This window comes from Liolophura sinensis, chromosome 1, assembly GCF_032854445.1.
Source record: "Liolophura sinensis isolate JHLJ2023 chromosome 1, CUHK_Ljap_v2, whole genome shotgun sequence".
Lineage (NCBI taxonomy): Eukaryota > Metazoa > Mollusca > Polyplacophora > Chitonida > Chitonidae > Liolophura > Liolophura sinensis.
In genome coordinates, this window is record NC_088295.1 from 82,224,425 (window position 1) to 82,345,144 (window position 120,720).

The following is a 120,720-nucleotide window of genomic DNA, read 5'->3' on the forward strand; positions in this document are numbered from 1 at the left end:
GGTGTCGTTGTGCTAATACTTGGGCCAGCGTTGGTAGCACTGGAAGGTACACCAGAAGTACTTGTAGAAAAAAATGATTGTGTAGATGCTACACTAGAAGTTGTGCTCGGTACTGACGTTGGCGTTGTTGTTTCTGTCCCTGTGCTTACAGTTGGGCTACTGGTGCTTGCACTTGGAGTTACAGACGTACTTGTGAAAGGTGATGAAGTTCTCGTACTTAGACCAGTCGTCGCAGATGTAGTTCCTGTCGTTGTGCTGATACTAGGACCAGTGGTAGTAGCACTTGAAGTTAAACCAAAAGGACTTGTAGAAGGCAATGCTTGTGTAGATGGTACAGTTGAAGTTGTAGTACTCTGCACTGATGATGGTGTTGTAGTTCCAGCTGTTGTAGTTCCACTTGTTGTACTTGGTGTCGTTGTGCTAATACTTGGTCCAGTGGTGGTAGCACTGGGGGGTACACCAGAAGTACTTGTAGAAAGGAATGATTGTGTAGATGCTACACTTGAAATTGTGCTGGGCACTGACGTTGGCGTTTTTGTTTCTGTCCCTGTGCTTACAGTTGGGCTACTGGTGCTTGCACTTGGAGTGACAGACGTACTTGTGAAAGATGATGAAGTTGTCGTACTTAGACCAGACGTTGCAGATGTAGTTCCTGTCGTTGTGCTGATACTTGGGCCAGTGGTAGTAGCACCTAAACTTACATCAGAAAAACTTGTAGAAGGCAATGCTTGTGTAGATGGTACAGTTAAAGTTGTCGTACTCTGCACTGATGATGGTGTTGTAGTTCCAGCTGTTGTAGTTCCACTTGCTGTACTTGGTGTCGTTGTGCTAATACTTGGTCCAGTGGTGGTAGCACTGGAAGGTACACCAGAAGTGCTTGTAGAAAGGAATGATTGTGTAGATGCTACACTTGAAATTGTGCTGGGCACTGACGTTGGCGTTTTTGTTTCTGTCCCTGTGCTTACAGTTGGGCTACTGGTGCTTCCACTTGGAGTTACAGACGTACTTGTGAAAGGTGATAAAGTTGTCGCACTTAGACCAGATGTTGCATATGTAGTTCCTGCCGTTGTGCTGATACTTGGGCCAGTGGTAGTAGCACTTGAAATTACACCAGAAAGACTTGTAGAAGGCAATGCTTGTGTAGATGGTACAGTTGAAGTTGTCGTACTCTGCACTGATGATGATGTTGTAGTTCCAGCTGTTGTAGTTCTACTTCTTGTACTTGGTGTCGTTGTGCTAATACTTGGGCCAGTGGTGGTAGCACTTGAAGGTACACCAGAAGTACTTGTAGAAAGGAATGATTGTGTAGATGCTACACTAGAAGTTGTGCTCGGTACTGACGTTGGCGTTTTTGTTTCTGTTGCCGTGCTTATAGTTGGGCTACTGGTGCTTGTACTTGGAGTTACAGACGTACTTGTAAAAGGTGATGAAGTTCTCGTACTTAGACCAATCGTCCCAGATGTAGTTTCTGTCGTTGTGCTGATACTAGGACCAGTGGTAGTAGCACTTGAAGTTACACCAGAAGAACTTGTAGAAGGCAATGCTTGTGTAGATGGTACAGTTGAAGTTGTCGTACTCTGCACTGATGATGGTGTTGTAGTTCCAGCTGTTGTAGTTCCACTTCTTGTACTTGGTGTCGTTGTGCTAACACTTGGGCCAGTGTTGGTAGCATTGGAAGGTAGACCAGAAGTACTTGTAGAAAGGAATGATTGTGTAGATGCTACACTAGAAGTTGTGCTCGGCACTGACGTTGGCGTTGTTGTTTCTGTCCCTGTGCTTCCAGTTGGGCTACTGTTGCTTGCACTTGGAATTACAGACGTACTTGTGAAAGGTGATGAAGTTGTCGTACTTAGACCAGACGTTGCAGATGTAGTTCCTGTCGTTGTGCTGATACTTGGGCCAGTGGTAGTAGCACCTAAACTTACATCAGAAAAACTTGTAGAAGGCAATGCTTGTGTAGATGGTACAGTTAAAGTTGTCGTACTCTGCACTGATGATGGTGTTGTAGTTCCAGCTCTTGTAGTTCTACTTGCTGTACTTGGTGTCGTTGTGCTAATATTTGGTCCAGTGGTGGTAGCACTGGAAGGTACACCAGAAGTACTTGTAGAAAGGAATGATTGTGTAGATGCTACACTTGAAATTGTGCTGGGCACTGACGTTGGCGTTTTTGTTTCTGTCCCTGTGCTTACAGTTGGGCTACTGGTGCTTCCACTTGGAGTTACAGACGTACTTGTGAAAGGTGATAAAGTTGTCGCACTTAGACCAGATGTTGCAGATGTAGTTCCTGCCGTTGTGCTGATACTTGGGCCAGTGGTAGTAGCACTTGAAATTACACCAGAAAGACTTGTAGAAGGGAATGCTTGTGTAGATGGGACAGTTGAAGTTGTCGTACTCTGCACTGATGATGATGTTGTAGTTCCAGCTGTTGTAGTTCTACTTCTTGTACTTGGTGTCGTTGTGCTAATACTTGGGCCAGTGGTGGTAGCACTGGAAGGTACACCAGAAGTACTTGTAGAAAGGAATGATTGTGTAGATGCTACACTAGAAGTTGTGCTCGGTACTGACGTTGGCGTTTTTGTTTCTGTTGCTGTGCTTATAGTTGGGCTACTGGTGCTTGTACTTGGAGTTACAGACGTACTTGTAAAAGGTGATGAAGTTCTCGTACTTAGACCAATCGTCCCAGATGTAGTTTCTGTCGTTCTGCTGATACTAGGACCAGTGGTAGTAGCACTTGAAGTTACACCAGAAGAACTTGTAGAAGACAATGCTTGTGTAGATGGTACAGTTGAAGTTGTCGTACTCTGCACTGATGATGGTGTTGTAGTTCCAGCTGTTGTAGTTCCACTTGTTGTACTTGGTGTCGTTGTGCTAATACTTGGGCCAGTGTTGGTAACACTGGAAGGTACACCAGAATTACTTGTAGAAAGGAATGATTGTGTAGATGCTACACTTGAAGTTGTGCTCGGCACTGACGATGGCGTTGTTGTTTCTGTCAATGTGCTTACAGTTGGGCTACTGGTGCTTGCAATTGTAGTTACAGACGTACTTGAGAAAGGTGATGAAGTTGTCGTACTTAGACCAGACGTTGCAGATGTAGTTCCTGTCGTTGTGCTGATACTAGGACCAGTGGTAGTAGCACTTGAAGTTACACCAAAAGGACTTGTAGAAAGCAATGCTTGTGTAGATGGTACAGTTAAAGTTGTCGTACTCTGCACTGATGATGGTGTTGTAGTTCCAGCTGTTGTAGTTCCAATTGTTGTACTTGGTGTCGTTGTGCTAATACTTGGGCCAGTGTTGGTAGCACTGGGAGGTACACCAGAAGTACTTGTAGAAAGGAATGATTGTGTAGATGCTACACTTGAAGTTGTGCTCGGCACTGACGTTGGCGTTGTTGTTTCTGTCCCTGTGCTTACAGTTGGGCTACTGGTGCTTGCACTTGGAGATACAGACGTACTTGTGAAAGGAGATGAGCTTGCCGTACTTAGACCAGTCGTCGCAGATGTAGTTCCTGTCGTTGTGCTGATACTAGGACCAGTGGTGGTAGCACTTGAAGTTACACCAGAAGAACTTGTAGAAGGGAATGCTTGTGTAGATGGTACAGTTGAAGTTGTCGTACTCTGCACTGATGATGGTGTTGTAGTTCCAGCTGTTGTAGTTCCACTTGTTGTACTTGGTGTCGTTGTGCTAATACTTGGGCCAGTGTTGGTAACACTGGGAGGTACACCAGAAGTGCTTGTAGATAGGAATGATTGTGTAGGTGCTACACTTGAAGTTGTGCTCGGCACTGACGTTGGCGTTTTTGTTTCTGATGCTGTCCTTACAGTTGGGCTACTGGTGCTTGTACTTGGAGTTACAGACGTACTTGTAAAAGGTGATGAAGTTGTCGTACTTAGACTAGTCGTCGCAGATGTAGTTCCTGTCGTTGTGCTGATACTAGGGCCAGTGGTAGTAGCACTTGAAGTTACACCAGAAGAACTTGTAGAAGGCAATGCTTGTGTAGATGGTACAGTTGAAGTTGTCGTACTCTGCACTGATAATGGTGTTGTATGTTCAGCTGTTGTAGTTCCACTTGTTGTACTTGGTGTCGTTGTGCTAATACTTGGACCAGCGTTGGTAGCACTGGGAGGTACACCAGAAATACTTGTAGAAAGGAATAATTGTGTAGATGCTACACTTGAAGTTGTGCTGGGCACTGACGTTGGCGTTGTTGTTTCTGTTGCTATGCTGACAGTTGGGCTACTGGAGCTTGCAGTGGAAGTTACAGCAGACGTACTTGTAAAAGGTGAGGAGATTGCCGTACTTAGAAAAGACGTTGCAGATGTAGTTCTTCCCGTAGTGCTGCTACTACGGCCAGGCGATGTCGCACTTGAAGTTACACCAGAAGGACTTGTAGAAGGCAATGCTTGTGTAGATGGTACAGTTGAAGTTGTTGTACTCTGCACTGATGATGGTGTTGTAGTTCCAGCTGTTGTATTTCCAGTTGTTGTACTTGGTGTCGTTGTGCTAATACTTGGGCCAGCGTTGGTAGCACTGGAAGGTACACCAGAAGTACTTGTAGAAAAAAATGATTGTGTAGATGCTACACTAGAAGTTGTGCTCGGTACTGACGTTGGCGTTGTTGTTTCTGTCCCTGTGCTTACAGTTGGGCTACTGGTGCTTGCACTTGGTGTTACAGACGTACTTGTGAAAGGTGATGAAGTTCTCGTACTTAGACCAGTCGTCGCAGATGTAGTTCCTGTCGTTGTGCTGATACTAGGACCAGTGGTAGTAGCACTTGAAGTTAAACCAAAAGGACTTGTAGAAGGCAATGCTTGTGTAGATGGTACAGTTGAAGTTGTAGTACTCTGCACTGATGATGGTGTTGTAGTTCCAGCTGTTGTAGTTCCACTTGTTGTACTTGGTGTCGTTGTGCTAATACTTGGTCCAGTGGTGGTAGCACTGGGGGGTACACCAGAAGTACTTGTAGAAAGGAATGATTGTGTAGATGCTACACTTGAAATTGTGCTGGGCACTGACGTTGGCGTTTTTGTTTCTGTCCCTGTGCTTACAGTTGGGCTACTGGTGCTTGCACTTGGAGTGACAGACGTACTTGTGAAAGATGATGAAGTTGTCGTACTTAGACCAGACGTTGCAGATGTAGTTCCTGTCGTTGTGCTGATACTTGGGCCAGTGGTAGTAGCACCTAAACTTACATCAGAAAAACTTGTAGAAGGCAATGCTTGTGTAGATGGTACAGTTAAAGTTGTCGTACTCTGCACTGATGATGGTGTTGTAGTTCCAGCTGTTGTAGTTCCACTTGCTGTACTTGGTGTCGTTGTGCTAATACTTGGTCCAGTGGTGGTAGCACTGGAAGGTACACCAGAAGTGCTTGTAGAAAGGAATGATTGTGTAGATGCTACACTTGAAATTGTGCTGGGCACTGACGTTGGCGTTTTTGTTTCTGTCCCTGTGCTTACAGTTGGGCTACTGGTGCTTCCACTTGGAGTTACAGACGTACTTGTGAAAGGTGATAAAGTTGTCGCACTTAGACCAGATGTTGCATATGTAGTTCCTGCCGTTGTGCTGATACTTGGGCCAGTGGTAGTAGCACTTGAAATTACACCAGAAAGACTTGTAGAAGGCAATGCTTGTGTAGATGGTACAGTTGAAGTTGTCGTACTCTGCACTGATGATGATGTTGTAGTTCCAGCTGTTGTAGTTCTACTTCTTGTACTTGGTGTCGTTGTGCTAATACTTGGGCCAGTGGTGGTAGCACTTGAAGGTACACCAGAAGTACTTGTAGAAAGGAATGATTGTGTAGATGCTACACTAGAAGTTGTGCTCGGTACTGACGTTGGCGTTTTTGTTTCTGTTGCCGTGCTTATAGTTGGGCTACTGGTGCTTGTACTTGGAGTTACAGACGTACTTGTAAAAGGTGATGAAGTTCTCGTACTTAGACCAATCGTCCCAGATGTAGTTTCTGTCGTTGTGCTGATACTAGGACCAGTGGTAGTAGCACTTGAAGTTACACCAGAAGAACTTGTAGAAGGCAATGCTTGTGTAGATGGTACAGTTGAAGTTGTCGTACTCTGCACTGATGATGGTGTTGTAGTTCCAGCTGTTGTAGTTCCATTTCTTGTACTTGGTGTCGTTGTGCTAACACTTGGGCCAGTGTTGGTAGCATTGGAAGGTAGACCAGAAGTACTTGTAGAAAGGAATGATTGTGTAGATGCTACACTAGAAGTTGTGCTCGGCACTGACGTTGGCGTTGTTGTTTCTGTCCCTGTGCTTCCAGTTGGGCTACTGTTGCTTGCACTTGGAATTACAGACGTACTTGTGAAAGGTGATGAAGTTGTCGTACTTAGACCAGACGTTGCAGATGTAGTTCCTGTCGTTGTGCTGATACTTGGGCCAGTGGTAGTAGCACCTAAACTTACATCAGAAAAACTTGTAGAAGGCAATGCTTGTGTAGATGGTACAGTTAAAGTTGTCGTACTCTGCACTGATGATGGTGTTGTAGTTCCAGCTCTTGTAGTTCTACTTGCTGTACTTGGTGTCGTTGTGCTAATATTTGGTCCAGTGGTGGTAGCACTGGAAGGTACACCAGAAGTACTTGTAGAAAGGAATGATTGTGTAGGTGCTACACTTGAAATTGTGCTGGGCACTGACGTTGGCGTTTTTGTTTCTGTCCCTGTGCTTACAGTTGGGCTACTGGTGCTTCCACTTGGAGTTACAGACGTACTTGTGAAAGGTGATAAAGTTGTCGCACTTAGACCAGATGTTGCAGATGTAGTTTCTGCCGTTGTGCTGATACTTGGGCCAGTGGTAGTAGCACTTGAAATTACACCAGAAAGACTTGTAGAAGGCAATGCTTGTGTAGATGGGACAGTTGAAGTTGTCGTACTCTGCACTGATGATGATGTTGTAGTTCCAGCTGTTGTAGTTCTACTTCTTGTACTTGGTGTCGTTGTGCTAATACTTCGGCCAGTGGTGGTAGCACTGGAAGGTACACCAGAAGTACTTGTAGAAAGGAATGATTGTGTAGATGCTACACTAGAAGTTGTGCTCGGTACTGACGTTGGCGTTTTTGTTTCTGTTGCTGTGCTTATAGTTGGGCTACTGGTGCTTGTACTTGGAGTTACAGACGTACTTGTAAAAGGTGATGAAGTTCTCGTACTTAGACCAATCGTCCCAGATGTAGTTTCTGTCGTTCTGCTGATACTAGGACCAGTGGTAGTAGCACTTGAAGTTACACCAGAAGAACTTGTAGAAGACAATGCTTGTGTAGATGGTACAGTTGAAGTTGTCGTACTCTGCACTGATGATGGTGTTGTAGTTCCAGCTGTTGTAGTTCCACTTGTTGTACTTGGTGTCGTTGTGCTAATACTTGGGCCAGTGTTGGTAACACTGGAAGGTACACCAGAATTACTTGTAGAAAGGAATGATTGTGTAGATGCTACACTTGAAGTTGTGCTCGGCACTGACGATGGCGTTGTTGTTTCTGTCAATGTGCTTACAGTTGGGCTACTGGTGCTTGCAATTGTAGTTACAGACGTACTTGAGAAAGGTGATGAAGTTGTCGTACTTAGACCAGACGTTGCAGATGTAGTTCCTGTCGTTGTGCTGATACTAGGACCAGTGGTAGTAGCACTTGAAGTTACACCAAAAGGACTTGTAGAAAGCAATGCTTGTGTAGATGGTACAGTTAAAGTTGTCGTACTCTGCACTGATGATGGTGTTGTAGTTCCAGCTGTTGTAGTTCCAATTGTTGTACTTGGTGTCGTTGTGCTAATACTTGGGCCAGTGTTGGTAGCACTGGGAGGTACACCAGAAGTACTTGTAGAAAGGAATGATTGTGTAGATGCTACACTTGAAGTTGTGCTCGGCACTGACGTTGGCGTTGTTGTTTCTGTCCCTGTGCTTACAGTTGGGCTACTGGTGCTTGCACTTGGAGATACAGACGTACTTGTGAAAGGAGATGAGCTTGCCGTACTTAGACCAGTCGTCGCAGATGTAGTTCCTGTCGTTGTGCTGATACTAGGACCAGTGGTGGTAGCACTTGAAGTTACACCAGAAGAACTTGTAGAAGGGAATGCTTTTGTAGATGGTACAGTTGAAGTTGTTGTACTCTGCACTGATAATAGTGTTGTAGTTCCAATTGTTGTACTTGGTGTCGTTGTGCTAATACTTGGGCTAGTGTTGGTAGCACTGGGAGGTACACCAGAAGTACTTGTAGAAAGGAATGATTGTGTAGATGCTACACCTGAAGTTGTGCTGGGCACTGACGTTGGCGTTGTTGTTTCTGTCCCTGTGCTTACAGTTGGGCTACTGGTGCTTGCCCTTGTAGTCACAGACGTACTTGTGAAAGGTGTTGAAGTTGTCGTACTTAGACCAGACGTTGCAGATGTAGTTCCCGCCGTTGTGCTGATAATAGGGCCAGTGGTAGTAGCACTTGAAGTTACACCAGAAGAACTTGTAGAAGGCAATGCTTGTGTAGATGGTACAGTTGAAGTTGTCGTACTCTGCACTGATGATGGTGTTGTAGTTTCAGCTCTTGTAGTTCCAGTTGTTGTACTTGGTGTCGTTGTGCTAATACTTGGGCCAGTGTTGGTAGCACTGGGAGGTACACCAGAAGTACTTGTAGAAAGGAATGATTGTGTAGATGCTACACTTGAAGTTGTGCTTGGCACTGACGTTGGCGTTGTTGTTTCTGTCCCTGTGCTTACAGTTGGGCTACTGGTGCTTGCACTTGTAGTTACAGACGTACTTGTGAAAGGTGATGAAGTTGTCGTACTTAGAGAAGGCGTTGCAGATGTAGTTCCTGTCGTTGTGGTGATACTAGGGTCAGTGGTAGTGGCACTCGAAGTCACAGGAAAAGGACTTGTAGAAGGCAATGCTTGGGTAGATAGTACAGTTGAAGTTGTTGTACTCTGCACTGATGATGGTGTTGTAGTTTCAGCTGTTGTAGTTCCACTTGTTGTACTTGGTGTCGTTGTGCTAACACTTGGGCCAGTGTTGGTAACACTGGGAGGTACACCAGAAGTGCTTGTAGATAGGAATGATTGTGTAGGTGCTACACTTGAAGTTGTGCTCGGCACTGACGTTGGCGTTTTTGTTTCTGTCCCTGTGCTTACAGTTGGGCTACTGGTGCTTGCACTTGTAGTTATAGACGTACTTGTGAAAGGTGATGAAGTTGTCGTACATAGACCAAACGTTGGAGAGATAGTTCCTGTCGTTGTGCTGACACTAGGGCCAGTGGTAGTAGCACTTAAAGTTACACCAGAAGGACTTGTAGAAAGCAATGCTTGTGTAGATGGTATAGTTGAAGTTGTCGTACTCTGCACTGATAATGGTGTTGTAGTTCCAGCTTTTGTAGTTCCAATTGTTGTACTTGGGCCAGTGTTGGTAACACTGGGAGGTACACCAGAAGTACTTGTAGATAGGAATGATTGTGTAGATGCTACACTTGAAGTTGTGCTAGGTACTAACGTTGGCGTTGTTGTTTCTGTTGCTGTGCTTACAGTTGGGCTACTGGTGCTTGTACTTGGAGATACAGACGTACTTGTGAAAGGTGATGAGCTTGCCGTACTTAGACCAGTCGTCGCAGATGTAGTTCCTGCCGTTGTGCTGATACTAGGGTCAGTCGATGTCGCCCTTGAAGTTACACCAGTAGGACTTGTAGAAGGCAATGCTTGTGTAGATGGTACAGTTGAAGTTGTCGTATTCTGCACTGATGATGGTGTTGTAGTTCCAGCTGTTGTAGTTTCACTTCTTGTACTTGGTGTCGTTGTGCTAATACTTGGGCCAGTGTTGGTAGCACTGGAAGGTACACCAGAAGTACTTGTAGAAAGGAATGATTGTGTGGATGCTACACTTGAAGTTGTGCTCGGCACTGACGTTAGCGTTGTTGTTTCTGTCCCTGTGCTTACAGTTGGGCTACTGGTGCTTGCACTTGGAGTTACAGACGTATTTGTAAAAGGTGATAAAGTTGTCGCACTTAGACCAGTCGTCGGAGATGTAGTTCCTATCGTTGTGCTGATACTAGGACCAGTGGTAGTAGTACTTAAAGTTACACCAAAATGACTTGTAGAAGGCAATGCTTGTGTAGATGGTACAGTTGAAGTTGTCGTACTCTGCACTGATAATGGTGTTGTAGTTCCAGCTGTTGTAGTTCCAACTGTTGTACTTGGGCCAGTGTTGGTAACACTGGGAGGTACACCAGAAGTACTTGTAGAAAGGAATAATTGTGTAGATGTTACACCTGAAGTTGTGCTCGGTACTAACGTTGGCGTTTTTGTTTCTGTTGCTGTGCTTACAGTTGGGCTACTGGTGCTTGTACTTGGAGATACAGACGTACTTGTGAAAGGTGATGAACTTGCCGAACTTAGAACAGTCGTCGCAGATGTAATTCCTGTCGTTGTGGTAATACTAGGGCCATTGGTAGTAGCACTTGAAGTTACACCAGAAGAACTTGTGGAAGGCAATGCTTGTGTAGATGGTACAGTTGAAGTTGCCGTACTCTGCACTGATGATGGTGTTGTAGTTCCAGCCGTTGTAGTTCCACTTGTTGCACTTGGTGTCGTTGTGCTAATACTTGGGCCAGTGTTGGTAGCACTGGGAGTTAAAGCAAAAGTACTTGTAGAAAGGAATGATTGTGTAGGTGCTACACTTGAAGTTGTGCTGTGCACTGACGTTGGCGTTGTTGTTTCTGTCCCTGTGCTTACAGTTGGGCTACTGGTGCTTGCACTTGTAGTTACAGACGCACTTGTGAAAAGTGATGAAGTTGTCGTACTAAGAGAAGGAGTCGCAGATGTAGTTTCTGTCGTTGTGCTGATACTAGGGTCAGTGGTAGTGGCACTTGAAGTCACACCAGAAGGACTTGTAGAAGGCAATGCTTGTGTAGATGGTACAGTTGAAGTTGTTGTACTCTGCACTGATGATGGTGTTGTAGTTTCAGCTGTTGTAGTTCCACTTCTTGTACTTGGCGTGGTTGTGCTAACACTTGGGCCAGTGTTGGTAACACTGGGAGGTACACCAGAAGTACTTGTACATAGGAATGATTGTGTAGGTGCTACACCTGAAGTTGTGCTCGGCACTGACGTTGGCGTTGTTGTGCTTACAGTTGGGCTACTGGTGCTTGCACTTGTAGTTACAGATGTACTTGTGAAAGGTGATGAAGTTGTCGTACTTAGACCAGACGTTGCAGATGTAGTTCCTGTCGTTGTGCTGATACTAGGACCAGTGGTAGTAGCACTTAAAGTTACACCAGAAGAACTTGTAGAAAGCAATGCTTGTGTAGATGGTACAGTTGAAGTTGCCGTACTCTGCACTGATGATGGTGTTGTAGTTCCAGCTATTGTAGTTCCAATTGTTGTACTTGGTGTCGTTGTGCTAATACTTGGGCCAGTGTTGGTAGCACTGGGAGGTACACCAGAAGTACTTGTAGAAAGGAATGATTGTGTAGATGCTACACTTGAAGTTGTGCTCGGCACTGACGTTAGCGTTGTTGTTTCTGTTGCTATTTTGACAGTCGGGCTACTGGTGCTTGCAGTGGAAATTACAGCAGACGTACTTGTAAAAGATGATGAAGTTGTCGCACTTAGACCAGACGTTGCAGATGTAGTTCCCGCCGTTGTGGTGATACTAGGGTCAGTCGATGTCGCACTTGAAGTTACACCAGTAGGACTTGTAGAAGGCAATGCTGGTGTAGATGGTACAGTTGAAGTTGTCGTACTCTGCACTGATGATGGTGTTGTAGTTCCAGCTGTTGTAGTTCCACTTGTTGTACTTGGTATCGTTGTGCTAATACTTGGGCCAGTGTTGGTAGCACTGGGAGGTACACCAGAAGTACTTGTAGAAAGGAATGATTCTGTAGATGCTACACTTGAAGTTGTGCTCGGCATTGACGTTGGCTTTGTTGTTTCTGTCCCTGTGCTTACAGTTGGGCTACTGGTGCTTGCACTTGGAGTTACAGACGTACTTGTGAAAGGTGATAAAGTTGTCGCACTTAGACCAGTCGTCGCAGATGTAGTTCCTGTCGTTATGCTGATACTAGGACCAGTGGTTGTAGCACTAAAAGTTACACCAGAAGGACTTGTAGAAGGCAATGCTTGTGTAGATGGTACAGTTGAAGTTGTCGTACTCTGCACTGATGATGGTGTTGTAGTTCCAGCTGTAGTAGTTCCACTTGTTGTACTTGGTGTCGTTGTGCTAATACTTAGGCCAGTGTTGGTAGCACTGGGAGGTACACCAGAAGTACTTGTAGAAAGGAATAATTGTGTGGATGCTACACTTGAAGTTGTGCTCGGCACTGACGTTAGCGTTGTTGTTTCTGTCCCTGTGCTTACAGTTGGGCTACTGGTGCTTCCACTTGGAGTTACAGATGTACTTGTGAAAGGTGATGAAGTTCTCGTACTTAGACCAGTCGTCGCAGATGTAGTTCCTGTCGTTGTGCTGATACTAGGACCAGTGGTAGCAGCACTTGAAGTTAAACCAAAAGGACTTGTAGAAGGCAATGCTTGTGTAGATGGTACAGTTGAAGTTGTAGTACTCTGCACTGATGATGGTGTTGTAGTTCCAGCTGTTGTAGTTCCACTTGTTGTACTTGGTGTCGTTGTGCTAATACTTGGTCCAGTGGTGGTAGCACTGGGGAGTACACCAGAAGTACTTGTAGAAAGGAATGATTGTGTAGATGCTACACTTGAAATTGTGCTAGGCACTGACGTTGGCGTTCTTGTTTCTGTCCCTGTGGTTACAGTTGGGCCACTGGTGCTTGTACTTGAGGTGACAGACGTACTTGTGAAAGATGATGAAGTTGTCGTACTTAGACCAGACGTTGCAGATGTAGTTCCTGTCGTTGTACTGATACTAAGACCAGTGGTAGTAGCACTTGAAGTTACACCAGAAGGACTTGTAGAAGGCAATGCTTGTGTAGATGGTACAGTTAAAGTTGTTGTACTCTGCACTGATGATGGTGTTGTAATTCCAGCTGTTGTAGTTCCACTTGTTGCACTTAGTGTCGTTGTGCTAATACTTGGGCCAGTGTTGGTAGCACTGGGAGGTACACCAGAAGTACTTGTAGAAAGGAATGATTGTGTAGATGCTACACTTGAAATTTTGCTGGGCACTGACGTTGGCGTTTTTGTTTCTGTCCCTGTGCTTACAGTTGGGCTACTGGTGCTTCCACTTGGAGTTACAGACGTACTTGTGAAAGGTGATAAATTTGTCGCACTTAGACCAGATGTTGCAGATGTAGTTCCTGCCGTTGTGCTGATACTTGGGCCAGTGGTAGTAGCACTTGAAATTATACCAGAAGGACTTGTAGAAGGCAATGCTTGTGTAGATGGTACAGTTGAAGTTGTCGTACTCTGCACTGATGATGGTATTGTAGTTCCAGCTGTTGTAGTTCCACTTCTTGTACTTGGTGTCGTTGTGCTAATACTTGGGCCAGTGGTGGTAGCACTGGAAGGTACACCAGAAGTACTTGTAGAAAGGAATGATTCTGTAGATGCTACACTTGAAGTTGTGCTCGGCACAGACGTTGGCGTTGTTGTTTCTGTCCCTGTGCTTACAGTCGGACTACTGGTGCTTGCAGTGGAAATTACAGCAGACGTACTTGTAAAAGGTGATAAAGTTGTCGCACTTAGACCAGACGTTGCAGATGTAGTTCCTGCAGTTGTGCTGATACTAGGGTCAGTCGATGTCGCACGTGAAGTTACAACAGAAGGACTTGTAGACGGCAATGCTTGTGTAGATGGTACAGTTGAAGTTGTCGTACTCTGCACTGATGATGGGGTTGTAGTTCCAGCTTTTGTAGTTCCACTTCTTGTACTTGGTGTCGTTGTGCTAATACTTGGGCGAGTGTTGGTAGCACTTGAAGGTACACCAGAAGTACTTGTAGAAAGGAATGATTGTGTAGATGCTACACTTGAAGTTGTGCTCGGCACTGACGTTGGCGTTGTTGTTTCTGTCCCTGTGCTTACAGTTGGGCTACTGGTGCTTGCACTGGGAGTTACAGACGTACTTGTGAAAGGTGATAAGGTTGTCGCACTTAGACCAGTCGTCGCAGATGTAGTTCCTGTCGTTGTGCTGATACTAGGACCAGTGGTAGTAGCACTTAAACTTACACCAGAAGGACTTGTAGAAGGCAATGCTTGTGTAGATGGTACAGTTGAAGTTGTCGTACTCTGCACTGATGATGGTGTTGTAGTTCCAGCTGTTGTAGTTCCAATTGTTGTACTTGGTGTCGTTGTGCTAATACTTGGGCCAGTGTTGGTAGCACTGGAAGGTACACCAGAAGTACTTGTAGAAAGGAATGATTGTGTAGATGCTACACTTGAAGTTGTGCTCGGCACTGACGTTGGCGTTGTTGTTTCTATCACTGTGCTTACAGTTGGGCTACTGGTGCTTGCACTGGGAGTTACAGACGTACTTGTGAAAGGTGATAAGGTTGTCGCACTTAGACCAGTCGTCGCAGATGTAGTTCTTGTCGTTGTGCTGATACTAGGACCAGTGGTAGTAGCACTTAAAGTTACACCAGAAGGACTTGTAGAAGGCAATGCTTGTGTAGATGGTACAGTTGAAGTTGTCGTACTCTGCACTGATGATGGTGTTGTAGTTCCAGCTGTTGTAGTTCCAATTGTTGTACTTGGTGTCGTTGTGCTTACACTTGGGCCAGTGTTGGTAGCACTGGAAGGTACACCAGAAGTACTTGTAGAAAGGAATGATTGTGTGGATACTACACTTGAAGTTGTGCTCGGCACTGACGTTGGCGTTGTTGTTTCAATCACTGTGCTTACAGTTTGGCTACTGGTGGTTGCACTTGGAGTTACAGACGTACTTGTAAAAGGTGATAAAGTTGTCTCACTTAGACCAGTCGTCGCAGATGTAGTTCTTGTCGTTGTGCTGATACTAGGACCAGTGGTAGTAGCACTTAAAGTTACACCAGAAGGACTTGTAGAAGGCAATGCTTGTGTAGATGGTACAGTTGAAGTTGTCGTACTCTGCACTGATAATGGTGTTGTAGTTCCAGCTGTTGTAGTTCCAATTGTTGTACTTGGGCCAGTGTTGGTAGCACTGGGAGGTACACCAGAAGTACTTGTAGAAAGGAATGATTGTGTAGATGCTACACTTGAAGTTGTGCTCGGTACTAACGTTGGCGTTGTTGTTTCTGTTGCTGTGCTTACAGTTGGGCTACTGGTGCTTGCACTTGGAGATACAGACGTACTTGTGAAAGGTGATGAGCTTGCCGTACTGAGACCAGTCGTCGCAGATGTAGTTCCTGTCGTTGTGCTGATACTAGGGCCAGTGTTGGTAGCACTTGAAGTTACACCAGAAGTACTTGTAGAAAGGAATGATTGTGTGGGTGCTACACTTGAAGTTGTGCTCGGCACTGACGTTGGCGTTGTTGTTTCTGTCCCTGTGCTTACAGTCGGACTACTGGTGCTTGCACTTGGAGTTACAGACGTACTTGTGAAAGGTGATGAAGTTGTCGTACTAAGAGAAGGAGTCACAGATGTAGTTCCTGTCGTTGTGGTAATACTAGGGTCAGTGGTAGTGGCATTTGAAGTCACAGGAAAAGTACTTGTAGAAGGCAATGCTTGTGTAGATGGTACAGTTGAAGTTGTCGTACTCTGCACTGATGATAGTGTTGTAGTTTCAGCTGTTGTAGTTCCAGTTGTTGTACTTGGTGTCGTTGTGCTAATACTTGGGCCAGTGTTGGTAACACTGGGCGGTACACCAGAAGTACTTGTAGAAAGGAATGATTGTGTAGATGCTACACTTGAGGTTGTGCTCGGCACAGACGTTGGCGTTGTTGTTTCTGTCCCTGTGCTTACAGTTGGGCTACTGGTGCTTGCACTTGGAGTTACAGACGTACTTGTGAAAGGTGATGAAGTTGTCGTACTCAGACCAGACGTTGCAGATGTAGTTCCTATCGTTGTGCTGATACTAGGACCAGTGGTAGTAGCACTTGAAGTTACACCAGCAGGACTTGTAGAAGGCAATGCTTGTGTAGATGGTACAGATGAAGTTGTTGTACTCTGCACTGATGATAGTGTTGTAGTTCCACTTGTTGTACTTGGTGTCGTTGTGCTAATACTTGGGCCAGTGTTGGTAGCACTGGGAGGTACACCAGAAGTACTTGTAGAAAGGAATGATTCTGTAGAGGCTACACTTGAAGTTGTGCTCGGCACTGACGTTAGCGTTGTTGTTTCTGTTGCTATGCTGACAGTTGGGCTACTGGTGCTTGCAGTGGAAAGTACAGCAGACGTACTTGTAAAAGATGATGAAGTTGTCCTACTTAGACCAGACGTTGCAGATGTAGTTCCTGCAGTTGTGCTGATACTAGGGTCAGTCGATGTCGCACTTGAAGTTACACCAGAAGGACTTGTAGAAGGCAATGCTTGTGTAGATGGTACAGTTGAAGTTGTCGTACTCTGCACTGATGATGGTGTTGTAGTTCCAGCTGTTGTAGTTCCAATTGTTGTACTTGGTGTCGTTGTGCTTACACTTGGGCCAGTGTTGGTAGCACTGGAAGGTACACCAGAAGTACTTGTAGAAAGGAATGATTGTGTGGATACTACACTTGAAGTTGTGCTCGGCACTGACGTTGGCGTTGTTGTTTCTATCCCTGTGCTTACAGTTGGGCTACTGGTGCTTGCACTTGGAGTGACAGACGTACTTGTAAAAGGTGATAAAGTTGTCGTACTTAGACCAGACGTTGCAGATGTAGTTCCTGTCGTTGTGCTGATACTAGGACCAGTGGTAGTAGCACTTGAAGTTACACCAGAAGGACTGGTAGAAAGCAATGCTTGTGTAGATGGTACAGTTGAAGTTGTTGTACTCTGCACTGATGATAGTGTTGTAGTTCCATTTGTTGTACTTGGTTTCGTTGTGTTAACACTTGGGCCAGTGTTGGTAACACTAGGAGGTACATCAGAAGTGCTTGTAGATAGGAATGATTGTGTAGGTGCTACACTTGAAGTTGTGCTCGGCACTGACATTGGCGTTGTTGTTTCTGTCCCTGTGCTTACAGTTGGGCTACTGGTGCTTGCACTTGTAGTTACAGATGTACTTGTGAAAGGTGATGAAGTTGTCGTACTTAGACCAGACGTTGCAGATGTAGTTCCTGTCGTGGTGCTGATACTAGGACCAGTGGTAGTAGCACTTGAAGTTACACCAGAAGGACTTGTAGAAGGCAATGCTTGTGTAGATGGTACAGTTGAAGTTGTCGTACTCTGCACTGATGATGGTGTTGTAGTTCCAGCTGTTGTAGTTCCAATTGTTGTACTTGGTGTCGTTGTGCTTACACTTGGGCCAGTGTTGGTAGCACTGGAAGGTACACCAGAAGTACTTGTAGAAAGGAATGATTGTGTGGATACTACACTTGAAGTTGTGCTCGGCACTGACGTTGGCGTTGTTGTTTCAATCACTGTGCTTACAGTTTGGCTACTGGTGGTTGCACTTGGAGTTACAGACGTACTTGTAAAAGGTGATAAAGTTGTCTCACTTAGACCAGTCGTCGCAGATGTAGTTCTTGTCGTTGTGCTGATACTAGGACCAGTGGTAGTAGCACTTAAAGTTACACCAGAAGGACTTGTAGAAGGCAATGCTTGTGTAGATGGTACAGTTGAAGTTGTCGTACTCTGCACTGATAATGGTGTTGTAGTTCCAGCTGTTGTAGTTCCAATTGTTGTACTTGGGCCAGTGTTGGTAGCACTGGGAGGTACACCAGAAGTACTTGTAGAAAGGAATGATTGTGTAGATGCTACACTTGAAGTTGTGCTCGGTACTAACGTTGGCGTTGTTGTTTCTGTTGCTGTGCTTACAGTTGGGCTACTGGTGCTTGCACTTGGAGATACAGACGTACTTGTGAAAGGTGATGAGCTTGCCGTACTGAGACCAGTCGTCGCAGATGTAGTTCCTGTCGTTGTGCTGATACTAGGGCCAGTGTTGGTAGCACTTGAAGTTACACCAGAAGTACTTGTAGAAAGGAATGATTGTGTGGGTGCTACACTTGAAGTTGTGCTCGGCACTGACGTTGGCGTTGTTGTTTCTGTCCCTGTGCTTACAGTCGGACTACTGGTGCTTGCACTTGGAGTTACAGACGTACTTGTGAAAGGTGATGAAGTTGTCGTACTAAGAGAAGGAGTCACAGATGTAGTTCCTGTCGTTGTGGTAATACTAGGGTCAGTGGTAGTGGCATTTGAAGTCACAGGAAAAGTACTTGTAGAAGGCAATGCTTGTGTATATGGTACAGTTGAAGTTGTCGTACTCTGCACTGATGATAGTGTTGTAGTTTCAGCTGTTGTAGTTCCAGTTGTTGTACTTGGTGTCGTTGTGCTAATACTTGGGCCAGTGTTGGTAACACTGGGCGGTACACCAGAAGTACTTGTAGAAAGGAATGATTGTGTAGATGCTACACTTGAGGTTGTGCTCGGCACAGACGTTGGCGTTGTTGTTTCTGTCCCTGTGCTTACAGTTGGGCTACTGGTGCTTGCACTTGGAGTTACAGACGTACTTGTGAAAGGTGATGAAGTTGTCGTACTCAGACCAGACGTTGCAGATGTAGTTCCTATCGTTGTGCTGATACTAGGACCAGTGGTAGTAGCACTTGAAGTTACACCAGCAGGACTTGTAGAAGGCAATGCTTGTGTAGATGGTACAGATGAAGTTGTTGTACTCTGCACTGATGATAGTGTTGTAGTTCCACTTGTTGTACTTGGTGTCGTTGTGCTAATACTTGGGCCAGTGTTGGTAGCACTGGGAGGTACACCAGAAGTACTTGTAGAAAGGAATGATTCTGTAGAGGCTACACTTGAAGTTGTGCTCGGCACTGACGTTAGCGTTGTTGTTTCTGTTGCTATGCTGACAGTTGGGCTACTGGTGCTTGCAGTGGAAAGTACAGCAGACGTACTTGTAAAAGATGATGAAGTTGTCCTACTTAGACCAAACGTTGCAGATGTAGTTCCTGCAGTTGTGCTGATACTAGGGTCAGTCGATGTCGCACTTGAAGTTACACCAGAAGGACTTGTAGAAGGCAATGCTTGTGTAGATGGTACAGTTGAAGTTGTCGTACTCTGCACTGATGATGGTGTTGTAGTTCCAGCTGTTGTAGTTCCAATTGTTGTACTTGGTGTCGTTGTGCTTACACTTGGGCCAGTGTTGGTAGCACTGGAAGGTACACCAGAAGTACTTGTAGAAAGGAATGATTGTGTGGATACTACACTTGAAGTTGTGCTCGGCACTGACGTTGGCGTTGTTGTTTCTATCCCTGTGCTTACAGTTGGGCTACTGGTGCTTGCACTTGGAGTGACAGACGTACTTGTAAAAGGTGATAAAGTTGTCGTACTTAGACCAGACGTTGCAGATGTAGTTCCTGTCGTTGTGCTGATACTAGGACCAGTGGTAGTAGCACTTGAAGTTACACCAGAAGGACTGGTAGAAAGCAATGCTTGTGTAGATGGTACAGTTGAAGTTGTTGTACTCTGCACTGATGATAGTGTTGTAGTTCCACTTGTTGTACTTGGTTTCGTTGTGTTAACACTTGGGCCAGTGTTGGTAACACTAGGAGGTACATCAGAAGTGCTTGTAGATAGGAATGATTGTGTAGGTGCTACACTTGAAGTTGTGCTCGGCACTGACATTGGCGTTGTTGTTTCTGTCCCTGTGCTTACAGTTGGGCTACTGGTGCTTGCACTTGTAGTTACAGATGTACTTGTGAAAGGTGATGAAGTTGTCGTACTTAGACCAGACGTTGCAGATGCAGTTCCTGTCGTGGTGCTGATACTAGGACCAGTGGTAGTAGCACTTGAAGTTACACCAGAAGGACTTGTAGAAGGCAATGCTTGTGTAGATGGTACAGTTGAAGTTGTCGTACTCTGCACTGATGATGGTGTTGTAGTTCCAGCTGTTGTAGTTCGAATTGTTGTACTTGGTGTCGTTGTGCTAATACTTGGGCCAGTGTTGGTAGCACTGGGAGGTACACCAGAAGTACTTGTAGAAAGGAATGATTCTGTAGATGCTACACTTGAAGTTGTGCTCGGCACTGACGTTAGCGTTGTTGTTTCTGTCCCTGTGCTTACAGTCGGACTACTGGTGCTTGCAGTGGAAAGTACAGCAGACGTACTTGTAAAAGATGATGAAATTGTCCTACTTAGACCAGACGTTGCAGATGTAGTTCCTGCAGTTGTGCTGATACTAGGGTCAGTCGATGTCGCACTTGAAGTTACACCAGAAGGACTTGTAGAAGGCAATGCTTGTGTAGATGGTACAGTTGAAGTTGTCGTACTCTGCACTGATGATGGTGTTGTAGTTCCAGCTGTTGTAGTTCCACTTGTTGCACTTGGTGTCGTTGTGCTAATACTTGGGCCAGTGTTGGTAACACTGGGAGGTACACCAGAAGTACTTGTAGAAAGAAATGATTGTGTGGATGCTACACTTGAAGTTGTGCTCGGCACTGACGTTGGCGTTGTTGTTTCTGTCCCTCTGCTTACAGTTGGGCTACCGGTGCTTGCACTAGGAGTTACAGACGTACTTGTGAAAGGTGATAGAGTTGTCGCACTTAGACCAGTCGTCGCAGATGTAGTTCCTGTCGTTGTGCTGATACTAGGACCAGTGGTAGTAGTACTTAAAGTTACACCAGAAGGACTTGTAGAAGGCAATGCTTGTGTAGATGGTACAGTTGAAGTTGTCGTACTCTGCACTGATGATGGTGTTGTAGTTCCAGCTGTTGTAGTTCGAATTGTTGTACTTGGTGTCGTTGTGCTAATACTTGGGCCAGTGTTGGTAGCACTGGGAGGTACACCAGAAGTACTTGTAGAAAGGAATGATTCTGTAGATGCTACACTTGAAGTTGTGCTCGGCACAGACGTTGGCGTTGTTGTTTCTGTCCCTGTGCTTACAGTCGGACTACTGGTGCTTGCAGTGGAAATTACAGCAGACGTACTTGTAAAAGGTGATAAAGTTGTCGCACTTAGACCAGACGTTGCAGATGTAGTTCCTGCAGTTGTGCTGATACTAGGGTCAGTCGATGTCGCACGTGAAGTTACAACAGAAGGACTTGTAGAAGGCAATGCTTGTGTAGATGGTACAGTTGAAGTTGTCGGACTCTGCACTGATGATGGGGTTGTAGTTCCAGCTTTTGTAGTTCCACTTGTTGTACTTGGTGTCGTTGTGCTAATACTTGGGCGAGTGTTGGTAGCACTTGAAGGTACACCAGAAGTACTTGTAGAAAGGAATGATTGTGTAGATGCTACACTTGAAGTTGTGCTCGGCACTGACGTTGGCGTTGTTGTTTCTGTCCCTGTGCTTACAGTTGGGCTACTGGTGCTTGCACTGGGAGTTACAGACGTACTTGTGAAAGGTGATAAGGTTGTCGCACTTAGACCAGTCGTCGCAGATGTAGTTCTTGTCGTTGTGCTGATACTAGGACCAGTGGTAGTAGCACTTAAAGTTACACCAGAAGGACTTGTAGAAGGCAATGCTTGTGTAGATGGTACAGTTGAAGTTGTCGTACTCTGCACTGATGATGGTGTTGTAGTTCCAGCTGTTGTAGTTCCAATTGTTGTACTTGGTGTCGTTGTGCTAATACTTGGGCCAGTGTTGGTAGCACTGGAAGGTACACCAGAAGTACTTGTAGAAAGGAATGATTGTGTAGATGCTACACTTGAAGTTGTGCTCGGCACTGACGTTGGCGTTTTTGTTTCTATCACTGTGCTTACAGTTGGGCTACTGGTGCTTGCACTGGGAGTTACAGACGTACTTGTGAAAGGTGATAAGGTTGTCGCACTTAGACCAGTCGTCGCAGATGTAGTTCTTGTCGTTGTGCTGATACTAGGACCAGTGGTAGTAGCACTTAAAGTTACACCAGAAGGACTTGTAGAAGGCAATGCTTGTGTAGATGGTACAGTTGAAGTTGTCGTACTCTGCACTGATGATGGTGTTGTAGTTCCAGCTGTTGTAGTTCCAATTGTTGTACTTGGTGTCGTTGTGCTTACACTTGGGCCAGTGTTGGTAGCACTGGAAGGTACACCAGAAGTACTTGTAGAAAGGAATGATTGTGTGGATACTACACTTGAAGTTGTGCTCGGCACTGACGTTGGCGTTGTTGTTTCAATCACTGTGCTTACAGTTTGGCTACTGGTGGTTGCACTTGGAGTTACAGACGTACTTGTAAAAGGTGATAAAGTTGTCTCACTTAGACCAGTCGTCGCAGATGTAGTTCTTGTCGTTGTGCTGATACTAGGACCAGTGGTAGTAGCACTTAAAGTTACACCAGAAGGACTTGTAGAAGGCAATGCTTGTGTAGATGGTACAGTTGAAGTTGTCGTACTCTGCACTGATAATGGTGTTGTAGTTCCAGCTGTTGTAGTTCCAATTGTTGTACTTGGGCCAGTGTTGGTAGCACTGGGAGGTACACCAGAAGTACTTGTAGAAAGGAATGATTGTGTAGATGCTACACTTGAAGTTGTGCTCGGTACTAACGTTGGCGTTGTTGTTTCTGTTGCTGTGCTTACAGTTGGGCTACTGGTGCTTGCACTTGGAGATACAGACGTACTTGTGAAAGGTGATGAGCTTGCCGTACTGAGACCAGTCGTCGCAGATGTAGTTCCTGTCGTTGTGCTGATACTAGGGCCAGTGTTGGTAGCACTTGAAGTTACACCAGAAGTACTTGTAGAAAGGAATGATTGTGTGGGTGCTACACTTGAAGTTGTGCTCGGCACTGACGTTGGCGTTGTTGTTTCTGTCCCTGTGCTTACAGTCGGACTACTGGTGCTTGCACTTGGAGTTACAGACGTACTTGTAAAAGGTGATGAAGTTGTCGTACTAAGAGAAGGAGTCACAGATGTAGTTCCTGTCGTTGTGGTAATACTAGGGTCAGTGGTAGTGGCATTTGAAGTCACAGGAAAAGAACTTGTAGAAGGCAATGCTTGTGTAGATGGTACAGTTGAAGTTGTCGTACTCTGCACTGATGATAGTGTTGTAGTTTCAGCTGTTGTAGTTCCAGTTGTTGTACTTGGTGTCGTTGTGCTAATACTTGGGCCAGTGTTGGTAACACTGGGCGGTACACCAGAATTACTTGTAGAAAGGAATGATTGTGTAGATGCTACACTTGAGGTTGTGCTCGGCACAGACGTTGGCGTTGTTGTTTCTGTCCCTGTGCTTACAGTTGGGCTACTGGTGCTTGCACTTGGAGTTACAGACGTACTTGTGAAAGGTGATGAAGTTGTCGTACTCAGACCAGACGTTGCAGATGTAGTTCCTATCGTTGTGCTGATACTAGGACCAGTGGTAGTAGCACTTGAAGTTACACCAGCAGGACTTGTAGAAGGCAATGCTTGTGTAGATGGTACAGATGAAGTTGTTGTACTCTGCACTGATGATAGTGTTGTAGTTCCACTTGTTGTACTTGGTGTCGTTGTGCTCATACTTGGGCCAGTGTTGGTAGCACTGGGAGGTACACCAGAAGTACTTGTAGAAAGGAATGATTCTGTAGAGGCTACACTTGAAGTTGTGCTCGGCACTGACGTTAGCGTTGTTGTTTCTGTTGCTATGCTGACAGTTGGGCTACTGGTGCTTGCAGTGGAAAGTACAGCAGACGTACTTGTAAAAGATGATGAAGTTGTCCTACTTAGACCAGACGTTGCAGATGTAGTTCCTGCAGTTGTGCTGATACTAGGGTCAGTCGATGTCGCACTTGAAGTTACACCAGAAGGACTTGTAGAAGGCAATGCTTGTGTAGATGGTACAGTTGAAGTTGTCGTACTCTGCACTGATGATGGTGTTGTAGTTCCAGCTGTTGTAGTTCCAATTGTTGTACTTGGTGTCGTTGTGCTTACACTTGGGCCAGTGTTGGTAGCACTGGAAGGTACACCAGAAGTACTTGTAGAAAGGAATGATTGTGTGGATACTACACTTGAAGTTGTGCTCGGCACTGACGTTGGCGTTGTTGTTTCTATCCCTGTGCTTACAGTTGGGCTACTGGTGCTTGCACTTGGAGTGACAGACGTACTTGTAAAAGGTGATAAAGTTGTCGCACTTAGACCAGTCGTCGCAGATGTAATTTTTGTCGTTGTGCTGATACTAGGACCAGTGGTAGTAGCACTTGAAGTTACACCAGAAGGACTTGTAAAAGGCAATGCTTGTGTAGATGGTACAGTTGAAGTTGTCGTACTCTGCACCGATAATGGTGTTGTAGTTCCAGCTGTTGTAGTTCCAATTGTTGTACTTGGTGTCGTTGTGCTCATACTTGGGCCAGTGTTGGTAGCACTGGGAGGTACACCAGATGTACTTGTAGAAAGGAATGATTGTGTGGATGCTACACTTGAAGTTGTGCTCGGCACTGACGTTGGCGTTGCTGTTTCTGTCCCTGTGCTTACAGTTGGGCTACTGGTGCTTGCACTGGGCGTTACAGACGTACTTGTGAAAGGTGATAAAGTTGTCGCACTTAGACCAGTCGTCGCAGATGTAGTTCTTGTCGTTGTGCTGATACTAGGACCAGTGGTAGTAGCACTTAAAGTTACACCAGAAGGACTTGTAGAAGGCAATGCTTGTGTAGATGGTACAGTTGAAGTTGTCGTACTCTGCACTGATGATGGTGTTGTAGTTCCAGCTGTTGTAGTTCCAATTGTTGTACTTGGTGTCGTTGTGCTAATACTTGGGCCAGTGTTGGTAGCACTGGGAGGTACACCAGAAGTACTTGTAGAAAGGAATGATTCTGTAGATGCTACACTTGAAGTTGTGCTCGGCACTGACGATAGCGTTGTTGTTTCTGTTGCTATGCTGACAGTTGGGCTACTGGTGCTTGCAGTGGAAAGTACAGCAGACGTAGTTGTAAAAGATGATGAAGTTGTCCTACTTAGACCAGACGTTGCAGGTGTAGTTCCTGCAGTTGTGCTGATACTAGGGTCAGTCGATGTCGCACTTGAAGTTACACCAGAAGGACTTGTAGAAGGCAATGCTTGTGTAGATGGTACAGTTGAAGTTGTCGTACTCTGCACTGATGATGGTGTTGTAGTTCCAGCTGTTGTAGTTCCACTTGTTGCACTTGGTGTCGTTGTGCTAATACTTGGGCCAGTGTTGGTAACACTGGGAGGTACACCAGAGATACTTGTAGAAAGAAATGATTGTGTGGATGCTACACTTGAAGTTGTGCTCGGCACTGACGTTGGCGTTGCTGTTTCTGTCCCTGTGCTTACAGTTGGGCTACTGGTGCTTGCACTGGGCGTTACAGACGTACTTGTGAAAGGTGATAAAGTTGTCGCACTTAGACCAGTCGTCGCAGATGTAGTTCTTGTCGTTGTGCTGATACTAGGACCAGTGGTAGTAGCACTTAAAGTTACACCAGAAGGACTTGTAGAAGGCAATGCTTGTGTAGATGGTACAGTTGAAGTTGTCGTACTCTGCACTGATGATGGTGTTGTAGTTCCAGCTGTTGTAGTTCCAATTGTTGTACTTGGTGTCGTTGTGCTAATACTTGGGCCAGTGTTGGTAGCACTGGGAGGTACACCAGAAGTACTTGTAGAAAGGAATGATTCTGTAGATGCTACACTTGAAGTTGTGCTCGGCACTGACGATAGCGTTGTTGTTTCTGTTGCTATGCGGACAGTTGGGCTACTGGTGCTTGCAGTGGAAAGTACAGCAGACGCACTTGTAAAAGATGATGAAGTTGTCCTACTTAGACCAGACGTTGCAGATGTAGTTCCTGCAGTTGTGCTGATACTAGGGTCAGTCGATGTCGCACTTGAAGTTACACCAGAAGGACTTGTAGAAGGCAATGCTTGTGTAGATGGTACAGTTGAAGTTGTCGTACTCTGCACTGATGATGGTGTTGTAGTTCCAGCTGTTGTAGTTCCAACTGTTGTACTTGGTGTCGCTGTGCTTACACTTGGGCCAGTATTGGTAGCACTGGAAGGTACACCAGAAGGACCTGTAGAAAGGAATGATTGTGTGGATACTACACTTGAAGTTGTGCTCGGCACTGACGTTGGCGTTTTTGTTTCTATCCCTGTGCTTACAGTTGGGCTACTGGTGCTTGCACTTGGAGTTACAGACGTACTTGTAAAAGGTGATAAAGTTGTCGCACTTAGACCAGTCGTCGCAGATGTAGTTCCTGTCGTTGTGCTGATACTAGGATCAGTGGTAGTAGTACTTAAAGTTACACCAGAAGGACTTGTAGAAGGCAATGCTTGTGTAGATGGTACAGTTGAAGTTGTCGTAGTCTGCACTGATGATGGTGTTGTAGTTCCAGCTGTTGTAGTTCCAATTGTTGTACTTGGTGTCGTTGTGCTTACACTTGGGCCAGTGTTGGTAGCACTGGAAGGTACACCAGAAGTACTTGTAGAAAGGAATGATTGTGTGGATACTACACTTGAAATTGTGCTCGGCACTGACGTTGGCGTTGTTGTTTCTATCCCTGTGCTTACAGTTGGGCTACTGGTGCTTGCACTTGGAGTTACAGACGTACTTGTAAAAGGTGATAAAGTTGTCGCACTTAGACCAGTCGTCGCAGATGTAGTTCCTGTCGTTGTGGTGATACTAGGACCAGTGGTAGTAGTACTTAAAGTTACACCAGAAGGACTTGTAGAAGGCAATGCTTGTGTAGATGGTACAGTTGAAGTTGTCGTACTCTGCACTGACAATGGTGTTGTAGTTCCAGCTGTTGTAGTTCCAATTGTTGTACTTGGGCCAGTGTTGGTAGCACTGGGAGGTACACCAGAAGTACTTGTAGAAAGGAATGATTGTGTAGATTCTACACTTGAAGTTGTGCTCGGTACTAACGTTGGCGTTGTTGTTTCTGTTGCTGTGCTTACAGTTCGGCTACTGGTGCTTGCACTTGGAGATACAGACGTACTTGTGAAAGGTGATGAGCTTGCCGTACTGAGACCAGTCGTAGCAGATGCAGTTCCTGTCGTTGTGCTGATACTAGGGCCAGTGTTGGTAGCACTTGAAGTTACACCTGAAGTACTTGTAGAAAGGAATGATTGTGTGGGTGCTACACTTGATGTTGTGCTCGGCACTGACGTTGGCGTTGTTGTTTCTGTCCCTGTGCTTACAGTCGGGCTACTGGTGCTTGCACTTGGAGTTACAGACGTACTTGTGAAAGGTGATGAAGTTGTCGTACTAAGAGAAGGAGTCACAGATGTAGTTCCTGTCGTTGTGGTAATACTAGGGTCAGTGGTAGTGGCACTTGAAGTCACAGGAAAGGTACTTGTAGAAAGCAATGCTTGGGTAGATGGTACAGTTGAAGTTGTTGTACTCTGCACTGATGATGGTGTTGTAGTTTCAGCTGTTGTAGTTCGAATTGTTGTACTTGGTGTCGTTGTGCTAATACTTGGGCCAGTGTTGGTAGCACTGGGAGGTACACCAGAAGTACTTGTAGAAAGGAATGATTCTGTAGATGCTACACTTGAAGTTGTGCTCGGCACTGACGTTAGCGTTGTTGTTTCTGTCCCTGTGCTTACAGTCGGACTACTGGTGCTTGCAGTGGAAAGTACAGCAGACGTACTTGTAAAAGATGATGAAATTGTCCTACTTAGACCAGACGTTGCAGATGTAGTTCCTGCAGTTGTGCTGATACTAGGGTCAGTCGATGTCGCACTTGAAGTTACACCAGAAGGACTTGTAGAAGGCAATGCTTGTGTAGATGGTACAGTTGAAGTTGTCGTACTCTGCACTGATGATGGTGTTGTAGTTCCAGCTGTTGTAGTTCCAATTGTTGCACTTGGTGTCGTTGTGCTAATACTTGGGCCAGTGTTGGTAACACTGGGAGGTACACCAGAAGTACTTGTAGAAAGAAATGATTGTGTGGATGCTACACTTGAAGTTGTGCTCGGCACTGACGTTGGCGTTGTTGTTTCTGTCCCTGTGCTTACAGTTGGGCTACCGGTGCTTGCACTGGGAGTTACAGACGTACTTGTGAAAGGTGATAGAGTTGTCGCACTTAGACCAGTCGTCGCAGATGTAGTTCCTGTCGTTGTGCTGATACTAGGACCAGTGGTAGTAGTACTTAAAGTTACACCAGAAGGACTTGTAGAAGGCAATGCTTGTGTAGATGGTACAGTTGAAGTTGTCGTACTCTGCACTGATGATGGTGTTGTAGTTCCAGCTGTTGTAGTTCCAATTGTTGTACTTGGTGTCGTTGTGCTAATACTTGGGCCAGTGTTGGTAGCACTGGGAGGTACACCAGAAGTACTTGTAGAAAGGAATGATTCTGTAGATGCTACACTTGAAGTTGTGCTCGGCACAGACGTTGGCGTTGTTGTTTCTGTCCCTGTGCTTACAGTCGGACTACTGGTGCTTGCAATGGAAATTACAGCAGACGTACTTGTAAAAGGTGATAAAGTTGTCGCACTTAGACCAGACGTTGCAGATGTAGTTCCTGCAGTTGTGCTGATACTAGGGTCAGTCGATGTCGCACGTGAAGTTACAACAGAAGGACTTGTAGACGGCAATGCTTGTGTAGATGGTACAGTTGAAGTTGTCGTACTCTGCACTGATAATGGTGTTGTAGTTCCAGCTGTTGTAGTTCCAATTGTTGTACTTGGACCAGTGTTGGTAGCACTGGGAGGTACACCAGAAGTACTTGTAGAAAGGAATGATTGTGTAGATGCTACACTTGAAGTTGTGCTCGGTACTAACGTTGGCGTTGTTGTTTCTGTTGCTGTGCTTACAGTTGGGCTACTGGTGCTTGCACTTGGAGATACAGACGTACTTGTGAAAGGTGATGAGCTTGCCGTACTGAGACCAGTCGTCGCAGATGTAGTTCCTGTCGTTGTGCTGATACTAGGGCCAGTGTTGGTAGCACTTGAAGTTACACCAGAAGTACTTGTAGAAAGGAATGATTGTGTGGGTGCTACACTTGAAGTTGTGCTCGGCACTGACGTTGGCGTTGTTGTTTCTGTCCCTGTGCTTACAGTCGGACTACTGGTGCTTGCACTTGGAGTTACAGACGTACTTGTGAAAGGTGATGAAGTTGTCGTACTAAGAGAAGGAGTCACAGATGTAGTTCCTGTCGTTGTGGTAATACTAGGGTCAGTGGTAGTGGCATTTGAAGTCACAGGAAAAGTACTTGTAGAAGGCAATGCCTGTGTAGATGGTACAGTTGAAGTTGTCGTACTCTGCACTGATGATAGTGTTGTAGTTTCAGCTGTTGTAGTTCCAGTTGTTGTACTTGGTGTCGTTGTGCTCATACTTGGGCCAGTGTTGGTAACACTGGGCGGTACACCAGAAGTACTTGTAGAAAGGAATGATTGTGTAGATGCTACACTTGAGGTTGTGCTCGGCACAGACGTTGGCGTTGTTGTTTCTGTCCCTGTGCTTACAGTTGGGCTACTGGTGCTTGCACTTGGAGTTACAGACGTACTTGTGAAAGGTGATGAAGTTGTCGTACTCAGACCAGACGTTGCAGATGTAGTTCCTATCGTTGTGCTGATACTAGGACCAGTGGTAGTAGCACTTGAAGTTACACCAGCAGGACTTGTAGAAGGCAATGCTTGTGTAGATGGTACAGATGAAGTTGTTGTACTCTGCACTGATGATAGTGTTGTAGTTCCACTTGTTGTACTTGGTGTCGTTGTGCTAATACTTGGGCCAGTGTTGGTAGCACTGGGAGGTACACCAGAAGTACTTGTAGAAAGGAATGATTCTGTAGAGGCTACACTTGAAGTTGTGCTCGGCACTGACGTTAGCGTTGTTGTTTCTGTTGCTATGCTGACAGTTGGGCTACTGGTGCTTGCAGTGGAAAGTACAGCAGACGTACTTGTAAAAGATGATGAAGTTGTCCTACTTAGACCAGACGTTGCAGATGTAGTTCCTGCAGTTGTGCTGATACTAGGGTCAGTCGATGTCGCACTTGAAGTTACACCAGAAGGACTTGTAGAAGGCAATGCTTGTGTAGATGGTACAGTTGAAGTTGTCGTACTCTGCACTGATGATGGTGTTGTAGTTCCAGCTGTTGTAGTTCCAATTGTTGTACTTGGTGTCGTTGTGCTTACACTTGGGCCAGTGTTGGTAGCACTGGAAGGTACACCAGAAGTACTTGTAGAAAGGAATGATTGTGTGGATACTACACTTGAAGTTGTGCTCGGCACTGACGTTGGCGTTGTTGTTTCTATCCCTGTGCTTACAGTTGGGCTACTGGTGCTTGCACTTGGAGTGACAGACGTACTTGTAAAAGGTGATAAAGTTGTCGCACTTAGACCAGTCGTCGCAGATGTAATTTTTGTCGTTGTGCTGATACTAGGACCAGTGGTAGTAGCACTTGAAGTTACACCAGAAGGACTTGTAAAAGGCAATGCTTGTGTAGATGGTACAGTTGAAGTTGTCGTACTCTGCACCGATGATGGTGTTGTAGTTCCAGCTGTTGTAGTTCCAATTGTTGTACTTGGTGTCGTTGTGCTAATACTTGGGCCAGTGTTGGTAGCACTGGGAGGTACACCAGAAGTACTTGTAGAAAGGAATGATTCTGTAGATTCTACACTTGAAGTTGTGCTCGGCACTGACGTTAGCGTTGTTGTTTCTGTTGCTATGCTGACAGTTGGGCTACTGGTGTTTGCAGTGGAAAGTACAGCAGACGTAGTTGTAAAAGATGATGAAGTTGTCCTACTTAGACCAGACGTTGCAGATGTAGTTCCTGCAGTTGTGCTGATACTAGAGTCAGTCGATGTCGCACTTGAAGTTACACCAGAAGGACTTGTAGAAGGCAATGCTTGTGTAGATGGTACAGTTGAAGTTGTCGTACTCTGCACTGATGATGGTGTTGTAGTTCCAGCTGTTGTAGTTCCACTTGTTGCACTTGGTGTCGTTGTGCTAATACTTGGGCCAGTGTTGGTAACACTGGGAGGTACACCAGAGATACTTGTAGAAAGAAATGATTGTGTGGATGCTACACTTGAAGTTGTGCTCGGCACTGACGTTGGCGTTGCTGTTTCTGTCCCTGTGCTTACAGTTGGGCTACTGGTGCTTGCACTGGGCGTTACAGACGTACTTGTGAAAGGTGATAAAGTTGTCGCACTTAGACCAGTCGTCGCAGATGTAGTTCTTGTCGTTGTGCTGATACTAGGACCAGTGGTAGTAGCACTTAAAGTTACACCAGAAGGACTTGTAGAAGGCAATGCTTGTGTAGATGGTACAGTTGAAGTTGTCGTACTCTGCACTGATGATGGTGTTGTAGTTCCAGCTGTTGTAGTTCCAATTGTTGTACTTGGTGTCGTTGTGCTAATACTTGGGCCAGTGTTGGTAGCACTGGGAGGTACACCAGAAGTACTTGTAGAAAGGAATGATTCTGTAGATGCTACACTTGAAGTTGTGCTCGGCACTGACGATAGCGTTGTTGTTTCTGTTGCTATGCGGACAGTTGGGCTACTGGTGCTTGCAGTGGAAAGTACAGCAGACGCACTTGTAAAAGATGATGAAGTTGTCCTACTTAGACCAGACGTTGCAGATGTAGTTCCTGCAGTTGTGCTGATACTAGGGTCAGTCGATGTCGCACTTGAAGTTACACCAGAAGGACTTGTAGAAGGCAATGCTTGTGTAGATGGTACAGTTGAAGTTGTCGTACTCTGCACTGATGATGGTGTTGTAGTTCCAGCTGTTGTAGTTCCAATTGTTGTACTTGGTGTCGCTGTGCTTACACTTGGGCCAGTGTTGGTAGCACTGGAAGGTACACCAGAAGTACCTGTAGAAAGGAATGATTGTGTGGATACTACACTTGAAGTTGTGCTCGGCACTGACGTTGGCGTTTTTGTTTCTATCCCTGTGCTTACAGTTGGGCTACTGGTGCTTGCACTTGGAGTTACAGACGTACTTGTAAAAGGTGATAAAGTTGTCGCACTTAGACCAGTCGTCGCAGATGTAGTTCCTGTCGTTGTGCTGATACTAGGCCCAGTGGTAGTAGTACTTAAAGTTACACCAGAAGGACTTGTAGAAGGCAATGCTTGTGTAGATGGTACAGTTGAAGTTGTCGTACTCTGCACTGATGATGGTGTTGTAGTTCCAGCTGTTGTAGTTCCAATTGTTGTACTTGGTGTCGTTGTGCTTACACTTGGGCCAGTGTTGGTAGCACTGGAAGGTACACCAGAAGTACTTGTAGAAAGGAATGATTGTGTGGATACTACACTTGAAATTGTGCTCGGCACTGACGTTGGCGTTGTTGTTTCTATCCCTGTGCTTACAGTTGGGCTACTGGTGCTAGCACTTGGAGTTACAGACGTACTTGTAAAAGGTGATAAAGTGGTCGCACTTAGACCAGTCGTCGCAGATGTAGTTCCTGTCGTTGTGGTGATACTAGGACCAGTGGTAGTAGTACTTAAAGTTACACCAGAAGGACTTGTAGAAGGCAATGCTTGTGTAGATGGTACAGTTGAAGTTGTCGTACTCTGCACTGACAATGGTGTTGTAGTTCCAGCTGTTGTAGTTCCAATTGTTGTACTTGGGCCAGTGTTGGTAGCACTGGGAGGTACACCAGAAGTACTTGTAGAAAGGAATGATTGTGTAGATGCTACACTTGAAGTTGTGCTCGGTACTAACGTTGGCGTTGTTGTTTCTGTTGCTGTGCTTACAGTTGGGCTACTGGTGCTTGCACTTGGAGATACAGACGTACTTGTGAAAGGTGATGAGCTTGCCGTACTGAGACCAGTCGTAGCAGATGCAGTTCCTGTCGTTGTGCTGATACTAGGGCCAGTGTTGGTAGCACTTGAAGTTACACCAGAAGTACTTGTAGAAAGGAATGATTGTGTGGGTGCTACACTTGATGTTGTGCTCGGCACTGACGTTGGCGTTGTTGTTTCTGTCCCTGTGCTTACAGTCGGGCTACTGGTGCTTGCACTTGGAGTTACAGACGTACTTGTGAAAGGTGATGAAGTTGTCGTACTAAGAGAAGGAGTCACAGATGTAGTTCCTGTCGTTGTGGTAATACTAGGGTCAGTGGTAGTGGCACTTGAAGTCACAGGAAAGGTACTTGTAGAAAGCAATGCTTGGGTAGATGGTACAGTTGAAGTTGTTGTACTCTGCACTGATGATGGTGTTGTAGTTTCAGCTGTTGTAGTTACATTTGTTGTACTTGGTGTCGTTGTTCTACCACTTGGGCCAGTGTTGGTAACACTGGGAGGTACACCAGAAGAGCTTGTAGATAGGAATGATTGAGTAGGTGCTACACTTGAAGTTGTGCTCGGCACTGACGTTCGCGTTGTTGTTTCTGTTGCTGTGCTTACAGTTGGTCTACTGGTGGTTGCACTTGTAGTTACAGACGTACTTGTAAAAGATGATGAAGTTGTCCTACTTAGACCAGACGTTGCAGATGTAGTTCCTGCAGTTGTGCTGATATTAGGGTCAGTCGATGTCGCACTTGAAGTTACACCAGAAGAACTTGTAGAAGGCAATGCTTGTGTAGATGGTACAGTTGAAGTTGTCGTACTCTGCACTGATGATGGTGTTGTAGTTCCAGCTGTTGTAGTTCCAATTGTTGTACTTGGTGTCGTTGTGCTTACACTTGGGCCAGTGTTGGTAGCACTGGAAGGTACACCAGAAGTACTTGTAGAAAGGAATGATTGTGTGGATACTACACTTGAAGTTGTGCTCGGCACTGACGTTGGCGTTGTTGTTTCTATCCCTGTGCTTACAGTTGGGCTACTGGTGCTTGCACTTGGAGTTACAGACGTACTTGTAAAAGGTGATAAAGTTGTCGCACTTAGACCAGTCGTCGCAGATGTAGTTCTTGTCGTTGTGCTGATACTAGGACCAGTGGTAGTAGCACTTAAAGTTACACCAGAAGGACTTGTAGAAGGCAATGCTTGTGTAGATGGTACAGTTAAAGTTGTCGTACTCTGCACTGATGATGGTGTTGTAGTTCCAGCTGTTGTACTTCCAATTGTTGTACTTGGTGTCGTTGTGCTAATACTTGGGCCAGTGTTGGTAGCACTGGAAGGTACACCAGAAGTACTTGTAGAAAGGAATGATTCTGTAGATGGTACACTTGAAGTTGTGCTCGGCACTGACGTTAGCGTTGTTGTTTCTGTTGCTATGCTGACAGTTGGGCTACTGGTGCTTGCAGTGGAAAGTACAGCAGACGCACTTGTAAAAGATGATGAAGTTGTCCTACTTAGACCAGACGTTGCAGATGTAGTTCCTGCAGTTGTGCTGATACTAGGGTCAGTCGATGTCGCACTTGAAGTTACACCAGAAGGACTTGTAGAAGGCAATGCTTGTGTAGATGGTACAGTTGAAGTTGTCGTACTCTGCACTGATGATGGTGTTGTAGTTCCAGCTGTTGTAGTTCCAATTCTTGTACTTGGTGTCGCTGTGCTTACACTTGGGCCAGTGTTGGTAGCACTGGAAGGTACACCAGAAGTAATTGTAGAAAGGAATGATTGTGTGGATACTACACTTGAAGTTGTGCTCGGCACTGACGTTGGCGTTGTTGTTTCTATCCCTGTGCTTACAGTTGGGCTACTGGTGCTTGCACTTGGAGTTACAGACGTACTTGTAAAAGATGATAAAGTTGTCGCACTTAGACCAGTCGTCGCAGATGTAGTTCCTGTCGTTGTGCTGATACTAGGACCAGTGGTAGTAGTACTTAAAGTTACACCAGAAGGACTTGTAGAAGGCAATGCTTGTGTAGATGGTACAGTTGAAGTTGTCGTACTCTGCACTGATGATGGTGTTGTAGTTCCAGCTGTTGTAGTTCCAATTGTTGTACTTGGTGTCGTTGTGCTTACACTTGGGCCAGTGTTGGTAGCACTGGAAGGTACACCAGAAGTACTTGTAGAAAGGAATGATTGTGTGGATACTACACTTGAAATTGTGCTCGGCACTGACGTTGGCGTTGTTGTTTCTATCCCTGTGCTTACAGTTGGGCTACTGGTGCTTGCACTTGGAGTTACAGACGTACTTGTAAAAGGTGATAAAGTTGTCGCACTTAGACCAGTCGTCGCAGATGTAGTTCCTGTCGTTTTGGTGATACTAGGACCAGTGGTAGTAGTACTTAAAGTTACACCAGAAGGACTTGTAGAAGGCAATGCTTGTGTAGATGGTACAGTTGAAGTTGTCGTACTCTGCACTGATGATGGTGTTGTAGTTCCAGCTGTTGTAGTTCCAATTGTTGTACTTGGTGTCGTTGTGCTTACACTTGGGCCAGTGTTGGTAGCACTGGAAGGTACACCAGAAGTACTTGTAGAAAGGAATGATTGTGTGGATACTACACTTGAAGTTGTGCTCGGCACTGACGTTGGCGTTGTTGTTTCTATCCCTGTTCTTTCAGTTGGGCTACTGGTGCTTGCACTTGGAGTTACAGACGTACTTGTAAAAGGTGATAAAGTTGTCGCACTTAGACCAGTCGTCGCAGATGTAGTTCTTGTCGTTGTGCTGATACTAGGACCAGTGGTAGTAGCACTTGAAGTTACACCAGAAGGACTTGTAAAAGGCAATGCTTGTGTAGATGGTACAGTTGAAGTTGTCGTACTCTGCACCGATGATGGTGTTGTAGTTCCAGCTGTTGTAGTTCGAATTGTTGTACTTGGTGTCGTTGTGCTAATACTTTGGCCAGTGTTGGTAGCACTGGGAGGTACAACAGAAGTACTTGTAGAAAGGAATGATTCTGTAGATTCTACACTTGAAGTTGTGCTCGGCACTGACGTTGGCGTTGTTGTTTCTGTTGCTATGCTGACAGTTGGGCTACTGGTGCTTGCGGTGGAAAGTACAGTAGACGTAGTTGTAAAAGATGATGAAGTTGTCCTACTTAGACCAGTCGTCGCAGATGTAGTTCCTGCAGTTGTGCTGATACTAGGGTCAGTCGATGTCGCACTTGAAGTTACACCAGAAGGACTTGTAGAAGGCAATGCTTGTGTAGATGGTACAGTTGAAGTTGTCGTACTCTGCACTGATGATGGTGTTGTAGTTCCAGCTGTTGTAGTTCCACTTGTTGCACTTGGTGTCGTTGTGCTAATACTTGGGCCAGTGTTGGTAACACTGGGAGGTACACCAGAGATACTTGTAGAAAGAAATGATTGTGTGGATGCTACACTTGAAGTTGTGCTCGGCACTGACGTTGGCGTTGTTGTTTCTGTCCCTGTGCTTACAGTTGGGCTACCGGTGCTTGCACTTGGAGTTACAGACGTACTTGTGAAAGGTGATAGAGTTGTCGCACTTAGACCAGTCGTCGCAGATGTAGTTCCTGTCGTTGTGCTGATACTAGGACCAGTGGTAGTAGTACTTAAAGTTACACCTGAAGGACTTGTAGAAGGCAATGCTTGTGTAGATGGTACAGTTGAAGTTGTCGTACTCTGCACTGATGATGGTGTTGTAGTTCCAGCTGTTGTAGTTCCACTTGTTGTACTTGGTGTCGTTGTGCTAATACTTGGGTCAGTGTTGGTAGCACTGGGAGGTACACCAGAAGTACTTGTAGAAAGGAATGATTCTGTAGATTCTACACTTGAAGTTGTGCTCGGCACTGACGTTGGCGTTGTTGTTTCTGTCCCTGTGCTTACAGTCGGACTACTGGTGCTTGCAGTGGAAATTATAGCAGACGTACTTGTAAAAGATGATGAAGTTGTCCTACTTAGACCAGACGTTGCAGATGTAGTTCCTGCAGTTGTGCTGATACTAGGGTCAGTCGATGTCGCACTTGAAGTTACACCAGAAGGACTTGTAGAAGGCAATGCTTGTGTAGATGGTACAGTTGAAGTTGTCGTACTCTGCACTGATGATGGGGTTGTAGTTCCAGCTGTTGTAGTTCCACTTGTTGTACTTGGTGTCGCTGTGCTTACACTTGGGCGAGTGTTGGAAGCACTTGAAGGTACACCAGAAGTACTTGTAGAAAGGAATGATTGTGTAGATGCTACACTTGAAGTTGTGCTCGGCACTGACGTTAGCGTTGTTGTTTCTGTCCCTGTGCTTACAGTTGGGCTACTGGTGCTTGCACTGGGAGTTACAGACGTACTTGTGAAAGGTGATAAAGTTGTCGCACTTAGACCAGTCGTCGCAGGTGTAGTTCTTGGCGTTGTGCTGATACTAGGACCAGTGGTAGTAGCACTTAAAGTTACACCAGAAGGACTTGTAGAAGGCAATGCTTGTGTAGATGGTACAGTTAAAGTTGTCGTACTCTGCACTGATGATGGTGTTGTAGTTCCAGCTGTTGTACTTCCAATTGTTGTACTTGGTGTTGTTGTGCTAATACTTGGGCCAGTGTTGGTAGCACTGGGAGGTACACCAGAAGTACTTGTAGAAAGGAATGATTCTGTAGATTCTACACTTGAAGTTGTGCTCGGCACTGACGTTAGCGTTGTTGTTTCTGTTGCTATGCTGACAGTTGGGCTACTGGTGCTTGCAGTGGAAAGTACAGCAGACGTACTTGTAAAAGATGATGAAGTTGTCCTACTTAGACCAGACGTTGCAGATGTATTTCCTGCAGTTGTGCTGATACTAGGGTCAGTCGATGTCGCACTTGAAGTCACACCAGAAGGACTTGTAGAAGGCAATGCTTGTGTAGATGGTACAGTTGAAGTTGTCGTACTCTGCACTGATGATGGTGTTGTAGTTCCAGCTGTTGTAGTTCCAATTGTTGTACTTGGTGTCGCTGTGCTTACACTTGGGCCAGTGTTGGTAGCACTGGGAGGTACACCAGAAGTACTTGTAGAAAGGAATGATTGTGTGGATACTAGACTTGAAGTTGTGCTCGGCACTGACGTTGGCGTTGTTGTTTCTATCCCTGTGCTTACAGTTGGGCTACTGGTGCTTGCACTTGGAGTTACAGACGTACTTGTAAAAGATGATAAAGTTGTCGCACTTAGACCAGTCGTCGCAGATGTAGTTCCTGTCGTTGTGCTGATACTAGGACCAGTGGTAATAGTACTTAAAGTTACACCAGAAGGACTTGTAGAAGGCAATGCTTGTGTAGATGGTACAGTTGAAGTTGTCGTACTCTGCACTGATGATGGTGTTGTAGTTCCAGCTGTTGTAGTTCCAATTGTTGTACTTGGTGTCGTTGTGGTTACACTTGGGCCAGTGTTGGTAGCACTGGAAGGTACACCAGAAGTACTTGTAGAAAGGAATGATTGTGTGGATACTACACTTGAAATTGTGCTCGGCACTGACGTTGGCGTTGTTGTTTCTATCCCTGTGCTTACAGTTGGGCTACTGGTGCTTGCACTTGGAGTTACAGACGTACTTGTAAAAGGTGACAAAGTTGTCGCACTTAGACCAGTCGTCGCAGATGTAGTTCCTGTCGTTGTGGTAATACTAGGGTCAGTGGTAGTGGCACTTGAAGTCACAGGAAAAGTATTTGTAGAAAGCAATGCTTGTGTAGATGGTACAGTTGAAGTTGTCGTACTCTGCACTGATGATGGTGTTGTAGTTCCAGCTGTTGTAGTTCCAATTGTTGTACTTGGTGTCGTTGTGCTTACACTTGGGCCAGTGTTGGTAGCACTGGAAGGTACACCAGAAGTACTTGTAGAAAGGAATGATTGTGTGGATACTACACTTGAAGTTGTGCTCGGCACTGACGTTGGCGTTGTTGTTTCTATCCCTGTTCTTTCAGTTGGGCTACTGGTGCTTGCACTTGGAGTTACAGACGTACTTGTAAAAGGTGATAAAGTTGTCGCACTTAGACCAGTCGTCGCAGATGTAGTTCTTGTCGTTGTGCTGATACTAGGACCAGTGGTAGTAGCACTTGAAGTTACACCAGAAGGACTTGTAAAAGGCAATGCTTGTGTAGATGGTACAGTTGAAGTTGTCGTACTCTGCACCGATGATGGTGTTGTAGTTCCAGCTGTTGTAGTTCGAATTGTTGTACTTGGTGTCGTTGTGCTAATACTTTGGCCAGTGTTGGTAGCACTGGGAGGTACACCAGAAGTACTTGTAGAAAGGAATGATTCTGTAGATTCTACACTTGAAGTTGTGCTCGGCACTGACGTTAGCGTTGTTGTTTCTGTTGCTATGCTGACAGTTGGGCTACTGGTGCTTGCGGTGGAAAGTACAGTAGACGTAGTTGTAAAAGATGATGAAGTTGTCCTACTTAGACCAGACGTTGCAGATGTAGTTCCTGCAGTTGTGCTGATACTAGGGTCAGTCGATGTCGCACTTGAAGTTACACCAGAAGGACTTGTAGAAGGCAATGCTTGTGTAGATGGTACAGTTGAAGTTGTCGTACTCTGCACTGATGATGGTGTTGTAGTTCCAGCTGTTGTAGTTCCAATTGTTGTACTTGGTGTCGCTGTGCTTACACTTGGGCCAGTGTTGGTAGCACTGGGAGGTACACCAGAAGTACTTGTAGAAAGGAATGATTGTGTGGATACTAGACTTGAAGTTGTGCTCGGCACTGACGTTGGCGTTGTTGTTTCTATCCCTGTGCTTACAGTTGGGCTACTGGTGCTTGCACTTGGAGTTACAGACGTACTTGTAAAAGATGATAAAGTTGTCGCACTTAGACCAGTCGTCGCAGATGTAGTTCCTGTCGTTGTGCTGATACTAGGACCAGTGGTAGTAGTACTTAAAGTTACACCAGAAGGACTTGTAGAAGGCAATGCTTGTGTAGATGGTACAGTTGAAGTTGTCGTACTCTGCACTGATGATGGTGTTGTAGTTCCAGCTGTTGTAGTTCCAATTGTTGTACTTGGTGTCGTTGTGGTTACACTTGGGCCAGTGTTGGTAGCACTGGAAGGTACACCAGAAGTACTTGTAGAAAGGAATGATTGTGTGGATACTACACTTGAAATTGTGCTCGGCACTGACGTTGGCGTTGTTGTTTCTATCCCTGTGCTTACAGTTGGGCTACTGGTGCTTGCACTTGGAGTTACAGACGTACTTGTAAAAGGTGACAAAGTTGTCGCACTTAGACCAGTCGTCGCAGATGTAGTTCCTGTCGTTGTGGTAATACTAGGGTCAGTGGTAGTGGCACTTGAAGTCACAGGAAAAGTATTTGTAGAAAGCAATGCTTGTGTAGATGGTACAGTTGAAGTTGTCGTACTCTGCACTGATGATGGTGTTGTAGTTCCAGCTGTTGTAGTTCCAATTGTTGTACTTGGTGTCGTTGTGCTTACACTTGGGCCAGTGTTGGTAGCACTGGAAGGTACACCAGAAGTACTTGTAGAAAGGAATGATTGTGTGGATACTACACTTGAAGTTGTGCTCGGCACTGACGTTGGCGTTGTTGTTTCTATCCCTGTTCTTTCAGTTGGGCTACTGGTGCTTGCACTTGGAGTTACAGACGTACTTGTAAAAGGTGATAAAGTTGTCGCACTTAGACCAGTCGTCGCAGATGTAGTTCTTGTCGTTGTGCTGATACTAGGACCAGTGGTAGTAGCACTTGAAGTTACACCAGAAGGACTTGTAAAAGGCAATGCTTGTGTAGATGGTACAGTTGAAGTTGTCGTACTCTGCACCGATGATGGTGTTGTAGTTCCAGCTGTTGTAGTTCGAATTGTTGTACTTGGTGTCGTTGTGCTAATACTTTGGCCAGTGTTGGTAGCACTGGGAGGTACACCAGAAGTACTTGTAGAAAGGAATGATTCTGTAGATTCTACACTTGAAGTTGTGCTCGGCACTGACGTTAGCGTTGTTGTTTCTGTTGCTATGCTGACAGTTGGGCTACTGGTGCTTGCGGTGGAAAGTACAGTAGACGTAGTTGTAAAAGATGATGAAGTTGTCCTACTTAGACCAGTCGTCGCAGATGTAGTTCCTGCAGTTGTGCTGATACTAGGGTCAGTCGATGTCGCACTTGAAGTTACACCAGAAGGACTTGTAGAAGGCAATGCTTGTGTAGATGGTACAGTTGAAGTTGTCGTACTCTGCACTGATGATGGTGTTGTAGTTCCAGCTGTTGTAGTTCCACTTGTTGCACTTGGTGTCGTTGTGCTAATACTTGGGCCAGTGTTGGTAACACTGGGAGGTACACCAGAGATACTTGTAGAAAGAAATGATTGTGTGGATGCTACACTTGAAGTTGTGCTCGGCACTGACGTTGGCGTTGTTGTTTCTGTCCCTGTGCTTACAGTTGGGCTACCGGTGCTTGCACTTGGAGTTACAGACGTACTTGTGAAAGGTGATAGAGTTGTCGCACTTAGACCAGTCGTCGCAGATGTAGTTCCTGTCGTTGTACTGATACTAGGACCAGTGGTAGTAGTACTTAAAGTTACACCTGAAGGACTTGTAGAAGGCAATGCTTGTGTAGATGGTACAGTTGAAGTTGTCGTACTCTGCACTGATGATGGTGTTGTAGTTCCAGCTGTTGTAGTTCCACTTGTTGTACTTGGTGTCGTTGTGCTAATACTTGGGTCAGTGTTGGTAGCACTGGGAGGTACACCAGAAGTACTTGTAGAAAGGAATGATTCTGTAGATTCTACACTTGAAGTTGTGCTCGGCACTGACGTTGGCGTTGTTGTTTCTGTCCCTGTGCTTACAGTCGGACTACTGGTGCTTGCAGTGGAAATTTATAGCAGACGTACTTGTAAAAGATGATGAAGTTGTCCTACTTAGACCAGACGTTGCAGATGTAGTTCCTGCAGTTGTGCTGATACTAGGGTCAGTCGATGTCGCACTTGAAGTTACACCAGAAGGACTTGTAGAAGGCAATGCTTGTGTAGATGGTACAGTTGAAGTTGTCGTACTCTGCACTGATGATGGGGTTGTAGTTCCAGCTGTTGTAGTTCCACTTGTTGTACTTGGTGTCGCTGTGCTTACACTTGGGCGAGTGTTGGAAGCACTTGAAGGTACACCAGAAGTACTTGTAGAAAGGAATGATTGTGTAGATGCTACACTTGAAGTTGTGCTCGGCACTGACGTTAGCGTTGTTGTTTCTGTCCCTGTGCTTACAGTTGGGCTACTGGTGCTTGCACTGGGAGTTACAGACGTACTTGTGAAAGGTGATAAAGTTGTCGCACTTAGACCAGTCGTCGCAGGTGTAGTTCTTGTCGTTGTGCTGATACTAGGACCAGTGGTAGTAGCACTTAAAGTTACACCAGAAGGACTTGTAGAAGGCAATGCTTGTGTAGATGGTACAGTTAAAGTTGTCGTACTCTGCACTGATGATGGTGTTTGTAGTTCAGCTGTTGTACTTCCAATTGTTGTACTTGGTGTTGTTGTGCTAATACTTGGGCAGTGTTGGTAGCACTGGGAGGTACACCAGAAGTACTTGTAGAAAGGAATGATTCTGTAGATTCTACACTTGAAGTTGTGCTCGGCACTGACGTTAGCGTTGTTGTTTTCTGTTGCTATGCTGACAGTTGGGCTACTGGTGCTTGCAGTGAAAGTACAGCAGACGTACTTGTAAAAGATGATGAAGTTGTCCTACTTAGACCAGACGTTGCAGATGTATTTCCTGCAGTTGTGCTGATACTAGGGTCAGTCGATGTCGCACTTGAAGTTACACCAGAAGGACTTGTAGAAGGCAATGCTTGTGTAGATGGTACAGTTGAAGTTGTCGTACTCTGCACTGATGATGGTGTTGTAGTTCCAGCTGTTGTAGTTCCAATTGTTGTACTTGGTGTCGCTGTGCTTACACTTGGGCCAGTGTTGGTAGCACTGGGAGGTACACCAGAAGTACTTGTAGAAAGGAATGATTGTGTGGATACTAGACTTGAAGTTGTGCTCGGCACTGACGTTGGCGTTGTTGTTTCTATCCCTGTGCTTACAGTTGGGCTACTGGTGCTTGCACTTGGAGTTACAGACGTACTTGTAAAAGATGATAAAGTTGTCGCACTTAGACCAGTCGTCGCAGATGTAGTTCCTGTCGTTGTGCTGATACTAGGACCAGTGGTAGTAGTACTTAAAGTTACACCAGAAGGACTTGTAGAAGGCAATGCTTGTGTAGATGGTACAGTTGAAGTTGTCGTACTCTGCACTGATGATGGTGTTGTAGTTCCAGCTGTTGTAGTTCCAATTGTTGTACTTGGTGTCGTTGTGGTTACACTTCGGCCAGTGTTGGTAGCACTGGAAGGTACACCAGAAGTACTTGTAGAAAGGAATGATTGTGTGGATACTACACTTGAAATTGTGCTCGGCACTGACGTTGGCGTTGTTGTTTCTATCCCTGTGCTTACAGTTGGGCTACTGGTGCTTGCACTTGGAGTTACAGACGTACTTGTAAAAGGTGACAAAGTTGTCGCACTTAGACCAGTCGTCGCAGATGTAGTTCCTGTCGTTGTGGTAATACTAGGGTCAGTGGTAGTGGCACTTGAAGTCACAGGAAAAGTATTTGTAGAAAGCAATGCTTGGGTAGATGGTACAGTTGAAGTTGTTGTACTCTGCACTGATGATGGTGTTGTAGTTTCAGCTGTTGTAGTTACATTTGTTGTACTTGGTGTCGTTGTGCTAACACTTGGGCCAGTGTTGGTAACACTGGGAGGTACACCAGAAATGCTGGTAGATAGGAAGGATTGAGTAGGTGCTACACTTGAAGTTGTGCTCGGCACTGACGTTCGCGTTGTTGTTTCTGTTGCTGTGCTTACAGTTGGTCTACTGGTGCTTGCACTTGTAGTTACAGACGTACTTGTAAAAGATGATGAAGTTGTTCTACTTAGACCAGACGTTGCAGATGTAGTTTCCTGCAGTTGTGCTGATATTAGGGTCAGTCGATGTCGCACTTGAAGTTACACCAGAAGAACTTGTAGAAAACAATGCTTGTGTAGATGGTACAGTTGAAGTTGTCGTACTCTGCACTGATGATGGTGTTGTAGTTCCAGCTGTTGTAGTTCCACTTGTTGTACTTGGTGTCGTTGTGCTAATACTTGGGCCAGTGTTGGTAACACTGGGAGGTACACCAGAAGTACTTGTAGAAAGGAATGATTGTGTGGATGCTACACTTGAAGTTGTGCTCGGCACTGACGTTGTCGTTGTTGTTTCTGTCCCTGTGCTTACAGTTGGGCTACTGGTGCTTGCACTTGGAGTTACAGACGTACTTGTAAAAGGTGATAAAGTTGTCGCACTTAAACTAGTCGTCGCAGATGTAGTTCCTGTCGTTGTGCTGATACTAGGACCAGTGGTAGTAGTACTTAAAGTTACACCAGAAGGACTTGTAGAAAGCAATGCTTGTGTAGATGATACAGTTGAAGTTGTCGTACTCTGCACTGATGATGGTGTTGTAGTTCCAGCTGTTGTAGTTCCACTTGTTGTACTTGGTGTCGTTGTGCTAATACTTGGGCCAGTGTTGGTAGCACTGGGAGGTACACCAAAGTACTTGTAGAAAGGAATGATTCTGTAGATGCTACACTTGAAGTTGTGCTCGGCACTGACGTTGGCGTTGTTGTTTCTGTCCCTGTGCTTACAGTCAGGCTACTGGTGCTTGCAGTGGAAAGTACAGCAGACGTACTTGTAAAAGATGATGAAGTTGTCGTACTTAGACCAGACGTTGCAGATGTAGTTCCTGCAGTTGTGCTGATACTAGGGTCAGTCGATGTCGCACTTGAAGTTACACCAGAAGGATTTGTAGAAGGCAATGCTTGTGTAGATGGTACAGTTGTAGTTGTCGTACTCTGCACTGATGATGGGGTTGTAGTTCCAGCTGTTGTAGTTCCACTTCTTGTACTTGGTGTCGTTGTGCTAATACTTGGGCCAGTGTTGGTAGCACTTGAAGGTACACCAGAAGTACTTGTAGAAAGGAATGATTGTGTAGATGCTACACTTGAGGTTGTGCTCGGCACTGACGTTGGCGTTGTTGTTTCTGTCCCTGTGCTTACAGTCGGGCTACTGGTGCTTGCACTGGGAGTTACAGACGTACTTGTGAAAGGTGATAAAGTTGTCGCACTTAGACCAGTCTTCGCAGATGTAATTCTTGTCGTTGTGCTGATACTAGGACCAGTGGTAGTAGCACTTAAAGTTACACCAGAAGGACTTGTAGAAGGCAATGCTTGTGTAGATGGTACAGTTGAAGTTGTCGTACTCTGCACTGATGGTGTTGTAGTTCCAGCTGTTGTAGTTCCACTTGTTGTACTTCGGCCAGTGTTGGTAGCACTGGGAGGTACACCAGAAGTACTTGTAGAAAGGAATGATTGTGTAGATGCTACACTTGAAGTTGTGCTCGGTACTAACGTTGGCGTTTTTGTTTCTGTTGCTGTGCTTACAGTTGGGCTACTGGTGCTTGCACTTGGAGATACAGACGTACTTGTGAAAGGTGATGAGCTTGCCGTACTTAGACCAGTCGTCGCAGATGTAGTTCCTGTCGTTGTGCTGATACTAGGGCCAGTGGTAGTCACACTTGAAGTTACACCAGAAGGACTTGTAGAAGGCAATGCTTGTGTAGATGGTACAGTTGAAGTTGTCGTACTCTGCACTGATGATGGTGTTGTAGTTCCAGCTGTTGTAGTTCCATTTGTTGTACTTGGTGTCGTTGTGCTAACACTTGGGCCAGTGTTGGTAACACTGGGAGGTACATCAGAAGTGCTTGTAGATAGGAATGATTGTGTAGGTGCTTCACCTGAAGTTGTGCTCGGCACTGATGTTGGCGTTGTTGGTTCTGTCCCTGTGCTTACAGTTGGGCTACTGGTGCTTGCACTTGTAGTTACAGATGTACTTGTGAAGGGTGATGAAGTTGTCGTACTTCGACCAGACGTTGCAGATGTAGTTCCTGTCGTTGTGCTGATACTAGGACCAGTGGTAGTAGCACTTGAAGTTACACCAGAAGGACTTGTAGAAAGCAATGCTTGTGTAGATGGTACAGTTGAAGTTGTCGTACTCTGCTCTGATGATGGTGTTGTAGTTCCAATTGTTGTATTTGGTGTCGTTGTGCTAATACTTGGGCCAGTGTTTGTAGCACTGGGAGGTACACCAGAAGTACTTGTAGATAGGAATGATTCTGTAGATGCTACACTTGAAGTTGTGCTCGGCACTGACGTTAGCGTTGTTGTTTCTGTTGCTATGCTGACAGTTGGGCTACTGGTGCTTGCAGTGGAAAGTACAGCAGACGTACTTGTAAAAGATGATGAAGATGTCGTACTTAGACCAGACGTTGCAGATGTAGTTCCTGCAGTTGTGCTGATACTAGGGTCAGTCGATGTCGCACTTGAAGTTACACCAGAAGGACTTGTAGAAGGCAATGCTTGTGTAGATGGTACAGTTGAAGTTGTCGTACTCTGCACTGATGATGGTGTTGTAGTTCCAGCTGTTGTAGTTGCACTTGGTGTCGTTGTCCTAATACTTGGGCCAGTGTTGGTAGCACTGGAAGGTACACCAGAAGTACCTGTAGAAAGGAATGTTTGTGTAGATGCTAAACTTGAAATTGTGCTCGGCACTGACGTCGGCGTTGTTGTTTCTGTCCCTGTGCTTACAGTTGGGCTACTGCTGCTTGCACTTGGAGTTACAGACGTACTTGTAAAAGGTGATGAAGATTTCGCACTTAGACCAGATGTTGTAGATGTAGTTCCTGTCGTTGTGCTGATACTAGGACCAGTGGTAGTAGCACTTGAAGTTACACCAGAAGGACTTGTAGAAGGCAATGCTTGTGTAGATGGTACAGTTGAAGTTGTCGTACTCTGCACTGATGATGGTGTTGTAGTTCCAGCTGTTGTAGTTCCACTTGTTGTACTTGGTGTCGTTGTGCTAATACTTGGGCCAGCGTTGCTAGCACTGGAAGCTACACCAGAAGTACTTGTAGAAAGGAATGATTGTGTAGATGCTACACTTGAAGTTGTGCTCGGCACTGACGTTGGCGTTGTTGTTTCTGTCCCTGTGCTTACAGTTGGGCTACTGGTGCTTGCACTGGGAGTTACAGACGTACTTGTAAAAGGTGATAAAGTTGTCGCACTTAGACCAGTCGTCGCAGATGTAGTTCCTGTCGTTGTGGTGATACTAGGACCAGTGGTAGTAGTACTTAAAGTTACACCAGAAGGACTTGTAGAAGGCAATGCTTGTGTAGATGGTACAGTTAAAGTTGTTGTATTCTGCACTGATGATGGTGTTGTAGTTTCAGCTGTTGTAGTTCCACTTCTTGTACTTGGCGTGGTTGTGCCAACACTTGGGCCAGTGTTGGTAACACTGGGAGGTACACCAGAAGTACTTGTAGAAAGGAATAATTGTGTAGATGCTACACTTGATGTTGTGCTCGGTACTGACGTTGGCGTTGTTGTTTCTGTTGCTGTGCTTACAGTTGGGCTACTGGTGCTTGCACTTGGAGATACAGACGTACTTGTGAAAGGTGATGAGCTTGTCGTACTTAGACCAGTCGTCGCAGATGTAGTTCCTGTCGTTGTGCTGATACTAGGACCAGTGGTAGTAACACTTGAAGTTACACCAGAAGAACTTGTAGAAGGCAATGCTTGTGTAGATGGTACAGTTAAAGTTGTTGTACTCTGCACTGATGATGGTGTTGTAGTTCCAGCTGTTGTAGTTCCACTCGTTGTACTTGGTGTCGTTGTGCTAATACTTGGGCCAGTGTTGGTATCACTGGGAGGTACACCAGAAGTACTTGTAGAAAGGAATGATTGTGTAGGTGCTACACTTGAAGTTGTGCTCGGCACTGACGTTGGCGTTGTTGTTTCTGTCCCTGTGCTTACAGTTTGGCTACTGGTGCTTGCACTTGGAGTTACAGACGTACTTGTAAAAGGTGATGAAGTTGTCCTACTAAGAGAAGGCGTCGCAGATGTAGTTGCTGTCGTTGTGGTGACACTAGGGTCAGTGGTAGTGGCTCTTAAAGTCACAGGAAAAGTACTTGTAGAAGGCAATGCTTGTGTAGATGGTACAGTTGAAGTTGTTGTACTCTGCACTGATGATGGGGTTGTAGTTTCAGCTGTTGTAGATCCACTTGTTGTACTTGGTGTCGTTGTGCTAACACTTGGGCCAGTGTTGGTAGCACTGGGTGGTACACCAGAAGTACCTGTAGAAAGGAATGTTTGTGTAGATGCTAAACTTGAAATTGTGCTCGGCACTGACGTTGGCGTTGTTGTTTCTGTCCCTGTGCTTACAGCTGGGCTACTGGTGCTTGCACTGGGAGTTACAGACGTACTTGTGAAAGGTGATGAAGATTTCGCACTTAGACCAGATGTTGTAGATGTAGTTCCTGTCGTTGTGCTGATACTAGGACCAGTGGTAGTAGCACTTGAAGTTACACCAGAAGGACTTGTAGAAGGCAATGCTTGTGTAGATGGTACAGTTGAAGTTGTCGTACTCTGCACTGATGATGGTGTTGTAGTTCCAGCTGTTGTAGTTCCACTTGTTGTACTTGGTGTCGTTGTGCTAATACTTGGGCCAGCGTTGCTAGCACTGGAAGGTACACCAGAAGTACTTGTAGAAAGGAATGATTGTGTAGATGCTACACTTGAAGTTGTGCTCGGCACTGACGTTGGCGTTGTTGTTTCTGTCCCTGTGCTTACAGTTGGGCTACTGGTGCTTGCACTTGGAGTTATAGACGTACTTGTAAAAGGTGATAAAGTTGTCGCACTGAGACCAGTCGTCGCAGATGTAGTTCCTGTCGTTGTGCTGATACTAGGACCAGTGGTAGTAGTACTTAAAGTTACACCAGAAGGACTTGTAGAAGGCAATGCTTGTGTAGATGGTACAGTTGAAGTTGTCGTACTCTGCATTGATAATGGTGTTGTAGTTCCAGCTGTTGTAGTTCCAATTGTTGTACTTGGGCCAGTGTTTGTAGCACTGGGAGGTACACCAGAAGTACTTGTAGAAAGGAATGATTGTGTGGGTGCTACACTTGAAGTTGTGCTCGGCACTGACGTTGGCGTTGTTGTTTCTGTCCCTGTGCTTACAGTCGGGCTACTGGTGCCTGCACTTGGAGTTACAGACGTACTTGTGAAAGGTGATGAAGTTGTCGTACTAAGAGAAGGAGTCACAGATGTAGTTCCTGTCGTTGTGGTAATACTAGGGTCAGTGGTAGTGGCACTTGAAGTCACAAGAAAAGTACTTGTAGAAAGCAGTGCTTGTGTAGATGGTACAGTTGAAGTTGTTGTACTCTGCACTGATGATGGTGTTGTAGTTTCAGCTGTTGTAGTTACATTTGTTGTACTTGGTGTCGTTGTGCTAACACTTGGGCCAGTGTTGGTAACACTGGGAGGTACACCAGAAGTGCTTGTAGATAGGAATGATTGAGTAGGTGCTACACTTGAAGTTGTGCTCGGCACTGACGTTCGCGTTGTTGTTTCTGTTGCTGTGCTTACAGTTGGTCTACTGGTGCTTGCACTTGTAGTTACAGACGTACTTGTAAAAGATGATGAAGTTGTCGTACTTAGACCAGACGTTGCAGATGTAGTTCCTGCAGTTGTGCTGATACTAGGGTCAGTCGATGTCGCACTTGAAGTTACACCAGAAGAACTTGTAGAAGGCAATGCTTGTGTAGATGGTACAGTTGAAGTTGTCGTACTCTGCACTGATGATGGTGTTGTAGTTCCAGCTGTTGTAGTTCCACTTGTTGTACTTGGTGTCGTTGTGCTAATACTTGGGCCAGTGTTGGTAACACTGGGAGGTACACCAGAAGTACTTGTAGAAAGGAATGATTGTGTGGATGCTACACTTGAAGTTGTGCTCGGCACTGACGTTGTCGTTGTTGTTTCTGTCCCTGTGCTTACAGTTGGGCTACTGGTGCTTGCACTTGGAGTTACAGACGTACTTGTGAAAGGTGATGAAATTGTCGCACTTAGACCAGTCGTCGCAGATGTAGTTCCTGTCGTTGTGCTAATACTAGGACTAGTGGTAGTAGTACTTAAAGTTACACCAGAAGGACTTGTAGAAGGCAATGCTTGTGTAGATGATACAGTTGAAGTTGTCGTACTCTGCACTGATGATGGTGTTGTAGTTCCAGCTGTTGTAGTTCCACTTGTTGTACTTGGTGTCGTTTTGCTAGTACTTGGGCCAGTGTTGGTAGCACTGGGAGGTACACCAGAAGTACTTGTAGAAAGGAATGATTGTGTAGATGCTACACTTGAAGTTGTTCTCGGCACTGACGTTGGCGTTGTTGTTTCTGTCCCTGTGCTTACAGTCGGGCTACTGGTGTTTGCAGTGGAAATTACAGCAGACGTACTTGTAAAAGATGATGAAGTTGTCGTACTTAGACCAGACGTTGCAGATGTAGTTCCTGCAGTTGTGCTGATACTAGGGTCAGTCGATGTCGCACTTGAAGTCACACCAGAAGGACTTGTAGAAGGCAATGCTTGTGTAGATGGTACAGTTGAAGTTGTCGTACTCTGCACTGATGATGGGGTTGTAGTTCCAGCTGTTGTAGTTCCACTTGTTGTACCTGGTGTCGTTGTGCTAATACTTGGGCCAGTGTTGGTAGAACTGGAAGGTACACCAGAAGTACTTGTAGAAAGGAATGATTGTGTAGATGCTACACTTGAGGTGGTGCTCGGCACTGACGTTGGCGTTCTTATTTCTGTCCCTGTGCTTACAGTCGGGCTACTGGTGCTTGCACTGGGAGTTACAGACGTACTTGTGAAAGGTGATAAAGTTGTCGCACTTAGACCAATCGTCGCAGATGTAATTCTTGTCGTTGTGCTGATACTAGGACCAGTGGTAGTAGCACTTAAAGTTACACCAGAAGGACTTGTAGAAGGCAATGCTTGTGTAGATGGTACAGTTGAAGTTGTCGTACTCTGCACTGATGATGGTATTGTAGTTCCAATTGTTGTACTTGGTGTCGTTGTGCTAATACTTGGGCCAATGTTTGTAGCACTGGGAGGTACACCAAAAGTACTTGTAGATAGGAATGATTCTGTAGATGCTACACTTGAAGTTGTGCTCGGCACTGACGTTAGCGTTGTTGTTTCTGTTGCTATGCTGACAGTTGGGCTACTGGTGATTGCAGTGGAAAGTACAGCAGACGTACTTGTAAAAGATGATGAAGATGTCGTACTTAGACCAGACGTTGCAGATGTAGTTCCTGCAGTTGTGCTGATACTAGGGTCAGTCGATGTCGCACTTGAAGTTACACCAGAAGAACTTGTAGAAGGCAATGCTTGTGTAGATGGTACAGTTGAAGTTGTCGTACTCTGCACTGATGATGGTGTTGTAGTTCCAGCTGTTGTAGTTCCACTTGTTGTACTTGGTGTCGTTGTCCTAATACTTGGGCCAGTGTTGGTAGCACTGGACGGTACACCAGAAGTACTTGTAGAAAGGAATGTTTGTGTAGATGCTAAACTTGAAATTGTGCTCGGCACTGACGTTGGCGTTGTTGTTTCTGTCCCTGTGCTTACAGTTGGGCTACTGGTGCTTGCACTTGGAGTTACAGACGTACTTGTGAAAGGTGATGAAGATTTCGCACTTAGACCAGATGTTGTAGATGTAGTTCCTGTCGTTGTGCTGATACTAGGACCAGTGGTAGTAGCACTTGAAGTTACACCAGAAGGACTTGTAGAAGGCAATGCTTGTGTAGATGGTACAGTTGAAGTTGTACTCTGCACTGATGATGGTGTTGTAGTTCCAGCTGTTGTAGTTCCACTTGTTGTACTTGGTGTCGTTGTGCTAATACTTGGGCCAGCGTTGGTAGCACTGGAAGGTACACCAGAAGTACTTGTAGAAAGGAATGATTGTGTAGATGCTACACTTGAAGTTGTGCTCGGCACTGACGTTGGCGTTGTTGTTTCTGTCCCTGTGCTTACAGTTGGGCTACTGGTGCTTGCACTTGGAGTTACAGACGTACTTGTAAAAGGTGATAAAGTTGTCGCACTTAGACCAGTCGTCGCAGATGTAGTTCCTGTCGTTGTGGTGATACTAGGACCAGTGGTAGTAGTACTTAAAGTTACACCAGAAGGACTTGTAGAAGGCAATGCTTGTGTAGATGGTACAGTTGAAGTTGTCGTACTCTGCACTGATAATGGTGTTGTAGTTCCAGCTGTTGTAGTTCCAATTGTTGTACTTGGGCCAGTGTTGGTAGCACTGGAAGGTACACCAGAAGTACTTGTAGAAAGGAATGATTGTGTAGATGCTACACTTGAAGTTGTGGTCGGTACTAACGTTGGCGTTGTTGTTTCTGTTGCTATGCTTACAGTTGGGCTACTGGTGCTTGCACTTGGAGATACAGACGTACTTGTGAAAGGTGATGAGCTTGTCGTACTTAGACCAGTCGTCGCAGATGTAGTTCCTGTCGTTGTGCTAATATTAGGGCCAGTGGTAGTAACACTTGAAGTTACACCAGAAGAACTTGTAGAAGGCAATGCTTGTGTAGATGGTACAGTTGAAGTTGTTGTACTCTGCACTGATGATGGTGTTGTAGTTCCAGCTGTTGTAGTTCCACTCGTTGTACTTGGTGTCGTTGTGCTAATACTTGGGCCAGTGTTGGTAGCACTGGGTGGTACACCAGAAGTACTTGTAGAAAGGAATGATTGTGTAGGTGCTACACTTGAAGTTGTGCTCGGCACTGACGTTGGCGTTGTTGTTTCTGTCCCTGTGCTTACAGTTTGGCTACTGGTGCTTGCACTTGGAGTTACAGACGTACTTGTAAAAGGTGATGAAGTTGTCCTACTAAGAGAAGGCGTCGCAGATGTAGTTCCTGTCGTTGTGGTGACACTAGGGTCAGTGGTAGTGGCTCTTGAAGTCACAGGAAAAGTACTTGTAGAAGGCAATGCTTGTGTAGATGGTACAGTTGAAGTTGTTGTACTCTGCACTGATGATGGGGTTGTAGTTCCAGCTGTTGTAGATCCACTTGTTGTACTTGGTGTCGTTGTGCTAACACTTGGGCCAGTGTTGGTAGCACTGGAAGGTACACCAGAAGTACTTGTGGAAAGAAATGGTTGTGTGGATGCTACACTTGAAGTTGTGCTCGGCACTGACGTTGGAGTTGTTTCCTTCCCTGTGCTTACAGTTGGGCTACTGGTGCTTGCACTTGGAGTTATAGACGTACTTGTAAAAGGTGATAAAGTTGTCGCACTTAGACCAGTTGTCGCAGATGTCGTTTCTGTCGTTGTGGTAATACTAGGACCAGTGGTGGTAGCACTTAAAGTTACACCAGAAGGACTTGTAGAAGGCAATGCTTGTGTAGATGGTACAGTTGAAGTTGTCGTACTCTGCACTGATGATGGGGTTGTAGTTTCAGGTGTTGTAGTTCCACTTGTTGTACTTGGTGTCGTTGTGCTAATACTTGGGACAGTGTTGGTAACACTGGGAGGTACACCAGAAGTACTTGTAGAAAGGAATGATTGGGTAGATGCTACACTTGAAGTTGTGCTCGGCACTGACGTTCGCGTTGTTGTTTCTGTCCCTGTGCTTACAGTTGGGCTACTGGTGCTTGCACTTGTAGTTACAGACGTACTTGTGAAAGGTGATGAAGTTGTTGTACTTAGACCAGACGTTGGAGGTGTAGTTCCTGTCGTTGTGCTGACACTAGGACCAGTGGTAGTAGCACTTGAAGTTACACCAGAAGGACTTGTAGAAAACAATGCTTGTGTAGATGGTACAGTTGAAGTTGTCGTACTCTGCACTGATGATGGTGTTGTAGTTTCAGCTGTTGTAGTTTCACTTGTTGTACTTGGTGTCGTTGTGCTAATACTTGGGCCAGTGTTGGTAACACTGGGAGGTACACCAGAAGTGCTTGTAGATAGGAATGATTGTGTAGGTTCTACACCTGAAGTTGTGGTCGGCACTGACGTTGGCGTTGTTGTTTCTGTCCCTGTGCTTACAGTTGGGCTACTGGTGCTTGCACTTGGAGTCACAGACGTACTTGTGAAAGGTGATGAAGTTGTCGTACTTAGACCAGCCGTTGCAGGTGTAGTTCCTGTCGTTGTGGTGATACTAGGACCAGTGGTAGTAGTACTTAAAGTTACACCAGAAGGACTTGTAGAAGGCAATACTTGTGTAGATGGTAGAGTTGAAGTTGCCGTACTTTGCAATGATGATGGTGTTGTAGTTCCAGCTGTTGTAGTTCCAATTGTTGTACTTGGTCCAGTGTTGATAGCACTGGGAGGTACACCAGAAGTACTTGTAGAAAGGAATGATTGCGTAGATGCTACACTTGAAGATGTGCTCGGCACTGACGTTAGCGTTTTTGTTTCTGTTGCTATGCTGACAGTCGGGCTACTGGTGCTTGCAGTGGAAATTACAGCAGATGTACTTGTAAAAGATAATAAAGTTGTCGTACTTAGACCAGACGTTGCAGATGTAGTTCCTGTCGTTGTGCTGATACTAGGGTCACCTGGAGTCACAGCAAAATTACTTGTTAAAGGCAATGATTGTGTAGATGGTACAGTTGAAGTTGTACTCTGCACAGATGATGGTGTGGTAGTTTCAGTTGTTGTAGTTCCAGATGCTGTATTTGCTGTGGTTGTGCTAATACTTGGGCCAGTGTTGGTAGCACTGGGAGGTCCACCAGAAGTACTTGTAGAAGGCAATGCTTGTGTAGAGGCTACACTTGAAGTTGTTGTACTCTGCACGGACGATGGCGTTGTTGTTTCTGTTGCTGTGCTGACAGTCGGGCTACTGGTGCTTGTACTCGGAGTTACAGCAGAGATACTTGTAGTTCCAGCTGTTGTAGTTCCAGTTGTTGTACTCGGTGTCGTTGTGCTAATACTTGGGCCAACACTACTTGGACCAGTGTTGGTAGCACTGGGAGGTACACCAGAAGTACTTGTAGAAAAGAATGATTGTGTAGATGCTACACTAGAAGTTGTGCTCGACACTGATGTTACCGTTGTTGTTTCTGTTGCTGTGCTGACAGTTGGGCTACTAATGCTTGCACTCGGAGTTACACCAGAGGTACTTGTAAAAGGTGATGAAGTCGTCGTACTTAGACCAGACGTCACTGATGTAGTCCCTGTCGTTGTGCTGATACTAGGGCCAGTGGTAGTAGCACTTGGAGTTACAGCAGAAGCACTTGTAGAAGGCAATGCTTGTGTAGATGGTAGAGTTGAAGTTGTACTCTGCACTGATGATGGTGTCGTAGTTCCAGTTGCTGTATTTGCTGTCGTTGTGCTAATACTTGGGCCAGTGTTGGTAGCACTGGGAGGTACACCAGAAGTACTTGTAGAAGGCAATGCTTGTGTAGATGCTACACTTGAAGTTATGCTCGGCACTGACGTTGGCGTTGTCGTTTTTGTTGCTATGCTGACAGTTGGGCTACTGGTGCTTGTACTTGGAGTTACAGATGTACTTGTGAAAGGTGATGAAGTTGTCGGAGTTAAACCAGACGTTGCAGATGTAGTTCCTGTCGTTGTGCTGATACTAGGGTCACCTGGAGTTACAGCAAAATTACTTGTTAAAGGCAATGATTGTGTAGATGGTACAGTTGACGTTGTACTCTGCACAGATGATGGTGTGGTAGTTTCAGCTGTTGTAGTTCTAGATGCTGTATTTGCTGTAGTTGTGCTAATACTTGGGCCAGTGTTGGTAGCACTGGGAGGTCCACCAGAAGTACTTGTAGAAGGCAATGTTTGTGTAGAGGCTACACTTGAAGTTGTTGTACTCTGCACGGACGTTGGCGTTGTTGTTTCTGTTGCTGTGCTGACAGTCGGGCTACTGGTGCTTGCACTCGGAGTTACAGCAGAGGTACTTGTAGTTCCAGCTGTTGTAGTTCCAGTTGTTGTACTTGGTGTCGTTGTGCTAATACTTGGGCCAACACTACTTGGACCAGTGTTGGTAGCACTGGGAGGTACACCAGAAGTACTTGTAGAAAGGAATGATTGTGTAGATGATACACTAGAAGTTGTGCTTGACACTGATGTTGCCGTTGTTGTTTCTGTTGCTGTGCTGACAGTTGGGCTACTAATGCTTGCACTCGGAGTTACACCAGAGGTACTTGTTAAAGGTGATGAAGTCGTCGTACTTAGACCAGACGTCACAGATGTAGTCCCTGTTGTTGTGCTGATACTAGGGCCAGTGGTAGTAGCACTCGGAGTTACAGCAGAAGCACTTGTAGAAGGCAATGCTTGTGTAGATGGTAGAGTTGAAGTTGTACTCTGCACTGATGATGGTGTCGTAGTTCCAGTTGCTGTATTTGCTGTCGTTGTGCTAATACTTGGGCCAGTGTTGGTAGCACTGGGAGGTACACCAGAAGTACTTGTAGAAGGCAATGCTTGTGTAGATGCTACACTTGAAGTTATGCTCGGCACTGACGTTGGCGTTGTTGTTTCTGTTGCTATGCTGACAGTTGGGCTACTGGTGCTTGTACTTGGAGTTACAGACGTACTTGTGAAAGGTGATGAAGTTGTCGGAGTTAGACCAGACGTTGCAGATGTAGTTCCTGTCGTTGTGCTGATACTAGGGTCACCTGGATTTACAGCAAAATTACTTGTTAAAGGCAATGATTGTGTAGATGGTACAGTTGAAGTTGTACTCTGCACAGATGATGGTGTGGTAGTTTCAGCTGTTGTAGTTCCAGATGCTGTATTTGCTGTAGTTGTGCTAATACTTGGGCCAGTGTTGGTAGCACTGGGAGGTCCACCAGAAGTACTTGTAGAAGGCAATGTTTGTGTAGAGGCTACACTTGAAATGGTTGTACTCTGCACGGACGTTGGCGTTGTTGTTTCTGTTGCTGTGCCAACAGTCGGGCTACTGGTGCTTGTACTCGGAGTTACAGCAGAGATACTTGAAGTTCCAGCTGTTGTAGTTCCAGTTGTTGTAGTGGGTGTCGTTGTGCTAATACTTGGGCCAACACTACTTGGACCAGTGTTGGTAGCACTGGGAGGTACACCAGAAGTACTTGTAGAAAGGAATGATTGTGTAGATGCTACACTTGAAGTTGTGCTCGAAACTGATGTTGCCGTTGTTGTTTCTGTTGCTGTGCTGACAGTTGGGCTACTAATGCTTGCACTCGGAGTTACACCAGAGGTACGTGTTAAAGGTGATGAAGTCGTCGTACTTAGACCAGAAGTCATAGATGTAGTTCCTGTCGTTGTGCTGATACTAGGGTCACCTGGAGTTACAGCAAAATTACTTGTTAAAGGCAATGATTGTGTAGATGGTACAGTTAAAGTTGTACTCTGCACAGATGATGGTGTGGTAGTCTCAGCTGTTGTAGTTCCAGATGCTGTATTTGCTGTAGTTGTGCTAATACTTGGGCCAGTGTTGGTAGCACTGGGAGGTCCACCAGAAGTACTTGTAGAAGGTAATGCTTGTGTAGAGGCTACACTTGAAGTTGTTGTACTCTGCACGGACGTTGGCGTTGTTGTTTCTGTTGCTGTGCTGACAGTCGGGCTACTGGTGCTTGCACTCGGAGTTACAGCAGAGGTACTTGTAGTTCCAGCTGTTGTAGTTCCAGTTGTTGTACTCGGTGTCGTTGTGCTAATACTTGGGCCAACACTACTTGGACCAGTGTTGGTAGCACTAGGAGGTACACCAGAAGTACTTGTAGAAAGGAATGATTGTGTAGATGCTACACTAGAAGTTGTGCTTGACACTGATGTTGCCGTTGTTGTTTCTGTTGCTGTGCTGACAGTTGGGCTACTAATGCTTGCACTCGGAGTTACACCAGAGGTACTTGTTAAAGGTGATGAAGTCGTCGTACTTAGACCAGACGTCACAGATGTAGTCCCTGTTGTTGTGCTGATACTAGGGCCAGTGGTAGTAGCACTCGGAGTTTCAGCAGAAGCACTTGTAGAAGGCAATGCTTGTGTAGATGGTAGAGTTGAAGTTGTACTCTGCACTGATGATGGTGTCGTAGTTCCAGTTGCTGTATTTGCTGTCGTTGTGCTAATACTTGGGCCAGTGTTGGTAGCACTGGGAGGTACACCAGAAGTACTTGTAGAAGGCAATGCTTGTGTAGATGCTACACTTGAAGCTATGCTCGGCACTGACGTTGGCGTTGTTGTTTCTGTTGCTATGCTGACAGTTGGGCTACTGGTGCTTGTATTTGGAGTTACAGACGTACTTGTGAAAGGTGATGAAGTTGTCGGAGTTAGACCAGACGTTGCAGATGTAGTTCCTGTCGTTGTGCTGGTACTAGGGTCACCTGGAGTTACAGCAAAATTACTTGTTAAAGGCAATGATTGTGTAGATGGTACAGTTGAAGTTGTACTTTGCACAGATGATGGTGTGGTAGTTTCAGCTGTTGTAGTTCTAGATGCTGTATTTGCTGTAGTTGTGCTAATACTTGGGCCAGTGTTGGTAGCACTGGGAGGTCCACCAGAAGTACTTGTAGAAGGCAATGTTTGTGTAGAGGCTACACTTGAAGTTGTTGTACTCTGCACGGACGTTGGCGTTGTTGTTTCTGTTGCTGTGCTGACAGTCGGGCTACTGGTGCTTGCACTCGGAGTTACAGCAGAGGTACTTGTAGTTCCAGCTGTTGTAGTTCCAGTTGTTGTACTCGGTGTCGTTGTGCTAATACTTGGGCCAACACTACTTGGACCAGTGTTGGTAGCACTGGGAGGTACACCAGAAGTACTTGTAGAAAGGAATGATTGTGTAGATGCTACACTAGAAGTTGTGCTCGACACTGATGTTGCCGTTGTTGTTTCTGTTGCTGTGCTGACAGTTGGGCTACTAATGCTTGCACTCGGAGTTACACCAGAGGTACTTGTTAAAGGTGATGAAGTCGTCGTACTTAGACCAGACGTTACAGATGTAGTCCCTGTTGTTGTGCTGATACTAGGGCCAGTGGTAGTAGCACTCGGAGTTACAGCAGAAGCAGCTGTAGAAGGCAATGCTTGTGTAGATGGTACAGTTGAAGTTGTACTCTGCACTGATGATGGTGTCGTAGTTCCAGTTGCTGTATTTGCTGTCGTTGTGCTAATACTTGGGCCAGTGTTGGTAGCACTGGGAGGTACACCAGAAGTACTTGTAGAAGGCAATGCTTGTGTAGATGCTACACTTGAAGTTATGCTCGGCACTGACGTTGGCGTTGTTGTTTCTGTTGCTATGCTGACAGTTGGGCTACTGGTGCTTGTACTTGGAGTTACAGATGTACTTGTGAAAGGTGATGAAGTTGTCGGAGTTAAACCAGACGTTGCAGATGTAGTTCCTGTCGTTGTGCTGATACTAGGGTCACCTGGAGTTACAGCAAAATTACTTGTTAAAGGCAATGATTGTGTAGATGGTACAGTTGACGTTGAACTCTGTACAGATGATGGTGTGGTAGTTTCAGCTCTTGTAGTTCTAGATGCTGTATTTGCTGTAGTTGTGCTAATACTTGGGCCAGTGTTGGTAGCACTGGGAGGTCCATCAGAAGTACTTGTAAAAGGCAATGTTTGTGTAGAGGCTAAACTTGAAGTTGTTGTACTCTGCACTGACGTTGGCGTTGTTGTTTCTGTTGCTATGCTGACAGTTGGGCTACTGGTGCTTGTACTTGGAGTTACAGATGTACTTGTGAAAGGTGATGAAGTTGTCGCAGTTAGACCAGACGTTGCAGATGTAGTTCCTGTCGTTGTGCTGATACTAGGGTCACCTGAAGTTACAGCAAAATTACTTGTTAAAGGCAATGATTGTGTAGATGGTACAGTTGAAGTTGTACTTTGCACAGATGATGGTGTGGTAGTTTCAGCTGTTGTAGTTCCAGATGCTGTATTTGCTGTAGTTGTGCTAATACTTGGGCCAGTGTTGGTAGCACTGGGAGGTCCACCAGAAGTACTTGTAGAAGGCAATGTTTGTGTAGAGGCTACACTTGAAGTGGTTGTACTCTGCACGGACGTTGGCGTTGTTGTTTCTGTTGCTGTGCTGACAGTCGGGCTACTGGTGCTTGCACTTGGAGTTACAGCAGAGGTACTTATAGTGCCAGCTGTTGTAGTTCCAGTTGTTGTACTCGGTGTCGTTGTGCTAATACTTGGGCCAACGCTACTTGGACCAGTGTTGGTAGCACTGGGAGGTACACCAGAAGTACTTGTAGAAAGGAATGATTGTGTAGATGCTACACTAGAAGTTGTGCTTGACACTGATGTTGCCGTTGTTGTTTCTGTTGCTGTGCTGACAGTTGGGCTACTAATGCTTGCACTCGGAGTTACACCAGAGGTACTTGTTAAAGGTGATGAAGTCGTCGTACTAAGACCAGACGTCACAGATGTAGTTCCTGTCGTTGTGCTGATACTAGGGTCACCTGGAGTTACAGCAAAATTACTTGTTAAAGGCAATGATTGTGTAGATGGTACAGTTAAAGTTGTACTCTGCACAGATGATGGTGTGGTAGTCTCAGCTGTTGTAGTTCCAGATGCTGTATTTGCTGTAGTTGTGCTAATACTTGGGCCAGTGTTGGTAGCACTGGGAGGTCCACCAGAAGTACTTGTAGAAGGTAATGCTTGTGTAGAGACTACACTTGAAGTTGTTGTACTCTGCACGGACGTTGGCGTTGTTGTTTCTGTTGCTGTGCTGACAGTCGGGCTACTGGTGCTTGCACTCGGAGTTACAGCAGAGGTACTTGTAGTTCCAGCTGTTGTAGTTCCAGTTGTTGTACTTGGTGTCGTTGTGCTAATACTTGGGCCAACACTACGTGGACCAGTGTTGGTAGCACTGGGAGGTACACCAGAAGTACTTGTAGAAAGGAATGATTGTGTAGATGCTACACTAGAAGTTGTGCTTGACACTGATGTTGCCGTTGTTGTTTCTGTTGCTGTGCTGACAGTTGGGCTACTAATGCTTGCACTCGGAGTTACACCAGAGGTACTTGTTAAAGGTGATGAAGTCGTCGTACTTAGACCAGACGTCACAGATGTAGTCCCTGTTGTTGTGCTGATACTAGGGCCAGTGGTAGTAGCACTCGGAGTTACAGCAGAAGCACTTGTAGAAGGCAATGCTTGTGTAGATGGTAGAGTTGAAGTTGTACTCTGCACTGATGATGGTGTCGTAGTTCCAGTTGCTGTATTTGCTGTCGTTGTGCTAATACTTGGGCCAGTGTTGGTAGCACTGGGAGGTACACCAGAAGTACTTGTAGAAGGCAATGCTTGTGTAGATGCTACACTTGAAGTTATGCTCGGCACTGACGTTGGCGTTGTTGTTTCTGTTGCTATGCTGACAGTTGGGCTACTGGTGCTTGTACTTGGAGTTACAGATGTACTTGTGAAAGGTGATGAAGTTGTCGGAGTTAAACCAGATGTTGCAGATGTAGTTCCTGTCGTTGTGCTGATACTAGGGTCACCTGGAGTTACAGCAAAATTACTTGTTAAAGGCAATGATTGTGTAGATGGTACAGTTGACGTTGTACTCTGTACAGATGATGGTGTGGTAGTTTCAGCTGTTGTAGTTCTAGATGCTGTATTTGCTGTAGTTGTGCTAATACTTGGGCCAGTGTTGGTAGCACTGGGAGGTCCACCAGAAGTACTTGTAAAAGGCAATGTTTGTGTAGAGGCTAAACTTGAAGTTGTTGTACTCTGCACTGACGTTGGCGTTGTTGTTTCTGTTGCTATGCTGACAGTTGGGCTACTGGTGCTTGTACTTGGAGTTACAGCAGAGGTACTTATAGTTCCAGCTGTTGTAGTTCCAGTTGTTGTACTCGGTGTCGTTGTGCTAATACTTGGGCCAACGCTACTTGGACCAGTGTTGGTAGCACTGGGAGGTACACCAGAAGTACTTGTAGAAAGGAATGATTGTGTAGATGCTACACTAGAAGTTGTGCTCGACACTGATGTTGCCGTTGTTGTTTCTGTTGCTGTGCTGACAGTTGGGCTACTAATGCTTGCACTCGGAGTTACACCAGAGGTACTTGTTAAAGGTGATAATGTCGTCGTAGTTAGACCAGACGTTACAGATGTAGTCCCTGTTGTTGTGCTGATACTAGGGCCAGTGGTAGTAGCACTCGGAGTTACAGCAGAAGCAGCTGTAGAAGGCAATGCTTGTGTAGATGGTACAGTTGAAGTTGTACTCTGCACTGATGATGGTGTCGTAGTTCCAGTTGCTGTATTTGCTGTCGTTGTGCTAATACTTGGGCCAGTGTTGGTAGCACTGGGAGGTACACCAGAAGTACTTGTAGAAGGCAATGCTTGTGTAGATGCTACACTTGAAGTTATGCTCGGCACTGACGTTGGCGTTGTTGTTTCTGTTGCTATGCTGACAGTTGGGCTACTGGTGCTTGTACTTGGAGTTACAGATGTACTTGTGAAAGGTGATGAAGTTGTCGGAGTTAAACCAGACGTTGCAGATGTAGTTCCTGTCGTTGTGCTGATACTAGGGTCACCTGGAGTTACAGCAAAATTACTTGTTAAAGGCAATAATTGTGTAGATGGTACAGTTGACGTTGAACTCTGTACAGATGATGGTGTGGTAGTTTCAGCTCTTGTAGTTCTAGATGCTGTATTTGCTGTAGTTGTGCTAATACTTGGGCCAGTGTTGGTAGCACTGGGAGGTCCATCAGAAGTACTTGTAAAAGGCAATGTTTGTGTAGAGGCTAAACTTGAAGTTGTTGTACTCTGCACTGACGTTGGTGTTGTTGTTTCTGTTGCTATGCTGACAGTTGGGCTACTGGTGCTTGTACTTGGAGTTACAGATGTACTTGTGAAAGGTGATGAAGTTGTCGCAGTTAGACCAGACGTTGCAGATGTAGTTCCTGTCGTTGTGCTGATACTAGGGTCACCTGAAGTTACAGCAAAATTACTTGTTAAAGGCAATGATTGTGTAGATGGTACAGTTGAAGTTGTACTTTGCACAGATGATGGTGTGGTAGTTTCAGCTGTTGTAGTTCCAGATGCTGTATTTGCTGTAGTTGTGCTAATACTTGGGCCAGTGTTGGTAGCACTGGGAGGTCCACCAGAAGTACTTGTAGAAGGCAATGTTTGTGTAGAGGCTACACTTGAAGTGGTTGTACTCTGCACGGACGTTGGCGTTGTTGTTTCTGTTGCTGTGCTGACAGTCGGGCTACTGGTGCTTGCACTTGGAGTTACAGCAGAGGTACTTATAGTTCCAGCTATTGTAGTTCCAGTTGTTGTACTCGGTGTCGTTGTGCTAATACTTGGGCCAACGCTACTTGGACCAGTGTTGGTAGCACTGGGAGGTACACCAGAAGTACTTGTAGAAAGGAATGATTGTGTAGATGCTACACTAGAAGTTGTGCTTGACACTGATGTTGCCGTTGTTGTTTCTGTTGCTGTGCTGACAGTTGGGCTACTAATGCTTGCACTCGGAGTTACACCAGAGGTACTTGTTAAAGGTGATGAAGTCGTCGTACTAAGACCAGACGTCACAGATGTAGTTCCTGTCGTTGTGCTGATACTAGGGTCACCTGGAGTTACAGCAAAATTACTTGTTAAAGGCAATGATTGTGTAGATGGTACAGTTAAAGTTGTACTCTGCACAGATGATGGTGTGGTAGTCTCAGCTGTTGTAGTTCCAGATGCTGTATTTGCTGTAGTTGTGCTAATACTTGGGCCAGTGTTGGTAGCACTGGGAGGTCCACCAGAAGTACTTGTAGAAGGTAATGCTTGTGTAGAGACTACACTTGAAGTTGTTGTACTCTGCACGGACGTTGGCGTTGTTGTTTCTGTTGCTGTGCTGACAGTCGGGCTACTGGTGCTTGCACTCGGAGTTACAGCAGAGGTACTTGTAGCTCCAGCTGTTGTAGTTCCAGTTGTTGTACTTGGTGTCGTTGTGCTAATACTTGGGCCAACACTACTTGGACCAGTGTTGGTAGCACTGGGAGGTACACCAGAAGTACTTGTAGAAAGGAATGATTGTGTAGATGCTACACTAGAAGTTGTGCTTGACACTGATGTTGCCGTTGTTGTTTCTGTTGCTGTGCTGACAGTTGGGCTACTAATGCTTGCACTCGGAGTTACACCAGAGGTACTTGTTAAAGGTGATGAAGTCGTCGTACTTAGACCAGACGTCACAGATGTAGTCCCTGTTGTTGTGCTGATACTAGGGCCAGTGGTAGTAGCACTCGGAGTTACAGCAGAAGCACTTGTAGAAGGCAATGCTTGTGTAGATGGTAGAGTTGAAGTTGTACTCTGCACTGATGATGGTGTCGTAGTTCCAGTTGCTGTATTTGCTGTCGTTGTGCTAATACTTGGGCCAGTGTTGGTAGCACTGGGAGGTACACCAGAAGTACTTGTAGAAGGCAATGCTTGTGTAGATGCTACACTTGAAGTTATGCTCGGCACTGACGTTGGCGTTGTTGTTTCTGTTGCTATGCTGACAGTTGGGCTACTGGTGCTTGTACTTGGAGTTACAGATGTACTTGTGAAAGGTGATGAAGTTGTCGGAGTTAAACCAGACGTTGCAGATGTAGTTCCTGTCGTTGTGCTGATACTAGGGTCACCTGGAGTTACAGCAAAATTACTTGTTAAAGGCAATGATTGTGTAGATGGTACAGTTGACGTTGTACTCTGTACAGATGATGGTGTGGTAGTTTCAGCTGTTGTAGTTCTAGATGCTGTATTTGCTGTAGTTGTGCTAATACTTGGGCCAGTGTTGGTAGCACTGGAGGTCCACCAGAAGTACTTGTAGAAGGCAATGTTTGTGTAGAGGCTACACTTGAAGTGGTTGTACTCTGCACGGACGTTGGCGTTGTTGTTTCTGTTGCTGTGCTGACAGTCGGGCTACTGGTGCTTGCACTTGGAGTTACAGCAGAGGTACTTATAGTTCCAACTGTTGTAGTTCCAGTTGTTGTACTCGGTGTCGTTGTGCTAATACTTGGGCCAACACTACTTGGACCAGTGTTGGTAGCACTGGGAGGTACACCAGAAGTACTTGTAGAAAGGAATGATTGTGTAGATGATACACTAGAAGTTGTGCTTGACACTGATGTTGCCGTTGTTGTTTCTGTTGCTGTGCTGACAGTTGGGCTACTAATGCTTGCACTCGGAGTTACACCAGAGGTACTTGTTAAAGGTGATGAAGTCGTCGTACTTAGACCAGACGTCACAGATGTAGTCCCTGTTGTTGTGCTGATACTAGGGCCAGTGGTAGTAGCACTCGGAGTTACAGCAGAAGCACTTGTAGAAGGCAATGCTTGTGTAGATGGTAGAGTTGAAGTTGTACTCTGCACTGATGATGGTGTCGTAGTTCCAGTTGCTGTATTTGCTGTCGTTGTGCTAATACTTGGGCCAGTGTTGGTAGCACTGGGAGGTACACCAGAAGTACTTGTAGAAGGCAATGCTTGTGTAGATGCTACACTTGAAGTTATGCTCGGCACTGACGTTGGCGTTGTTGTTTCTGTTGCTATGCTGACAGTTGGGCTACTGGTGCTTGTACTTGGAGTTACAGACGTACTTGTGAAAGGTGATGAAGTTGTCGGAGTTAGACCAGACGTTGCAGATGTAGTTCCTGTCGTTGTGCTGATACTAGGGTCACCTGGAGTTACAGCAAAATTACTTGTTAAAGGCAATGATTGTGTAGATGGTACAGTTGAAGTTGTACTCTGCACAGATGATGGTGTGGTAGTTTCAGCTGTTGTAGTTCCAGATGCTGTATTTGCTGTAGTTGTGCTAATACTTGGGCCAGTGTTGGTAGCACTGGGAGGTCCACCAGAAGTACTTGTAGAAGGCAATGTTTGTGTAGAGGCTACACTTGAAATGGTTGTACTCTGCACGGACGTTGGCGTTGTTGTTTCTGTTGCTGTGCCAACAGTCGGGCTACTGGTGCTTGTACTCGGAGTTACAGCAGAGATACTTGAAGTTCCAGCTGTTGTAGTTCCAGTTGTTGTAGTGGGTGTCGTTGTGCTAATACTTGGGCCAACACTACTTGGACCAGTGTTGGTAGCACTGGGAGGTACACCAGAAGTACTTGTAGAAAGGAATGATTGTGTAGATGCTACACTTGAAGTTGTGCTCGAAACTGATGTTGCCGTTGTTGTTTCTGTTGCTGTGCTGACAGTTGGGCTACTAATGCTTGCACTCGGAGTTACACCAGAGGTACGTGTTAAAGGTGATGAAGTCGTCGTACTTAGACCAGAAGTCACAGATGTAGTTCCTGTCGTTGTGCTGATACTAGGGTCACCTGGAGTTACAGCAAAATTACTTGTTAAAGGCAATGATTGTGTAGATGGTACAGTTAAAGTTGTACTCTGCACAGATGATGGTGTGGTAGTCTCAGCTGTTGTAGTTCCAGATGCTGTATTTGCTGTAGTTGTGCTAATACTTGGGCCAGTGTTGGTAGCACTGGGAGGTCCACCAGAAGTACTTGTAGAAGGTAATGCTTGTGTAGAGGCTACACTTGAAGTTGTTGTACTCTGCACGGACGTTGGCGTTGTTGTTTCTGTTGCTGTGCTGACAGTCGGGCTACTGGTGCTTGCACTCGGAGTTACAGCAGAGGTACTTGTAGTTCCAGCTGTTGTAGTTCCAGTTGTTGTACTCGGTGTCGTTGTGCTAATACTTGGGCCAACACTACTTGGACCAGTGTTGGTTAGCACTGGGAGGTACACCAGAAGTACTTGTAGAAAGGAATGATTGTGTAGATGCTACACTAGAAGTTGTGCTTGACACTGATGTTGCCGTTGTTGTTTCTGTTGCTGTGCTGACAGTTGGGCTACTAATGCTTGCACTCGGAGTTACACCAGAGGTACTTGTTAAAGGTGATGAAGTCGTCGTACTTAGACCAGACGTCACAGATGTAGTCCCTGTTGTTGTGCTGATACTAGGGCCAGTGGTAGTAGCACTCGGAGTTACAGCAGAAGCACTTGTAGAAGGGCAATGCTTGTGTAGATGGTAGAGTTGAAGTTGTACTCTGCACTGATGATGGTGTCGTAGTTCCAGTTGCTGTATTTGCTGTCGTTGTGCTAATACTTGGGCCAGTGTTGGTAGCACTGGGAGGTACACCAGAAGTACTTGTAGAAGGCAATGCTTGTGTAGATGCTACACTTGAAGCTATGCTCGGCACTGACGTTGGCGTTGTTGTTTCTGGTTGCTATGCTGACAGTTGGGCTACTGGTGCTTGTATTTGGAGTTACAGACGTACTTGTGAAAGGTGATGAAGTTGTCGGAGTTAGACCAGACGTTGCAGATGTAGTTCCTGTCGTTGTGCTGGTACTAGGGTCACCTGGAGTTACAGCAAAATTACTTGTTAAAGGCAATGATTGTGTAGATGGTACAGTTGAAGTTGTACTTTGCACAGATGATGGTGTGGTAGTTTCAGCTGTTGTAGTTCTAGATGCTGTATTTGCTGTAGTTGTGCTAATACTTGGGCCAGTGTTGGTAGCACTGGGAGGTCCACCAGAAGTACTTGTAGAAGGCAATGTTTGTGTAGAGGCTACACTTGAAGTTGTTGTACTCTGCACGGACGTTGGCGTTGTTGTTTCTGTTGCTGTGCTGACAGTCGGGCTACTGGTGCTTGCACTCGGAGTTACAGCAGAGGTACTTGTAGTTCCAGCTGTTGTAGTTCCAGTTGTTGTACTCGGTGTCGTTGTGCTAATACTTGGGCCAACACTACTTGGACCAGTGTTGGTAGCACTGGGAGGTACACCAGAAGTACTTGTAGAAAGGAATGATTGTGTAGATGCTACACTAGAAGTTGTGCTCGACACTGATGTTGCCGTTGTTGTTTCTGTTGCTGTGCTGACAGTTGGGCTACTAATGCTTGCACTCGGAGTTACACCAGAGGTACTTGTTAAAGGTGATGAAGTCGTCGTACTTAGACCAGACGTTACAGATGTAGTCCCTGTTGTTGTGCTGATACTAGGGCCAGTGGTAGTAGCACTCGGAGTTACAGCAGAAGCAGCTGTAGAAGGCAATGCTTGTGTAGATGGTACAGTTGAAGTTGTACTCTGCACTGATGATGGTGTCGTAGTTCCAGTTGCTGTATTTGCTGTCGTTGTGCTAATACTTGGGCCAGTGTTGGTAGCACTGGGAGGTACACCAGAAGTACTTGTAGAAGGCAATGCTTGTGTAGATGCTACACTTGAAGTTATGCTCGGCACTGACGTTGGCGTTGTTGTTTCTGTTGCTATGCTGACAGTTGGGCTACTGGTGCTTGTACTTGGAGTTACAGATGTACTTGTGAAAGGTGATGAAGTTGTCGGAGTTAAACCAGACGTTGCAGATGTAGTTCCTGTCGTTGTGCTGATACTAGGGTCACCTGGAGTTACAGCAAAATTACTTGTTAAAGGCAATGATTGTGTAGATGGTACAGTTGACGTTGAACTCTGTACAGATGATGGTGTGGTAGTTTCAGCTCTTGTAGTTCTAGATGCTGTATTTGCTGTAGTTGTGCTAATACTTGGGCCAGTGTTGGTAGCACTGGGAGGTCCATCAGAAGTACTTGTAAAAGGCAATATTTGTGTAGAGGCTAAACTTGAAGTTGTTGTACTCTGCACTGACGTTGGCGTTGTTGTTTCTGTTGCTATGCTGACAGTTGGGCTACTGGTGCTTGTACTTGGAGTTACAGATGTACTTGTGAAAGGTGATGAAGTTGTCGCAGTTAGACCAGACGTTGCAGATGTAGTTCCTGTCGTTGTGCTGATACTAGGGTCACCTGAAGTTACAGCAAAATTACTTGTTAAAGGCAATGATTGTGTAGATGGTACAGTTGAAGTTGTACTTTGCACAGATGATGGTGTGGTAGTTTCAGCTGTTGTAGTTCCAGATGCTGTATTTGCTGTAGTTGTGCTAATACTTGGGCCAGTGTTGGTAGCACTGGGAGGTCCACCAGAAGTACTTGTAGAAGGCAATGTTTGTGTAGAGGCTACACTTGAAGTGGTTGTACTCTGCACGGACGTTGGCGTTGTTGTTTCTGTTGCTGTGCTGACAGTCGGGCTACTGGTGCTTGCACTTGGAGTTACAGCAGAGGTACTTATAGTTCCAGCTGTTGTAGTTCCAGTTGTTGTACTCGGTGTCGTTGTGCTAATACTTGGGCCAACGCTACTTGGACCACTGTTGGTAGCACTGGGAGGTACACCAGAAGTACTTGTAAAAAGGAATGATTGTGTAGATGCTACACTAGAAGTTGTGCTTGACACTGATGTTGCCGTTGTTGTTTCTGTTGCTGTGCTGACAGTTGGGCTACTAATGCTTGCACTCGGAGTTACACCAGAGGTACTTGTTAAAGGTGATGAAGTCGTCGTACTAAGACCAGACGTCACAGATGTAGTTCCTGTCGTTGTGCTGATACTAGGGTCACCTGGAGTTACAGCAAAATTACTTGTTAAAGGCAATGATTGTGTAGATGGTACAGTTAAAGTTGTACTCTGCACAGATGATGGTGTGGTAGTCTCAGCTGTTGTAGTTCCAGATGCTGTATTTGCTGTAGTTGTGCTAATACTTGGGCCAGTGTTGGTAGCACTGGGAGGTCCACCAGAAGTACTTGTAGAAGGTAATGCTTGTGTAGAGACTACACTTGAAGTTGTTGTACTCTGCACGGACGTTGGCGTTGTTGTTTCTGTTGCTGTGCTGACAGTCGGGCTACTGGTGCTTGCACTCGGAGTTACAGCAGAGGTACTTGTAGTTCCAGCTGTTGTAGTTCCAGTTGTTGTACTTGGTGTCGTTGTGCTAATACTTGGGCCAACACTACGTGGACCAGTGTTGGTAGCACTGGGAGGTACACCAGAAGTACTTGTAGAAAGGAATGATTGTGTAGATGCTACACTAGAAGTTGTGCTTGACACTGATGTTGCCGTTGTTGTTTCTGTTGCTGTGCTGACAGTTGGGCTACTAATGCTTGCACTCGGAGTTACACCAGAGGTACTTGTTAAAGGTGATGAAGTCGTCGTACTTAGACCAGACGTCACAGATGTAGTCCCTGTTGTTGTGCTGATACTAGGGCCAGTGGTAGTAGCACTCGGAGTTACAGCAGAAGCACTTGTAGAAGGCAATGCTTGTGTAGATGGTAGAGTTGAAGTTGTACTCTGCACTGATGATGGTGTCGTAGTTCCAGTTGCTGTATTTGCTGTCGTTGTGCTAATACTTGGGCCAGTGTTGGTAGCACTGGGAGGTACACCAGAAGTACTTGTAGAAGGCAATGCTTGTGTAGATGCTACACTTGAAGTTATGCTCGGCACTGACGTTGGCGTTGTTGTTTCTGTTGCTATGCTGACAGTTGGGCTACTGGTGCTTGTACTTGGAGTTACAGATGTACTTGTGAAAGGTGATGAAGTTGTCGGAGTTAAACCAGATGTTGCAGATGTAGTTCCTGTCGTTGTGCTGATACTAGGGTCACCTGGAGTTACAGCAAAATTACTTGTTAAAGGCAATGATTGTGTAGATGGTACAGTTGACGTTGTACTCTGTACAGATGATGGTGTGGTAGTTTCAGCTGTTGTAGTTCTAGATGCTGTATTTGCTGTAGTTGTGCTAATACTTGGGCCAGTGTTGGTAGCACTGGGAGGTCCACCAGAAGTACTTGTAAAAGGCAATGTTTGTGTAGAGGCTAAACTTGAAGTTGTTGTACTCTGCACTGACGTTGGCGTTGTTGTTTCTGTTGCTATGCTGACAGTTGGGCTACTGGTGCTTGTACTTGGAGTTACAGCAGAGGTACTTATAGTTCCAGCTGTTGTAGTTCCAGTTGTTGTACTCGGTGTCGTTGTGCTAATACTTGGGCCAACGCTACTTGGACCAGTGTTGGTAGCACTGGGAGGTACACCAGAAGTACTTGTAGAAAGGAATGATTGTGTAGATGCTACACTAGAAGTTGTGCTCGACACTGATGTTGCCGTTGTTGTTTTTGTTGCTGTGCTGACAGTTGGGCTACTAATGCTTGCACTCGGAGTTACACCAGAGGTACTTGTTAAAGGTGATAATGTCGTCGTAGTTAGACCAGACGTTACAGATGTAGTCCCTGTTGTTGTGCTGATACTAGGGCCAGTGGTAGTAGCACTCGGAGTTACAGCAGAAGCAGCTGTAGAAGGCAATGCTTGTGTAGATGGTACAGTTGAAGTTGTACTCTGCACTGATGATGGTGTCGTAGTTCCAGTTGCTGTATTTGCTGTCGTTGTGCTAATACTTGGGCCAGTGTTGGTAGCACTGGGAGGTACACCAGAAGTACTTGTAGAAGGCAATGCTTGTGTAGATGCTACACTTGAAGTTATGCTCGGCACTGACGTTGGCGTTGTTGTTTCTGTTGCTATGCTGACAGTTGGGCTACTGGTGCTTGTACTTGGAGTTACAGATGTACTTGTGAAAGGTGATGAAGTTGTCGGAGTTAAACCAGACGTTGCAGATGTAGTTCCTGTCGTTGTGCTGATACTAGGGTCACCTGGAGTTACAGCAAAATTACTTGTTAAAGGCAATGATTGTGTAGATGGTACAGTTGACGTTGAACTCTGTACAGATGATGGTGTGGTAGTTTCAGCTCTTGTAGTTCTAGATGCTGTATTTGCTGTAGTTGTGCTAATACTTGGGCCAGTGTTGGTAGCACTGGGAGGTCCATCAGAAGTACTTGTAAAAGGCAATGTTTGTGTAGAGGCTAAACTTGAAGTTGTTGTACTCTGCACTGACGTTGGCGTTGTTGTTTCTGTTGCTATGCTGACAGTTGGGCTACTGGTGCTTGTACTTGGAGTTACAGATGTACTTGTGAAAGGTGATGAAGTTGTCGCAGTTAGACCAGACGTTGCAGATGTAGTTCCTGTCGTTGTGCTGATACTAGGGTCACCTGAAGTTACAGCAAAATTACTTGTTAAAGGCAATGATTGTGTAGATGGTACAGTTGAAGTTGTACTTTGCACAGATGATGGTGTGGTAGTTTCAGCTGTTGTAGTTCCAGATGCTGTATTTGCTGTAGTTGTGCTAATACTTGGGCCAGTGTTGGTAGCACTGGGAGGTCCACCAGAAGTACTTGTAGAAGGCAATGTTTGTGTAGAGGCTACACTTGAAGTGGTTGTACTCTGCACGGACGTTGGCGTTGTTGTTTCTGTTGCTGTGCTGACAGTCGGGCTACTGGTGCTTGCACTTGGAGTTACAGCAGAGGTACTTATAGTTCCAGCTATTGTAGTTCCAGTTGTTGTACTCGGTGTCGTTGTGCTAATACTTGGGCCAACGCTACTTGGACCAGTGTTGGTAGCACTGGGAGGTACACCAGAAGTACTTGTAGAAAGGAATGATTGTGTAGATGCTACACTAGAAGTTGTGCTTGACACTGATGTTGCCGTTGTTGTTTCTGTTGCTGTGCTGACAGTTGGGCTACTAATGCTTGCACTCGGAGTTACACCAGAGGTACTTGTTAAAGGTGATGAAGTCGTCGTACTAAGACCAGACGTCACAGATGTAGTTCCTGTCGTTGTGCTGATACTAGGGTCACCTGGAGTTACAGCAAAATTACTTGTTAAAGGCAATGATTGTGTAGATGGTACAGTTAAAGTTGTACTCTGCACAGATGATGGTGTGGTAGTCTCAGCTGTTGTAGTTCCAGATGCTGTATTTGCTGTAGTTGTGCTAATACTTGGGCCAGTGTTGGTAGCACTGGGAGGTCCACCAGAAGTACTTGTAGAAGGTAATGCTTGTGTAGAGACTACACTTGAAGTTGTTGTACTCTGCACGGACGTTGGCGTTGTTGTTTCTGTTGCTGTGCTGACAGTCGGGCTACTGGTGCTTGCACTCGGAGTTACAGCAGAGGTACTTGTAGCTCCAGCTGTTGTAGTTCCAGTTGTTGTACTTGGTGTCGTTGTGCTAATACTTGGGCCAACACTACTTGGACCAGTGTTGGTAGCACTGGGAGGTACACCAGAAGTACTTGTAGAAAGGAATGATTGTGTAGATGCTACACTAGAAGTTGTGCTTGACACTGATGTTGCCGTTGTTGTTTCTGTTGCTGTGCTGACAGTTGGGCTACTAATGCTTGCACTCGGAGTTACACCAGAGGTACTTGTTAAAGGTGATGAAGTCGTCGTACTTAGACCAGACGTCACAGATGTAGTCCCTGTTGTTGTGCTGATACTAGGGCCAGTGGTAGTAGCACTCGGAGTTACAGCAGAAGCACTTGTAGAAGGCAATGCTTGTGTAGATGGTAGAGTTGAAGTTGTACTCTGCACTGATGATGGTGTTGTAGTTCCAGTTGCTGTATTTGCTGTCGTTGTGCTAATACTTGGGCCAGTGTTGGTAGCACTGGGAGGTACACCAGAAGTACTTGTAGAAGGCAATGCTTGTGTAGATGCTACACTTGAAGTTATGCTCGGCACTGACGTTGGCGTTGTTGTTTCTGTTGCTATGCTGACAGTTGGGCTACTGGTGCTTGTACTTGGAGTTACAGATGTACTTGTGAAAGGTGATGAAGTTGTCGGAGTTAAACCAGACGTTGCAGATGTAGTTCCTGTCGTTGTGCTGATACTAGGGTCACCTGGAGTTACAGCAAAATTACTTGTTAAAGGCAATGATTGTGTAGATGGTACAGTTGACGTTGTACTCTGTACAGATGATGGTGTGGTAGTTTCAGCTGTTGTAGTTCTAGATGCTGTATTTGCTGTAGTTGTGCTAATACTTGGGCCAGTGTTGGTAGCACTGGGAGGTCCACCAGAAGTACTTGTAAAAGGCAATGTTTGTGTAGAGGCTAAACTTGAAGTTGTTGTACTCTGCACTGACGTTGGCGTTGTTGTTTCTGTTGCTATGCTGACAGTTGGGCTACTGGTGCTTGTACTTGGAGTTACAGCAGAGGTACTTATAGTTCCAGCTGTTGTATTTCCAGTTGTTGTAGTCGGTGTCGTTGTGCTAATACCTGGGCCAACACTACTTGGACCAGTGTTGGTAGCACTGGGAGGTACACCAGAAGTACTTGTAGAAAGGAATGATAGTGTAGATGCTACACTTGAAGTTGTGCTCGACACTGATGTTGCCGTTGTTGTTTCTGTTGCTGTGCTGACAGTTGGGCTACTAATGCTTGCACTCGGAGTTACACCAGAGGTACTTGTAAAAGGTGATGAAGTCGTCGTACTTAGACCAGACGTTACAGATGTAGTTCCTGTTGTTGTGCTAATACTAGGGCCAGTGGTAGTAGCACTCGGAGTTACAGCAGAAGCACTTGTAGAAGGCAATGCTTGTGTAGATGGTAGAGTTGAAGTTGTACTCTGCACTGATGATGGTGTAGTAGTTCCAGTTGCTGTATTTGCTGTCGTTGTGCTAATACTTGGGCCAGTGTTGGTAGCACTGGGAGGTACACCAGAAGTACTTGTAGAAGGCAATGCTTGTGTAGATGCTACACTTGAAGTTATGCTCGGCACTGACGTTGGCCTTGTTGTTTCTGTTGCTATGCTGACAGTTGGGCTACTGGTGCTTGTACTTGGAGTTACAGACGTACTTGTGAAAGGTGATGAAGTTGTCGGACTTAGACCAGACGTTGCAGATGTAGTTCCTGTCGTTGTGCTGATACTAGGGTCACCTGGAGTTACAGCAAAATTACTTGTTAAAGGCAATGATTGTGTAGATGGTACAGTTGAAGTTGTACTCTGCACAGATGATGGTGTGGTAGTCTCAGCTGTTGTAGTTCCAGATGCTGTATTTGCTGTAGTTGTGCTAATACTTGGGCCAGTGTTGGTAGCACTGGGAGGTCCACCAGAAGTACTTGTAGAAGGCAATGTTTGTGTAGAGGCTACACTTGAAGTTGTTGTACTCTGCACGGACGTTGGCGTTGTTGTTTCTGTTGCTGTGCTGACAGTCGGGCTACTGGTGCTTGCACTCGGAGTTACAGCAGAGGTACTTGTAGTTCCAGCTGTTGTAGTTCCAGTTGTTGTACTCGGTGTCGTTGTGCTAATACTTGGGCCAACACTACTTGGACCAGTGTTGGTAGCACTGGGAGGTACACCAGAAGTACTTGTAGAAAGGAATGATTGTGTAGATGCTACACTAGAAGTTGTGCTTGACACTGATGTTGCCGTTGTTGTTTCTGTTGCTGTGCTGACAGTTGGGCTACTAATGCTTGCACTCGGAGTTACACCAGAGGTACTTATAAAAGGTGATGAAGTCGTCGTACTTAGACCAGACGTTACAGATGTAGTTCCTGTTGTTGTGCTAATACTAGGGCCAGTGGTAGTAGCACTCGGAGTTACAGCAGAAGCACTTGTATAAGGCAATGCTTGTGTAGATGGTAGAGTTGAAGTTGTACTCTGCACTGATGATGGTGTCGTAGTTCCAGTTGCTGTATTTGCTGTCGTTGTGCTAATACTTGGGCCAGTGTTGGTAGCACTGGGAGGTACACCAGAAGTACTTGTAGAAGGCAATGCTTGTGTAGATGCTACACTTGAAGTTATGCTCGGCACTGACGTTGGCCTTGTTGTTTCTGTTGCTATGCTGACAGTTGGGCTACTGGTGCTTGTACTTGGAGTTACAGACGTACTTGTGAAAGGTGATGAAGTTGTCGGACTTAGACCAGACGTTGCAGATGTAGTTCCTGTCGTTGTGCTGATACTAGGGTCACCTGGAGTTACAGCAAAATTACTTGTTAAAGGCAATGATTGTGTAGTTGGTACAGTTGAAGTTGTACTCTGCACAGATGATGGTGTGGTAGTCTCAGCTGTTGTAGTTCCAGATGCTGTATTTGCTGTAGTTGTGCTAATACTTGGGCCAGTGTTGGTAGCACTGGGAGGTCCACCAGAAGTACTTGTAGAAGGCAATGTTTGTGTAGAGGCTACACTTGAAGTTGTTGTACTCTGCACGGACGTTGGCGTTGTTGTTTCTGTTGCTGTGCTGACAGTCGGGCTACTGGTGCTTGCACTCGGAGTTACAGCAGAGGTACTTGTAGTTCCAGCTGTTGTAGTTCCAGTTGTTGTACTCGGTGTCGTTGTGCTAATACTTGGGCCAACACTACTTGGACCAGTGTTGGTAGCACTGGGAGGTACACCAGAAGTACTTGTAGAAAGGAATGATTGTGTAGATGCTACACTAGAAGTTGTGCTTGACACTGATGTTGCCGTTGTTGTTTCTGTTGCTGTGCTGACAGTTTGGCTACTAATGCTTGCACTCGGAGATACACCAGAGGTACTTGTTAAAGGTGATGAAGTCGTCGTACTTAGACCAGACGTTACAGATGTAGTCCCTGTTGTTGTGCTGATACTAGGGCCAGTGGTAGTAGCACTTGGAGTTACAGCAGAAGCACTTGTAGAAGGCAATGCTTGTGTAGATGGGAGAGTTAAAGTTGTACTCTGCACTGATGATGGTGTCGTAGTTCCAGTTGCTATATTTGCTGTCGTTGTGCTAATACTTGGGCCAGTGTTGGTAGCACTGGGAGGTACACCAGAAGTACTTGTAGAAGGCAATGCTTGTGTAGATGCTACACTTGAAGTTATGCTCGGCACTGACATTGGCGATGTTGTTTCTGTTGCTATGCTGACAGTTGGGCTACTGGTGCTTGTACTTGGAGTTACAGACGTACTTGTGAAAGGTGATGAAGTTGTCGGATTTAGACCAGACGTTGCAGATGTAGTTCCTGTCGTTGTGCTGATACTAGGGTCACCTGGAGTTACAGCAAAATTACTTGTTAAAGGCAATGATTGTGTAGATGGTATAGTTGAACTTGTACTCTGCACAGATGATGGTGTGGTAGTTTCAGCTGTTGTAGTTCCAGATGCTGTATTTGCTGTAGTTGTGCTAATACTTGGGCCAGTGTTGGTAGCACTGGGAGGTCCACCAGAAGTACTTGTAGAAGGCAATGCTTCTGTAGAGGCTACACTTGAAGTTGTTGTACTCTGCACGGACGGTGGCGTTGTTGTTTCTGTTGCTGTGCTAACAGTCGGGCTACTGGTGCTTGCACTCGGAGTTACAGCAGAGGTACTTGTAGTTCCAGCTGTTGTAGTTCCAGTTGTTGTACTCGGTGTCGTTGTGCTAATACTTGGGCCAACACTACTTGGACCAGTGTTGGTAGCACTGGGAGGTACACCAGAAGTACTTGTAGAAAGGAATGATTGTGTAGATGCTACAGTAGAAGTTGTGCTCGACACTGATGTTGCCGTTGTTGTTTCTGTTGCTGTGCTGACAGTTGGGCTACTAATGCTTGCACTCGGAGTTACAACAGAGGTACTTGTAAAAGGTGATAAAGTCGTCGTACTTAGACCAGACGTCACAGATGTAGTTCCTGTTGTTGTGCTGATACTAGGGCCAGTGGTAGTAGCACTCGGAGTTACAGCAGAAGCAGCTGTAGAAGGCAATGCTTGTGTAGATGGTAGAGTTGAAGTTGTACTCTGCACTGATGATGGTGTCGTAGTTCCAGTTGCTGTATTTGCTGTCGTTGTGCTAATACTTGGGCCAGTGTTGGTAGCACTGGGAGGTACACCAGAAGTACTTGTAGAAGGCAATGCTTGTGTAGATGCTACACTTGAAGTTATGCTCGGCACTGACGTTGGCGTTGTTGTTTCTCTTGCTATGCTGACAGTTGGGCTACTGGTGCTTGTACTTGGAGTTACAGACGTACTTGTGAAAGGTGATGAGGTTGTCGGACTTAGACCAGACGTTGCAGATGTAGTTCCTGTCGTTGTGCTGATACTAGGGTCACCTGGAGTTACATCAGAAGTACTTGTAGAGGGTGGTGATTGTGTGGAAGCTACAGTCGAAGTTGCTACTGGTGCCACTGTTGTATCTGTACTATGGGCTGAAGCCGCTGTAGGTCCTATTGTTTCAGAGATACTAGTGCCAGTTGCTCTACTACTCGAAGTTGTCACTTGTGCTGTTGTTGAATCGGTACTGTGGACTGATGGCGTTGTGGTTTCTGTTGTTGTAGAAATACTAGGGCCGGTTGTTGTAGCACTGGCAGTTACATGAGAAGTAATTGTTGAAGGTGGTGACTGTGTGGATGCCACACTCGAAGTTGCTACTCGTGCCGTTGTTGTATCTGTACTGTGGACTAACGGCGTTGTAGTTTCTCTGGTTATAGAGATACTAGGACCAGTTGTTGTAACACTGGCAGTTACATCAGAAGTACTTGTAGAGGGTGGTGATTGTGTGGATGCTACACTTACAGTTGCTACTGGTGCTGTTGTTGTATCTGAACTGTGGACTGAAAGCGTTGTAGTTTCTGTGGTTGTAGAGATACTAGGATCAGTTGTTGTAGCACTGGGAGTTACATCAGAAGTACTTGTTGAAGGTGATGTTTGTGTGGAAGCTACAGTCGAAGTTGCTACTGGTGCCGCTGTTGTATCTGTACTGTGGACTGAAGCCGCTGTAGTTCCTATTGTTTCAGAGATACTAGTGCCAGTTGTTCTACTACTCGAAGTTGTCACTTGTGCTGTTGTCGAATCTGTACTGTGGACTGATGGCGTTGTGGTTTCTGTTGTTGTAGAAATACTAGGGCCGGTTGTTGTAGCACTGGGAGTTATGTGAGAAGTAATTGTTGAAGGTGGTGATTGTGTGGATGCCACACTCGAAGTTGCTACTCGTGCCGTTGTTGTATCTGTACTGTGGACTAACGGCGTTGTAGTTTCTCTGGTTATAGAGATACTAGGACCAGTTGTTGTAGCACTGGCAGTTACATCAGAAGTACTTGTAGAAGGTGATGATTGTGTGGATGCTACACTTACAGTTGCTACTGGTGCTGTTGTATCTGTACTGTGGACTGAAAGCGTTGTACTTTCTGTGGTTGTAGAGATACTAAGATCGGTTGTTGTAGCACTGGGAGTTACATCAGAAGTACTTGTTGAAGGTGATGTTTGTGTGGAAGCTACAGTCGAAGTTGTTACTGAGGACGCTGTTGTATCTGTACTATGGACTGAAGCCGCTGTAGGTCCTATTGTTTCAGAGATACTAGTGTCAGTTGTTCTACTACTCGAAGTTGTCACTTGTGCTGTTGTCGAATCTGTACTGTGGACTGATGGCGTTGTGGTTTCTGTTGTAGAGATAGTAGGGCCGGTTGTTGTAGCACTGGCAGTTACATGAGAAGTAATTGTTGAAGGTGGTGATTGTGTGGATGCCACACTCGAAGTTGCTACTCGTGCCGTTGTTGTATCTGTACTGTGGACTAACGGCGTTGTAGTTTCTCTGGTTATAGAAATACTAGGACCAGTTGTTGTAGCACTGGCAGTTACATCAGAAGTACTTGTAGAAGGTGATGATTGTGTGGATGCTACACTTACAGTTGCTACTGGTGCTGTTGTATCTGTACTGTGGACTGAAAGCGTTGTACTTTCTGTGGTTGTAGAGATACTAAGGTCGGTTGTTGTAGCACTGGGAGTTACATCAGAAGTACTTGTTGAAGGTGATGTTTGTGTGGAAGCTACAGTCGAAGTTGTTACTGGGGCCGCTGTTGTATCTGTACTATGGACTGAAGCCGCTGTAGGTCCTATTGTTTCAGAGATACTAGTGCCAGTTGTTCTACTACTCGAAGTTGTCACTTGTGCTGTTGTCGAATCTGTACTGTGGACTGATGGCGATGTGGTTTCTGTTGTAGAGATACTAGGGCTGGTTGTTGTAGCACTGGCAGTTACATGAGAAGTAATTGTTGAAGGTGGTGATTGTGTGGATGCCACACTCGAAGTTGCTACTGGTGCCGTTGTTGTATCTGTACTGTGGATTAACGGCGTTGTAGTTTCTCTGGTTATAGAGATTGGACCAGGACCAGTTGTTGTAACACTGGCAGTTACATCAGAAGTACTTGTAGAGGGTGGTGATTGTGTGGATGGTACACTTACAGTTGCTACTGGTGCAGTTGTTGTATCTGTACTGTGGACTGAAAGCCTTGTACTTTCTCTGGTTGCAGAGATACTTGGACCAGTTGTTGTAACACTGGCAGTTACATCAGAAGTACTTGTAGAGGGTGGTGATTGTATGGATGCTACACTTACAGTTGCTACTGGTGCTGTTGTTGTATCTGTACTGTGGAATGACAGCGTTGTAGTTTCTGTTGTTGTAGAGATACTAGGGCCGGTTATTGTAGCACTGGGAGTTACATGAGAAGTAATTGTTGAAGGCGGTGATTGTGTGGATGCCACACTCGAAGTTGCTACTCGTGCCGTTGTTGTATCTGTACTGTGGACTAACGGCGTTGTAGTTTCTCTGGTTATAGAGATTGGACCAGGACCAGTTGTTGTAGCACTGGCAGATACATCAGAAGTACTTGTAGAGGGTGGTGATTGTGTGGATGGTACACTTACAGTTGCTACTGGTGCTGTTGTTGTATCTGTACTGTGGACTGAAAGCGTTGTACTTTCTGTGGTTGTAGAGATACTAAGGCCGGTTGTTGTAGCACTGGGAGTTACATGAGAAGTACTTGTTGAAGGTGATGTTTGTGTGGAAGCTACAGTCGAAGTTGCTACTGGTGCCGCTGTTGTACCTGTACTATGGACTGAAGCCGCTGTAGTTCCTATTGTTTCAGAGATACTAGTGCCAGTTGTTCTACTACTCGAAGTTGTCACTTGTGCTGTTGTCGAATCTGTACTGTGGACTGATGGCGTTGTGGTTTCTGTTGTTGTAGAGATACTAGGGCCGGTTGTTGTAGCACTGACAGTTACATGAGAAGTAATTGTTGAAGGTGGTGATTGTGTGGATGCCACACTCGAAGTTGCTACTGGTGCCGTTGTTGTATCTGTACTGTGGACTAACGGCGCTGTAGTTTGTCTGGTTATAGAGATACTAGGACCAGTTGTTGTAGCACTGGCAGTTACATCAGAAGTACTTGTAGAGAGTGGTGATTGTGTGGATGCTACACTTACAGTTGCTACTGGTCCTGTTGTTGTATCTGTACTGTGGACCGATGGCGTTGTAGTTTCTGTTGTTGTAGAGATACTATTGCCGGTTGTTGTAGCACTGGGAGTTACATCAGAAGTACTTGTTGAAGGTGGTGATTGTGTGGATGTTACACTCGAAGTTGGTAATGCTCCTGTTGTTGTATCTGTAGTGTGGACTGATGGCGTTGTAGTTTCTCTGGTTATAGAGATACTAGGACCAGTTGTTGTAGCACTGGCAGTTACATCAGAAGTACTTGTAGAGGGTGGTGATTGTGTGGATGCTACACTTACAGTTGCTACTGGTGCTGTTGTTGTATCTGTACTGTGGACTGAAAGCGTTGTACTTTCTGTGGTTGTAGAGATACTAAGGCCGGTTGTTGTAGCACTGGGAGTTACATCAGAAGTACTTGTTGAAGGTGATGTTTGTGTGGAAGCTACAGTCGAAGTTGCAACTGGTGCCGCTGTTGTATCTGTACTGTGGACTGAAGCCGCTGTAGTTCCTATTGTTTCAGAGATACTAGTGCCAGTTGTTCTACTACTCGAAGTTGCCACTTGTGCTGTTGTCGAATCTGTACTGTGGACTGATGGCGTTGTGGTTTCTGTTGTTGTAGAAATACTAGGGCCGGTTGTTGTAGCACTGGGAGTTACATGAGAAGTAATTGTTGAAGGTGGTGATTGTGTGGATGCCACACTCAAAGTTGCTACTGGTGCCGTTGTTGTATCTGTACTGTGGACTAACGGCGTTGTAGTTTCTCTGGTTATAGAGATACTAGGACCAGTTGTTGTAACACTGGCAGTTACATCAGAAGTACTTGTAGAGGGTGGTGATTGTGTGGATGGTACACTTACAGTTGCTACTGGTGCAGTTGTTGTATCTGTACTGTGGACTGAAAGCCTTGTACTTTCTGTGGTTGCAGAGATACTAGGACCAGTTGTTGTAACACTGGCAGTTACATCAGAAGTACTTGTAGAGGGTGGTGATTGTGTGGATGCTACACTTACAGTTGCTACTGGTGCTGTTGTTGTATCTGTACTGTGGAATGACAGCGTTGTAGTTTCTGTTGTTGTAGAGATACTAGGGCCGGTTGTTGTAGCACTGGGAGTTACATGAGAAGTAATTGTTGAAGGCGGTGATTGTGTGGATGCCACACTCGAAGTTGCTACTCGTGCCGTTGTTGTATCTGTACTGTGGACTAACGGCGTTGTAGTTTCTCTGGTTATAGAGATTGGACCAGGACCAGTTGTTGTAGCACTGGCAGATACATCAGAAATACTTGTAGAGGGTGGTGATTGTGTGGATGGTACACTTACAGTTGCTACTGGTGCTGTTGTTGTATCTGTACTGTGGACTAACGGCGTTGTACTTTCTGTGCTTGTAGAGATACTAAGGCCGGTTGTTGTAGCACTGGGAGTTACATGAGAAGTACTTGTTGAAGGTGATGTTTGTGTGGAAGCTACAGTCGAAGTTGCTACTGGTGCCGCTGTTGTACCTGTACTATGGACTGAAGCCGCTGTAGTTCCTATTGTTTCAGAGATACTAGTGCCAGTTGTTCTACTACTCGAAGTTGTCACTTGTGCTGTTGTCGAATCTGTACTGTGGACTGATGGCGTTGTGGTTTCTGTTGTTGTAGAGATACTAGGGCCGGTTGTTGTAGCACTGGCAGTTACATGAGAAGTAATTGTTGAAGGTGGTGATTGTGTGGATGCCACACTCGAAGTTGCTACTGGTGCCGTTGTTGTATCTGTACTTTGGACTAACGGCGCTGTAGTTTGTCTGGTTATAGAGATACTAGGACCAGTTGTTGTAGCACTGGCAGTTACATCAGAAGTACTTGTAGAGAGTGGTGATTGTGTGGATGCTACACTTACAGTTGCTACTGGTCCTGTTGTTGTATCTGTACTGTGGACTGATGGCGTTGTAGTTTCTGTTGTTGTAGAGATACTATGGCCGGTTGTTGTAGCACTGGGAGTTACATCAGAAGTACTTGTTGAAGGTGGTGATTGTGTGGATGTTACACTCGAAGTTGGTAATGCTCCTGTTGTTGTATCTGTAGTGTGGACTGATGGCGTTGTAGTTTCTCTGGTTATAGAGATACTAGGACCAGTTGTTGTAGCACTGGCAGTTACATCAGAAGTACTTGTAGAGGGTGGTGATTGTGTGGATGCTACACTTACAGTTGCTACTGGTGCTGTTGTTGTATCTGTACTGTGGACTGAAAGCGTTGTACTTTCTGTGGTTGTAGAGATACTAAGGCCGGTTGTTGTAGCACTGGGAGTTACATCAGAAGTACTTGTTGAAGGTGATGTTTGTGTGGAAGCTACAGTCGAAGTTGCAACTGGTGCCGCTGTTGTATCTGTACTGTGGACTGAAGCCGCTGTAGTTCCTATTGTTTCAGAGATACTAGTGCCAGTTGTTCTACTACTCGAAGTTGCCACTTGTGCTGTTGTCGAATCTGTACTGTGGACTGATGGCGTTGTGGTTTCTGTTGTTGTAGAAATACTAGGGCCGGTTGTTGTAGCACTGGGAGTTACATGAGAAGTAATTGTTGAAGGTGGTGATTGTGTGGATGCCACACTCAAAGTTGCTACTGGTGCCGTTGTTGTATCTGTACTGTGGACTAACGGCGTTGTAGTTTCTCTGGTTATAGAGATACTAGGACCAGTTGTTGTAACACTGGCAGTTACATCAGAAGTACTTGTAGAGGGTGGTGATTGTGTGGATGGTACACTTACAGTTGCTACTGGTGCTGTTGTTGTATCTGTACTGTGGACTGAAAGCGTTGTACTTTCTGTGGTTGTAGAGATAGTATGGCCGGTTGTTGTAGCACTGGGAGTTACATCAGAAGTACTTGTTGAAGGTGATGTTTGTGTGGAAGCTACACTCGAAGTTGCTACTGGTGCCGCTGTTGTATCTGTACTATGGACTGAAGCCGCTGTAGGTCCTATTGTTTTAGAGATACTAGTGCCAGTTGTTCTACTACTCGAAGTTGTCACTTGTGCTGTTGTCGAACCTGTACTGTGGACTGACAGCGTTGTAGTTTCTGTTGTTGTAGAGATACTAGGACCAGTTGTTGTAGCACTGGGAGTTACATCAGAAGTACTTGTTGAAGGTGGTGATTGTGTGGATGCCACACTCGAAGTTGCTACTGGTGCCGTTGTTGTATCTGTACTGTGGACTAACGGCGTTGTAGTTTCTCTCGTTATAGAGATACTAGGACCAGTTGTTGTAGCACTGGCAGTTACATCAGAAGTACTTGTAGAAGGTAATGATTGTGTGGATGCTACACTTACAGTTGCTACTGGTGCTGTTGTATCTGTACTGTGGACTGAAAGCGTTGTACTTTCTGTGGTTGTAGAGATACTAAGGTCGGTTGTTGTAGCACTGGGAGTTACATCAGAAGTACTTGTTGAAGGTGATGTTTGTGTGGAAGCTACAGTCGAAGTTGTTACTGCGGCCGCTGTTGTATCTGTACTATGGACTGAAGCCGCTGTAGGTCCTATTGTTTCAGAGATACTAGTGCCAGTTGTTCTACTACTCGAAGTTGCCACTTGTGCTGTTGTCGAATCTGTACTGTGCACTGATGGCGTTGTGGTTTCTGTTGTAGAGATACTAGGGCCGGTTGTTGTAGCACTGGCAGTTACATGAGAAGTAATTGTTGAAGGTGCTGATTGTGTGGATGCCACACTCGAAGTTGCTACTGGTGCCGTTGTTGTATCTGTACTGTGGACTAACGGCGTTATAGTTTCTCTGGTTATAGAGATTGGACCAGGACCAGTTGTTGTAACACTGGCAGTTACATCAGAAGTACTTGTAGAGGGTGGTGATTGTGTGGATGGTACACTTACAGTTGCTACTGGTGCAGTTGTTGTATCTGTACTGTGGACTGAAAGCGTTGTACTTTCTGTGGTTGTAGACATACTAGGACCAGTTGTTGTAACACTGACAGTTACATCAGAAGTGCTTGTAGAGGGTGGTGATTGTGTGGATGCTACACTTACAGTTGCTACTGGTGCTGTTGTTGTATCTGTACTGTGGACTGACAGCGTTGTAGTTTCTGTTGTTGTAGAGATACTAGGGCCGGTTGTTGTAGCACTGGGAGTTACATGAGAAGTAATTCTTGAAGGTGGTGATTGTGTGGATGCCATACTCGAAGTTGCTACTGGTGCCGTTGTTGTATCTGTACTGTGGACTAACGGCGTTGTAGTTTCTCTGGTTATAGAGATTGGACCAGGACCAGTTGTTGTAACACTGGCAGTTACATCAGAAGTACTTGTAGAGGGTGGTGATTGTGTGGATGGTACACTTACAGTTGCTACTGGTGCTGTTGTTGTATCTGTACTGTGGACTGAAAGCGTTTTACTTTCTGTGGTTGTAGAGATACTAAGGCCGGTTGTTGTAGCACTGGGAGTTACATCAGAAGTACTTGTTGAAGGTGATGTTTGTGTGGAAGCTACAGTCGAAGTTGCTACTGGTGCTGCTGTTGTATCTGTACGATGGACTAAAGCCGCTGTAGTTCCTATTGTTTCAGAGATACTAGTGCCAGTTGTTCTACTACTCGAAGTTGTCACTTGTGCTGTTGTCGAATCTGTACTGTGGACTGATGGCGTTGTGGTTTCTGTTGTTGTAGAGATACTAGGGCCGGTTGTTGTAGCACTGGCAGTTACATGAGAAGTAATTGTTGAAGGTGGTGATTGTGTGGATGCCACACTCGAAGTTGCTACTGGTGCCGCTGTTGTATCTGTACTGTGGACTGAAGCCGCTGTAGTTCCTATTGTTTCAGAGATACTAGTGCCAGTTGTTCTACTACTCGAAGTTGTCACTTGTGCTGTTGTCGAATCTGTACCGTGGACTGATGGCGTTGTGGTTTCTGTTGTTGTAGAGATACTAGGGCCGGTTGTTGTAGCACTGGCAGTTACATGAGAAGTACTTTTTGAAGGTGGTGATTGTGTGGATGCCACACTCGAAGTTGCTACTGGTGCCGTTGTTGTATCTGTACTGTGGACTAACGGCGTTGTAGTTTCTCTGGTTATAGAGATACTAGGACCAGTTGTTGTAGCACTGGGAGTTACATCAGAAGTACTTGTAGAGGGTGGTGATTGTGTGGATGCTACACTTACAGTTGCTACTGGTGCTGTTGTTGTATCTGTACTGTGGGCTGAAAGCGTTGTAGTTTCTGTTGTTGTAGAGATACTATGGCCGGTTGTTGTAGCACTGGGAGTTACATGAGAAGTACTTGTTAAAGGTGGTGATTGTGTGGATGCTACACTCGAAGTTGGTAATGCTCCTGTTGTTGTATCTGTAGTGTGGACTGACGGCGTTGTAGTTTCTGTTGTTAAATGGATACCAGGACCAGTTGTTAAAGCACTGGGAGTTACATGAGAAGTACTTGTTGAAGGTGATGTTTGTGTGGAAGCTACAGTCGAAGTTGCTACTGGTGCCGCTGTTGTATCTGTACTATGGACTGAAGCCGCTGTAGGTCCTATTGTTTCAGAGATACTAGTGCCAGTTGTTCTACTACTCGAAGTTGTCACTTGTGCTGTTGTCGAATCTGTACTGTGGACTGATGGCGTTGTGGTTTCTGTTGTTGTAGAGATACTAGGGCCGGTTGTTGTAGCACTGGTAGTTACATGAGAAGTAATTGTTGAAGGTGGTGATTGTGTGGATGATTCACTCGAAGTTGCTACTGGTGCCGTTGTTGTATCTGTACTGTGGACTAACGGCGTTGTAGTTTCTCTGGTTATAGAGATACTAGGACCAGTTGTTGTAGCATTGGGAGTTACATCAGAAGTACTTGTAGAGGGTGGTGATTGTGTGGATGCCACACTTACAGTTGCTACTGGTGCTGTTGTTGTATCTGTACTGTGGACTGATGGCGTTGTAGTTTCTGTTGTTGTAGAGATACTATGGCCGGTTGTTGTAGCACTGGGAGTTACATGAGAAGTACTTGTTAAAGGTGGTGATTGTGTGGATGCTACACTCGAAGTTGGTAATGCTCCTGTTGTTGTATCTGTAGTGTGGACTGACGGCGTTGTAGTTTCTGTTGTTAAATGGATACCAGGACCAGTTGTTGTAGCACTGGGAGTTACATCAGAAGTACTTGTTGAAGGTGATGTTTGTGTGGAAGCTACAGTCGAAGTTGCTACTGGTGTCGCTGTTGTATCTGTACTATGGACTGAAGCCGCTGTAGGTCCTATTGTTTCAGAGATACTAGTGCCAGTTGTTCTACTACTCGAAGTTGTCACTTGTGCTGTTGTCGAATCTGTACTGTGGACTGATGGCGTTGTGGTTTCTGTTGTTGTAGAGATACTAGGGCCGGTTGTTGTAGCACTGGCAGTTACATGAGAAGTAATTGTTGAAGGTGGTGATTGTGTGGATGCCACACTCGAAGTTGCTACTGGTGCCGTTGTTGTATCTGTACTGTGGACTAACGGCGTTGTAGTTTCTCTCGTTATAGAGATACTAGGACCAGTTGTTGTAGCACTGGCAGTTACATCAGAAGTACTTGTAGAGAGTGGTGATTGTGTGGATGCTACACTTACAGTTGCTACTGGTGCTGTTGTTGTATCTGTACTGTGGACTGATGGCGTTGTAGTTTCTGTTGTTGTAGAGATACTAGGGCCGGTTGTTGTAGCACTGGCAGTCACATGAGAAGTACTTGTTGAAGGTGGTGATTGTGTGGATGCTACAGTCGAAGTTGCTACTGGTGCCGCTGTTGTATCTGTACTGTGGACTGAAGCCGCTGTAGTTCCTATTGTTTCAGAGATACTAGTGCCAGTTGTTCTACTACTCGAAGTTGTCACTTGTGCTGTTGTCGAATCTGTACCGTGGACTGATGGCGTTGTGGTCTCTGTTGTTGTAGAGATACTAGGGCCGGTTGTTGTAGCACTGGCAGTTACATCAGAAGTACTTGTTGAAGGTGGTGATTGTGTGGATGCTACACTCGAAGTTGCTACTGGTGCCGTTCTTGTATCTGTACTGTGGACTAACGGCGTTGTAGTTTCTCTGGTTATAGAGATACTAGGACCAGTTGTTGTAGCACTGGGAGTTACATCAGAAGTACTTGTAGAGGGTGGTGATTGTGTGGATGCTACACTTACAGTTGCTACTGGTGCTGTTGTTGTATCTGTACTGTGGGCTGAAAGCGTTGTAGTTTCTGTTGTTGTAGAGATACTATGGCCGGTTGTTGTAGCACTGGGAGTTACATGAGAAGTACTTGTTAAAGGTGGTGATTGTGTGGATGCTACACTCGAAGTTGGTAATGCTCCTGTTGTATCTGTAGTGTGGACTGACGGCGTTGTAGTTTCTGTTGTTAAATGGATACCAGGACCAGTTGTTAAAGCACTGGGAGTTACATCAGAAGTACTTGTTGAAGGTGATGTTTGTGTGGAAGCTACAGTCGAAGTTGCTACTGGTGCCGCTGTTGTATCTGTACTATGGACTGAAGCCGCTGTAGGTCCTATTGTTTCAGAGATACTAGTGCCAGTTGTTCTACTACTCGAAGTTGTCACTTGTGCTGTTGTCGAATCTGTACTGTGGACTGATGGCGTTGTGGTTTCTGTTGTTGTAGAGATACTAGGGCCGGTTGTTGTAGCACTGGCAGTTACATGAGAAGTAATTGTTGAAGGTGGTGATTGTGTGGATGCCACACTCGAAGTTGCTACTGGTGCCGTTGTTGTATCTGTACTGTGGACTAACGGCGTTGTAGTTTCTCTGGTTATAGAGATACTAGGACCAGTTGTTGTAGCACTGGGAGTTACATCAGAAGTACTTGTAGAGGGTGGTGATTGTGTGGATGCCACACTTACAGTTGCTACTGGTGCTGTTGTTGTATCTGTACTGTGGACTGAAAGCGTTGTAGTTTCTGTTGTTGTAGAGATACTATGGCCGGTTGTTGTAGCACTGGGAGTTACATGAGAAGTACTTGTTGAAGGTGGTGATTGTGTGGATGCCACACTCAAAGTTGCTACTGGTGCCGTTGTTGTATCTGTACTGTGGACTAACGGCGTTGTAGTTTCTCTGGTTATAGAGATACTAGGACCAGTTGTTGTAACACTGGCAGTTACATCAGAAGTACTTGTAGAGGGTGGTGATTGTGTGGATGGTACACTTACAGTTGCTACTGGTGCTGTTGTTGTATCTGTACTGTGGACTGAAAGCGTTGTACTTTCTGTGGTTGTAGAGATAGTATGGCCGGTTGTTGTAGCACTGGGAGTTACATCAGAAGTACTTGTTGAAGGTGATGTTTGTGTGGAAGCTACACTCGAAGTTGCTACTGGTGCCGCTGTTGTATCTGTACTATGGACTGAAGCCGCTGTAGGTCCTATTGTTTTAGAGATACTAGTGCCAGTTGTTCTACTACTCGAAGTTGTCACTTGTGCTGTTGTCGAACCTGTACTGTGGACTGACAGCGTTGTAGTTTCTGTTGTTGTAGAGATACTAGGACCAGTTGTTGTAGCACTGGGAGTTACATCAGAAGTACTTGTTGAAGGTGGTGATTGTGTGGATGCCACACTCGAAGTTGCTACTGGTGCCGTTGTTGTATCTGTACTGTGGACTAACGGCGTTGTAGTTTCTCTCGTTATAGAGATACTAGGACCAGTTGTTGTAGCACTGGCAGTTACATCAGAAGTACTTGTAGAAGGTAATGATTGTGTGGATGCTACACTTACAGTTGCTACTGGTGCTGTTGTATCTGTACTGTGGACTGAAAGCGTTGTACTTTCTGTGGTTGTAGAGATACTAAGGTCGGTTGTTGTAGCACTGGGAGTTACATCAGAAGTACTTGTTGAAGGTGATGTTTGTGTGGAAGCTACAGTCGAAGTTGTTACTGCGGCCGCTGTTGTATCTGTACTATGGACTGAAGCCGCTGTAGGTCCTATTGTTTCAGAGATACTAGTGCCAGTTGTTCTACTACTCGAAGTTGCCACTTGTGCTGTTGTCGAATCTGTACTGTGCACTGATGGCGTTGTGGTTTCTGTTGTAGAGATACTAGGGCCGGTTGTTGTAGCACTGGCAGTTACATGAGAAGTAATTGTTGAAGGTGCTGATTGTGTGGATGCCACACTCGAAGTTGCTACTGGTGCCGTTGTTGTATCTGTACTGTGGACTAACGGCGTTATAGTTTCTCTGGTTATAGAGATTGGACCAGGACCAGTTGTTGTAACACTGGCAGTTACATCAGAAGTACTTGTAGAGGGTGGTGATTGTGTGGATGGTACACTTACAGTTGCTACTGGTGCAGTTGTTGTATCTGTACTGTGGACTGAAAGCGTTGTACTTTCTGTGGTTGTAGACATACTAGGACCAGTTGTTGTAACACTGACAGTTACATCAGAAGTGCTTGTAGAGGGTGGTGATTGTGTGGATGCTACACTTACAGTTGCTACTGGTGCTGTTGTTGTATCTGTACTGTGGACTGACAGCGTTGTAGTTTCTGTTGTTGTAGAGATACTAGGGCCGGTTGTTGTAGCACTGGGAGTTACATGAGAAGTAATTCTTGAAGGTGGTGATTGTGTGGATGCCATACTCGAAGTTGCTACTGGTGCCGTTGTTGTATCTGTACTGTGGACTAACGGCGTTGTAGTTTCTCTGGTTATAGAGATTGGACCAGGACCAGTTGTTGTAACACTGGCAGTTACATCAGAAGTACTTGTAGAGGGTGGTGATTGTGTGGATGGTACACTTACAGTTGCTACTGGTGCTGTTGTTGTATCTGTACTGTGGACTGAAAGCGTTTTACTTTCTGTGGTTGTAGAGATACTAAGGCCGGTTGTTGTAGCACTGGGAGTTACATCAGAAGTACTTGTTGAAGGTGATGTTTGTGTGGAAGCTACAGTCGAAGTTGCTACTGGTGCTGCTGTTGTATCTGTACGATGGACTAAAGCCGCTGTAGTTCCTATTGTTTCAGAGATACTAGTGCCAGTTGTTCTACTACTCGAAGTTGTCACTTGTGCTGTTGTCGAATCTGTACTGTGGACTGATGGCGTTGTGGTTTCTGTTGTTGTAGAGATACTAGGGCCGGTTGTTGTAGCACTGGCAGTTACATGAGAAGTAATTGTTGAAGGTGGTGATTGTGTGGATGCCACACTCGAAGTTGCTACTGGTGCCGCTGTTGTATCTGTACTGTGGACTGAAGCCGCTGTAGTTCCTATTGTTTCAGAGATACTAGTGCCAGTTGTTCTACTACTCGAAGTTGTCACTTGTGCTGTTGTCGAATCTGTACCGTGGACTGATGGCGTTGTGGTTTCTGTTGTTGTAGAGATACTAGGGCCGGTTGTTGTAGCACTGGCAGTTACATGAGAAGTACTTTTTGAAGGTGGTGATTGTGTGGATGCCACACTCGAAGTTGCTACTGGTGCCGTTGTTGTATCTGTACTGTGGACTAACGGCGTTGTAGTTTCTCTGGTTATAGAGATACTAGGACCAGTTGTTGTAGCACTGGGAGTTACATCAGAAGTACTTGTAGAGGGTGGTGATTGTGTGGATGCTACACTTACAGTTGCTACTGGTGCTGTTGTTGTATCTGTACTGTGGGCTGAAAGCGTTGTAGTTTCTGTTGTTGTAGAGATACTATGGCCGGTTGTTGTAGCACTGGGAGTTACATGAGAAGTACTTGTTAAAGGTGGTGATTGTGTGGATGCTACACTCGAAGTTGGTAATGCTCCTGTTGTTGTATCTGTAGTGTGGACTGACGGCGTTGTAGTTTCTGTTGTTAAATGGATACCAGGACCAGTTGTTAAAGCACTGGGAGTTACATGAGAAGTACTTGTTGAAGGTGATGTTTGTGTGGAAGCTACAGTCGAAGTTGCTACTGGTGCCGCTGTTGTATCTGTACTATGGACTGAAGCCGCTGTAGGTCCTATTGTTTCAGAGATACTAGTGCCAGTTGTTCTACTACTCGAAGTTGTCACTTGTGCTGTTGTCGAATCTGTACTGTGGACTGATGGCGTTGTGGTTTCTGTTGTTGTAGAGATACTAGGGCCGGTTGTTGTAGCACTGGTAGTTACATGAGAAGTAATTGTTGAAGGTGGTGATTGTGTGGATGATTCACTCGAAGTTGCTACTGGTGCCGTTGTTGTATCTGTACTGTGGACTAACGGCGTTGTAGTTTCTCTGGTTATAGAGATACTAGGACCAGTTGTTGTAGCATTGGGAGTTACATCAGAAGTACTTGTAGAGGGTGGTGATTGTGTGGATGCCACACTTACAGTTGCTACTGGTGCTGTTGTTGTATCTGTACTGTGGACTGATGGCGTTGTAGTTTCTGTTGTTGTAGAGATACTATGGCCGGTTGTTGTAGCACTGGGAGTTACATGAGAAGTACTTGTTAAAGGTGGTGATTGTGTGGATGCTACACTCGAAGTTGGTAATGCTCCTGTTGTTGTATCTGTAGTGTGGACTGACGGCGTTGTAGTTTCTGTTGTTAAATGGATACCAGGACCAGTTGTTGTAGCACTGGGAGTTACATCAGAAGTACTTGTTGAAGGTGATGTTTGTGTGGAAGCTACAGTCGAAGTTGCTACTGGTGTCGCTGTTGTATCTGTACTATGGACTGAAGCCGCTGTAGGTCCTATTGTTTCAGAGATACTAGTGCCAGTTGTTCTACTACTCGAAGTTGTCACTTGTGCTGTTGTCGAATCTGTACTGTGGACTGATGGCGTTGTGGTTTCTGTTGTTGTAGAGATACTAGGGCCGGTTGTTGTAGCACTGGCAGTTACATGAGAAGTAATTGTTGAAGGTGGTGATTGTGTGGATGCCACACTCGAAGTTGCTACTGGTGCCGTTGTTGTATCTGTACTGTGGACTAACGGCGTTGTAGTTTCTCTCGTTATAGAGATACTAGGACCAGTTGTTGTAGCACTGGCAGTTACATCAGAAGTACTTGTAGAGAGTGGTGATTGTGTGGATGCTACACTTACAGTTGCTACTGGTGCTGTTGTTGTATCTGTACTGTGGACTGATGGCGTTGTAGTTTCTGTTGTTGTAGAGATACTAGGGCCGGTTGTTGTAGCACTGGCAGTCACATGAGAAGTACTTGTTGAAGGTGGTGATTGTGTGGATGCTACAGTCGAAGTTGCTACTGGTGCCGCTGTTGTATCTGTACTGTGGACTGAAGCCGCTGTAGTTCCTATTGTTTCAGAGATACTAGTGCCAGTTGTTCTACTACTCGAAGTTGTCACTTGTGCTGTTGTCGAATCTGTACCGTGGACTGATGGCGTTGTGGTCTCTGTTGTTGTAGAGATACTAGGGCCGGTTGTTGTAGCACTGGCAGTTACATCAGAAGTACTTGTTGAAGGTGGTGATTGTGTGGATGCTACACTCGAAGTTGCTACTGGTGCCGTTCTTGTATCTGTACTGTGGACTAACGGCGTTGTAGTTTCTCTGGTTATAGAGATACTAGGACCAGTTGTTGTAGCACTGGGAGTTACATCAGAAGTACTTGTAGAGGGTGGTGATTGTGTGGATGCTACACTTACAGTTGCTACTGGTGCTGTTGTTGTATCTGTACTGTGGGCTGAAAGCGTTGTAGTTTCTGTTGTTGTAGAGATACTATGGCCGGTTGTTGTAGCACTGGGAGTTACATGAGAAGTACTTGTTAAAGGTGGTGATTGTGTGGATGCTACACTCGAAGTTGGTAATGCTCCTGTTGTATCTGTAGTGTGGACTGACGGCGTTGTAGTTTCTGTTGTTAAATGGATACCAGGACCAGTTGTTAAAGCACTGGGAGTTACATCAGAAGTACTTGTTGAAGGTGATGTTTGTGTGGAAGCTACAGTCGAAGTTGCTACTGGTGCCGCTGTTGTATCTGTACTATGGACTGAAGCCGCTGTAGGTCCTATTGTTTCAGAGATACTAGTGCCAGTTGTTCTACTACTCGAAGTTGTCACTTGTGCTGTTGTCGAATCTGTACTGTGGACTGATGGCGTTGTGGTTTCTGTTGTTGTAGAGATACTAGGGCCGGTTGTTGTAGCACTGGCAGTTACATGAGAAGTAATTGTTGAAGGTGGTGATTGTGTGGATGCCACACTCGAAGTTGCTACTGGTGCCGTTGTTGTATCTGTACTGTGGACTAACGGCGTTGTAGTTTCTCTGGTTATAGAGATACTAGGACCAGTTGTTGTAGCACTGGGAGTTACATCAGAAGTACTTGTAGAGGGTGGTGATTGTGTGGATGCCACACTTACAGTTGCTACTGGTGCTGTTGTTGTATCTGTACTGTGGACTGAAAGCGTTGTAGTTTCTGTTGTTGTAGAGATACTATGGCCGGTTGTTGTAGCACTGGGAGTTACATGAGAAGTACTTGTTGAAGGTGGTGATTGTGTGGATGCTACACTCGAAGTTGGTAATGCTCCTGTTGTTGTATCTGTAGTGTGGACTGACGGCGTTGTAGTTTCTGTTGTTAAATGGATACCAGGACCAGTTGTTAAAGCACTGGGAGTTACATCAGAAGTACTTGTTGAAGGTGATGTTTGTGTGGAAGCTACAGTCGAAGTTGCTACTGGTGCCGCTGTTGTATCTGTACTATGGACTGAAGCCGCTGTAGGTCCTATTGTTTCAGAGATACTAGTGCCAGTTGTTCTACTACTCGAAGTTGTCACTTGTGCTGTTGTCGAATCTGTACTGTGGACTGATGGCGTTGTGGTTTCTGTTGTTGTAGAGATACTAGGGCCGGTTGTTGTAGCACTGGCAGTTACATGAGAAGTAATTGTTGAAGGTGGTGATTGTGTGGATGCCACACTCGAAGTTGCTACTGGTGCCGTTGTTGTATCTGTACTGTGGACTAACGGCGTTGTAGTTTCTCTGGTTATAGAGATACTAGGACCAGTTGTTGTAGCACTGGGAGTTACATCAGAAGTACTTGCAGAGGGTGGTGATTGTGTGGATGCCACACTTACAGTTGCTACTGGTGCTGTTGTTGTATCTGTACTGTGGACTGAAAGCGTTGTAGTTTCTGTTGTTGTAAAGATACTATGGCCGGTTGTTGTAGCACTGGAGTTACATGAGAAGTACTTGTTAAAGGTGGTGATTGTGTGGATGCTACACTCGAAGTTGGTAATGCTCCTGTTGTTGTATCTGTAGTGTGGACTGACGGCGTTGTAGTTTCTGTTGTTAAATGGATACCAGGACCAGTTGTTGTAGCACTGGGAATTACATCAGAAGTACTTGTTGAAGGTGATGTTTGTGTGGAAGCTACAGTCGAAGTTGTTACTGGTGCCGCTGTTGTATCTGTACTATGGACTGAAGCCGCTGTAGGTCCTATTGTTTCAGAGATACTAGTGCCAGTTGTTCTACTACTCGAAGTTGTCACTTGTGCTGTTGTCGAATCTGTACTGTGGACTGATGGCGTTGTGGTTTCTGTTGTTGTAGAGATACTAGGGCCGGTTGTTGTAGCACTGGCAGTTACATGAGAAGTAATTGTTGAAGGTGGTGATTGTGTGGATGCCACACTCGAAGTTGCTACTGGTGCCGTTGTTGTATCTGTACTGTGGACTAACGGCGTTGTAGTTTCTCTGGTTATAGAGATACTAGGACCAGTTGTTGTAGCACTGGCAGGTACATCAGAAGTACTTGTAGAGAGTGGTGATTGTGTGGATGCTACACTTACAGTTGCTACTGGTGCTGTTGTTGTATCTGTACTGTGGACTGATGGCGTTGTAGTTTCTGTTGTTGTAGAGATACTATGGCCGGTTGTTGTAGCACTGGGAGTTACATGAGAAGTACTTGTTGAAGGTGGTGATTGTGTGGATGCTACACTCGAAGTTGGTAATGCTCCTGTTGTTGTATCTGTAGTGTGGACTGACGGCGTTGTAGTTTCTGTTGTTAAATGGATACCAGGACCAGTTGTTGTAGCACTGGGAATTACATCAGAAGTACTTGTTGAAGGTGATGTTTGTGTGGAAGCTACAGTCGAAGTTGCTACTGGTGCCGCTGTTGTATCTGTACTATGGACTGAAGCCGCTGTAGGTCCTATTGTTTCAGAGATACTAGTGCCAGTTGTTCTACTACTCGAAGTTGTCACTTGTGCTGTTGTCGAATCTGTACTGTGGACTGATGGCGTTGTGGTTTCTGTTGTTGTAGAGATACTAGGGCCGGTTGTTGTAGCACTGGCAGTTACATGAGAAGTAATTGTTGAAGGTGGTGATTGTGTGGATGCCACACTCGAAGTTGCTACTGGTGCCGTTGTTGTATCTGTACTGTGGACTAACGGCGTTGTAGTTTCTCTGGTTATAGAGATACTAGGACCAGTTGTTGTAGCACTGGCAGGTACATCAGAAGTACTTGTAGAGAGTGGTGATTGTGTGGATGCTACACTTACAGTTGCTACTGGTGCTGTTGTTGTATCTGTACTGTGGACTGATGGCGTTGTAGTTTCTGTTGTTGTAGAGATACTATGGCCGGTTGTTGTAGCACTGGCAGTTACATCAGAAGTACTTGTTGAAGGTGGTGATTGTGTGGATGCTACACTCGAAGTTGGTAATGCTCCTGTTGTTGTATCTGTACTGTGGACTGATGGTGTTGTAGTTTCTCTGGTTATAGAGATACTAGGACCAGTTGTTGTAACACTGGCAGTTACATCAGAAGTACTTGTAGAGGGTGGTGATTGTGTGGCTGCTACACTTACAGTTGCTACTGGTGCTGTTGTTGTATCTGTACTGTGGACTGAAAGTGTTGTACTTTCTGTGGTTGTAGAGATACTAAGGCCGGTTGTTGTAGCACTGGGAGTTACATCAGAAGTACTTGTTGAAGGTGGTGATTGTGTGGAAGCTACAGTCGAAGTTGCTACTGGTGCCGTTGTTGTATCTGTACTGTGGACTAACGGCGTTGTAGTTTCTCTGGTTATAGAGATACTAGGACCAGTTGTTGTAGCACTGGGAGTTACATCAGAAGTACTTGTAGAGGGTGGTGATTGTGTGGATGCCACACTTACAGTTGCTACTGGTGCTGTTGTTGTATCTGTACTGTGGACTGATGGCGTTGTAGTTTCTGTTGTTGTAGAGATACTATGGCCGGTTGTTGTAGCACTGGGAGTTACATGAGAAGTACTTGTTAAAGGTGGTGATTGTGTGGATGCTACACTCGAAGTTGGTAATGCTCCTGTTGTTGTATCTGTAGTGTGGACTGACGGCGTTGTAGTTTCTGTTGTTAAATGGATACCAGGACCAGTTGTTGTAGCACTGGGAGTTACATCAGAAGTACTTGTTGAAGGTGATGTTTGTGTGGAAGCTACAGTCGAAGTTGCTACTGGTGCCGCTGTTGTATCTGTACTATGGACTGAAGCCGCTGTAGGTCCTATTGTTTCAGAGATACTAGTGCCAGTTGTTCTACTACTCGAAGTTGTCACTTGTGCTGTTGTCGAATCTGTACTGTGGACTGATGGCGTTGTGGTTTCTGTTGTTGTAGAGATACTAGGGCCGGTTGTTGTAGCACTGGCAGTTACATGGGAAGTAATTGTTGAAGGTGGTGATTGTGTGGATGCCACACTCGAAGTTGCTACTGGTGCCGTTGTTGTATCTGTACTGTGGACTAACGGCGTTGTAGTTTCTCTCGTTATAGAGATACTAGGACCAGTTGTTGTAGCACTGGCAGTTACATCAGAAGTACTTGTAGAGAGTGGTGATTGTGTGGATGCTACACTTACAGTTGCTACTGGTGCTGTTGTTGTATCTGCACTGTGGACTGATGGCGTTGTAGTTTCTGTTGTTGTAGAGATACTATGGCCGGTTGTTGTAGCACTGGCAGTTACATCAGAAGTACTTGTTGAAGGTGGTGATTGTGTGGATGCTACACTCGAAGTTGGTAATGCTCCTGTTGTTGTATCTGTAGTGTGGACTGACGGCGTTGTAGTTTCTGTTGTTAAATGGATACCAGGACCAGTTGTTGTAGCACTGGGAGTTACATGAGAAGTACTTGTTGAAGATGATGTTTGTGTGGAAGCTACAGTCGAAGTTGTTACTGGTGCCGTTGTTGTATCTGTACTATGGACTGAAGCCGCTGTAGTTCCTATTGTTTCAGAGATACTAGTGCCAGTTGTTCTACTACTCGAAGTTGTCACTTGTGCTGTTGTCGAACCTGTACTGTGGACTAATGGCGTTGTGGTTTCTGTTGTTGTAGAGATACTAGGGCCGGTTGTTGTAGCACTGGCAGTTACATGAGAAGTAATTGTTGAAGGTGGTGATTGTGTGGATGCCACACTCGAAGTTGCTACTGGTGCCGTTGTTGTATCTGTACTGTGGACTAACGGCGTTGTAGTTTCTCTGGTTATAGAGATACTAGGACCAGTTGTTGTAGCACTGGCAGTTACATCAGAAGTACTTGTAGAGAGTGGTGATTGTGTGGATGCTACACTTACAGTTGCTACTGGTGCTGTTGTTGTATCTGTACTGTGGACTGATGGCGTTGTAGTTTCTGTTGTTGTAGAGATACTATGGCCGGTTGTTGTAGCACTGGCAGTTACATCAGAAGTACTTGTTGAAGGTGGTGATTGTGTGGATGCTACACTCGAAGTTGGTAATGCTCCTGTTGTTGTATCTGTAGTGTGGACTGACGGCGTTGTAGTTTCTGTTGTTAAATGGATACCAGGACCAGTTGTTGTAGCACTGGGAGTTACATCAGAAGTACTTGTTGAAGATGATGTTTGTGTGGAAGCTACAGTCGAAGTTGTTACTGGTGCCGTTGTTGTATCTGTACTATGGACTGAAGCCGCTGTAGTTCCTATTGTTTCAGAGATACTAGTGCCAGTTGTTCTACTACTCGAAGTTGTCACTTGTGCTGTTGTCGAACCTGTACTGTGGACTGACAGCGTTGTAGTTTCTGTTGTAGTAGAGATACTAGGACCAGTTGTTGTAGCACTGGGAGTTACATCAGAAGTACTTGTTGAAGGTGATGTTTGTGTGGAAGCTACAGTCGAAGTTGCTACTAGTGCCGCTGTTGTATCTGTACTATGGACTGAAGTCGCTGTAGGTCCTATTGTTTCAGAGATACTAGTGCCAGTTGTTCTACTACTCGAAGTTGTGACTTGTGCTGTTGTCGAATCTGTACTGTGGACTGATGGCGTTGTGGTTTCTGTTGTTGTAGAGATACTAGGGCCGGTTGTTGTAGTACTGGGAGTTACATCAGAAGTACTTGTTGAAGGTGATGTTTGTGTGGAAGCTACAGTCGAAGTTGCTACTGGTGCCGCTGTTGTATCTGTACTGTGGACTGAAGCCGCTGTAGTTCCTATTGTTTCAGAGATACTAGGACCAGTTGTTGTAGCACTGGCAGGTACATCAGAAGTACTTGTAGAGGGTGGTGATTGTGTGGATGCTACACTTTCAGTTGCTACTGGTGCTGTTGTTGTATCTGTACGGTGGACTGAAAGCGTTGTAGTTTCTGTTGTAGAGATACTAAGGTCGGTTGTTGTAGCACTGGGAGTTACATCAGAAGTACTTGTTGAAGGTGGTGATTGTGTGGCTGCTACACTCGAAGTTGGTATTGCTCCTGTTGTTGTATCTGTACTGTGGACTGACAGCGTTGTAGTTTCTGTGGTTGTAGAGATACTTGGGCCAGTCGTTGTACCACTGGGAGTGACTTCAGAAGAACTGGAAGGAGACAGTTGCGTTGTTGTTCTTGCTGTTGTCGTTGTGTCTGATACTGAAATAAAATATACTTTTTTTAGCCACTTTTTTGCACAGGGTTAACAATGTGATTTGCCTCAATCGTGACCGACCCAAACCTGTTCTTAATGTGTCATCCTTATGCAGAGGTCTGTAACATTACGTGTACCTGTACATCTTCTGAGCTAATTTGCATAATTCGAAATGACCAATAGAAACCAAGGTAATATTGTAAACCATCGTTTATCGTAAAGATGTTGTTGTAAAATTACTGTGAATGAACGAAGCGGGAGGATGAATACGGGACAAGTTTTACCAAATGCCTTGAGAGATATCGGGTTTTATATACTCATATTATTGTGACTCGAATTACTCGTTTCATATTAATGTCAAAGAATTTTTTAATGCACAATTCTTTAGTACTGTTTAAAGTTTCCTAATTTGAAGAAGTGAAGAACATCGCGGCAGGTATCCGATATTATTGTTGCCAATATTAAGACAGATCCTAATGAAACTTACTACACGTTAGTATGGCATGAAAGGTGATTATAGCGTATGAGGGGATAATTAGGTTACTTGACACGAGAATCTACGATTCATATTCGGAACCTTGATTTAAAATGGTTTTTAATGGTGAGTTTTAACAGTGTGAGCCATCAAATTCCTTTGTTGATTACACACTTTGTGGAAATTACAGCCACTACTTCGGAAGTGTGCAGAATTATCCATGTGAGATTTGTAGCCTCGGTCAACTTCATGTTCCTTATACGAAAACGACCTGTTTGTCATTTACATCAATTCCCGAAGCACTGAAGCATTTATGTGATTGCTATCATTGTCAAGCCACGGTTTTCTTCTTCGTCCGATGCCTCGAGTAACATTTTGTCTAAAAGGAGTACAATCCTAATTACATCACTGTCTTTGTCCATGCGCGTATTTATGCATTCTGGCTTTTTGTAATCGATGCGTGTTTTCATGTATACATGTAAACGCAAAACAGAAAAGGCTGTTCCAAGAACCAATCTTAATGAGTGACTGCTCTGAATGATGAGCTGATTCCGATATAAACGTTGGTATAGCTTAGCCAAATAATTATAAACCATGGAAAGTTTTTTTGAACAATGTTGTGATTAAGCTGTTGAAATTCAAAAATTTCGGAGCGCAACACTGTATTTCGTGTTCTCTTTAGATTTAGACATTTTTCATAAATATGAAGACTTTATTGTCTCTGGAATAACACCTGAGATAACATCTTATGATGAATAATTTAAATAGCGATGATGAATAAAAAAATGCTGAATAAAGGCGACTGATCTCGCAGCCACCGCATTCGTTAGAAGCTCCTGGGCCATTTGGCCGCGCATGCACCCTAACCACGGAGGCTACGCAACTTGTTGAAGTGCTTTCACTATGCTATGCATTTGATTAACACGTCTGATTTTCTGTTGAATAAACTCTGAGTGGATAAGTGGCCGTCTGCCAAACACGTAAATTCCGGTTGGGTCGAAACTCCCTTTAGGCAGTAAACGGAGTGATATAAAATCTTACGTAGCGATATACGTGCTGTCTGCATCGATTTGATGATGATGAATACCCACCTCCACTTGTTGAAGTCGTCGATGAATCAGCTGTGGTCGTCGTAATCAGCGTCATGAATGTAGACAGTGTACTTGTCGCGGGGGAACTAGTAACCCCGGGGGACGTACTTTCAGTCGTGACCGGTGATGTTGACCCAGACACGTTGACGCCATTGTAGATTGCTACTATAAACAGAACGTTTTCATTTTGTAGTCTTGGAATAAGTACACTCAAAATTCTGCCAAATTTAACAGAAAGTCTGTTGTCTGAGTGATGCTAGAACGTATTCTGTTATTATAATACAATATTGTGCGTGTCATATTCAACGTAATATCCGGTTAGCCTAATAGAATGGTTATGCTGGATCAACAGAATATGCGTTATTTTTACACAATAATCTGCTGTAATAACAGAATACATTCTAGCATTACTCAGATAACATACTTTCTGTTAAATTTAACAGATAAATTTTTGGAGCGCTGCGTTTATCAGGATATAAACAACTTAATACACGAACATGACGTATACATCAGATATTAAACACTGTCTACAAAATAGTTCAATTTATTATCTTTATTTTTTTGTTTTTGTTTTTAAAGCCAGTATTGTGCCTTTGAAACTTTGTATTCTATGCATGGTGGCTTTTTCTGGTCATACTGGAAACAGTGACGTCACACTAGGTATATGTCACTTAACACGGCTAGATTGTGCCATTCAAAATACATATACATGCACATGGATATCTAAGAATGCATTCGCGGAATGTACCCGGAAAACAACGAGGCAAAAAATATATATGTGGCGTCACTTATAACCTCAGTCACTACAGCTGAATCTGATGCTTTAAAAGCATTTTACTCGTTTGAAATATTCGAAGAAAATAAACGGAACTATTTCCCTGAACAGTATTTCATAGCATATAGTTCAGCTTAGTTTTTATTAATGCTGACAATTAATGATATACATTTAAAGAAACTAATTTATAATTGTTAAGGGAAGAGCTTTCAATAACTCACTTAAACTATTGAAACGAAATAATTTTTAAAACCTATAACCATTGGTAGTAATAATCGTCCCTAGCAAATTCTGTACCACCAGTAATCATTGTATTCTCAAAAAGCTGTTATATAATCATCGCCCAGACAGATACGATGATTAAAATTTGCAGATGGTTGAAGATATCTATGACCGTCACTTGGAGAAAATGCAAACATACTACATGTGTACATCACCCGCGCCCAGTAAGAAAACACTATGACCCTTAAAACATGTTTTAGTTTTAATACCTTGTTTTCCTCCATGATTCAGGTTGAAGTTAGCTGTCTGTACAATTCCGGTCAAATTACATTTACATATACGTAAAGTTCAGTCGGGAGGCCCAGTGACCTGCTGCAACTATCACGAACTTTACCACCGAGGTCACGTGTTCGAATCCGGCTCTCGCTGATTCGGCTTGTTGAAACATTAAGTCAAGAGGTCTGCTCGTTACCTGGCATAGGTCGGCGTTAATATAATTAAATAAATATCCTACACCAAACCTGCCACTTTGTGCTATAATATTGGATGCCATTAAGCTTTAATGACCCTTGAAAAGTATAAATGAAAGGTATGCACTGAGGAGACCCTGCTACAAGGAACTCAACTCTTTATGTGATTTTAAAAATTTCGCTTAAATGCGATACAACTGAATTAATCAAAACACTTTCAGCACGCTGAAACGCTGATTTTTTTTAGCCACTTTTCTATTAGTGGCATGTAGGAATCCAAGAGAAAACCATGACTTTGCGACGTATGGCTTTCCAATGTTCCGTTAAAAGTCTCTGCGTGTTAAACAATAGTGTTTATCAGGGCAATGAAAAGGAACTTGCAAAAAAGCAGTTGCACAGCAGAACTATACTCAGCTCTGAACTATTATTTATCCCAACTCGTACAATTGCTTTTTTCCAGCTGGTAAAGTTTATCTTAAGAAACACGTATTTCAAAGAAAAGTACTATCGATTCATTGTTAAAACCAAGGTAAAGTAGGCCTATACAATTAAGACAAGACAAATCACACATTTTTGTACGAATCTCGCTTGACACAGGAATGCTCATCTGCCTTCATTTAAATGTGGATAAAAATTAGCAACATAGTTTTAGAGGTACTGTTTACTCTAATTAGCGAACCAATCAAGTCGAAGTTTGACCTCACCAAAGTCAAATGTCAGTCTACCAGTAAGCAGCATGTAGTTTATAAGATATACCGTTGTTGTAGGTTTATTTCTATACCAAGCTTTACTGGCTGTGAAGTGGAGTAGACCATTTCTTCTTTTCGCACTTCCTACAGCCAAAGATTTTTTCATATGCTATGAATACCAATCTATACCATTATATACCCTACTTTACCTTTCTCTTATTGGAACTTAGTCTGTATCTAGTGGTAAGTCTGGCACCCTACACACTATTCTCAGCACACCCCTCACTAGCAGAATAAGCAAGTTTCCTTTGACAGTGCAAGTAAACTTTGTGTCTGGTGGTGGTTATCCTTTATACATTCAACAACCAGAGTTAAAAGGTTTTTCATGCTCACGTCATGTCCAGTTTTTCTGCTGATCGAAAGTTCTCACGCTGTCAGCCATTTCGTATGATTATCAGACAGGCTGACAGCTGGACCTGTCTGTGGTGGAACCTTTACTCTACTTCAGACAATGATACGGTTGTCTCGTACATTGCCTTCATTTAAATGTCTTTGTAAAAAATAAAGTTATAATCCTAATATTCCGGTCCTACGTTTCTGTTGAACGGATGTATCGTGGTTGAATGGATTCCATATTTGCATACAGGAACAAGCGGCAATCGAACGCAAGACTGATAAACGTATAGAGATTGTATATAGAATCCACTTAACCGAGCACACAAACAAAACTTAGGCCTAATAAGGCTGATTTCGTGTACCCATTCTAGTGTACCCATTCTCGTTATATGTACAATTTCGATCAAATTACATTTACATATACATAATGTTTGGTCGGGAGCCTCTCTGCAACTATCATGAAGCTCTCGCTGTTTCGACTACAAACCGGTCGATCCTGGTGAAGGGAAATGTGAACATTCCACACTGACACTCTCCAAGCTCCTTTAGTGCATTGCCCTTTTCAAATGTAGTTGTCGTAGATGTAGACAGTCCTATGCTCCATCCTGTTACCTGTGGTAACTAGAGGGAATGTTCACATTTGCCCTATGATCAACCACCTTGTGTTTGGGCTCATTGCATCTTTATGTCAAGAGGTTTGGTACCTGCCATATGTCGGCGGTTTTCTCCGGACACTCTGTTTTCTTCCATCCATAAACTTGACCCCAATTATACGATTGAAAAATTCTTGGGGACGGAAACAAATAATAATCCGGGTGTTATCCGACACAAAACCTGTCACTTTTTGTCATAATATTCGTTGACGTTAAGCTTCCCAGAAAAATATAAATGAAAGGTATGAACTGCTGCAAAGATCTGGCCTCTTCATGTGATTTTAAATTTCATGCGATTTTAAATTTCGCTTAAGTACAATACAACCGAAGTAATCGAAACACATTCAGGACACTGAAACGCTGATTTTTTCAGCGATGTTCCTGTTAATGGCATGTAGGAATCCAAGACAAAACCACGAATATTACTCATGTACTTTAGGACGTATGCCTTTGAAATGTTATGGGGTGTGAAAACAGAGTGGTCGGTTATCACAGTTCACAGTTCAAATTGACGACACAATTGATAATGACTAGTTATCCTAATTGTCGAGTTAACAGATTATTCACTATTGAGAGAAAACAATATAAATTTGATTCGTGCCTTTACATTTTTGTTGAGTATATATGAAGTGATCAGTCTACAGTCGAGTGGCATCCTACCCTACTCTTACTGGCAGCATTTATAAGCACCAATAAGCGGCAATCGGACGCTAGAGTGATAAATGTAAAGAGAATGTATGTCGACTGCAGATAGTCCAGGACACAACAGTCCTACATAACAAGCTGGATTCCATGTACCCGTAATAAAATGCCGAGATCAGATACGTGCAATCTTACACAATCCGGACATGCTATGTAGATCAGTTAAATAGTTAACAGCTTTGCTTTGTTTTGTTGCTAATTACCTGTAAACTACAGGTCCCAGCGTAATAATATGTGCAAATACATAATCTTGTACATAGTCAAAAGTGACCTAAAAAACGTTTTAGTATGCGTTTATGAAATGAAAATGAAAATTGACCTACTTTTGTGCTATTTTCATTAGAAGGCCGAAGACTAATGTGCATAAAATGGAAATGAAAACAAATTTTGGAGAAAAGTATGGAGAAAACCATAAGATGAAGCAGTTTTGCGGAAATAAACGGTTTCCATTAAACTCAAATACAGTATGACCGCCAGGTCAAGTGACCCAATCAACCCAAAAGTTACGGGTTACCAATGTGGCAAAAAGCCATAATCATTCATTCACTCAAGTCCTTCCCTAAAGTATACCTGAGTTTTATGAATTTTTGAGTGATGGTTTTCACTAGAGAAGCGAGACTTTCGCCGAGAATAATAATAATCCTGGCGAATACAACAGAATTTCAAGCCAAATTAAAACTTCCTTATTTATTTCACCTTTCTAAAGGTATATTGTTCTAGATATTAACGTTATTTAAGGCCCTGGGCTGTATAACAACAGTAATAAAATGCAGATATCATTTGTATCTGTATACCAAGATTCCGGTGGCGTTCTTGTCTATACAAGGTATAACGTCAGGACAAGTAGACACTAACACACTTACCTATTAGCAGTGCTGTCAATGATACCACACACTTCATTCCACGGGTGTTTAAGTCCTGTATAACCTCCCAACTGGGAGGATCTGTCCAACAGAAAACATGGGTGAATACAGTCTCTTGTGAACTGCAAGTTCGCGATGGGTAGGCCAAAGAAAAAGCTAAACCTTGCCAAAACAATTTTGGAATATGGCATGACATTTAGGCTAACTGTAATACTAAAGTGAATGGAAATGAAAATGAAATAATAATCAATAGAAGGCGTGTTGGTTAGTGTCACAATTGATAGTAGCTTCATTTCACTTCGGTTCAAACATTGCTTTTGCAACGGATTTGACATTTTGTGTGCATTTGGCGTCAAGTTTATATTTAAAGATTTGTAAGTAGATCTTCAAATGGAGGGGGGGGGGGCGCAATTTAACATCAATGGCACGCTTTAATTAAGAAAAGAATACTACAGTGAACCAAATATTTAGTTATCAACAAGTGAATTACTTTGTCCAAAATGTGCCATATACCAAAGATGTCGCACGTGTCCATAAAAATGGGTGTAACAAAAATATTATTCATCTGTGCCAACGCCGATTTCGTTTAATAAATAGCAGTGTTTGCATTTGTGCCCGTGGCATACTGTTATGTAATATCAAACAGAGTGCCATATTTTGATAACGACTCGGTGCAGTACAAAGGTATAACAGCGAAGCAAATGCCTACAATCTTAGAAATAGACATCACTTTCGATTATTTAAATGCCGAATTCAGATTTTCTCTTCTTCCTTCTTTCCCAAGACTACTAAAGAATGGAATTCATTGCCTGTTCATATCCAAACTCCTCATTGGAAACAGTTAAGAACTTTTTGTACTCTCAAGACGGTATTAACCGTGATCTAACATCTGTGTATAATTCATTTGACACCTTTCCCTCTGTTATGCTCTGTAGAATGAGAATGGGACTGAGCGCTCTTCGCGGTGACCTCTTTAAATATAACATTATCGACGATCAGTCATGTAGTAAATGTAAACATAAATGTGAAAATGCATCTCATTATTTCCTTGAATGCCCCGCCTATGCCACTCATAGAAAGCACATGCTAAAAAGCATCTTTAGAATTATATCTCCTGGAGTTCACCCTTCTGTATTTTTGACTAGTTGTTCTAAACACATTTGTAGCCTACTTTACTCTTATTTGATTCACCTGAACTAAGCGTGAATAATAATCAGTTGATCTTAAAATCTGTACATAATTTTATAAGCATGTCCACTAGATTCACCATCCAAGCCCAGCAGTGATATGATTTGATTTTGATCTTTCTTTGTTCCTATTATCTTATTCTGTAGGCTACATGTACAGGTCATTTGTTCTCTTTGTTTTCCATGTTGGTGTATATACGTTGATGTTAAGTTGAGGAGATCCCCTCGTGGCTATAGAGCTGTGGGAAATCCTAAATAAACAAATAAAGAATTACAATTACATGGTATAGTGTACGTCCGTCAATAACAACTGTGTATTAACGTGATTGCCCTGGTATGGTGTTAGCCTGTGTCTATAACTTATACATGTGTTACATGATAGAGTGTCAGTTTATGTCATCAAAGAATCCATATATTGCATGATAGAATGTCTGTCTTTGTCAACAACGTATCCATGTATTACATAATACAGCATGTCGGTTAGTGTCACAAAGCATATATATCCGTGTATCGCATGGTATGTACATGTAGAGTGTCCGCCCGTGTCAACAACGTATTCATACATTACGTGATACAGTACCAGTCTATGTCAACAACGTATCCATGCATTACATAATACACTGTATCGGTTAGTGCCACAAAGCATATATATCCGTGTATCGCATGGTATGTACATATAGCAACGTATCCATGTATAACATGATACAGTGTCAGTCCATTTCAACAACGTATCCGTGTATTATATGATAATGTTAGTCAGTGCCAACAATTTATCCATATATTACATCATAGGGTATCATTTTATGGCAACAAGGTATTCGTGTATTATATGATAGAGTGTCAGTCTATGTCAACAACGTAACCATATACTACCTTATACAGTGTCAGTCTATTTCAACAACGCATCCAGGTTTAGGAGATGATTCGGAACATTACCCACCCATGTGATAAATCATGTCAAACTATGGAAGTTCAAACTCAAAGTTGTGACCAGATTAAAGTCTGGGTGCCGTCGTCTTATAAGTGAATAGTCCGGGCCGTGCCCGGTTTCCACCCATCATAATACCGTAAAACGCCAGTAAAATAAGTAAGAAAGAGAGCGACCAGCTAAGAGATTCGTTCAGCTCAGCTGGAAATTGTCGGTAAAATAACTGACATATACTAAAGCCATTATACACTTGTTACATCAGCCCTACCGACAAACTAGCCCTTCCCATAACACAACATAACCCAACACACCACCTCACCACCACAGCCCCCACCATTACCCTGCTTCATCCCAAAAAAACATCATTTTATCGCAATTAAAACAGTTTCACTCACTTGCCTTATAGGCCTATGTCGTAAACCCCTGGGTTGGCTAAATTTTGTAATGCTCGGTGTTTAATATTACACCAGATCCTGACCAAAAGTAACACTTCAGTCAGCGAGGAATGTTTGAATGCAGCAAGAACTGTGAATTTTAATTTTGTCACTAAATGGCGATTGGATGAATCCGGATATTTCCAACTCTGTTATGACGAAGGCGGGATATCGCACCCCTGAGTTGGTCGCGTCTAAGTGCAGTGTACATACACATGTGCATGTATGTACTAGACGTTACACATGTGTATACCTACTGCTGGGAACTTCGACAAAATAATAATAAAGGCTATACCATGACGCTACTATGTCAGGTTAGGAGGATAAAGACATTTGGATATCATTTGTCCTATCATGTTATCAATCAAAGCCCTCTATGCCGGATGTTTGTTGTAAATATTAATTATTACGCAGTTATGAACCGTTTGAGCCATATGCGGTGTACCATGTTGAGCGGACACTATTTCTTCGGACAACATTTCCACTCACAGACTTGGCACTCCTTTTTCCAAGGTGGCATTTTTGGTAGCGTGACAACCGTAACCGTTACCATTTCTGTGGTACACAATGTCCACAAATTAGACACACCCTGCTCATGGTTGACTAAATATTTACCACATATTTAAATCATACAAGCTTTGCCAGGAAAGGTGACCTCGTATGCTCTGCCCCCAAATTCAGCCATTGTTGGTGTTAGTTGCGAGCTGATCAATGCCACTACGAATGGGTCAGAGGGCCTGTTTGCATGTCTACCTACTGAAGCCTTTTACAACACATCTAATCGAGAGTTAATGGCGGAAATGAAGAGTAAGGCAAATGCAAGCAAATAACTGCCATCTAATTAGAGCGGTCTTAGCTGTTTTTGAAGATCTAAATAGGTGATGCATATATCAAAAACTTGCCACACAAGTTTACTTATCCTAAACACAAACAGCCAACTTCCTGTATTCAAGTAACAGATTCAAATGTTTCTTTCGGCAGCAAAATGAGTGAACCTGGTCAGTCATCGTGGTTCTTACGTACCGGTATAGTCTTTTTCAGATAGAACTATCCTACAAAAATAGTTTGGACCGAGGTGTAGCTTAGTGAGATGGGTGACTCCTAACCACGAGGCACACAAAATGCGAGTTCAATCCCTATAATAGACAGTGATTTTGTTTCCCCCACTCTCAATATTCCCGTATGGCTATAGACGACGAAAGGTGGTCACAATCTTGCGTGTACATTGGTTAAATACCACGTGTCTTCCATCAGTAAATCGCGCAAGTCTGTATGTCACCCATGGCAAAGTTCGTCAGTAACGTGCCACTGATACCTGGTTTATGCCAGTTTTCCCGCAAATAATGATAGTGAAAAATCTTGAACGTGGCGTAAAACAACGTCTAATTAATTTTACCACATTAATCACGTTTTCCTTCGAGTGTATTATAACGGGTGGGTAAAAATATGATTTCAGCTTAAGATATCGGCCTGTGAATGTCCTGGGGCCAAGTATGAAGTGATAGAGAATGGAGCAAGATATTATTCTCACTTAAACGATGTTAACGGGCACAGAAGTAGACATGTAGCGTGGGAAAGTGTTGAGAGTTAGGGGAATTCTCACAACCGTGCAGTACACGCAGTGGTCATAAACCGTTTCTGAACCAGTTCCATTATATAGCTAATATTTACTTATCTGGATTTCGGAGACGCCTGAGCGGCTTGACTACTATGTAACCGATGAAAAGTAACTAGCAAAGGTGTAGCTACGTAATTACATACACACACTATTATCAGTCCAAGACAGTACTGCATACTGGGGATAACTGGGATTAAGATAACATTTTAGAACAAGCAAGAGGTGTACGTGTGTGTGCGAAAGAATACCAGAAAGCAGTAACTTCACCACTTGCGAAGCACAAAAAACAACTTTTTATTATTACATAAGCTGATATCGAATTTATCCTGTATATTAGTTACTAGGCCTCGTGGTTCCTTTCTTTACATTTTCCGGGAATCTGGCAATCCGTTGTGGTTAAACAACGGCCCAGGTTTGCGATTAAATGGTATCAGAGTAACTCATTTAACACAAATTTGAAATTTGAAATTTCTAAGCGGTTTAATCAATTTAATCAAGTAACGTGCACCAAACAATAACCATACTTTCATATTAATTTAATAATAACGCGTTTATACAATCGTTAAATGATTTACAAACTTGAATAAATTTCTTAAAAATCAATAGCTTAATCAATTCACTGATTAATTGATAAATTCATATATTATCGGTAAATTGATTGATTGATTGATTGATAAAATTATTGATTGATTGATACATGTATTGATTGATTGATATATGTATTGATTGATTGATACATGTATTGATTGATTGTAAATCCATTGATTGATTGGTTAATAAATTCATTGAAAGATAAGTTTATGAAATGATTGACTGATTTGTCAATTGCTTGATTCCTTGATTGCTTCTGGAGTACGGCGTAAAACACCAATCAAATAAATAAATAAATTGATTGCTTCTGGATGATTTATTTATTGATTAAAACCAGATTTGATACATTAGAGATATCTAAGCGAAAATTTAAAAGAGCATTAGGAGTCATCTTTTAGTTGTATGTCAGAAAAATTCTGGTTATCATGGATGAACATATGAATCGAATATTATTGAAACAATAAGGAATGAAATTTTAACTTACGTTTGTCTGAAAGGCACACAACAGTCGTGTTTCTCAGTTATTCCCACCAATTATTAAGTAAAGCGAAAGCGCTGTTGTAATCTTCCGCCCGTTTCAGCGGACCGTTATGTCTCGGATATCTCTTCTCATTCACTGCTCGCCACTCTATCTACTGCTAGCGTTTTTAATGTATGATTTGATATATGAACATAGCCATCTATTGCTTATTCTATAGTCCCAGTGAATTGTGGTAGGTGGGGCCTTTAGAATAAGATTGTGTCGCTGCGGAGAGTATGACACTCCACCCAGAAACTCACTTTCCATTCAATTTGCTTTGTACGCTATAGGGCTATGATCTCCTTTTGGATGCCTAGGAGTCGAACAGTGCTGGAAAACATGCGATTAGCGGTTCCCAATGAGAAGAAACGACCTTAAAAAGTAACACTGTCATCTTAAACAAACATCTTGGGAACTCCTAATGTAAATAATCAAAGGATTAATTAAATCCTATTGTTAAATGAAGAATAAGAATAGCTGTTTTTAGCCAATACGATGTCATACTATGTCTATGTACATGCTATTATTAAGACCACGGGAGTAAACAGAGACAGAGAGGTACGTTATTTTGTGGGCTGTTATTATGAAAATCACATTTTTTATTTCACCATTGCGGAACCAGCACAAATGTTGTGCAAATCATTAACTTGTGTTACAACCCAAATTTCTACGTTTTACAACTAAGGTGGATCTCACGATGTTTAAAAAAACTATCGTGTCGAAAATTTAACCTGTTACTGTTTAGAGATCTTTTCATATGCGAGTGTTTCAATGTTGACTGCATGGGAATAACGAGACAAGACTAAGCAAATGCGGTTTATATAGGCTCAGTCGTAAACAACATGTTCATTATGCTGGACTTTTGTATTGCAGCGACAGAGGCCTTGAGTCCACTATTGTATACCCTGGGCGTGGTCCTTAACTAACGCGAACGGCCTGTGTGTAATAAGGAGAACTAATGCTTTAATAACATTACGCATTGTGGATCTAACACTTAACACGCAAGATGGCACGCACCGTCGGTGTTATCAACCTGACAAGTTTCCATTGAACATAACAGAATCATCACCATTATATACATACCATTTAATATACATTAAAGTTTTAATACTAACTGGCTTCGAATTCAATCCACTTCTGAATGCTGAAGCAGGAAGGCTATAATCTTTAATGAGCATGTAGCCTAGCACTTATACTTGGGCTGAACAATGGGATTTTGGAAAACATGTCACTGCCTGACACTTCAGCATTGCGTAGAGCTGCTCCACCTGTAGATATATATAACATGGCCTGAAATGGCCCCACGTGCAACGTATCCGTAACACTACATGTATATGTATAAATGCATCATGGTTCACACTCTTGCAGGTTGTTTTCAGAGCTTATATATATTTAGATTTAAACCTAACCCCTTATCCTGGCCCATATTTGTATTGTGATGCCCCATACCGGGAAAAGTTACTGACCGCTGCTGGTGAGTCTTCCATTTTAAAGTCATCCACACTACAAAGAAGTCTGAATGGACATTATAGCTACAGAATACATCTTTCGGAATAATATCTTATTAAGAATACATTGTCATCTTTTGGTGAGTAAAACATTTTGTGCTTTGACATTATAACGATATCTAAGTCGGGAGGCCGGGATCAAACCTGTGTCGGGTCATATGAAAGATTTTAAAAGTGGTACTTGTTTTTGCCTCGATTGACGCTCAGCACTTAGAGGTTTGACAAAGGAAACGCGACTGGTTGGCCCATCGTGTAACACAGACATATATTAACAATTCCCATGTAATGAAATTTCCCCTCGTAACGTAAAAAAAATTGCCGTGAGGTGTAATAAAACCAACCCCTGAGTTATGTAATAAAAAAGTGTAATATTTGTACTACATAGGTGTTATGTATAATAACATGCATTATAATACATTATATGTCCAGTGAAAACCCGAAACCTTCGGTAAGTTGCTTTCGAACATTGAAACGTAGGTTACATTTACAATTCTGTGCGTATAAGATGTCGTTTTCAACGGTAATTTATGGTAGTAGTCATATCAGTGACAGTCATATGTGAGAAGACTTGTCTGCAAGCTGCGGTGGTGGTGGGTTTCCGCCAAGCCCTTCCTGGCTTCCTCCCACATAATGCTGGCCGCAGTAAAACACCAATCAAATAGATAAATAAATAAATAAGTAAATAAATAAATAATCATATTACACAGTTTATATTTGTTACAAGCCAGTCACATGACTGACATAATTCATGCAGGTCTTCATTTCTCTGTTTGTGGCCCATACTCAGTGGCTGTTATATTACTCTTGTACATATCTTGTACATAGCAGTGTGTGACATGAATAATTTGTTGTGGGTCAAATTTAGTTGATACGGCTATCGTCACGGTCAAATATCAAGCGAATATTACATTTGCCAACGTCTTCTTAGTCTTCTGGACAATTTTTATCTCATTCCGTGGGGTTTTCAAACGGTAATTCTATAATATATCGCTTTTGAGCCCTACTCACAAATGTCACCGCGTCGTCATTTAGCACGTCACACGTCATTTAACACTTGCAGTTATTGTTTTCGAGGGCATGCGCACCTGTAATTGAAGTTTTGATGATGAAAAAAAAATCGCATCAATAGCGTCAATTTATTGTCATCTTAAAAGCATTCTTCTGCTTCACTCTACAATAAGCTTTGAAAACAACAACGTTGTCCACCTTTGCGTGCTGAGCTGGGCCCCGTTATTCGTTAGTGTATGAACTAATTCTAGTAATAAATCACTTTCTGTATTCAAATTTTAGCCAAATTCAGAAACCAATGCAGTTTTAAAAAGTGAAAGTATAACATCAGAAGATTTATAGTTCATACTTCATATACTGTTACGCAGTTATTTTTGGGTTAAGTACCAACTTGAAGATTTGGTTAAAGTGAAATCTGGCAATAAGTCTTAAAACTATTCTAAACAACTATAGACTGGAATACTTAAACAACGTTGTGCTCTATTTTTACATGATGCCTGATTCTAATCAGACGTCAACACGGCTGACCTGCCAATTCAGGTCAGTCGGGTAGACGGCATCACGCGATGAGTCGCTAGCAGGCCTTATTTTCTGCGGAAAAATCCGATTAATGTCAGCGGTTGCCAAAGATGCTAAAATGTCTTATCTTGCCAACAGACCATGTATTAAACGGATTTTGATATCATGTATCGCGTATAGCTGTGTAGAGCGTGTGTACGTAACGTGTGCACTTGTATATCCTAAAGCAGTCCTAATTTGACAGCATGCCCCGGTCGGTCCGTTGAAGAGGTCATCTGGAGAAAAGAAAGTATGTTCAGAGTGAATATGTTGACGGAACATGTCACCGTGTATCACAAAGGTTCGAAACTGTAAAGGTTTTGTTGTTGTCCCTGTCATCCATCCAATGGCAAGTTTTAAATTCAGCTATGCGACTAATACGAATTTTGTACACTATAAGGAAGACCAGTTGGGCCAAATTGTAATGTTCGTTAATAATTAAATGTAGAGTACTAACTCCCCCGGGGTCTAATACGAATGAATCTGATAGCTATGAATGGATAAAAGAATGATTGTAGCTTAACGGCACATCGGCAATATTGAAGCCATTTTGTTCAAAGCAAGACACAGTTAATGGTTTTCGATGCGATGAGAACACCCAAAATCAAATAAAATATATATACAATTTTAAAACCAGCTGATGCCAGATATGGTATTTTCTGATGGACCGGGCTACCCTAATTCGTAAACGTTTCGCATACGAAACACCAACTTATGCAATTAGGTATAAGTGCAATTTATGTACATTTTGGGGAGAAAACTACATTAGTTAGATTGCCCCGTTTTATTGCTTCATAATAAGTATAATTTCATCAGTCATCACAAAATAATGAGAATAAAGTTGAAAAATTATAGTAATTCCCATTCAGTATTCTTATACAAAAGATTACCAATATCAGACCTGCATAAAGATGAATTCAGCTTGCAGTAGAAGACACCAAAATAAACAAGAGACGTATATACTATCACAGTCTACCCATTCATATATATCGTTGAAGAGTATAAAACCGGTTCGTGCCAAACTTCAGCTTTCAAAACGGTACACATTTTAAAGTTCTATATGTATTTGTGTCATGGCTTTTGCGCAGATCGCAATACATTGTGCAATTCAATGCAGTAGCTACAACGTGTGTCTATTCGAGTATCAGGCTGATACTTAGCTGGGAGATGTTAAGACCAGCATCTCAAGCCCGGATCGGGCTGAGCTAACTGGAACTTTTACCGATATTTTTGCCACGATGGAAGAGGAAGAATGCACAAAACGCATTTTCTTGCCTCTTGTGCCTGAAATTTCACAGTTAGCGGTGATTCTGAGGAGTGTGCTTAGGTGCAAAGGTTTGTGTCCAAATCATGTATTACTACAGTTTCATGTGACACCAAGGCATGACCAGCTATCACAACATTGCTTAAATTATAGCAGGATTTTAATTCTCTGTTTTCCGAGGCCGTTTTTAAAGCTGTCGCTCGGACGCGTGTAGGCTTTCGTGTCATTTTGCACCGAGGTCTCGTGTATGGTTGCCTAAAGACAGGCCGATCAGCAAAACAACCGACTTATAATACTGGTTAATCGCTGCAAACAAGGTTTTTCAGACCACCAGCCATACAGGAACAAACCATCGTTGAGCAACCAGTGTAAATTTGCATATAGAATGACAAAATTGTATCATTGTCATCTTAAATCACAGCCGGATTGCAGGATCAGAGGCTTTGGTATCCAGATCCATTATCAGGTAACTGGATCACCATCAACTTAGATCCGGTTGTTCCAAACTGTTTTATTTATTTAATTGATTGGTGTTTTAAGCCGTACTCAAGAATATTCCACTCGATGACCTTCCCACATACGGCCGGAGAGGAAGCCAGCCTGAGCTGGACTTGACCTCACAGCGACCTGCATTGGCGAGAGGCTGCTGGGTCATTACGGTGCGCTAACCAGCTGAACCAAACTGTTTTAAGACTTAATACGAGATTTAACTTTAATTTTATTTTATTTTATTTTATTTATTTGATTGGTGTTTTACGCCGTACTCAAGAATATTTCACTCACACGACGGCGGAGGAAATAAGTTTACAATAAACGCCGAATTGCGAACGCAGCGTAATGACATGCAGAGAAACGTACGAGTATACGACACAGACTTATGTTCTTACTGGCGGATGGAGGTAATACATTAAAAACCGCCATGTTTTTGACAATGTGCGTGGCTCAGTGCAGGGTTTGCCTGTTACAGGCCCTATTCTTGTATGGTGTCATGTTTGTAACTGCTTGTCTGTGATGCCGTCTTCACAATCATCAATTATTATTGAATCAATGATCATGCCTTTACGCCATTTTGGCAGTATTTCAGCCATATTATTAATTATAAAGTGTCAAACATCAAGATACTATATATCAGTCAGAGCCTCCACTTTTCAATTCTTAAACTAGATATTGTAGTATATCGACATAAGCAACTTAGTTCTCCTCATAGGATACTCATTCACAGCTCGTACTAAATGGCTAAACACGGCTTTGTGCCCGCTAGCTGGTCCGTGCTCCCTACACTAAGTTCAGGATTTGGAGCTACAGATATTTGTTTAAGTTCAGGTCAAGCCGGTACTTCAGCCTAAACAAGCGCGTGGAGGTTTCGTCTCTTTATGCCAAACAAAAGCTAACGGTACAAACATTTCAGTGGCCTTGAATAAGTCAGTGTATAGATCTTAATAGGAATAAAGGATATATACTGTATAACCAGACACTTGTAAATTACTGTTATTTTGTAAAAAAAAATTGTATAGACAATCGCTGTTTGTTTTACAGTTATGTATAAATTATTCTCAGTGTTCAAGAATTATAGTTACTATAAATGTCTTCTGGTTTGCGTATATATTCAGCAGGCTTTTGTGTCAGGTATCGTATTTCTCATTCACCTAAATATTGACTCGGCAAATTAGTAGTTTCTCTGATATACATTAAAAGAGTGCAAAATTATGTCAACTGTCAACATATTATTCTATTATCGTTTGAAAACCCTTCCACGAAGTGTCTGTGTCCATCTGACGTTAAATATGCAAGCAAAATTAAATTGCACGATGGTTTCAAATATTTCTGTTTTATGTATATTGTATATCTTTGGTGAAAACATCTGAATAATATCAAAAACCTGTCATACCGATTTTAAGTTTACAAATAAAACAATAATCAATTAGACTAGCGCGGGAACAATAAGAAAATGTACAAAAGCAAAGGAAACCAGGCATTTTCGAAATGAAGCCTTATTTCTTTTGTTTGCATGTTAATTCTGGAAAAATATGTATAGAAATCAGTATTTTCATTGGTATCAGAAAATAAATACACCTGTAGAAATTTATAAATTGTTGGATTAAAGAGAGCAAAGTAAAATAAGGCTAGTCTGAGCTACTCCTTTACTTTATTTATTTATTTATTTTATTTGATTGGTGTTTTACGCCGTACTCCAGAATATTTCACTTATACGACGGCGGCCATCATTATGGTGGGTATATAAACCAAGCAGAGCCTGGGGGAAACCCACGACTATCCGCAAGATCTTGCCACGTAATAAAGAATTTGAAGTATATGCAAGGGAAATCAACGCAACAAAAACCTTCGATACATTCAACTCAGAACGTAATATTTTTAAGAAAAGGTTTACACCGCAGTTTACACCGCTGAGAAAGGATTTTCAGCGCCGAGAAAACGGTTTATACCGTTTTCGAGTGAAATAAGTCTAATTTAAATCTGATCGGTTGATCTAGTGTTTGACTCGCCTACAGGGGCCACAAACTCGCATCTGTAACATGGGGTGTCAGTGTGTAGAGCCGTCTTGGTTTAGATCACGTTTATATTTTTGCACGTATACACGTCTAAGCCGGCCTTTCCTGGCCAATTTTTATAGTTACCTAAGTTTTCAAACCTATCTTTCATACATTTTTCAGAATAGTAACAGATATCGGAAAACAGATCTTTAAATCCTCCGATGAATTCAACGTTAACAGAAATTATATCAGGTACAGGTACTCCGACCACGGCCCTTCGCCAGGTACAGAAGCCGAAGCAGCGCTAGCTGGATTTGAACACGCCATTCATACGCCATTGGTCCAGGGTGTGACGGTAGCCTACTTATCGCAAAGAGCCAGCGTTTTAACTGTTTCATCCTGCAACGTTGATTGTGACACCAACGTGGCTTTCATAAGCATCAGCAAATACTGTTTTGTGGCCAGATGTATGTAGTCATACATTTGCGTCAGCAAATACCAAAACATTTCTTGTCTGTTGTTACAAAACCTAGAAAAACATCTGAACGCCGAAATATGTCTTCAAACTTATTTCATTAAGCAATCCTGTATCGTGTTACTGAGTATTGGCTTTTGACAAACATTTTAATTTTTTCTTTCAGCGCAGTTGCACCTACATATACTACCATACGGCTACATAGTGTAGACTGTACAAGATAAGGTTTGGTTCGAAGGGCCAAGTGTCCGCAATCGCTTAGTATTCACTTAGTCTACTTAAATGTTCCAGCCAGGAGACCAGTGTGTGAGTTGTGAATAGGTAGACATCTACATGAAATTCAGATGACGGCCGTGTTGTGATTTCCGATCATTTGGGTATTATGAACAGAATTGGCATTGTTCCATTCACAAGAAGAGATCTGACGGGGGTTGTGTGGACAAAACCTCAGTCAGATATACAAGGGCGGTGCTGGGACAGCAGCATTGTCAAAATCTCAGTCAAATGTACAAGGGCGTTGCTTGAATTGGTGACAAAACCAGGTCAAACGAAACTTTAATACATACAGTAGTCTTTGAAAGTGTGATTCCCACGCCATTTTATTATATAAAGTGACAAGGAGGACTTTTAAGAACATTCAAGATTCTCACTGATTACACCATAACACGCATATATGTCGCCACAATATGGTTGAAAAATTGCGAATGTGGCGTATAGGCCGAATTACGGCCAGGTATATGCCTGAAAGTTTTGAAATACGGTGTAGTTGTTAGCATACATTTCCAGGGCACCCTCTCAGTAACTGCGTCATCAATATCACAACTGAGCATAGCGACAGCTCGGCATGAACTTCAAGATCAAAGCTAAACGGCACATGGCACCATGCAAGAACAAAGCTGAACGACAAATGGCAACTCCAACTACGTAAAAGACATCGACGTAAAATACCAAAAATATACCTAATGTCCCTGCTATAGGTGAACAACAGGACGTCTGGCAAAAAGTTACATCAGGACAATTAAAACCGCATTTTTCAAAACTATATTTCTGAACTGGGAGACGAGTGAAGAAAGCTGATCTCAGAACAGCATGACGTGTGACGAAAACCAATTTTTGAACAGACAGTGCCTGAGAAAATAATCAACCTCAGAACAACAGCACGCGTAAAAAGAACAGATCTGAGCACAACAGCTCGTGTGAACATCTCAGTATAACTGCAATCGTGAAAAAAAATCAACATCACAACTACAGCACGTGTGAAAAGAAAAAGCACACGTCAGGGCCAGAGTCAGGCTGTACAGGACCAGAGTCAGACTGGACAGTTGAGGGCTCTAAACTATAGGGCCAGAGTCGCGAAAAAACCCAGATTTCATAACAATAGCACGCGTGAAAAAAGCTGATCTGAGAACAACAGCGCGAGTGAAGGCAAAGCATATATGAGGACAACAGCACTGGTGAAGGTTGAGCATATGTGAGGACAACAGCATTGGTGAAGGTTGAGCATGTGTGAGGACAACAGCACTGGTGAAGTTTGAGCACATGACGACAACAGCACGGGTGAAGGTTGAGCATGTGTGAGGACAACAGCACTGGTGAAGGTTGAGCATATGTGAGGACAACAGCACGGGTGAAGGTTGAGCATATGTGAGGACAACAGCACGGGTGAAGGTTGAGCATATATGAGGACAACAGCACGGGTGAAGGTTGAGCATATATGAGGACAACAGCACGGGTGAAGGCAAAGCATTATAACCGATCACTGGCAACCTGTGGATGGTTGTGAATTTTCCTCCCACCGTGATGCTCGTCGCCGTCGTACAAGTGAAATATTATTGAGTGCGGCCTAAAACACCAAATAAATAAATAACCAACCAAACGATCCCAAAGGCAACGCGTATGAACAATTGGCCTAACGGCAATGGAAAAGGAATAGTGTATGGCGTTCCACTGAGGCAGCACCATAAATGCGTCGGTAAAGGATTCATACGAGACACCTTCCTGTTATGTAAACAAAAACCGAGCTATGTTAAACGCAACCAACCAAACACTACTTATGGGACAGGACAGTTGTAGGTCAAAATGCTTCCCTGCATGACGATTTCATGCTGTCTACATTATACGTTAGTACTGCTAAACTTTGTGTAACAAGCAAACGCCATTAAACGGTTTCATTTCAAGTTTCTCAAACGTTGAGGGGTGATACGGCGAGGAGTTGTCATGCTGGGAGTGATACGAGAAAAATATTTCTCGCATCATTGCGAGCTTATTGATGAAATGTTGAGTACCGGAACATGTACATCACATGCATGCATGACTGGCTCTTCTGGAAATCATAATTAGCCAAACCTATAAAAGGACACTTATCTGTAACTCATGTATGTTATGTAAACAACTGAATACTTTAAGTATCGCTTTAACTGAATATCACAGAGATGTGCACTTTTTTACGCAAACGCTCTAAATATTAGACCATTGAAACGGTCCATATTACAAGAGTGAGTGAGTGCTTGTAATGTGCCTCCTTGTTGCAGAACGCATTTCCACCACTCTTTTATCCACCGCTGCTTCACTGAGACGACTTACCAAAGGCAAGTAGGAAGCCACGCCCGAGCCATTATACTGACACTAGTCAACCAGTCGTTGCACTATCCCCTTCACGCTGAACGTCAAGCGAGGAAGTTACAACTTCCTCTTTTAAGGTCTTAGGTGTGACTCGACCAAGGATTGACCCTGAATCTACCGATCCTGAAGCGGACATATTAAAAGAGAATCACTACATGGCATAAATAGCCCGACTTTTCCGGTTACTGTCACAAAGCTATCTGGATCTCTTGAAAAACCACAAATCGATGGATTTATTTATTTATTTGATCCGTGTTTTACGCCGAATATTTCACCTGTACTACGGTGGCCAGTATTTTAGTGGGAGGAAA

The 120,720-nt window shown here is 44.2% G+C and overlaps 3 protein-coding genes across 3 annotated transcripts; all 3 read right to left on the minus strand.

Annotated features, from left to right (window-relative positions):
* Positions 1-1,235: 1,235 nt before the first annotated feature.
* LOC135464664 (mucin-2-like) lies at positions 1,236-29,171 on the minus strand (the record flags this gene model as incomplete). Its single annotated transcript, XM_064742158.1, has 8 exons — positions 28,896-29,171; positions 25,724-25,887; positions 12,703-13,032; positions 8,266-8,430; positions 5,327-5,589; positions 3,414-3,622; positions 2,639-2,709; positions 1,236-1,506 (listed from the first exon to the last, which is right to left on the minus strand). Coding segments are annotated over exons 1-8 (1,749 nt in total), but the record flags the coding sequence as incomplete, so codon positions are not given.
* A 2,284-nt stretch (positions 29,172-31,455) lies between these two features.
* LOC135464676 (mucin-2-like) lies at positions 31,456-84,160 on the minus strand. The gene is made up of 30 exons (XM_064742169.1): positions 84,089-84,160; positions 81,319-81,494; positions 78,812-79,148; positions 78,382-78,557; positions 77,506-77,636; positions 71,217-71,904; positions 68,215-69,203; positions 66,144-66,484; positions 64,931-65,014; positions 64,231-64,723; positions 63,816-64,000; positions 63,519-63,600; positions 62,387-62,965; positions 60,720-60,889; positions 60,419-60,489; positions 58,021-58,188; positions 56,885-57,546; positions 54,620-55,063; positions 53,322-54,028; positions 52,904-53,009; positions 48,914-49,159; positions 47,830-47,956; positions 45,861-45,984; positions 41,508-41,671; positions 38,751-38,805; positions 37,418-37,581; positions 36,873-37,005; positions 34,383-34,445; positions 34,145-34,308; positions 31,456-31,657 (listed from the first exon to the last, which is right to left on the minus strand). Exons 1-30 carry the CDS (start codon positions 84,158-84,160, stop codon positions 31,456-31,458), a joined length of 8,103 nt encoding a protein of 2,700 aa, XP_064598239.1.
* Positions 84,161-84,314: 154 nt separating this feature from the next.
* On the minus strand, positions 84,315-98,510 carry LOC135464685 (mucin-2-like). The gene is made up of 14 exons (XM_064742182.1): positions 98,503-98,510; positions 97,699-98,344; positions 94,965-95,095; positions 94,453-94,636; positions 93,374-93,424; positions 92,836-92,963; positions 91,567-91,697; positions 90,772-90,948; positions 90,443-90,527; positions 90,077-90,275; positions 89,726-89,870; positions 88,963-89,286; positions 88,355-88,563; positions 84,315-84,491 (listed from the first exon to the last, which is right to left on the minus strand). Exons 1-14 carry the CDS (start codon positions 98,508-98,510, stop codon positions 84,315-84,317), a joined length of 2,595 nt encoding a protein of 864 aa, XP_064598252.1.
* Between the last annotated feature and the right edge of the window lie 22,210 nt (positions 98,511-120,720).

Bases quoted from the DNA above. Each gene is read 5' to 3' on its own strand.
- LOC135464676 (XM_064742169.1), bottom strand. From the start codon at position 84,160: ATGTCTACAACCACAGAAAGTACAACGCTTTCAGTCCACAGTACAGAT. The intron at 64,001-64,230 runs GTACAACCACTT...CTGTAACTCCAG, and splicing joins AACGCCAACGTCCGTGCAGA to GTGACCCTAGTATCAGCACA. The intron at 60,890-62,386 runs GTACAACTTCAA...CTGTAACTCCAG, and splicing joins CACACCATCATCTGTGCAAA to GTGACCCTAGTATCAGCACA.
- LOC135464685 (XM_064742182.1), bottom strand. The intron at 95,096-97,698 runs GTAACTGCCAGT...TGTAATTCCCAG, and splicing joins CTTCAACAAGTACTTCTGAT to TGCTACAACAACTGGTCCTG. The intron at 92,964-93,373 runs CCCAGTGCTACA...TGTAACTCCCAG, and splicing joins CAAGTACTTCTGATGTAACT to TGCTTTAACAACTGGTCCTG.